This window comes from Cavia porcellus, unplaced genomic scaffold (genome assembly GCF_034190915.1).
Source record: "Cavia porcellus strain 051 isolate PalLab524CR breed Dunkin Hartley unplaced genomic scaffold, mCavPor4.1 scaffold_12, whole genome shotgun sequence".
Classification (NCBI taxonomy): domain Eukaryota; kingdom Metazoa; phylum Chordata; class Mammalia; order Rodentia; family Caviidae; genus Cavia; species Cavia porcellus.
This window is the reverse complement of record NW_026947495.1, coordinates 46,748,180-46,892,358: the sequence shown is the minus strand read 5'-3', so window position 1 is coordinate 46,892,358 and position 144,179 is coordinate 46,748,180. Positions and strand designations below refer to the sequence as shown.

General features: G+C 39.9%; 1 protein-coding gene across 5 annotated transcripts; it reads left to right on the top strand.

Annotated features, from left to right (window-relative positions):
• Nucleotides 1-72,591: 72,591 nt before the first annotated feature.
• Nucleotides 72,592-140,875, top strand: Acvr1 (activin A receptor type 1). Of its 5 annotated transcripts, XM_013142582.3 has the most exons (11): nt 72,610-72,785; nt 76,156-76,233; nt 92,035-92,108; nt 111,048-111,308; nt 113,373-113,584; nt 117,438-117,537; nt 121,060-121,206; nt 123,867-124,142; nt 127,734-127,931; nt 138,785-138,915; nt 139,656-140,875. In XM_013142582.3, exons 3-11 carry the CDS (start codon nt 92,042-92,044, stop codon nt 139,788-139,790), a joined length of 1,527 nt encoding a protein of 508 aa, XP_012998036.1. In that variant the 5' UTR covers nt 72,610-72,785; nt 76,156-76,233; nt 92,035-92,041; the 3' UTR covers nt 139,791-140,875. The 5 variants fall into 5 exon arrangements, with proteins under 5 accessions (XP_005007741.1, XP_012998036.1, XP_003478621.2 ...); XM_005007684.3 differs by lacking the exon at nt 76,156-76,233 and having other exon boundaries at nt 72,592-72,707; XM_003478573.4 differs by lacking the exon at nt 76,156-76,233.
• Nucleotides 140,876-144,179: the final 3,304 nt, after the last annotated feature.

Sequence of the window (144,179 nt, the reverse complement as noted above, 5' to 3'; positions counted from 1 at the left end):
CCCTGTCTCACAAAAATGAAAGAGAAAGAAAGAAAAAGTACAATTTCAGAGGAAGTTCCTACAGAACTTAAAAACACAACTGTTTACATTTTCTTCACAGATACCACCTGTATGTTTTTTTTATTTTTCACTTTTTTTGAGCAGGGTCTTTCTATGCAATTCAGGCTGGCCCTGAACTCACTATGGAGTTTTCAGGACGATCGTCCTGCCTCAGCCTTCTGAGTGCTGGGATTACAGGCATGTGCCACCATGCCCAGTCATCTGCACGGCCTTAGTTAGACTTTTGATCAAATAATTTAATCCATGTTAATTTTTTTGGTGGTGATGGTGGGGTTGTTGCTGAATATTGAACCGGGACCTCCTGCATGCTAAGCATGGTTGCTATCACTGAGCAATACTCCTGGGCGCTGAAACATTGCTAGTCTTGTAATTCCCTTTAGCATAGATTCTCAGGCATTTTATGCTGAGAATATGTAAGAATCTACATAAATATGTATAGCCTTAATCCTCACATTGGATTCAACAAAGAGACCATCTCTGTGCTTCCTCGGCACCACACTAATAACGGCTGCCACAGACGGCGCAGCGTGCTTGTGCAGGCCATTTATCAACATTTCCCTGGAGCGCTGAAACCCTTGCACCTGGCAAACTGTACACCATGGACCGTGGGTCGGAGCAGCGGGGTGACTTGCCCCCAGTAACTGGCAGAGAAGCAGCTTGAAATATTCAGGGAGCTCAGGAGCACTCTGCGAATGCTGAGGGACACTGGTTGCGGGCCCTGCCATGCGTGGAAGCTACTGTGACCTTTCCAGAAACCAACTCTGGACAGAGCGGACAGAGAGGAGACCTGAACGGACCGAGGCTTTGAGCCATGCTGAGGCATTTCTTTGATAGGAAAGGAATGGATAAAGCCAGTTATCAGCTCGCACCGGGACACTCTGGCTGCGGCTAAGCATTTTCCGGGCTGGCCTTTGGATTTCTCTTTTGTTGGCTGCTCAGCTCGGCCCTCCTATTTTCAAGGAAATTGGGGCGCAGCGCAAGGTCTCTAATTGCACTCGCTGCCTGCTCCTCCCGAGCCTCCTCGGGCTGGTTCCATACGCAGCTCTTGTGTGGAAGCGCTCGCTGGTGGCAGCTGCAAGTTGGTGTGTGACACATTGAGTAGTCATATTTCTCTTCTCTGTGGCCCTCCAAAGCCCTTTCCAACATAACTTTTCCCCATCTGTTCTCGTTTGCACTGCATAATAGGGGACAGGTTTTGGAACTTGGGATTCCAAAAAAAAAAAAAAAAAAAAAAAAAAAAAAAATTAAGAGAAAATAAAAAATGAGATGGAATTTGAGTAGAAAAACTCCTTGGCTTCCCACCCCCTCCCCCTTCCTCAGTTGCTGGGATCATTACCAGAGTATTAAGTCGATCAAGTTTGTAGTCTGGTTAATTCTTTTTATGTAGTAGTGGGGGGACCTAGAGATAGCATTTTAAACTGCATCACAGTAGGAGACACACAGCCATTAGAAAACACAGCCCTGCCCAGGGCCTGACTTAGTGTTTCCCCATTTGCTTAGATTCTCCGGTAAGTTCCACTAATAGTCTCAAGCCTCAGGTTGCTCCTCTGTAATACGGAATCCTGATAGGAATTTGAGCAACAGTGCTGTCCCAAGTGCTGTAAACCCGCCTCTCTGTGTGCATGCGCAATAATTGTGGAAAGGGCATAAATCCCTCTAAATTTTCATAATAATAAATATGTGTCCATTTACATTAGAGAAAAGAAACCTGCCAATAGCACAGTATATCCCAGATTTTGCAGGTGTTTTTGTTTTAGATGCAGCTAAAGTAGGCATTTAAGTTTAAAAAGCTTAATAAAGAATAAGTAATAAATGTGAATATTATGAAACAAAGTGAGTGCAGGAAGGGCTAACTTAAAAGCAATAAGAGCAGAACAGTAGTTCTTTATTCTTTCCTTATGTTTTGTTGTTGTTGTTCCATGCAAGTGTGTGTGTGTTTTGTTGTTGTTGTTTTTTGGTTTTGTTTTGTTTTGTTTTTTGTCTTTTTCCTTTTTTATCGGTACCGGGGATGGAACTCACAACTGCCTGCTTGCAAGGCAGGCACTTATGCCACTGAGCTAAATCCCCAGCCCCACGCGTGTGTGTTTGTTTGTTTTGGTTTTGAGACAAGGTTTCACTGTGTACTTCAGGCTGGCTTTGAATTAAGTATGTAGACTAGGCTTGCCTCAAACTCATGGCCTCATCCTTAGATGAGGATTGTAGACATATGCCACTACGCCCAGCTCTTTCTTTATATTGTTTGTCTTTTTTTCTTTTTGGTACTGGGAATCGAACTCAGGACCTCAAACTTGCCAGGAAAGTGCTGCATTTTTCCTTATATTTTTAAAAACACTTTATTGTGGGGCTGGGGATTTAGCTCAGCGGCATAAGCACCTGCCTTGCAAGCAGGCGGTCCTGAGTTCGATCCCTGGTACCGATAAAAATGAAAAAGACCAAAAAAAAAAAAAAAAAAAAAAAAGCCACTTTATTGTATAGACTCAAATACCCAGTGTTGGATTAATCATAATCCATATGTCATAACATACTACCACCATTGGTTTGGCAGGGGCTTATAATCCTTTTGGGATTACAGCCCTCTTTGAAAATCTAGTGAAGTTATGAAGTTCTCTGGCTGGGGGGACTTATATATATACCCATGCACAACAAACTTTTATAAAGTTCTTACATTTTCAAGGTCATTTGGTGTCTATCTTTGGACTCCTAGAGGTTTGAGCAGCTTGTGTTCAATTGTCTCTCTGCTGTCTTAAGTCAGCAGTCAGCAGTTCAGCTTTTAAACTATATCTTATAATCTATTTTTTTTTCTTTGCAGTACTGGGGATTGAACTTCAGGATCTCAAGCATGCTGGGCAAGGATTTACCACCTAACTCTTTTTTAAAAACTTTAAAAATTTTAATGATCTTGCTTATTTGCCTAGCTAGGCCTCAAACTTGTGATCCTCTTTCTGGGATCACAGGGATCACAGGCATGCACACTTGTGCCCAGAAAACTACATTTTCTATATTTCTGTAAGAAATACTATCTTTCCTCACTATAAGTCCAAGGAAAATCCATAGAGGTTTCTGACTATGATTATGTAGCTAATATAGAAATATTTATTCTTCCACCTATACCATTTCTGCTTTTTTGTTCCTTTAACAGAAATACTACAAACATGCCTGCCATTGGGACCTGTGGTTGTTGTCTCGCTCACCTGCACCTCCCCTGGCATCTGCTGCTCTGCACTCCAGCAGTGAGGTACCTGTTGGGGCTGCCATTTCTCATGTGCAGGACTCTGATCCAGAGAGGCACCCGAACCAAGTCAGACCACTCAGGAGCTCTTTGCTTTCCACACCAGAAGGTGGAAAGAGAAGTAGGTGACCTGAAACTCAGGAGAAGATTATTGTCAGTGAACTCTACTGTAAAGGGCCTACAGGGTTTCTACAAATGATACTAATTCCTTCAATAGACTTCTCTGGGGCTAAAAAGTTTTGAGTAATTTCTTCTGTTAATATTTCCCCAGGATGTCTCCCCAAAGTCTCATGAGTCATGGGGCAGGCTTCTAAAATTTGTGATTGATTCATAATCCAATGCTGGGACTATGGATTTGAGTGCTACACCCACCCTAGGCGGGTAGCCTACGCACAGTGTAAGGGACAGCTCCCTGAGCTCCTCTCTTTTTGTTCTTATTGCTTTTGCTGTCTTCTGGCCACCATAAACTGCTGTCCTCTGCCATGTGCCACTCTGCCTTGGAGCCAGTTGAGTATGCACTGAAACCTCCATAAACTGTGAGCTAAACCTTTTCTTCCTTAATTTTGGATGCTGGGCATTTTGTCTCAGCAACAAGAGAAAAGTAACCAACATATCTTCTGCCTCTCCTAAAACATATTCCACTTTTTTTCCCTTTTTCTTTCTGAGACAGTCTCACTATGCAGTTCAGGCTGAAGTTGCAATAATCCTCCTGTTTTAGCCTCTCAAGTGCTGGGATTATAGGCATGTGTCAGCACACCTGGCTTCATACTCCACCTTAATACCCAGTCCTTTATAAGAAAGATGGTGGCAATATTAATCAGAAAAGTGAGCAATGATAAACACTGGCATTTACTGAAAATATCTTAGGCCTTGTGCTACCCCACTGTAGGTTACATATGTTCCCTCAGTGGAGATCCTCAACTTCTTCAGGAGGCAACAAGAAAAGTGCATTCCTCTTTGTAGATAGAGATTGAGACTCCAAATTTAGAAGGTGCTACCACCAGCAGACCAAAGATTGTCTCATGCTAATCCTGCACTGCTTTGTTCTTTTAAACTTTTAAATAAATAATTTACTCATTTAGTCTTTAGCTCCGTTCAAAACACAAACATCTTGCCATGTCTTTTGTTACCATGTCCATTGTTTTAGGTCTCTATCCCGTCTCTGAGAATATTTGCATAATTATGCTAGTCAGTGCAGAGGTGAACACAGAAAATGGTAGCATACTCTCCATTGTCCTCGCTTTGTGGGAATCTTTTTCTCATTAGCTATTATATGGGTACTTAGTTGGTGGCAATATGTTAACAGTATCCTTTTTTTTTTTTTTTTTTTTTACCAATTTTAAAATCTTTATAGTAAGATTATAAGGCTGTATCTTAACTTACCGACAGTATTTTCTTGCTAGACATTTAGGTTGTTTTCATTCTTTTGCTTTTATCTACAGTGTTGCAGTTAAACCCATAAATACACATTATTTTAGTTAGGTGAGGTTATGGGTAGGATTCCTAGAATGAAATCACATAGCATTCTTGATGACCTGAATTGGTTTTACTCCTGAAAGGTTCTTGCCCTTCTATAAATTACTGTACAGTTATGGCGGTGGCCTAAGGTGGCAGAAGGCCACGGCAGGACCGCTTACTACTTCCTGCTTCTTCTTCAGCCCTAATTGCAACTCTCCGTCCTGTGCACACACAGAGAATTCCAATCGGTTTCTCAGACGTCATCAATATCCACCCCATGCGCCACTTCTGATCAGAGGTCATGTAACCCTCTGCCTCTCTGCATCCGGTGGAAGGAGACAGCCCAGCCACCATGGGTTGTTTGCTCCTTTTCACATCCTCAATAAACCTATTTCTTCTGTACCTTTTGCTTTTATTAGTGCGCCAGTATACTCTAATAACTTCCACAGGACCTCACTGTGTAGCCCAGGCTGGCCTCTTTGCAGCAATGCTCCGGCCTCAGCCGCTTAAGTGCTGGGATTACAGCGCATGCCACCACATCTGGCCTACTCCCACATCTGTAAGATGTATCTTACCTAAAGTGGCTCAAATTGCTTTATGAAAAAAAAAAAAAAAAGATTTACACTCATTCCTCTGCTCCCACCTGTGTCCACATGGATAGGATTTTTTTCTGTCTTGCCTTTTCGTCCAGCTTTGCTTAGAGCTCCCCCTAACTTCCAAAGAAACCTAGGAGGATAAATGGTTTCAGGGTTTGGTGTGCGCTCAAAAATTAAGCCCTGCTAAGCAACTCAACCAGCAGATGCCCAATGTGTAGCCGTTTACATGGAGTCTTTCTGCGAGGTTCCCAGTGAGGTCTTCCTGCTGGGCCGCCCAGCCACCCTCCCAGGAGCCCACTGTCGGATGTCCCCGCCCCCAACCCTCCAAACCTTGTGCCAATTACATCTTTGGGGCCACCACTCTATTTATTATTCACATTCTTTGGAAGGTTAATGACTTTGTGGAAATCTAAAACAGCCCCTCCTCAGGAAGTAGTAAAAGTCTCTTGGAATAACAGAAAAGGATCTTAAAGAGCTCTTGAGTTCATCTGCATTTCAGGCTAATTAAATCCCCAAAGAAATAATAGTATGCGTAAAAATTCAGGAGGGTATAATGAGCAGTGACCAAAACCTGATAAATCTGTACGGATCCTGTGCTTTATGAACAATCAGACAAGCCGAAAGGAGGAACTGGAGTATTCCACAATGTATGTTTTGGCTTCAAAAATTTGTATCCTCTCTATCCCTTTAAGTCATTCTGCACCATTTATTTGTCTTCCCAGGAACTTAACATAAGTTTAGAAACTTTCAAACATGATGTTAAAGGCTTTTGTGAGTCAACTGTTAGTGAATCACACAAAAGGGGCCTTTATTAATAAGCATATTCTGTTCATTACAGAGAAATGAAAGCCTTGGAATAATTTGCCAAATGTTTAAAGAGAAAACAAAAAACAATGTGGTAAACATATCAGGACTTGATGAGCTGTCTAGGTAATTGGTTGTTTCTGTGCACCTGGTTCCAAAGACAATATTTAATGTGTAATCTGTTTCATTTGCTTGGGGAAGTAAGTGTAACTCTACCCCCTGGATCACATCTGCATTAAAATGAGGGGAGGCAGAGTCTGTTTCAGGGAGTGGAAATTTATGCGCATGAGTTGTCTTTTACATGGAGACGGCAATTATACCCCTGGAAATGCAGTCTGGGGGAGAAAATGACATTTTCAAGGCTGGGGAACAAAAGCCTAATGCTAAGGGGACATTAACAAGGTTGGGAACCCCCTCCCAACAATTAACATGATCACTTACAAAATCTGCACTCTATAAAATTATTTTTAAAACATGTTTTTCAAAACAATGTGGGCTTTTTTCTTTCCTTCTAAAAAAAACAAAAAAGATTCAGTAGCAACCATACAGAATCTGTTTGTTAGCTACTCCATTGCAACGAATAGTGCTTTAAATTCTCCTCAGATGTATGAGGATTGTGATAAACCCAAAGGAGTGATTGCCGGCCTTGGTTTAACAGCACAACAAGGCCTGAGAAGGAAAGTGTGTCCAAGAATTGTTCACTTTCACGTGAGAAAGTTCTGTTTGAAGCAGCAGTCCTTAGCCAGATTTCTAGACCACGGAAAGACTTTTAGAGGGAGACAGAGAGAGAGAGAGAGAGAGAGACAGAGACAGAGACAGAGACAGAGACAGAGAGACAGAGAGACAGAGAATATGCAAGTAAAAATCTTTATTATTCAAAATTGTTTTTTTTTTAATAATTTGTTGGTTGACTTCATCAAAGTCAGAAAGGTCAAAACTGGAGCCATTGAAATGGATTTACATCTTTGTGTCTTCCATTTTCCCTGGAGAAACAGAAAAGGGCTGAGTATGATGGCAAATGCCTATAATCCCAGCATTCTGGGGGCCTGACACAGGAGAATAACAAGTTTCAGACCAACCTGGGTAGATTAGCTGGGTGGCCAGCCTTTGTCTCACAATAAACATTTTGTTTAAAGGGTTGGGGATGGCTGAGAATGACGAGGTGGTCCGCTACTCTAAGCAGTAGGATTATCAGGGGTTCAAGGCCAGCCTTGAACGACATAGTGAGACTGTTTCAAAGGAAGGACTGCAGGTGTACAGTGGGAAGGCCCGAGTTCAAGCCCCAGTACTTTGGGGAAAAGAAAGAAAGAAAAGGGAAGGCTGTGCTTTCTCTCATCTCACTGTGTCCTCTCCGCCCTCTTGCCTCCTGAGCGAGGCTTTAATTCATACACACTGCTTCATGCCCTAGTTGCATCACAAAAAGGAAACTATATTCCATTCCTTAATTAAGACAGAATACAGTAAGTCAATAAAACCTAGCACTTGTTTTTTAAATTTCCCTAATTTGAATACTTGATGTTAACTTTTAGTACATTTGTATGTGCATAAACATAATCGGCTTGATTAGTTTTATTTTAAAATCTGAGGGAAGCTGGGCACAGTGGTGCATACCTGTAATCTCAACACTTGGGAGGCTGAGGCAGGAGGATCATCATGAGTTTGAGGCCAACCTGGACTACATTGTGAGTTTAAGGACAGCCTGAATTGCATATCTTAAACAAAACAAAAAACAAACAAATAAAAACAAAACAAAACAAAAAAACCCCAAACAAAAATAAGTAAATAAAATCTGAGGGATAGCCCTAGTACTTTTTATTGATCCATCATGAGACTTATTTACTTTGGTTTTGGGAAAATGAGTTTTTCAATTAACTTGGGCATATTTTCAGAAAGTCATATTTCCCAGGAAGTTCAATGTGCCAGGCATCAAGAAAAGAAAGCTGAGTTGGGAACATGGCTCATTGGTAAAGGGCTTGCCCAGCACTTACAAAAACCTGAACTGGAGCCTCAGCACCATTAAAACAAAAAATATGAAAAAGAAAAATGCAAATTCTAAGTCCTAAAAAATTGTTGGGAAATAGCATGAATTTTAAATAAAAATCTGAAGGACTAAGCATGCTAGTGCACACCTGTAATCCCAGCACTCAGGAAGCTGAGGTAGGAGGACCACATGTTTGAGCCCAGCCATGGCAATTTAGTGAGACTCCTCTCTCAAATCAAATTGCCTGTAATTCTAGCACTCAAGAGGCTGAGGAAGGAGGATCATTTCGAGTTTGAGACCAGTCTGGACTACGAAGTGAGTTCAAGGCCAGCCTGAACTATGTAGTGAGACCTTGTCTCAAAATGATACACACACAAAAGTAAAAACAAAAAGAATCAAAGAACTGGATTTGGGGATGTTACTTAGTATTGTATTTCCCAAGAAAAAAAAAACAAGTATGATCTGTGCTGTGCATCCTGCTTATTGTATTTCACTGATACCTAAATTTCTAATAAGCTGAGAACCCATGGAAGCTGACAATTTTGGTGAATGCTTAATTCACTGGGGAGCCCAGCATCTCTTGCAGGCAAGCACCCAGCATCTGCACCCAGAAGAGCTCCATGATGGGATGTGGGGTAGCCTGTACTTGTGCCAGTTCTAACAGTAAATCACCTTTTCTTCTCACTACCAAGGAGGTTACTTTGTTTGATTTAATTTATTTACTTGGTACTGGGGATCGAACTCACGGCCTTGCACTGGCCAGGCAGGTGCTTACACTGCTGAGCTAAGTCTCTGGCCCACCAAGGAGGTTTTATTACTAAGTTTTGGGGCTCTGGGGTCACCTTCTAGAGCTGTTTTCGAGGTTCTTCTGGTCTTGAACAAAGAATTAGACAAAGTGCAAAAGGTGGTGAGGTTTTACATTTATTAAGGTAAGAAATGAAGCATGTTCTGCAGAGCAAGTACAATCAATTAAAATTAAAAACAGAAGTATACTCTGCGCAGACCACCATGGAAGACAGAACACAGTGGCCTCGAGCTCAAAGGGTTGTCACTCCTCCATGTGAGATAAGGTCTAGGCTGCCCTATCAAAAACTTTCTGAGCCAGGTGTGGTGGTGCAGATCTGTAATCTTAATACTTGGGAGCTTGACACAGGATGATTGCAGTGACTTTGAGACCAACTAGGCTATACAGTGAGTCCAAGATCAGTTTGAATGACATAGCAAGACCTGTCTCAAAACAACAAAACAAAATAAAACAAACCCCCTAAAAACCTGTTGACCTTTCAGGAGAATTGAAGATAGCACTCTCTGATTGGTTCCACTGCAGGGTTTGGGAATTGTTTTGTGTATGTGCCCTGCACTTTGTAATTTACAGATGGTGCCCACTTCTCAGTCAGTTTGCCATACCCTAATCTCCTGCCTTAGTTATGCAGCCATTCCCTAGGCATATCTAATCACCGTCACCATCAAGTTTTTCTCCCTTGCAATATGAATATTTCTTTTTCATTTTGAATCCCTTTCTATTGTGAAGAGATTTAAGTGTTTTCACATCCTGAAACTCCAATTTCTTAGATATGATCAGTAATATCTTTAGTTGTTAAAAGAGTGGGACGTTTACTTCCTTCGTTCCAAATTGGATCTGTGTTAGAAACTGGAGGATTGGGTAACCTTTTGTACTTTTTGGTAGAGCACTAGGAGGAACTGAGTCATCATCAAACTTTAGACTGCCGATTGGCTTTAAAACTCATGTTTGTCAAAGAGAAAAGCACTGTTGTACTATTCGATCCAGGATTGATATTATAGGAATGGGTGAATTTTGTTGAGCATAATTTATCTGGCTACTTAGGAAAATCAAAGATTGTTTAATACGATTTTTATATTATTGATAGCATATATTGCATTACTCTGGGAACTTTAGAATGAAGCTGTCATTTTATCAGGATATAAGGTAATTTGCAAACTGTACTTCATTCCTAGAAATTTCCTTGTACAATAAATATGAAAAAGGTTGAACAAGAGATGTAGTTCATTGGTAGAAAATGTAGTGCTCAGCAGAGTAGAGGCTCTGGGTTCAGTCCCCAGCACCACACATGCATACACACACACACACACACACACACACACACACACACACACCTGCATGCACAGAGATGTCCATGTACAAATTTCAATTTCAATTTAAAAACCCAATAAAATAAAAAAGAAAGAAAATAAGTTCCCAAAGCAAACCTTCCACTTCCACCCTAACGATGTAGAAAATAATAACTGTAAACTAAGTTAATCTTTAAAAGTTTTGATAGATTGGAATTTCTTCCTGGTCATTCATCCACAGGAAAGAAAAACACTGAATACTCTAATCAATAAAAACAACACCAACATTCCAACAGAACAATAGACAAAAGGCATTAACTGAAAAGATATTTAGCAAAAACAGTTATACATGTCTGAGTACGGTACAATATTATTAACAATCAAACAAATACAAACTAAAAGAGAAAACTAGAAACTGGAGGGTCTGAATCCAGGGTCTGACACATGCTGGGATACTCTCTTGAGCTATACCTCCAGTCCAAGAGAGATGACTTTTTAAATTTTCAAACTGGCAAGATATTTTTTTTTTGTCTTTTTCTTTTTTATCAGTACCAGGGATCAAACTCACGACCACACACTTGTAAGGCAGGTGCTTATGCCACTGAGCTAAATCCCCAGCCCCAAAACGGGCATGGGTAATAGAGGGTATAGTGACAAAGAATAGATGGTGTGGTGAAATGGACAAGTCATTGGAAAGGAAAATTACTTAGCAACTAGAAACATGAGCTGCAGTTCTACTTTTGGGAGTCTATCTTAAGCAAATAATGAGAGGATTACCTTGAGTCTGAGGCCAGTCTGGACTACATAATGAGTTTAAGGCTAGCCTGAACTACACAGTAATGTTCATCTCAAAACAGAAAAAGCAGAATGGGATGGGAGAAGCTGGGTATGCTGGTGGTAGAACACTTTCCAGGTATGCAGGAGGCCTTAGGTTCCATCCCCCACACCAAAAGGGCAAAAATCCCCCTTACTGACACCATCTCAACATCACTGTTGCAAGCATCTTGGAACATAACCATCCACACTCATTTTCCGTACATAATATAAACTTGTTTAAAAAAATAAAAATTAAGGGGCTGGGGATTTAGCTCAGCGGCATAAGTGTCTGCCTTGCAAGCAGGCAGTCGTGAGTTCGATCCCCGGTACCGATAAAAAGGAAAAAGACAATAAATAAATAAATAAAAATAAAAATTAGAGCCGGGCATGGTAGCATGTGCCTTTACTACCCCACACGCTGGAGGCTGAGGCAAGAGGATCACAAGTTTGAGCCCAGCCTGGGGAACTTAGTGATTTAGCAAGTCCCTGCAGTTACTGGGTTTTGGGGTAACAGAGTCTCTTTCTAGAAGTGATGTTTAGGTTATTCTTGTCTTGAACAAAAAAAATGGTCAAAACAAGCACAAAAAAGGTAGTGAGCTTTTATGTTTATTAAGGACAGGAAAAGAAACATGTTTGCAGAGTGAGGTTGGGCCCAGCAAAAGTAGGAAAACAAACACATGCTACAAGATGAGAGCAGACTACTGTGAATGAGAGAACACAGAGACAGAGAGCTCCACGGTGATTATTTTTTTATATTCCCCACCCCTCAGACTGACATTAGGTCTAGGCTGTCCTATTCAGAACTGCTTGAGTTCTCATGAGAAGTCCACGTTCAAGGCTTTAGGAACTGTTCTGTGCATGTGTTCTGGGATTCTGAAACTAACAGGTCACTGCTTCCTAGTCAGCCTCTCTTGCCCTAATCTCCTGCCTCACCAACTCACACAAACAAAGTGATGTAGTTCAGTGTGAAGGCAGTACTTTCAGTTCCCAGTACTACAAAAATAAATAAGCAGGTAGTAAGTATTGGGTTATATTGGAACAGTTACTTCTGTACAAACTGAGTTTGTGATCTTGCCATATTGAAGAATGAAGTTAGCTGCCTTCCTTGTAACTATTTTTTTTTTACAATATGCCTTTTATTTGAAGAGCATTTTAAATTAAACCTGTATACTTTCATAATGAGAAAGTAAAATGGGACTGATGAATAGTTAGGAACCAAGTTCTAGGGTCAGTCTTGCTTTGAATAGCTGTGAGAACTTAAGAGCTCCATGAATTTAAGGGATAAATTTTCTCAAGTGTAAAAGGCAGGACTGCAATCAGATGAGATCTTTGGTCCCTTCCAAGTCTAGAATTCTATGTCTCCTTGAAGGAGTCACACAATGAAAACGTGGGTATGACAGCTTTGTTGTAATAGTAAAGACTGTTTATCAATGGAGAATGGAAATCCTTTAAATATATATTGTTACAGTAATTAAAAAAAAACCAAAACAACCAGCCAGGTGCTGAGCTACTCAAGAGGCTGCGGTAAGAGCATGGCAAACTGGGCAAATGAACAAGACTGTGCCAAAATTAAAAAGCAGTAGGATGTAGCTCAGGGGCAGAGTACCCTGAGCTCAAGTGCCAACACTGAAACATAGAGGTCTAGAGACAGAAAGGGGGAAAGGACAGCAAAGTGTTTAAGCTGTGTGAAATAAAGCAAAGGTAATATACACATACTTCACATGTCAGAGCATTTCTGTGAGGGTGTGGGGAAGCTGGCATTAATGAGAGGGGTCCAGACAACTGTGAAGCAGTGTTGGTTCTGGAATTCAGATTATTATACCCTTTGTACTTGTGTATCTTGTTCTATCCCTGTATTTTGGTGCTGGGCTTTGAAACCTGGACCTTGAGCAAGATGAACACACAGTTCTGTATATAACTGAGCTACATCCCCAGACCTCTATCTTGTATTATTTTTAATACTGGGGATTCAGCCCAGTTCTTTATAGCACTAAGCTATGTCCTCAGGCCTTGTATTATTTAAAAAAAAATACAATAAATGTTAGGAAGAAGATCTTGTTAATACAGACATATGAATGCCTTAGATACAGTGATAAGTGATACAGAACGAGCATGTTCCTTCCTTCCATCACTTCAGGCACATGTCTTATGACTTTCCTGATCTGCCCAGGCAGCCTGAGTGATGCCGAGTACATCTCAGTGTACCTTCATTTCACTCCCATTTGCAGTTTGTAAAATTCCTAGAAATCTAAAGCTCTTTAGATAGAAAGGTTGGAGACTGCCTGAGCAACATGAGGTATTAGCTGCTTCGGAATTCCAACTACTGCTGGCTGTTGAGGAATTCCAAAAGTGTCCTCCAAAAGGCAAAGCACCCCTGCTCTACACCTGAGGAGCAGGCAGGCTCCAAAGCCTGAAGTTACTCATGGAAGGTCACACAACTGGTTCTCCACTATCTGTAATTAACCTTAGCAGCTGTTCTCTGGAGTTTCATTTGATAAAAGTAGGTTAATAAAAAGGAAGCTTTTGGATTTCAGATAGTGGAAGATTTGGGGACACATAAGGATTTAGAAAATTAATTTGATTTCTTTTCTTTGAAAACATCTTCTGGCTGTCAAAGTGTAGTAGAATAGATCAGGAACAAGAATGTTCACTAAAAATGAAAAGTCACAGAGATGCTGGGTTCTACCAATAACCACACAGTTATATTTGAGATACATTTGTTTGAGGGAGAAATTAACTTAATCTTCCTGAGAGCAGTTATCCATGGGACTAGCTTTTCCAATCCACATCTCTGCAATGCAGCTAAATTAACCATAGTTAAGCAATTTAGAAGCTCACCAAGGACATAGATTTAGATTGTGACAAAGATCATGGAAAGAAAAGGCCTAAAGGCTTCTGGCCCTGAAGGCTGTGAGGTCAAAGAGAGCCTGGGATACAGGCAGAATTGTGGATCTAAGTTCTGAGCCCTTTGGGAAATTTTCTTCTGAAAGAAGCAGAGCTAACAACAAGGACAAAAATGCCAAATTTGAATTCCAGTTCTCACCTCAGATATGAGTACATATGCATTCTTCACTAGTTAGATTTTGTTCCATAGCTGTCAGACCCTTTTAAAATACATACATCTCTATTTTTACAATGTCTATTATTTCTAGTTATAAAAGTTATGTTACAGAATAATCGGAACACAGAGGAATGTGTAAAGAATAAAAGATAGGGAGCACACGTCTGCTTTGGGCAAAAGGCTATGTCTCCCTGGACTGGAAACTGCTTGTTGAAATAGTTTTTTTTTTAATCTTGAAAAACAGAAAAAAGAATAAAAGATGAATAGCTCATGATAATCCATCATAAGTACTAAACATTTTCAAATATCATGCTTTTTTTTCTAGTCCTTTTTTCTTTGTGTATATGTAGGCGGGACAAATGTGTTTATATGGGTTATGGAAATGGAACATTACCTTGGTGTTGTTTTTTCAACTTACACTGTATTGTTAGCTATTTGCAAAGTTATGATGATTACCCTTTTACACAAATCTTTTTGTTGTTGATGATTATTTTCATAGCATAAATTCCTGAAGTGGGATTAAAGTGTCAAACAATATAAATATTTTTAAAATGTTTGATACATATCACCTAATTATCTTCCAGAAATTGTTTTCTAGTTTATACTCACCATGGCAACTGTGTCATTTATGAAGTCAGTCTCACCAACACAGAATATGTTGAACTACTGACATATTTTGTGAAATAATTGCATGAAATATTGAATGTTTTCCTTGCATTATCTTTTCTTCAGGTTTCAGAGATGGTAAACTTTTTTCTAGTTCTCATCTGTAATCATTTAAATTTTCTTTGTCTATTCATACTTGTCTGATTTTCTATTACAGGGTACATTTTCTTTTATTTTTTGTGGTGGAGGGGATCAGACGGAGGGATGCTCTACCACTGAGTCGTATCCACAGAACTTTTTATTGTTAGTTGAAACAGTGACTCATTAAGTCGCCCAGACAGTCCTCAAACTGGCCATGGTCCTGCCTCATCCTCCCAGAGTACAGGGATTTCAGGCCTGCATCAGCACATCCATTTGAGGGAAAAGTTTTTACACAGCCAAATGAATTTCACTTCTTCCACAGTTTTCATTAGAAAAGTCATTTTAACTGTAAGGAGAATATTTGCTTTTAGTTAACTTATTATGATTTTTTTATGATTATATTTTGTTTGTGGTACTATATCTAGGGTCTTGCACATGCTAAATAAAGGTTCTACAACTGAGCTACATTCTCAGCCCTAAAGTATAATTTTTAAAAAATTACTTAACTCTTAGCCAGACTTCAGCTGCTTTGTTGGCTGATGTGTGAGGACTACTTGAGTTTATAGGTTTGAGTCTGAGACCAGCCCTGGGCAGCATAGCAAACCCTCATTGCAAAATAAAATAAAGTTAAGGCTCTTCCTACTGGAAACGTGTTCAGGAATGGTGTGAGAAGGGGTACTAACAGAATTTTCCCCAATGCCTCAATGTGCTTTAGTGAACAACCTGTTTCCCATGATTTTACGGCAGTTCTTGTATCACATACGGTAGCTGGCCACAGTCGTGCTGGTTCACAGGTAACCTTCTGTACCAGGAGGTGCTGCATCCTCTTCCCACTTACATGGTGGGCACCCGGAGAACTTGTGCCTACCACCTACAGTTCTTTGTATATGGCCAATAAACCCCTGTATGAAATGCACAATCAAGGAGTCATTGATATACCTGGAAATTTAACTTGATAAGCAAATGTCTATATTGTTGCTTTAACTTTTAAGAAAAGGATGTTAAGACTGTCATGTATTTTAGTGATATTTTTAGCTCGTATTTTCTCTTGTATCTTCCATTATTCCCACCTAATCCCTTCCATATATATATATAAATTTTAGGGTCTCACTATCTACTCCAGGCCTGCCTTAAATCATGGCAATCCCCTTACCTCAGCTTCCCAAGTACTTCCCAAGATTACAGATGTGTACCACTGTGCCTGGTATCACTTTCATTTTTAGAACATAATATTGGTTTCTTATGGGCCTCAAGATTAGGACCAAATTTCAGGCATGTTAATTTCTCATTTTCCAAGAATAATTAACATGCAGGTTGGGCATGTAGCTCAGTGACAGAGAGCTTGCCAAGCAAGTGCAAAGCCTCGAGTTTGATCCTCAGCTCCCTAAGGGGGGGGGGACTGCAGTAAGAATAATTGATACTGGGCTTGGTGGTCTAATTCCAGCACTCATGGAGGCTGACACAGGAAGATTCCAAGTTTGGGCTATTTAATGAGACCTTTTCTCAAAACAAAACAAAAGATTAAAAAGGGCTAAGGATATGTTGCACTATGTAAAGGCCCTAGGTTTAATTCTCAGTACTGCAAAGTTAAAAAAAATAAAGTTATGATGCAATTGGGTCATTTTTTCACACTTGAGTAGTATATAAACATGTTTAAAATGAAAAAAAAAGTGTCTTCGGACCTTAATGATACCTTAAACGATTTTTACTAAAACATCATTTAAATAAACTACACTTCCTTATAGATGTATACCAAAAGGGGGTGTTCATTGTAGACATTCATATGATCCAGAATACGTATGACATTCTTTTAAAAACACTATAATTAAAACAGAAGCACACATTTCAAGGATTCATAGAGAACTGGACTAAGAGTGTATGTCCTGATCAGAGCGTAACAGAACACAGATTGAAGACTCACTTTATCATAAATCACATTCAACTCACAACTGCCTTTTTTCTGAGGTGCCTACTGAGTCTTCAATGTTCATCTTAAATGTGAATAAGCCCTAGAGATAAAGGAATCTGCATATGCTTGTAGCCATCAGGTAACTATGAAACCAAAACTAAGTATGAACAAAACTATGAAACAAATGCTTCAAATAACCTTTTTTTTTTTTTTCATTTTTATCAGTACCAGGGATCAAACTCACGACCGCCTGTTTGCAAGGCAGGTGCTTATGCCGCTGAGCTAAATCCCCAGCCCCTGAATAACCTTATTTAATAAGGCAGATGATATTGTTTTGCTAAAACGTCTGTTCACATCACACACTACTGCAGACTAGCAAGAGGGTTTGCTATTGTTTGTTCAATATGCCCACTACAGAGTGAAAAGACTTACTGGCCCTTGTTTGTAGACAGTTTCACTGTGTTCCTGGTAGGTCTCAGACTCAGCAGCCAGGCTGGTCTCAAATTTTTTATCTTCTTGTCTCAGCCTCCCAGAATGCTGGGATTACAGGTATGAATGTCTTGCTGATTTATTAAATTTGTTCATTTCTTCAACCATTAGTCTTTATCTTTCTTCCAGAAACCTTCAGGAATGGAACTGCAGCACAATACATCAATATATTCATCAACATTACAGGCTCTCTAGTATTCCACCGATGTTCTTTGAAAGAATTTGTTTCTGAAAGTTGGGTCAGTACAACCAAGCTGACTCTTGCTACGTAGATTTTAATAAAACAAGTTCTGTTGTAATTATAAAATAAGCACTTTTTCTGGAACAATAAAGAAATGGCTTTGAGATGAAAATTTTTCAGCAGTTATTTAAATATTTTAAGTGAAATATTTTTTAAAAAATTACAATTTCTATCCTATGTCCTATGCAACCTGAGTGCTAGGGTGATGTGGCTATTATTTGTAGGTCTAAGAGTTCAACTATAATAATTACAAAAGAGAAGCTGTCTGTATATTATAAATTGCCTGCATTTTATAGGGAAATATTTTACAGGACTCTTAGGTTGCTCAAGACCCTGCTTCAAAATAGTTTCTGAAAGCTGTTGACTTTTAGAAATGAACATGTTGATCAGGGTATAAAGGAGGAAGATATGAGAAAACAGAAGAGATGCCAATTCACAATGCAGCAGGCAATTAATTAAGAGTCGTGCTCCTTGAAACATATGATTGAGGAGCTCTGAAAATCTTAGAATAACAGAAGATGCATTTCCTTCAAGTGACTTTACTGGTGTGCTTTTCTACCAGGATTCTATCAATGGGCTGGATTTTGGGGTCCACAGTATTTTCAAAGGGGGGCAATTTTGCTTCTCAGAAGACAGATGGCAACGTCTGGCTGTCACAACTGTGGGGGAAGGTGTTCTAATGTTATTTAGTTGTTATGAGACAAAGGTGCTGTTAAGTATCTTTCAGAATACAGGACAGCACTTGAATTATCTAGCCAAAAATGTCGATTGTGCCAAGGCTGAGAAACCTAGATGAAGGTGTCTAAACTGAAAGGCCACATTCTTGTATACATAGGACCTACATGGAGGGCTGTATGTTAGTGTATTCTCTTACTTTATAATACACACACACACACACAATGTATAGTGTAAGTCCATAAGTATTACCCAGAATCTTCCCATACAGCCTCCTGGAAGGCAGGTTAATTACAAGAGGAGTTATGGGTTTTCTGCACTGAATCAGCCACACAATAAGACCATTACTGAAAGAACTACATAGGGAACAGAAAGAAGTAAATGTTCAAAATATTACAAGATTCATCAAATTCTTTATTCATTGATCCAGCAAACCTTTATTAAGCATCCCAACCTGCTAGGCATAGCACGGTGACCCATGAAGAACACAGCATGGTCCCTGGCCCTCGTGGAGCTTACAACCTACAGGGGACTGAAAAGACTGCTAACAAGAGGTCCGATTATAAGATGGTAACTTGCATGATTGAGGAACATTTACATAGAAGCTTGAAAACTTTTTACACGTGTGTAGACTCATTTGAGCTGCATGACAATGTATGACACAGGCATTATTTCCTTCTTAAGTTTAAAATGTGTCCAAGGTCAAAACAGTTTGCAAGTGGCAGAGTTGACACTTCAAGGGACACGGGAGAGCCCCATTCTATTGTTCCAGAGCAAAGGTACATACACAGGTACTCTTTCTGTAATTTGACCTAGAATTTCCTTTCCTGATCCCCACCGAACATATAGGTACAAAGCCTTTCTCGTCATTGAAAAAAAAAAAAAATATATATATATATACATATATATATATATATCTCAACCCTCTTCAGAGTCTTGCTTATGTAACACCTGGAGGTTATATTCTGGTGTTCTCTGTATATATGCTTGTGTTTCTAATTAGATTGTAAACTCCTGACCTGCAAGGACCAGATCTTCCATTTCCTTTGTACCTTTTGCAGTACTGCAGTCACCCAGTAAATGCCCTCTGCATGAGGGGACCTGTAGAGATAAAAATACTTTATGGTATTTCCACGTATTGGTGTCATGCTTTTATTTTGCTTTGTGTTAGAACTGTACATTACAAGCTTCCAGAGAGCAGAGAAGATGGCTTGGTGCCTTCCTAACACTCAGCAGACACCAAGCAAAATTTGATCCTTGCATGCCTTTTCGATGCTCCGGATAATATTAGCACACTGGGGTGTTTGTGTGTATCTAAGGACCGAGGTTGTCAGCCTCTCTGCGGCGGGGAATGTTCCTTCCTTCCCACTGTAAGCTCCCATGGCGCCTAGGACAGGGCTCGATTACTGCGGAAACCACCCCTCCACGCTTATTTTTATTACTAAGGAAGCGGACTGTGAAAATGGCAAGCGCTTGCATAACCTCAGACCTTGGGAGGAAATGAGTAGAGTGGAAAGGGATTTGAAGTCAGGTCAGAAATGGCCTGGATGAGACGCTGAATGAAGCTTCCCGGGCTGACAGGCAGGACTGGAGCTGCGTGCGGCCCGCAGTCCCGGCCCGGAGCAGGGAGGGAGACAGCGAGACATCCTGCCCGCCAGCCCGCCCGCGGCCCCGCGCCCCTAGGAACTGTCCAGACGCCCCGCCCGCGCCTACCTGGGCTCTCGCCGCGCCGTGCGGCCTCTCTCCCTCCCCGGCCGCGGGAGCCCAGCTCAGGCCTGCCCGTCGCCTCGAGGAGCCCCGCGGCCGGCCGCCCCAGACAGACAGCGCGGGGCGCGCGGGGTAGGCGGCGCGGGCTCGGGGGCTGGGCCGGCTCGCCCCGGGCCGGGCGCCTGCAGGGGGCGCGGGGACGGCCCCGCCCCGCCCCGCCGCCTTCCCGCTCCCTCCCGGCTCCCTGGATCCGCGCCGGGAGGAAATGATGTGTTGCTGCCTGGTTAATCACAGCTCCAGACACTCATTGGCCGAGCGCTCCGCAGCCACTTCCTCCTCCTCCTCCTCCCGCTCCTCCCGCTCCGGCTTCTGCTCCGTGCAGCCGCCGCCGCCGCCGCAGCCTCCCCCTCGGCGCCGGGGGAACTTTTCCCCGCGCGGCGCCCGCGGCCCGCTGCGCCCCCGGGCCGCCCCCGCGCCCAGCGCCCCCGCGCCTCGGGAAGTTTATTCCGCCCCCTCCTCCCCTTCCTCCTCCTCCTGCGCCTCACCCCGCCTCCCGCCCTCCTCCCTCCCCGGCTCTTCCCCGGGTGGCCGCCGCCGCTGTCAGCCTGCTGCTCCTCCAGCCGCGCCGGCCCCAGGCTGCGGAGTCTCCGGCCCCGAGCGGCGCCCGGCTGCGGTCGCCCCGGCCCCGCGCCGCAGAGTTCCGGGCTCCTCGCCGGCCGCCCCGCCCCGCGCCGCCCCGCAGCGCCCAGCCGCCTGGCGCACTCCGCCTCCCGCGGCTCGGCTCGCTCGGCCCGGCCGCCCGGGACCAGAGGTGAGGGCGGGTCGTCTGCCGCGCCGCCGCCGGGGCCCGGAGGGTCGAGGGAGCTGGGCGCGGGCGGGAGCTGCGGCGCGGATCGGGGGCGGGAGGGTGGGCGTCCGCGGTGCCTCCCTGGCTGCCGATCCTTTCTCCCCAAGCCCGAGCCTCTCTGTGGGGGAAGCAGCCGCGGAACGAAACTGTCTTGCCTTGGGCCTGAACTGCTGGTGGGATCTGGGGAGGGCAGTGGCGGAGAGCGGGGTTTCGGGTGCAGACTGGTGGCTGTGTGGGTGTGTGGGGAACTCCTGCAGGGTGTGCGCTTGGGACTTGGAAATCGATCTGACCGCCGGGCCACCGGGCTCACCTTCCTAGCTGAGCTTCGTAGAGAGTAAAGAGATGGGCGAATCCCCCCACCCTCAGCATATCCATCCCTTCCAAGAGAATTTTCTGCTGGAGAGACAGCCAATAAACTCTGCTCAACTCCCTCCCTCCCTCCTTCCTAGCTGCAGTTTCAAAAAGCTTCAAAGCCAGGAATGTGGGATTCATCTTCCGATTCCCCAGAAGGCAAATGTGGTTACAGATGTTGCACTGTACTTTGCCAAGTTTAAAACCCTTCCTTTAACACTGTAACCAAAACAGTGAGGCTAGAACCTCCGGCTTGCTGGGGAGAAATGTGGGCCTCTGGGGTTGCTGGTTTCGGTGACTTCCATCAGGTTCTACATTGGCTCAGTTTCGTCCAGTTTCTACGAGACACCCCCACCCACCCTTCCGCCGCACCCTTTCCCCCTGGAGATTTGAATGCTCCTTGCGTGGTTGATGAACTGCAAAGGAAGCTACTCAGGGAAGAAAACATTCCACTTAGTAGCAGAAGAAAAGTCTTGCTTACAAGTTGTCATTAATTTGGTTTGTGGAGCGAAGTAGAAGGTAATACAATGGATTTGATCATTTTATTGGACATTATTTTCTGAGGTGTGCGGGATGGGTATTAGATGATAGAAGAGACTGGACCCATCCGAGTTTTGCATGTTTTTGAAAATGGGCCCTGGAACTGAGACATAACCCAATGATTTAAAAAAATTCTGTCCCAGAGATACAGACTACTCTGACAGCCCAAGGGAAGGCGGTGGCAAAAAATAGACACCACCTCCCTTTTCCCCAAAAAAATTCTTCCTGGAAAGGTGGTGTTAAGAAATTTCAGAGATGGGCTGATCCAAGTGGCGGGCCTTAAATGGAAACACTATAGTATGTCCTGGCACTTGTCTGTGGAGGTGGGTTGCTGGCCAGGGGCCCGGACTTGGGCAGCCAGCAGACACTAGACTTGTGCTGACCTCAGACACTGGCCTCGCCATGCAGCCTTACACTGTGCAGACTGCTTAAGTATGAAAGGTGGCATCTGCCCTTGTCACTGATGGGGGCACCTGGGTCCGGAGGTTATTTTAGGTCTGGATATGATCTGGATCTTCATCTAAGGGCAAGTCACTTATTTTATCAGTTACTTTTTGTTTGTTTGTTTGTTTGTTTTGGTCCTGGAATTGAAAAGTGGAAGTCTTTTGAAGCTGAAATGTATGCTTTCTATTGATGTAATTTGTGTTGAATAATAGCATTTCTACTGTGACCCTCCTGTAAATACTGGAAGGTGCTGAATGATGAGATAAATTATGGATGGATGGCAGAGATCAAGCGCTGATATGGGAATAGTTAGAGTTCATGGTCTCCCTTTCCAGCTGTATTGCTTTTTTTTTTTTTTTTTTTTTTTTAAATAGAGAGTACTTTTAAATAAAACTTGATTTAGGTAGTCTTACCAGCTTTTGGACTGTGGAAAACTGATTAGTAGAATCTGAATAAGTTTGTTGTTATATCTGAGTAATTTAAAAGAATATTAATGCAGGAAAGATGTCACATTTAAGAATGCAGTCCATTTCAGAAACAAGGAACTTAATTCTAATCTAATAATCATTGAAGTGATTTTCTTTTCAAAGTAGTAGTGTACCAAATTTTTTTTGCAATCATGAAAAGTATGACAGTGAATAGGAGACACGCCTGTATCTTACCCAAGATTGACCTGAACCAGCCCTGTGATGATCATGGTAGTTCTCCTAGATTATCATTGGAGTTGGATTAAATAGTCTATCCTTTCTGAGGTAGGAGGGACAGGACAGAAATGGATTTGAAAAATGATCCTGTTTCTCAAGGTCACAAGGTGAAGATGGAATCAATGCCTGGACTGGGAGCTGTCCTCTGTTTGGCTGAAGAATCCTTGAATCTTGATTTATTTTTATGTGATGAGATTGCTTATCTAATTCATTAGGACTTAGGAAGAAGTCACTGATGGTAGCAAAACCCTTTTGATATGTTTGTATGACTTTAATGACAGGTTGGTGTGAGTGTTGCCGGATGTGTGCCAGACACTGTGCTCAGCTCTTGTGCATTTTCTTCATGACATTTTCATGACTGCCATATATTTTATTATTATTTTACCCTTTGAGGTTTGGCAAATGTAGGTGGTGGAGTGGAGATTTGAACCAGGCGTCTGTGGGACTCTGGATTCCAGCCACTGTTCCTGATGATTGCCAAACTTCATTTATTCATGTATTATCTTCATGCATTTACTATAAATCTTACTTAGTCTGTTAAATACGTAATGATTTTTCTTAAAGTATCAACTCAGCTTTTTAAAAACAATTAAAGATGTCATCTCTTAAGAGGAAATATTGCTGCCATATTTGGAAAACCAACTCATTTCTTAGGAATAGAAGGTAATCAAAGATGCATTCAGACTTGTACTGGAACCTCAAATTCCGGATGATGATCACCTGTTATGTATGTGTTACAAGGGTGTGTGATAAGGATGGAAGAAGTAGGTAGAAGATACAGTATTTGTGATGTTCTGGTTTTCAGATTGGGTGACGGGTTCATGAGTACTGATTTTTATTTTTAGACTTTATAACCTACAAACTTTTTTTCACAAAATGATAAAGAAAATTAAACACATAATCATTAACATAATGATCACTTGGGGACTATTTTCACTTCACGATGCTGACAATAGACCTAGCTAGGTGCCATGTATGAAGTAGGCACACAAGAACTATTTACTTGTTGACAAAGACCCCCAAGTGATGATTTTTAAAGCGAGCTGATTGTTTGTTACACATCAGTGAGGCTGAAGTGCATCTCCTCTATTTTTCTCTTCCTCCTCTTGTTTCTGTGTGGCCAAAATGCTGTTTTGGGCCACAGTAGGTTTCTCCTGAGTCCACATGGTTGTGAGAACAGTTCAGGCAGCAGCAGCTGGTGCCCTTCCATATCACCTTGTCTTCTACCTCTAGTGTTTGGGACGGGCTCTGAATACTGTCGTGAAATGTTATAGTGACCATTCAGGGATGAATGTGGTATTTCAATCAAACCCTTGTCTGGAGTAAAACGTTAGCAGAGTTAAAATGGGGAGGCTGGGAAATAAAACCATCTGAAATTTTAATTGGAATTCACAGAGTCTCCTGTTTTATTTTCTCAGGCCAGTGTTGGGCATTGTGGCTTTATTCCTGGAAATGAGGATTTGGAATTGGTTTCCTGGTACAAAATGCTGTCTTTGATCTTCTAGAGTGAAAACTTTGTGTATTTCTTCTATAGCCAATTCCACTCTTAGAAGAACTAAATGGAAGATTTACCTCTTCTCTCTTGGTTGTTGGCTGTAGACGGTTTTTGGTTGCTTATTTAGTTTAGAAATTAGGAGTTCCAAACCAGGACTTACCTGTTGAAGAAAAGAGCACTTGATTGAAAGATTCCTTTGGGAAAAGCTTCATTAAGTTAGTACTGTTGGCACATTATGGCCTTTGGTTCAGGTGGGAGGTAGTTTTGTTTCTCAAAATTAACTAATGAGAGACTCATTGGGAAGAAAAAGTGGCGTTTGGGACTGGCTGAAGATCAGTGGTAGAGGGTTTGCACAAGGCTGTGGGTTTGATCCCCAGCACTAGCAGACAGAGAGTGATCAGCTTTCTTTCCAAAATTAAAACAAATACTCTCCTACACCAGTATTCAGACTGACTGTACAGTTGAATAATATGCCTGTGCTCCTCCAGACAGCTCTGGAAACTTGAGTTTGTTTCTAAGTCTAAAGGCTCTTCAGTGATCCCTGAGGGCTTTGTTTTCCAGAGCCACCACTACTCAGTTGTTTGATTTTTGGGTTTTTGGTCGCTGACCAAAATTCCACTTTGCCCATTTCGGTTGCTTCATTGTTTACCCTGGGTATTTGGCCTTTATTTCTGTGATTAGGAAAGTAACTTTACATTTTACTCTTCCCAAATTTTGTGCATGTTCGTGCAGTAGATGGAGGTCTTTGGTGGGGGATGGAGTGAGGTGAGGGGCTGTGTTCAGTGCTGACCTCCTGAGAGGGTCTCTTAAGAGGTCAACTTTCTGTTTATCTAAATCCAGGTCTGGGCTGTTTGGGCTCTCTAATGTTGACCTTCCCCCTTCTTTTGGAGATCTTCAAGGATCAGGATAATCTCATTGCAAGCAAGAATGCTTCCCAGATTTTGCCTTGTGAAAGTCTCCTAGTGTTTTATCTCTAGTCTTCATTCTGGGCCTTGGCTGAGCTCTCAGAGTAAAGGCTCCAAGTTATTTATTCCTTCCTTCATTTTGTTTTTTTTTTTTTTGGACACAATTCTTTCTCCTTCACCAATTTAAAACTTGTCTCCTCTCATTAGACTCCTTGAGGGCAGGGATGGTATCTTAGTCATCTTTTCCCCTCTCCTCTCCTCTCCTCTCCTCTCCTCTCCTCTCCTCTCCTCTCCTCTCCTCCCCTCCCCTCCCCTCCCCTCCCCTCCCCTCTCCTCTCCTCTCCTCTCCTCCCCTCTTCTCTCTTTTCCTTTCTTCCCTCCTCTCCCCTTTCCTTTGTCTGTCTCTCCCTCTCTCCTCTGCTTGTCTTTGTCTGTTTCTGTCTTTTTGTGCTGGGGTTTGAACCTAGGGAACTTGTGCATGCTAAGCATGTGTTCTGCCACTAAGCTGTAAACCCCTGGAGGGATACATCATTTTCTGTGTAACTTGTGCTTAGTGAATTCAACAGATACTGTTTTCATTTCAGTATATGTTTCCTTTTTTTGATTTTGTATTCAAGGGATAAACTTTCATTTTGGGGAAAACTATTTCAACCGGTTTTTTCTACTAAAGATTGAAACCAAGGGACCCTCTACCATTGTGTATTTTAGACAGGGTCTCACTATGCAATTCAAGCTGGCCCTGAGCAGACTTTGTAGCCCAGGCTGGTCTCAAACCCGAAGCGATCCTCCTGCACCAGCTTCCCAAATGCTAGGAGTACAGGTGTGTGCCACTATGCCCAGTTCCATCCACTATTTAAATTTTTTTTGTTTGTTTGAAACAGCGTCTCACTGATTGCCCAGGCTGACTTCAAACTTTCAACCCTCCTGCCTCAGCCTCTCTAGTACCTGAGATTATAGGCATGTACCACTGCACCAAGCTTAACTAATTTTTATTGCTGGTAGAGGGAAGAATCCCATGTTAATCCTGTGAGTATGACTGGGACTCAAGTGCTTCGTGACTTGATTCTGTTCCTCCAGTTTTTTCTGGTGGCATATGTTCCCAAACAGTTGACAGTAAAAACACAGAGTGGTAGGCAGTGCTTATGTCAGAGGTTAAAGAATGTGGATGACTTCCATGGAGAATGGATGAAATCCAATGCAAACTCCTTTTTTGATAGATTTCATGGGCTGGTTTGAGTGGGCATACTCACATGGAACTTTCCAGCTGAAATACTTGGTGACTGGGCATTTTGCTTTCTATAAAAACCAAGGTCTGTCATTCATATAGCTTAGATGCCATTGGAAAAGAGAACTACTCTAAGTTTTGATTGTTTTTCTTTTGCCAGTGATGGAAGGATTGATTGTGCACTAAAAACTGACCTTGAGTTTTATGAGAAATGAACTAAGGGGATAAAGGACTGTTGGGGTGATGTTGGGCAGAGCTGATGGATGTCAGAAGTGGGATGATGCTTGGAGTTTGGAGGGTGGTACAGACACAAATGTGCAGTAAAAAATGTGAGGAAAAGCATTCTGGGATAGAGGGGATTGGTTGAGATGGTGTTTTAAATAAGCTCTGCATCTTCTGCTATTATGCAGCTATTGAGTAGTGAGTGCTCAGCCTGAGTGAAAATCTGATATGCCTTACTGATATGCTTGGTAGGTTGGTGCTTCTGAGCAGCTGTCACCCAAAACCCTGGAGCTATTGGTCTTGTGTTTTTTTTTTTTTTTTTTTTTTTTTCATTTACGTGACAGAGTCTTACTATATAGTTCAGGGTGACCTTGAGCTCAGTAGGTAGCTTAGTCTGGTCTTGAACTTGCAGCAGTGCTCCTGCCTCAGCCTCCCAAATGCTGAGATTGCAGGTGTGTGCCACCACATCTAACTTGTACTCCTGTTTCTTATCTTGATGTCAGGGACTTACACAAGATAAATACCTTATACATAGCACCAGTCAGCAGGGAGGAAAATAATAAGTGGGTATCTACAGTGCTACTCACCTGTCTTGTCAGGAATAAGGAAAATGGTATCAAACATTTCTCATACTTTTTATTTTTAACTTGAAGAACCTGAACTGTTGTGTGCAAAAAGTGAGTGGAGCAGATATCTTATGGCTATGACTCAGTGAAAGATGGAAAAGCTCAATCTCTAGAGATGTTTTATATTAGTGTGAATGATTTATTTCCTTGTTTTTAAGACTTTTCATTCTCAGCAGTGTATTTTCCATCATGACCTAATAGATATGTACTCATACACAGATGCATATTAAGCATAAATCTGAGTTGCAAGTTTCAGAAAGTAGTGTTTTAATATTTTTTAAAATTTATGTTCAATTTTTTTTTTGTACTGGCTATCAAACTCACGACTTTGCACTTACCAGGCAAGCACTTGAGCCACTGAGCTAAATCCCCAGCCCTTATGTTCAATTTTTATTAAACATTCTGATTTCTGTTTATTAAATTGATTTTACAACATGCCAATGGGTCCTCATCAGCATGTGGGTGGGGGTACTCTGGGTATTGTGGAAATCAGCCTTAATTTTTTATTGAATAGTTGCTAACCTTAATGAGAGTTTTGTTTTTCTTCTATGTGGATTGCAGTTGTTAAACAGAAAGTTCACACCCTTGGGCCTCCCACTGTCTCTCTGAGAGGGTCTCTGCTTGTTTCTCCATGTCAGATGAAAGTGATTAATTTATGCTTTGGACCAGCTCAAACAAAAAAGAGTGCTTCACTGTCATGGATCCCAGTCAGCATGAGAGGTGGGCTGAGGAATTAAGCTGGTGGCAGGATCCCTTAGCTCCGTCTGTCTTAGATTATATTCGTGTTTCTTATTTTGAATAGGATGATGACTTTCTGGAAGAAGAGGGAAGCAAGAGTACCTGCCTGCACCTAGAAATGTAGTGACAGTTGAGGAAGCTGACTCCATAGTTTGTCCAGAAATGCAAATTGAAAAGTTAACAGGGACAGCTCTTTGTATTCAAAGACAAAATTAATGTCATTGTCCTGATTATTGAAATTTCCCTGCCTTCTTGCTTTTCTATCCTTTCCCCTCTTTCCTTCATCTCTTAGCATGTTATCAAGTCTTTGAGGCGGGGCATGGGAAGCTCAGCAAAACCAGCTTGGTCTTACTGTGCTTTTGACGAAAGGAGTGAAGAATTACACATCTAGCTGTTAATTGGAGAGCATCAACTGTTTTGGTCACAAGATACAGACGGATAAAGATCACCCAACACCTCTGAGGATGTGACTGTTTAGATAGCCTTTGAAAGACGAGGCTATCGTTTGGAGGTGTACACACTGTGTATGAGTAGGTTGGGGACCAAACAACTTTCCGAAAAAGAGGGTGGGCAAGGACGTAGGAGCGAAATGGGACAAAACACAGGGGCACATGTTTCAGGCACTAGAAACTGGTGTTGCATCCTGTGCTGCCGCTTCTGAGGGAGGCTCAAAGCCTGAGACAGCGGGAAGGGACAGCAGGTGTCTCAGGCTTTGTGGGTGAACTGACTGTGGAGTTCAGTAAGGTGAGAGTCATGGAAAGACGGTGGGAAAGGGAGGGAGATTTGGAGTCACGGTGTGGTTCCCGGGAAGGACAGGTCAAGACTGAGGTAACACAAGGGAAGCAGGCCGTGGCCAGGCTCTCACCTCGTCACTGCATTGAATGCTCTGTTAGTTTACAGAGGAGAAACTGAGGACGGGAGAGGCGATGTGACATATGTCACATTACACATCGGAACCTTAAACCAGGCCCTAAGTTCCCAAGCATCCTCCCTAGCAGAGGTGGAAAAGTGGCAACCTTGAGCTGAACAGACTTCAGAGTTCTGTTAGATAATGTATTTAAAACGTTTTCAAAAGATATGGTTGTCACTGTTTTAAAATGAAGATATTTCGTATTTTAAAACTCAAGATTTCCAGTTGCTCTTGCAGTATTGAAAACAGGAGCGTGACTGGGACTCTTTTTACAGGAGCCTGCCATGGTGTGGCATGTGGTGGTCATGTCTGACTTAGAAGACAGTGCACTGTGCTTGCCACTGTCACAGGGAGCCTTGTGTCTCCCATCACTGAGGCCCAGCGTTAGTTATTGTTTATTGTGTATTTTTCTGTATGTGCATGAGTGTGTGAGAAACTTGTGCCTCCTTGTGTACTAGATGCATTACTCCCATTTGAGTCGCAGCTCTGTTGAACATGGATGATTTGTTTACTGTGTGAAAAGATGCCCTGAAAAACTAGGGAGAAGTAAAAATATTGTAGATGGACGTAATTTTGGCTTTGGGCTATGTAAGCCTTGGGGCTGGGTAAATGAATCACTTTTGTGATGAGGGAGAGGGTGGGTTGTGGGACAAACACAGACTTTTGGAACTTGGATTAGAATGATGTTGCTCTTCAAAGAAAATGGAGAGTTGGCAAGAGGAGAGCAGGTTTTGGGCCCTGCAGTGGAACAGGGACGTGGAGGTTTTGGCTGGGTCCTGTGAGAAGCTGGGAATGTGGGACTTGAATCCTGCGGTGAGGGTTCGGGGCTTTGGCTCTACTGTGACTGGTAATAGTGTAAATGGATTTTCCTTAGTGTAGGAATAAGGAAGCTGGCTAGGGAAAGGACCTGAGATAAGTTGGGTGGTCAGCCATATTGAGAAGAGTTAAATAAAGTAAGAATACACAGCGAACTGGCATTTTAAGTTCTTCAGGCAACAAGGAATGCAGCCTCCTTCCTCCTAAGTGGGGTTGCACCCCTCCTTCCTAAGCTCTGGAGTTCTGAAGATTTTACAATACAAAGTAACCTGCTTTTCTCTAAAATTCCAGTGTCCTTTAAACCCTACATGCCAAGTAACTGGGTTCTAGTTAATTCATTTTAATTCGCAGAACCACTAAACAACCGAGCATTTCTTGTATTCTGCTATCCATAGGAAGTTCTCAACTGAGGAAACTATGCTTTGTGAATGCCCTTCCTGGAGACACCAGAAACCTTTTTAAACTCCTGACCTTTGTTTTCTTCGCAACTTCATTCTTCCCTGTGGCCTGACCAGGAGCTCAGTTGGTAGGGAATTTGCTCTCCGCAGGATGAGTGTGCCGTGGACCTGGCACACTCCTGGAAGTGGGAAGAAGTGAAACTGAGCCAGCTATCAGCAGTCCAGAGTCTTAGTGATTTGGGGGGTCAGGTGTCTTGTCTTGCAAGTAAATGAAATCTGTTTCCTAACAAAGGAGTAAAATACAGCCTTCAGCTTGAACATGGGAACAGATAAACATTAATAGAATCCGAGTCCGCCATGACACCTGTAACTTACTGAAACAGATTCTACCAATGATTGATTGATTGATTGAGTCACAGGTGATAGAAAAAGAGGTTACTGGCATAACCTAAATAGGAAAAAAATGCCAGACGTAAGGCTTCTCTCAAACTCAGGACCTTGCGCTTGCCAGGCAGGCGCTTATGCTGGGAGCTATCCCCCCAGCCCCTTGGGACTCATTTTTGCTTTTACCCAGTTTAAGTATGCAATAATAACTTCTCAGTTCAGTTGCATTCCCACTGCCACCCACCAAGGCATGTTTGCTCAGGATTCCCTCTAAGTTAGGTCCATTCTCAGTTCTGGTCCTTTCCCTGTGTTCACTGGTTCTTCCGAACGCAGGTGAGGGGATTCTTTCTTAGGCGTGGCAGTGTGCCTGCAAATCTTACAGGAGGCAGTTGTTCTGTTTTCATGCCCTTGACTCCTTTTGAGGCTGTTCATCTCAGACTTTTTTTTTTTTTTTTTTTGTCTTTTTGAGACCGTTTCACTGTGTGGTGCAGGCTGGCCTTGAATTCACTTTGTAGTCCAGGGTGCCCTCAAACTCACAAGAGATTCTAATGCCTCAGCCTCCTGAGTGCTGGGATTACAGGCATGTGCCACGATGCCCGGCTGTCTTAGACTTTAAAAATAATTTTTTTTGAGTTGGTATTTAAATTTTTAGCTCATAGGTAGTTTTTATTTCATTACATGTGCACACTAATTTGTATTCTGTACATGCTTTTCCTTATAAACCAAAAGTAATTTTATTAACACTGTTATTATTTTTATTTTGAGACAGGGTCTTGCTAAGTTAGGTTGTGCAGGCTGGGCTCAAGCTTGTTATCCTCCTGCCTCAGCCTGAGTGCTGGGTTCGCTGGCATGCACCATCATTACGTTTTTGGTACTGCTTGTGTTCTGAAAGAAATCCATATAGATAATATTTTGCTTGAAGTGAAAGAGTGCACAGAGAAAAATAACTCTTGTCCTTCTGCCTTTGTTTTCCTTTCCTGAAAAAAAGTCATTAACAATATCTGGGAGGACAAATTCTTGTCTACCATGGGAAGGGAGTGTACAAGTTCTTTATCTTCCCAGTGATATTTATCTTTACAAGCACATACTAACATTTATTTATTTTTTATTTTGGAGACAGGGTCTAGCTATGTTGCTGTGTTGCCCAAACTGGCCTGGAGTTACTGGGCTCAAGCAGTCTTCTTGTCCCAGCTTCCAGAATGGCAAAGAATACAGGGGCACACTACTTTCCTTGGTTACTAATATATTTGTGTTTCTGTGTCTTTTGTATTTTACTGTGTATGCTTTAGTTCTGTACCTGGTTATTTTCACTTAGCAATTTGTCTTGAGATTTTTTCCTATTAATATAAATATCATTATCTCATTCTTTTGAAAGGTGTTTCAGTCAGGTGTGGCAGTTTCATACCTGTAATCCCAGCACTCAGGGAGGCTGAGGCAGAAGGATGGCAAGTTGCAGTCTAAAAAAAAAAAAAAAAAAGAAAGAAAAGAAATATTTCATTATATATTGGAATTTACTGAACCAGACTTAGGGTTGGGGATTTAATTCAGGGGTACCAGCGTAAGGTCGAGAGTTTTGATCCCTAGTACCAAAGGAAGAAAACAAGAGAGAACAAAGTTTTAACCTGAGCTAAACTGCACAGTGAGACCCTGTCTCAAAAAGACAAAAACAAAAACAAACAAAAAAAAAACACCAACCCCCCCAAAACAAAACAAAAACCCTCAAAACAAAACAAAAACCCCCAAAACTTAACCCGACTTTTAGTTGTTAATTTTGTTATTATATATTCTACTGGCTACCTTACCTTTGCATATGCAATTGTCCCTGTTATCCATGGGTTTGCTCTCTATGATATTAAAGGTCAACAGTGGTCCAAAAATATAAAACAGAAAATGCTAGAAATAACTAATTTATAAATTTACCATAAGCTTTTTTTTTACAGTATATTGTTACAGTTATGCCATGCTGTCATTAGTTCTTGCTAGTGTCTTACCACTCCTAATTTAGAAAGTGGCCTCTGTATTAGGTACAGGATAAAGGGCTCGCACTCTTCACTTTCCCATGTCTTCGGGTGGGGTCTGAGAACTTGTCCCCTGTGGATAGGGGATGATTTCTTGGCTGGAGATCCGCTGCTAGGAACCTGTCTGGCTCCTTCCTGTGTCGGGGGACAGGTACTGAAGTTGGGGTTGCCGAATCCAACGTTAAGTACCAGTGTAAACTCTGCCCTGAGTTAGGTTCTTGATTCGCGCTTACGAAGCTTGTGACAGGATGGGAACCAGAGGGCAACCAAAGACTCAAGCATAAATTTATTTCTGTTGCCTGCTGATTGTGTTGGTCCAAGAAAATCATTTTCTTGACCTTTTTCTTTGTGGTGTTTTTCTGTCTTCCTCTGTCCAAAAGGCATTGACTTATTTATTTGTAAAGTTTAATAATTTGTTGGTTCTTTCAATATCTCTTTGGTCTTTCCAGTAAATGGGGCTTGATTTTCCTGTGTATGTTTGAGTGTGTGATGGACTCTGGGCTTTGGAAAATCTTGTTAACCGCAACTTTACTTTTGATTGTTTTAAAGCACTGAGTCTGGTTTGTGCTTCATGTTAAAATCAGAGCTTATATAACTATCGTTTTTTTTTGTTTTTTTTTTAAACATGGTGAGTGGTAAGTGGCCATTTAGTGACCCAAAATCTCATATAGTCAGCTTTTTATTATTGATCAGGGATAGAGACAATAGCTTTTTAGACTTAGGGAAAAAGTTTTATTTTTATGTTTATAATAGCTTTTGCTAGAAACAGCAAAATTTTATTTATGGCTTTGTAGCATTTCAGAGCAGATAGCTTTTGATCTTCTGAAGTATTTTATAACATGAAGAAGATAAAGTACGGTTTATGTGAAATTTCGAAGTATTTAATCTATATTCTTTAATAAGATGACTGGATATCCTGGTGGGTGATACTAAATTAGAGATGTTTAAAAATTTAAAGTCGAGTAAACAACATGATATAAAATTGTGTTTATTTTTCATTCTGCATTTTTTCCTTTAGAATTGGCTCCCCCCAAATTAAACATGTATTCAGATTTTTCATTCGATAGACTTGGAAAGTCTGAGTTTCTAATATAAATTTTTCAAGAATATTTTTGAGCCCTTGTTTACTCATTTTAAAAAAAGCAGTTACTAAATCCATTTTAAGTATACAAATTTATTCATCTAGCTGTAGAGTAGCAAAACAAAAAAAAAAAGGGAAACAACTTAAATGTTCTACAGTGGAGGTTGGGTTTTATTTATATACACAAAAATATATAATTACTAAGAAATGCTACAGAATGCAACTTAGATGAATCTTTAGGGCAAGCTCACTTTTAAAATTACCTCTTCAAAGAAGCTTTTATTGAGTAGTTAGATCTTTAATTCTTTTTTGTATCTTCTGTGTATTACTCTCTATTGTCAGTGTATCTGTGGAGAAGATACCAAAGACAACAGGTACTTTACTTATGTGGGATCACACATGTGCATTTAAGTGTGTGTGTGTGTGTGTGTGTGTGTCCTATGCCTTGTATACTGCTTTTTTCCATAGTACGTGTGTGAAATTTTCAGAATGAGTGTGTAACATAGAGTACACAAAATAGTGTTAAATAGAAAAAGCATACTGTGTTCTACATAGTATAATTCCACTCACATAAACTATGTACAATTCAATAAACATAAACATAAAATGTACTTTCCAGATTTATGACTATATACATATGGTATAAATAGAAAAAAAAACTAGTAGGAAATAAACCAAAATGTTAACAGTTACTGTGTCTGTACTGTGGGTCATACATAATTTTGAAAAAGACAATCTTTAAATATAAATCAGTGAAGTAAATATTGGAAGGCTGTGCAACCTCCATAATGTATTTTACCCTTTCAGCATAAGGGTGGTCACCCTACCTAAAATGATATATTATAGTACCGTGGCCTTTTCTCTTCTTGAGTAAAATGTACTGTATTTCTGTAGTGTGACAAGTTTTATATCTACTTTAGGATTAAATTATGATCTGAGAGTTGCACTTTTGAGAAACTGGTTTTAATTTCACATCAGTTGAAGTTAGAGGGTAGTAAAAGCATATTAGATCTGGTACAAGTGTCTAATCATAATTATTGACACATTTTCAAATGCTCTCTTAAGTGTGATACATTGCCAGTGCTTTTGACAGCTGTGACTACATTAATGCTTCCAGAGTACTTTTTTCTGAAAGATTTGTTTAAACTTAGAATTGTCAGAAGGAATCTCTGTAAAGTGGATGGACATGGACTTTGAGGTTAAATGGTGATTTATAGTCCATGGTACCTGTTGAAATTTTAGGCTATTCTGTGTTAATCAGAAGATCTTCTGGGTTTACCTTTTATTTCAATGAACTTAGAAGTTTTTATTTTTTGTATGGTATAAAAAAATACGTGATACTTGCTGTTTTGTGATTTGACTTTGTAGATTTCACTTACTTTTTTTGCTGATGTTTCCATGTAACTCTAAATCAGTGGACTCATTATATGACTTCTTTTGAATCTCCCTGTCTCTGTCTGTCTTCATTTTCTCTTTTCATTTCTTTCTTTTGTTATTTTTCCTTTTTATTAGTGCATATTTTTGAATTCACACAGTTTACAGTCATCTTAGGAGTGGTTACATGTACTTTTTACAGCTTGTTTTTTTCCCTAATACCTGTATCACTTTTTTCGTAGTTGTTGATATTATTTGTCTTAGCTCATGTTATGGCCTATAGTGTTACATTGATTGGCGTTTTTAGGGTCCTGTACATGCCACATCTTTATCCTTCCCTCTCTCTCTCTCTCTCTCTCTCTTTTTTTTCAGTTTAGAGAATGGGAACCTAGAGCATTATAAATGACAAGCAGGTCATTGTTTTCTAAAAGTTTCCTGCTGGGCATGACGGTATGTTCCTGTAATCCCAGCACTCCAGGATCTCAGCAAATTCAAGGCCAACCTAGCTACAGTGAGTTCAAGGCCATTGGAACTAACCAGGGAGACCTGTGTCCCCAAAGGGAAGTTTCCTTAGACCCAGTGTGTGTGCTGTCTCCTTTCTTCTTCTATGTAGGTTTATCAAGTGGCTGCTATATGCCAGGCATAGAGCTTGTAGACCAAATAGTTGTTGGCAGGCACATGTCTGTGCTGGGAGGCTGAGGGAGAGGGATTAAAAGTTCGAGTATAGTGTGGGTTGTTTAGTGACTTAGCAAGATTCTGTCTCAAAAGATAAAGTTGGAGTGTGCAGGTCTGTTTGAGAGTGTGTCAGGCAGGTCATTATCCCAGGGAATGATGATGTGCCGGAGAAAGTTGAGTTGGAAGTTACGAGGTGACAAAAAGGCCTTTCAGAGGCTTTTTTTTTTTTTTTTTTTTGGCACCAGGACTTGAACCCAAGGTCTTAGCACTGAGCTGTAGCCTGAACTATTTTTGCTAAGTCACCCAGGCTGGACTAGTACTTGCGATTCTTTTGCCTCAGCCTCCCAGAGGCATGTAATTCCCACATGCCTGGGATTACAGGCATGTACCACCATATCAGCCTCCAGAATATTTCCTAAAGCTTAATACATACAGTGCTGTGCAGAAAGAGGCATCTATCTGGTTTGTTCGTGTCCCAAACTTCAGACACTTGGCCTTATTTGTGTAGGGAGATGAACTGCGCAGGTTAGCCAGGGTCTCAGGGATACCCTGGGATGCTGTGGGTACCCTTCTTGTTTACCATACGTATGACTTAACTTTTTATTTTTATTTTATTTTTTAAATTTAGATGGGCTGAGCCTTTCCTCTGTTTTAGGCACATTCTAACCGAAGGACCCAAACCTATTGACTTTCTTGGTGCCCCACCCCATGGCTCCCATAAAGTGATGATTTAATTGGCCTGAGGTATGGGGTAGACGTTATAAAAGGTCCCCAGGTGTTCTGCCTTACATGAACATTGATTCATGCTATCACACCTGTGGAAATGCACTTGGCGTTTTACTTTAGATTTATTTTAACATACAATAGAAAAGCATTGACCATTTAAAAGTGGTATCAAAACACTACTTGGCAGCATGTCAGGGACCTCCAGTAGTCTACACTTTTACTTTGGGAAACACTTGGTGGAACAACAATCTGGACAAGAAACAAGGAGGCCAGGGGTGGCCAGAGAGGATGGGGAGGATTTTAAGTCTCTAAGGAGGCTGAGTTGAGAGCTGAAGACAATGGCTGTGTGTGTAGGGTGGTGTTGGGTGGAGGACCATAATCTCCATAGCTGCCCAGGAGCTGATAGTGGTCACATCCTAGAGCAAGGAATAGGGAGTGTGCTGGATGGTGACAGGCTCACTTTGATGAGGCTGTTTGAGGGACATTGGAGTGGCCAGGTGGAACTGTCAAGTGGATATTCACAGGAAGGGTACACTGCACAGAAGGTCAGGTGGGTACCTGAAGAGAGACCTGAGCATGGAGGACCAGCAAACAGTGAGGACGGTCCTGCCTCCTGAATAAGGCCAAGTGTCTGAAGTCTGGGACACAAACCAGATAGGCGCCTCTTTCTACACAGCACTGTATGTATTAAGGGACGGCTCCTGGTGCCACTCTGTGAACCAAATGAGCAAGCGCCAAAGGGCAAGTTTGTGTTGCTTGTTTCAGAGTCCTTAGCAATGCCTGTGCAAGTTCAGCATGAGGGAGGAAACTGGATTGTAGAGGGCTTCACAAGTTTTCATGGAAAATGCCGGGATGGGATGGGACCTTAAGAACTTAATCGGTTTTTTGGCAGGGAAGTAGTCATTTTCCTGGTTATTCACAGAGCTGCTTTCAACAAAGAATAAAGATTACAAGGAATCTTCAGTAGTCACAGAATTGCCAGAGGCCCGTGGGGCTCCATAAAATTGCTTTACTTTCTAACATAGCCACTCACCTTTTCTCCACTTCTCCTCCATTGCTCCCTTGTTATTCCCTTGACACGGCAATCTTAATGTCTGAATTTATATGCTTATAAATGTCATTAAGGATTCTTTTCACGGTGATGATAGGGTGGCATGTGACTAAGGGTTCAGCCTTTCTTCCTGTGCAGCTCAGGTTTGTGGAGAGCTTTGCAGTTTACCAATGCAGGACCATATCTCATGTGAGCCTCTAAAACACCCTGTGCAGGAGCAAGGTAGAAAGTGGATGTTTCCTACTCCAGAGGGTAAATAAATCCTGGACTTAAAAAATATATTAGGAGGACTTGCTGGTGATTAATGATTTAGTGACATGTGCAGGATGCAATTATTTGGGGAGGGTACTGCTTTTTGTTTTTTGTTTGAATTTATAAATTCCTTGAAGGCAGAGGCCACATATTCACTGTTAAGTTCTTTATTAAGTCATTCATTTGTGGCTGCCTAGACACCTTGGGTGATGGTAGAAAGTGGGTTGGAGGGCGCTTTGATTCAAGCTTCCCACTCACAAGATGCTTTATATTTTGAGCTTGTCTTTGAATGATCCAGTCCCAGGAATATACTAACAGGATGGAAGAAGGCATTATAGGTCATAGAATTTCCAACTTGTGTTTCATAACTGGGTGATATCTTGAGATCAGCCTAAAAGTATTGTCTGACATGTTTTGTAAATAGTAAAATCATACGCAGTTTTTATTATCCTGTTTTGGCTTTCTTTATTCAGTGAGGTTTTATCCCAGTAAACCCATCATAAGTTGAAAATACCTTAAGTGGAAAGTGCATTTGATACACGTAGTAAATAGCCCCATTCAGTCACCAAGTACTTGTAGAGGATCAGTTGTTTACTTCATGACCAGGTGGCTCTCTGGAACTGTGATTGCTACTATTATCTGACTTCATACCATATACCAGCAGTCTGGGAAAAAATGAAAAATTCAGAATTCTAAGTATGAGGTCTACTGAATATGCTTTTGCACCCCTGAAAAGTAAAGAGCTGTTTAATTGAACCATTGTAAGTTGGGGACTGTATCTTAATATCATAAATCATCCTTAGTGGAAGAACTCAAGCTTCTCTGGACTTTGGAGGAACCTCATCAGTATGAAATCTTCTAACTAGGTATAGGAACGACATGAAGATGAACCCACCCCTCATGCAAAGCTCAGTCTGGAAAGCTGATCTTGTTGAATAGCTTTGGACACACAATGGGCGCTCAACAAATACTTATTTTGAATTGAGGGAGTTGTGATTTTACGTTATAGGTTACCCATTACCATCAGGTTTTTATTTTCATTGATCTTTCCTGTCTGTCATTAAGGTACGAACAGCATTAGGATTTGGGGAGGGCAATGATGAAAGAGAATAAAGAAATGGAATCAGCAAGTTTGAAGATGAGCGACAAGAGATTTTGAATGAGCAGTGAACAGTTGAAAGTGGAAAGGAGTTGCTCAGGGGAAGCTGGAACTATGTGGAGGTATTTTAAAAGTGCACACCAAGGGAAAAAAGGATGAGATGGGAGTAATTCAGACCTGATGAGATCTTAGAGAGGAACACTGAAGGCTTTTTCAACCTTAATTATAGCCACAGGACAAAAGCACATTATACCACTTTTTTTTTTCTACCTCTACTAAGGGCTGCAGGGTATAATCTCTTTTGTAGAGTCATGTCTAGGAATCTGTAATTCAATCTATATTAAAATTTTTTATTTCTTGGGGATCATAGATTGAGGAAAAAAATTGTTTCCTTGTGTTTTTATTAAAGTTTTAGGCTACTGGTGTATTATGAAGGAGGGAACATTTTAGTCATCGAAGACATTGAGGCAGATGAGTTAATGTTCGGTCATCAAAAAATGTACCATTAGGAGTTTGTTTCTTTTGGGAGGAGAAAAGGGCAAAGTATGAGTCAGACAGAACATAAAGTTATTTCCCTCTACTGGATACAGATAATGTCTGACAGAGGGTCTAGGGACCCAGCAAAGGCAACTCAGATGTATGACCACTGCTGTAGTAGCCCACCTGACAGGTTACGAAGCCCTTCCCCAAAACCACCCAGTCACCTACAGTCACTCAGTGTGTGCAGTTGGTACATCTGGGGAGTGGGCCATAGGTAAGTTGCTTACGTAAGAGAGCATTTTGATCTGTTTAAAATCTGGAGGTATATCTGCAATGCTGATGGGGGACAGTTTTCTCCTTTGTGAAGGACCCATCAGGTGTTCACTAGTGTTTATGAAAAGTGTTGAAAGGTGGTAAACTAGCCTATAACGATGAGAGAGAGTAAAATGTTTTTATGGGTAAAGACAGGCAGTCTGCTCTGCATTTTTGTCTTTGCCAGTTCTGTGGCAAATGCTCTTCTCTGCTTGCATATCTGATTTTGATCCCTCCATGATTTTTATGTTGTATTCCATTTTCCTGAGGGTGGAAATAATCACCAAATCTGTGCAAGTCAAGGAAGATAACAAACTAGAAATACACCTGTGAGACAGGGATGGGGATGAAATGTTACAAATTAGAAATTGCCTCAGTCATCTCTTTTTAAGCCTTTTGAGGACTGATTTGATTCATGGTGTGTGTGTGTGTGTATGTGTGTGTGTGTGTGTTGTGTGTGTTGTGTGTGTGTGTGTGTGTTAGGCTGTGTGCCTGTATGTGTTGTTAACGCAGAGGCCAAATGTGCTGTTCCTGACTTAAGGAGAATTCTTGTCGTAGTGAGAGACACCCGTGAATCAGAGGTTGCCTTACAGTTTGGCAAGTGCAGAGGGGATGTGGAACGGCCCAGCCTGCTTTTGGGGGGACAATGGAGAAAAAAGCTAACTCAGGAAGGAGTTAAGGACACACATTAGAGTAAATGGAGTTAACTTGGTGAGTAGGGTGGGGTACCCTGATCAGAGGTGGGAAGAAAGAACCTGCTGCATGCTAGAGCTGCAGGTGATTCAGCTGATGTCATCTCAGGCTGGAGCGGCTGAGAAAGGATGTATCACAGACTGCTTACTATATGCCGAACGATTCATACCTTATTCCGAACTATGCTAATTATTGGGGAATTTTAGGCAGGAAAGTGATCTAATTAGATTTGCATTTTTGAATAATCACTAGTAGCAGCTTTGAGGTTGATCTTTACAATTTCATGTATCTGTGCAATGGATTAAACTGTGTCCCGCCTCCTTAATGCACGTATTGAAGCCCAAATGCTCAATGTGTTGGTGCTTGAAGATGGGGCTTTGGGAGTTCTTCAGAGCCTTAGATTTAGTTGAGGTTATGAGGATGGGGCCACCGTTATGGAATTAACTGCTTTTGTAATGAGATACTGGGAGCTTGCTGTTCTTTTCACCCTATGATGACACAGAAGGCACTCTCGTGCAGGCCAGGAAGAGAGTTCTTACCCCAGCATGGACTTGAGATACCCTGATATCAGACCTCCAGCCTTCAGAAATGTCAGAAAATTAATTTCTCTTGTTTTGTGGTTGTATCCAGCACTGACCAACGCAACCTCTTATAGCAGGTGTCCCTTATCCATTGGGTAAGAATAAATCTTTCCATGAAACCATCAAGAAGGAAAAACACTGTGTACTAGTTTTGTTGTCTCACTTTTTTCAGACTAAGAAAGTTACAACTATGGTATCTGAAAAGTGCTTAGTGAAGATGGAAAAAAATCATTAAATTAGGGGTGGATATGAACAGAAAATATTTTCTGACTGACAGCAACTTGTTCAAGAAAACCTGTAGGTCTGTAGGAAACACCAAGGTATATAGGCTTTGGTTCTATCTGTGTGTTCTGGTGTCTGCCAGAGATTTTGGAACATACCTCCTTATGGGTGGGTGAATCAGTCCTTTCGCCTTAACCCAGTGGTGGCGAATCTACGGCATGCATGCTGCTGCAGGCTGCTTGTTATCATTGAAAGCTAAAAGATTCGCCGTTACTGCCTTAGCCCTTCTGATTTGTTCTCTTTATTGGCTCTTTCCCATGAGTTTAGAAGAAGGCCTAAGATTTCCCTGTAATTAAACAACATATTTTAAGACCTGTATCTTTCATAAGCCGTTTGCTGAGGAAGCATTGCAGAAAATAAGTCCACATTCATTGCTTTGTCTCTTCTGCCTCTAGTTTTAAAAACACAACATTTTATCTTTCTCAATACTCTTTGGAAATGACTCCTCTTCATTAAAGTTTCTGAAGTGCCTACCAATTGCCAGGTAGGGACGAGACATATGCCAGTGTCTCGGGGGTGTTTGTGGCTTATTCAGTGGCTTCTTGGTGGAATCACAAGGTTGGAAAGAGCCATTTAGTTCATCCGTCTAGCACTTGCAGTTTGTCTACATTGCAGTCCCTGAATCCTCAGGCTTCATTCAAATCCTGTGCAGTTAGGATATACAGTGTCTGTTGAGATTCCACTCTGCCCGCAGACGACACTTGATGTCGGAAGGTTTTTCTTTTGAATCTATAATAAATACAACCTCAGTTTTATTCTTTGCTCAGAGTATAGCTTCTCTTTTCAGCTACACAGAATAGAGTACCATACTATTTTTACATGAGACTCTGTTATTCACACCTAATATTCTTTTTTCTAAGTAGAATATCTCTAAAGCTTCTAAACAGTTAATCACTGTACTCTTTCATTTTTTGGTTAATTGAGTCTTTAAAAGTTGGTATTGATAACTGATTGTAGTATTTCCATGTGACTGGTTTCCTGAGCTTTTTTTTTTTAACTTCCATGCTTATTTTTTGCACCCCATATTGCCATATTTTGGAGTTGCCTACCTGTGGAACTCCTAAAGTGTTCTCTTGCACACTGTGCTGGGCCCCCTCTCCCACACCCTCTGCTTGTCTATTTGTGCCCTTTTCTTATATTCCTTCTACTACATGTAGCACTTTAAATTTGCCTTCATTTTTTTCAGATTCTGCCCACAGCAATAGATTTCTTTTTTGGATTCCATTTCCATCATTTTAGGGACAATATTAGTTCTTTTATACAGTTTCACTTATGCAGAAACCTAGCAGATATATGTCTTTAACTTTTTGTCCATGTTGACCACAGGTATTTCATGAGAGGCTTTGTGAGATGCTTTGCCAAAGTGTAGATTTGTATGTTCCCTTGAGCTCTCAGGTTAGGCTCTTATTGAAAAAGAAACTGGGTTAGTCTTGTATGACTTGCTCTTACTATTGGGATTCCCAGGGATTTCTACTTTCTAAGTGTTTAAAATTGATTTCCCAATCCTGCCTTGGACTTTGCTTTGTCTACACAGTCTGTTAGTATTCCTTCCTTAATTTTTATGAAGCATCTAGTGATTATTGGATTCTTTCAACTGGTTCTCTACTAAATTCCATTCTCCTAAAATTTTTCAATATTACAGTTCCTTTCTTTTTCAGCTTCCATCCTCTAAGAGTCTGTATTTTCTCTGTTCAGTAACAGCCACTAATCACAAGATACCCAGAGACGTTACTGGCTCTAATGAATCTACTGACTTTAGTTGAAAGCCAGAGCAGGAAATGCTGACACATGGAGTAGAAGGTTAAGGTTGACCATTCCGGGAATTGAGAGCAGAGCGTGAAGGAGAAAAGTGGTCACGATTTAACCTGTTAGACTTGCTAGCTGCTGTGGCCCCATTGTATGTGTATGTTTGTGGACCTGTCTTCTGCTAACAATGAGTCATTCTTGCAAGTACAGTAAATATTAATACATTATGTGTAGAGTATTTTTTTTTTATAACATCCTATGAGTAGTGTGCCAAGAGATAATGAGTTTTGGAAGCAGAATAAGTCCTTAAATTGGCAGTTTTGACACGTGGTTCTGTGTAGCGCTGCGAACCTTGCAGGATTATTTGAATGCTATGCAATACTGTCATATTTCACAATGTTTGTATATTTTTGTATAAGGCATAATTTTTTGGTGAATAGTACTAAACTTTATATTTATTATGAAACGATTATTATTTTTTTTTTTTGGTATAGGGGATCAAACTCATGACTTTGTGCTTGCCAGGCAGGCGCTTGTGCCACTGAATTGTATCCCTAGCCCCTTATTAAACAGTTTAAAAAGACATTCAAAATAATGAGTAAAGAATGTTGGAAATAGTTTTAAAAGTAATTTATGATTATAGGAATTCCCAATAATTCCAATTTCTTATTTCTAGATCCTGAGGATTGCTATATGTAGGGAATTTAAAAAGAATAATCCACAATGTTTGTTCCTTATCTATAATGTAATAGGTAAAGAAGTTTGGACTTGTATGACTGTTTGGCATTGTCATAACTGAACTTGTGATCGGTGCATTTAACTTACTGCGTAGTGTTTTTCATAAAAGCACTGGTCGTTAGTTGGGTGTATGCCAATTTCTCTACTTGGGAGGATAAGGCAGAAGGGTTATAGGTGTAAACTAACCTGGGCAATTTAGTGAGACCCTAAAAGAAAATTTAAAAAGGTAGCTTTGGGTTGTAACTCCCTGGATTTAATTCCCACTACTACTACTACTACTACTGAACACACACACAACATGCACACACACATGCACACACACACATCCATTATGAATGGTTGGTTTAATAAAAACATGGTAGGCTAGCTGAGAGATGGTGGTTGTTTGGATTATGCTTGGAGTATGGGGAGACCCTGGTGGGAATCAGTGTACATTTTGAAGGTAAATTTAGTGGAATTTGTTACAGGATTCGATGCTAGGTTGTTCTAGATCATGTTTTCCTCTCCAGTGTTTCATTTGTGAAATATGTATAGTTACGAGAGCCATGCTCAGTATTACCATATCTGTCAGAAGTTTCTTTGAGCTTGCTGGAAATCCTCCCTAAACATTGTTGCTAATATAGTTTTCCTTTCTGAGTTATAAAATTCCCTTGACTACCCCCATCAGCTGCTCACCAATTTAAAATTTCTATTTAGAAATTTTGGTTGACTTTTCAGGTACGTGGTATCTTCTGTCAAACTCTTTCCCTTGGTTATCTCCTACTACATCCTCTTACCCCCTTGATGATAGTCCAACTAGACTGCTATTGCTCCAGTCAATTCCTTGTTGTATAATAAGTCAACCCAAACATGGTGGCTCAAAACGATAGCCATTTATTATGTTCACGGTTTCCTGAGTCAGAGATTTGGAACATTCACAGCAGAACAGCTTGTCATTGTTCCACAATGTCTGGAACCTCATCTTGAAGTCCTCAGAGGTTGAATACTTGAAAACCGAAGCTGGATTCCCAAGAAGGCTCATTCACAGGTGTCTATTTGGTTGCCAGCTCAGCTGGGCTCTCAGTTGAGACACCCACGTGGGGTCTCTGCATGGGCTAGTTTGAGATCCCAGAACATGGTGACTGTGTTCTAAGAGCAAGGGTCTCAAGAGACACAAAGTGTGGAGGCTGTTAGTTTTCTTAAGACCTAGTGCTTGCTGGGCATGGTGATACTTGCCTGTAATCCTGTGGGAGGTTGAGGCAGGAAAATTACAAGTCCCAACCCAGCCTGGGCAATTTAGTGACTTAGATCTTGTCTCAAAAAATAAGGAAAGGACTGAAGTCCGTGCAAAGGCCCTAGGTGAAGTCTCCATACTGAAGGCAGGGGAGGGGAGGGGAAGACCAGGCCCTAAAATCTATTACTGTGTCTCTTTCATCATGTTTTTTGGGTCAGTCTGTCCTAGAGCCTGAATTCAAGGGGCTGGAATACATGTATATCTCACTTCTTGGCAGAAAGAGAGCCAGAGAATTTAGGGGTCATATTTTAAAATGCCACAGCCTGCTGTTAACCAGGATTATTGTACTATTCTGTGTCTAAGTCCTTTGCTATATCATCACTGTCTCCCTCACTCTTTCCTTACGCTGCATCTGCCATATTTTATCCCTTAGTTAAATCATTTTGTACCTCTTCTGTGTCCCATAGCACCACTGTATGTAATTTTTGCATTTGTTTTTCATTCTTTTTCTTTCTTGGTATATTATGAACTTTTTAAACGATCATGACTTGTTTACCTCTGCATAGTAGCAGACAGATTTCTTCAATTGAATGCTGGATATTAAACTAAGTCTCAAATTTGGGGCCCAGATGGATTGGGAATTAGTAGTGTTAAGTAGGAAATTATAATGAGCAAATTAAAAACTTTCCCTGTAATACTTACTATTTCTGATGTTTTATTTTACAGCTTTTAGAAATTGGCTCTGTGCTGTAAAGTAAGATTTATAACACCTGCCCCCTGACCTCCTAGCCATAAAATTACACGAAAGTAGCTTTTTTGATATGAGCAGCTTTTTCTGCCCAGTTCAATCCTTGATACTCCAGTGTTGGGGTTTTGCAAACTGTTGGTTTTAATCTGTTACTGAGTCAGTTTAGCAAGTTAGGCCCAAGGTTAAATGTAAAAGGAAGTAGAAATTTTGAATAAAACCTTGTGTGCTGCTAGACTGAATTGTTTCATGAAATCTTCAGATTCACTTTTACATAAGAAAGTATGTAGTGGGTTAAAATGTAGAATCCGTTTTCTAGTTGAGAGGTCAGACATTTATGAAAGGCCCTCTCCTTTGCACCCCCCTTGCACACTCTTGCTCTTGTGGTTCATTTCTTTTGTTTTTGTTTCTTAGCTTGTTCCTTTTGAAGTTTTTCCTAAGGCTTATCTATAGATCCCTTCTGGGGACCATATGTACATGTTTTTATGCTCAATCTTTTTTTCATCCATCCAGCCTTTTCTTTTTAAAATAATAAACCTCAGTTTCCCAGTGTGACATATGTTGCTTTTCTTTTCTCCTTTGGAGTCTAAATCCATTTTCCTGCATACAGGGAAAAAGGAGGTGGAATCAGCTTCTTCTTGTTTCCATGTTTTTATTAAGGTACTGCACCTATGTAGTAAATTGCTAATTCCTGTGTATGCAGCCCAAAGAATTTTTACATTTTACTATTAGTATAAGCATCATCACAGACCAAGATGCTATGTACAAACATTTTTGTCACTTCAGAGGGAAAAACATATCCTTCAGTCCTTTCTCCAACAAAGTGTTCACATGAGTGAATTAGTAAGTTCTCTTTGACTGCCTTATCTGCCACACATAGCAGAGTATTCACCCCTTATCTGTCGTTTTCATTTCTGCAATTTCAATTACTGGTGGTTAACCTCAACCTGAAAATACTGCATGGAAAATTCCAAAAATAAACAATTCGTAAGTTTTAGTGTCTGTGCTGCTGAAGTATGCACAATTCATAAGTTTTAAATTACATGTTGTTCCAAATAGTGTGATGAGGACTTATGCATCCCACTCCATCCTGTCTGGGAAGCACATTGTTCTCTTGTGGAGGGTGTCTGCCCTATGTGGCCTCTGCCCATTTGTCCCCCAGTAACTACCTAAGCTGTTGGATCTGTTGTTATGATATCTCAGTAATCCCTATTTAATTTGATGATGACTCCAAAGAGCAAGAGTAGTCATGGTGGCAATTTTGTTACACTACATTGTGATAATTGTTTTTAGTTATTGTTGTTTATCTCTGAGCCTAACAAATAAACTTTGCTATAGATACATTGTAGAGGGTAGAAAACATACATGTAAGCGGTGGTACATTGTTCCAGGTGTCTACTGGGGTTCTTGGGATGTATCCCCCATGGATAGGAGGGTGCATCAATGAAAATGTTCAGTTACCAAAGGCAAAAAGGCCTGAAGTAATCAGGTTAGGAGCTGTGAAAGCAGAGAGGTGCGTTGTTGAATGTGAGCTTGGAAGGGTTAAATGGGATCAGCTTTGGTGAGCCAAGGGGGAAGAGGGCAAAGAAGTCATTTCAAGAACAATCCAGGAAAGAAAAGTTCATCTGTATTTCAGAGGGAAAGGCATCAGACTTGGTTTGCTCTTGCTGGTGTACTAAATCATGACTAACTTTGTATCTTGAAACCGGCGTTTATTCTCTTGCAGTTTTGGGGACTCTCAGGGAGAATCCATTTTCTTTGGCTTGTGGCCCCCTCTTCCCTGTGTTGAGCACATAACTTAAGTTTCTGCTGTCATCTCATCATAACACCTTCACTGTGATGATAAATCTCCCTCTTACAAGACACTTACCATTTTATTTAGAACTCACCTGGATAATCAGGGATAATCACCTCTTTCAGAATCCTTGATGGAATCACACCTTCAGATTCCTTTGTCACTTTTACAGTTTCTTGTAACCTGGATGCTTGTAAGCAGGATGTGGGTACTTGGTTTTTGTTTTTCCAGACTTTTTCTTTACAAAGGGAAGACTTATTAGATATTTGCTTGTAGTTATTCTCCTTTGTAATGTTAGATTAATGTTCCTATAACAGCACATTGTACATTTTATTTCCCAGTTTAAACATCTCTGTTGAGTCATTAGCTAATAAAATTAATAGGGCCTAGGTTGACATTCAAGGGTATTTCCAGCTTTTCCTCACTTCGCCCGAGGTGCAGCAGTGCGCCTTCTTCTCTCTTCTCCCCTGACCAACTCACCCCTCTTTCTGTGCTGTTTGTCCCTCTTGCCTGCAGGGCCCGGGTCCTCCCAGCTTTACCAGCAACATTTTCCTTGCCATCTGTGTTAATTTCCAAGGGCAGCCGTAAGAAAGTGCCACACACTTGGTAACTTAAAACAACAGAAACATTTTCTTTCACAATTGAAGAGACCTGAAGTGTGAGGCCGAGATGTCGACCAGACATTTTTCCTGCTATTTGGAGTGGAAGATTCTCCCTTGCCCCCTCGGGTCTTGGGTGTCTCTGGACGGTGCTGGGTTTGTGACAGCAAAACTCCTGTTGCTGCCACTGTCCCCCTCTCTCCATGGCTCTCCCTGCATCTCTTACAATGATAATCCACCTGATAATCCAGGATAATCTTACCACAAGATGCTTATTCTAATTAATATGATTAATCTGCAAGGACCCTTTTTCCACGTGTATACACACATGCTCTGGAGTTAGGATATGGCCGTGATTCAACCCACTGTACCACCTTAACCAGCAGCTATTGGCACTTACTTTTTTGACTTTTTATTATTATTATTTTTTTAATCAGTGCCAGGGATTGAACCTAGGGCCTCACCCATGCTGGGCAAGTATTCTGCCACTCAGCTATGGCCTCACCTCCTTTTTTGTTTTTAATTATTTATTCTTTGCAGTCTTAAGGATAGAACTCAGGGGTGCTCTATCAGTGAGTTCTATTCATAGCCTTTTAAAACTTTTTTTATTTTTGAAGCTGAGCATAGTGGTACCCACCTGCAATCCCCCCTACTCTGAGAAGCTGAGTCAAGAAATTGTAAGTTGAAGGTCATTAAAAATAAAAGGGCAGAGGCTGTAGTTCAGTGCAAGGGCCCTGGGTTTATTCCCCAGTAATAAAGTAAAAAATTTTTTGTTTGTTTTTAGTTTTTTAAAATTTTGAGACAGGGTCTCCCTAAATTTCATAGGATGACCTTGAATTTGTGATCCTCCTGCTTTAGCCATTCAAATAGCTGGGCTCACATGAAGCACAACTTCTTTGACTTCTTGTTAGTTAGTTAGTTAGTTAGTTAGTTTGTTGTTTTGAGACAGGGTCTCTTTGTGTTGTCCAGACTGGCCTTGAAGTCACCATGTAGCCCAGCTCACCTCAGCGTTCCAAGTGCTGGGATTACAGATGTGCGTCACCTCTTTGTGACATTAATAACTTGCTTACATAATTTATTTGGATCCCATAATCTCCAAACTACCTTTTTTTGGTTAATTCTTGCCTCTTTGGCCAGGCCATAAGCCCTGGACCATAAATCCACTGGGATTGCTATGACAAAATACTATATTAAACTGATAATTTCTGAACAGTAGAAATCTATTGTTCAAAGTTGTAGAAACTAAACTTAATCCAAGATGAAGGTACCAGCTGACTTGATATCTATTGAAGCTCGCTTCTCCTCCTGTGGTAGAAAGGCATATAAGGGCACTAATCTTATTCCTAAGGATGGAGCCCTCATAATTTAATTTTTGTCTTTTAATACTGCTACATGGGGCATTAAGTTCAAACATGAATTTTATGGGGGCATCAGTATTCAGAACACAGCAGCCCGTAAAGGTGAAGAAAGTTTCTAAACCCTTAGCTTCTAGTGGAGTGCTTCGCCACATGGTAAGAAGCACTAGATAATTGACCTTTTTTTAAAAAAATAAACTGAAATATGTCAAATAAAAATCATGGCTTGCAGGTTTCAGGATATTACAGTCAGTTCTCTGTATCCACAGGTTGCACATTTAGGGTTTTGTACCTGTGAATTTGGCCAGCCCCACTGTGGATCAAACATTTTTGGAAAAAGATACCTTTACACTATTCTTCCTTTTTGTTTTGTTTTGTTTTGGTTTGGTTTGATTTTCTTTTGTCCTTTTGGAGGCAGGGTCTTGCTGTGTATGTAGTACAGGCTTGCCTTGATGGCCTTGAACTCTTTGTGTAGCCCAGGGTGTTCTCAAACTCACAGTGATCCTCTTGTCTTAGCCTCCCAAGTGCTGGGATAACAGGCATGTGCCACTCTACTCAGCTAGGCGTGTTGCCTTATTCTTTAAACAACACAGTGCAACAACCATTCCCTGGTATTTTTATTGTATTGGTCAATATAAGTAATCTAAAGATGAGTTGAAAGGATGGGAGGGTGTGGCATTTTATGTAAGGGACGTGAACATACATTTGGGTGTCCACTTAGGGTTCTGGAACCAGTCTTTTCCATATATTGAGGGACAGATGTATTTTGAAAAGTGACTTTCCTCACAGCAGGTATTTTGTTCGTTAATTTTTGGTCCTTTCCTTTTTGGTGAAAGCAGCTGAGCTATTTATTTCTCTAAAACCTTAAGTGAGTGGTTGAGAGGGAGCAGAGCTCATGGCAGAGGAGTCAAACAGAGAAGAGCCCAGCAACCAGTCAGGCCCCATGGGTTTGGGGCCCTGCCAGCTGGAGCTTTGAGGCCCATTGGCTGTCTGTCACTGGTGCTTGGGAATGTGTCTTACCTGGATTTTCCAACCCACGGACTCCTACCCAGACCTGAACTTGATCTCCCTTGCACACCAGAGGAACATGGGGAGTGGGGGCATGTCGGGGAGCAGGAAGGCAGCCCTGCAAGCGTGGGGAGGTGGTTTCCCAATGTCACCTGCTTATCAGGCTCGGTATTGCCTGCCCTGTAAGCACAGCTGCTCTTTCAAGTTCACCAGTGAGCACGGGTCTTTGGCTGTTTTCCCAGTGATTTTCTTTATTTGTTTTAATTTTGAGGTCATATGCTAGTGCCTTCTTTTTTTCTTTTTCTTTAGCCTAGTCTTACTTTAAATGGAAGCTGGCAGTCTACACTTGTTACAGTTTAAGTGGTGCTGTGATGATGTTTGAACGACACATTAGAAGGTGATAGGGTTTTCAGTCTGTCTAGTCCTTTCAGGCTGGTTTTCAGTGATTACATCCTTAGAAGTTTTACTAGATTCATGAATCTTAATAGAATTGCTTGAGTTCTTACATAGTATCCATTACTTACAGTACATTACTTCCCGCAGCATATCCCATTTTATGTTGGGGTTGGCTTCTAAGTTGTATGTTAATCCATATTCACAATGCAGAGACTGTACAGCAGTGTATAAGAATGGCTTCTAGCAGTGGTGGGGAACCTATGGTTTGCCTGCCACAACCAGGTATTAGTTATTGAAAGTTTTTGAGCTGTACATGGTGGCATATACCTCTAATGTTAGCACTTGGGAGGCTGAGGTAGGAGGATCCCATAAGTGAGGCCAGCCTGGCCTACATAGTGAATGCAAAGCCAGTCTAAACTATATAGCAAGACTTTGTCTCAAAAAATGAGCAAATAAACGAAAAACGAGAAACAAACAAAAAAGAAAGCTTTAAAAGCTTCTTCATCATTGCCTTACATGATGTCAGGCAAGTGTGGAGATGAATTCGTGCTATCACTTTGTAGCTTTATGTTAGGGGAGTTACTCATCTGTCTGAGCTTTGGTTTTAATCACCTGTCAAATGAAGATAATTCCTGTTGTTTCATGTGTGTTGGGGGGATTAAACATGGTAAAGCTTAAGTCACTAGCATATCAGTGCCTGGCAGTATTCAAAGTATTATCGCTGCTATTAGTTATTTTTGAGGGAAAGCTAAGGCAGGAATGAGAATTCAGGAATGTTTCTAAATCACTTATTGTAACTTTACCTTGTTGGGTGATACCATACTAAATATATTAGTCATGCCAGTCTGGCAATGTGGTGTTTATTTGGTTTGTAGAAAGAGAGAAAAATGACATGAATAACAGCATGAACTGACTTTCTCATTGCTCTGAAGCATTTTACCACACTACCTCTGTAAACCTACTTTGCTTTCTCTTAGTTCAAGGATTTTACTGTGAAATTCAATAGGAAGAAGGAATTTAGACTACAGCTTAATTAGCATTAAATTTCTATCTTTAGGATGAAGTGTGTGGCTGTTAAAATCTGAGTGGCTTATTCTGTATCATGGCTGCTATAATAGAGTTGTGATTAAATATGTTGTCCTTTGTACTAGAAAACCTTGAATTCATGCACTGCCTCTCCAGTTTTCAGGCGAAAAACAAAGCAAAACAAAACAGAATGCCTTGGAACAGACCCCTGCTCAGAAGTCATATTTTAGAATCACCTTTCTTAAAACCTTCCATATAGCACATCATTTTTGTGGATTTTTTGGGTGTGTGTGAGGAGAATAGGGACAAAAGCAGATCATCATTCAACCTGGAGTATTGATGCTTGTGATTGGATGTGGAGGACTTTTCCTGCATGCGTGAGTTCGAGTTGAAGTAGTCTTTATGTAGGGGCATATGTTCTTGCATGCAAAGAATTTTCTCAGATTGACGTGTTTAGCAATTCATGTACGAAAGACCATTCCATATGAAGTTGTGTGCCTGGTAAATGTGATGAGAGTGGGAACTTTGTCGGATTTGCTGTTATACTTTCAGTGCCCAGAGCTGCCCACCATTAAATGCTCGGTATATTTTGGCTGAGAGTGTGAATGAATGTGGATAGGAAAGGCGTTGAAGTTGATAGGTTTCAAAACACCCTCTGTACTAGGTGTAGTTCATTTCGAGCTTGGCCCTTGCCAGGGGCCAGGAGGTTGGAAGTGAGGTCAGTCCACACTGGGGAGCATCTGCTGTATGCTGGCCTGTGACAGACACACGGTGCTGAGCTAGTGCAGAAGATGTTCTCTAGTACTGACTGTCCATGGTTCTCGGTTTGATCATTTGTTTTGTTTTAAATTTAAATAGTGATTGTGATAAAGGATAGTTACCCCAAAAAACAACTCTCCCTAAAGCAAAGTGACTTATAGTTTTGGCAATAGGGTGAATCCTTAACTGTTACAGCTAACTGGATCCTGAGAGTTTCGTTTATGTTTTGCTGTGCCCAAGAAGCAGCATGGTAAATATGGCCATTTAGTTGCATGATTACATGTCTAGGCAGTCTTGGTGGTTTTCTTGTGCTTCGTTTTGCTCCCAACAAGTTAGGGGTTAGGGCAGGTTCCTCTCCCCATCCCATCCCTTATAACCTCAAATAAGAGAATGGATGTAAAGATTTGGAATTTCTGTGCCTGTCTTGAAGGAAAGGGGATGAGAATGAGTTGGTGTTCTTACTCTTGCTCCCTCCCTTCTTAGGGCAGTTCTGAGCCTATGTATTTCAGTGTTTTTTTCTCAGCACAGTTTGAAATCTTGATGTCATTTTCAACTCTAATGCTTCCTCCTTTTGATCTTTGGGGATTGGAGGGGCAAGGATGGGCAGGAGCAGGATGAGAAATAGGGCTCCCAGAGCACTGAGTGAGCTTATCTTCACATTTCCTAATTTTTTCCATCCCTGGTTGGTTGTGCTGAATTTCTTTTGTGTGTGTGTGTGTGTGTGTGTGTGTGTGTGTGTGTGTGTGTGGAGGGGCTTCAGTTCTGTTACCAACAGGGGAACAGGAATTGTGGTTGCTGCTGGGACTGCAGCCAGGAGGATATTTATAGTCTGTAGTGAGTGGCTTTGAGCCCACCGTGGTTCTGGATCTGCCTCTTGCCTTAAAGTTCCCAGTGTTCTTGAACCGGACCTGCCCTCATTGGCCAGACAATAGTTAATGATCAAGTGGATGACCGCGTGATGTGGTGTGTGATGGCCTTGGTGCCTTAAGCCTGCAGGTGCTTGTGCTTCACCTGGGCTCAAAACTCAGCAAAGAGCAGGTGTCCTTTTCCCTGCTTTGCTGCTGGCTGTGTTAGTTTCCCAGCCTTTGCCTGAGCTGGCTTCACAGATTGGAGTGGATGATCGGTTGCTAATAAGAATCTATGACTCTGTGCCACACGTGCCAGGCCAAATTAAGATTTACAGCACTGGTGGAAGATGCAGCTCATGAATTTAGCTTCCTCTGATCTCCTTGAATTTAGGTGAAACATCTAGGTCTGCCTTTGAAAAAGGGCCGGAGTCAGGTGGTGCTTTCCACATTTTAGCTCACGGAAAGGTAGAAGGACTGGCAGAAAAAAGGAAAGAAAAGTCCTCACAGGAAAGAATAAAAATACAAACTGTTGTTTTTTATAAGTTAACAGTAGAGTAGAGGAAGGCTTTAATCTGTTTAATTTGCCTTTGCAAGTGACAGAAAACTGAACATGAGCTAATGTATGCCTTCCTCGTGACTGTCTCCTTGGGGAGTTCAGGATTAAGAGCAGGATTCAAATCTTTGTTGCCCCTGGGACCCTGTTATTAACCCCTCTAATTCTTCTTCCTTTGCCAGATCTGTCCTCAGGCAGGCTTCCCTTTCCTAGTAACAAAATTGCTGTGGCATAATTCCTCACAATCAAATATAATGAGAAAAATCATTAGTCGTTTCTCTAAAGTCTCTGAGGTCACTGTGACTAGACTAGTCTAGGCTAGACTGGCCATTCCACTCCAGAATCAACTCAGGATAGCACGTTGCAGACCCTGTTCTGGAGCAATTGGAAAGTGTGTGTGTGTGTGTGTGTGTGTGTAGGAAGCTGGAAAATATTTTCTTCATAATGATTCCATAAAGCACATGTTGGGGCCTTTCATTATCATGGAAAAGCACTGTTCTTGGACTGCTTAAATTTTGCTTGGTTTTTTAAGAGTCATAAGTTCTTGGTTGGTTTTTCTGGGTAAAATCTAGCTTTCTCCAGAAGCCAGGAGCTAGGAATTTTGCTGATGCCCCTGGGATGCTCACAGCAGGGTATCAGTTACAGTAGGTCTTAATGGATGCCATACTAGGTAGCTTCAGAGTGTGACATTAGCTCAGTTAGTTTTCACTGTGTGCCATTACGACGGAGACTGGGGCTGGATGGCTGTTGTCGACATATGTTTTGATTGTCTCCGGAAACACGTGTTCCATTTCTCTCTGGTCATTCAGATTCATTTTGGGTGACTGTCTTGTCAGCTTGGGGCTGGAGAGAGCGAGAGCAGGCTGCGCTTTGGCAGCACTTCAAGCCTGGAGCAGCATCCTGCAGCCAGCACCATAAGCTGTATAATTTGTCCATGGAGGCCTATGCATTATAGAAATGAAAATTCCTTCTCTGACAGCATTCATTGCTTAGCATGCAGCAATTTGGCTGTCAGAAACAGCTGGCCCTGCAGGGTGGGACAATGGAAAGGCACGATCTGAGAGAGGCCAGTGCTTCCTGAAGTCTCCCACTGCGAGAGGATCAGGTTACTGAGACTGTCATTAACAACAGACTGCAAGGGGCTCTGAGGCGTAGCTTCCAGGGAGCAGGAGCCTGTGGCTTAGATGCTTAGTGATTTTCCTTCTTTTTGCTGACAGAAATTTTTAAAAAAATTAAAAGTAAACTATTAACCTTTGCAGGTACTCAAATGCTCCTTTCTGATTGTGTCTTCTGATAACTTGTTTCTAAGGAAGTACTTTCTTTCTGAGCTGCCTACAGTTGTTCTTGGTGCATTGTGGGAAACTCAGGAGTGGGGATGTTGGGCAGGATGGCTTGCAGGCACCTGCATGTTGGAGGTCTGTAACTTGGTTCTGCTTCCTTCTAATGAATGCTGAAAGGTGTAACTTTGGGGCCCCCAGGCCTTGTGCTTGCATGAAGAGGAGACAGGATGTATATATTCTCTAGACTCAGCCGGGTGTGTGCAGGGCAGAGGAGCTGTGTGCCTTGAAACTGTTCTTCAATGTGAATCTTCAGTGTGGCTGGCTCTGGGCACTTTCCTGTATTGATTCCATGACTCATGGAGCATGATCTAAGCAAAAAGCACACTTTGGCTACAGAGGAGACAGCTGTCTGTTACAGGAGGGCGTATTCTTTGGGTTGAATGGCGCCAGGTCTTTCCTATGATGAATACTGGTATATTATTATACACTAGCGATGCACTCATTACAAATGTCTCATAAAGGGTTTTTAGTTTTTCTTTTTTGAGAAAAAAGTCTTAAAATAATTTTCCTTCTAAATATTATCCCTGTTACTTCACCATTGGACTTCCCATCTTGCAAAAACAGTACAGAAAATTTGCTTTTCTTTTTTCTGAGAAATGGTACATGTCCAAAAGGCCACGGTGCACTAGGGTCTCTAAAGCAACACAGTGTTGAGTACCTTGCTGTTGTGAAAACCCCAGCATTTCAGAGGCACAAAGCGGGTCAAGATGAGTGTACTGGTTAGAATTTGAGTTGTTCATGGTTTGAACTGTACTTTTCCCTCCCTTTCTCTCTAAATTCGTTTCCCTTTACATGATAGAGGCTGGAGTTCCCAGATGTTGTTTGGATTAAAAAGCGTGTGTGGGGAGGGGGAGAAAAAGCTTTCTTAATGATAATAACAGAGTCAGACTGGCTGGTTCTGTACTGACAGGAAAATGGAGAGATAAAAACTCCATTAATGGTGTGTGCACTGCCTAAGTAGCCAATAAAACAATGCTGTCCTCATTGGAAGCTGGTCCCAGACTGGCAGCGCTTTGTGCCAACTGCTGGAGACGACAGCTGCAGCGAGGGGCAGGAGAGGAGGGTTCTGAGTTAAGAGCCCAACTTTCTGCGTGGCTTGGAGGGCGGTTCTTTGTTCTTTTTCTCCACCTTTCTCCTCCTCCTCCTCAGTGCTTGCTCTTCCAGAAACAACCATATCCGAGTAAAACTTCATCCTTACTCACAAAATGAAGTTGCCTGGGGTTTCCAAGCCTTTTATTCATCTGGGTTTGTGACCATAGAAATGTTAATTTATATAAAATGCATCCAAGAGTTACAATCTCCAGAGTTTTATAGAGTAATCACTTATTGTAGAAGTAACACTATGTTTTCCCTGTATGTGTGAACTTCTCAAAGAATTTGTGTGCTCAAAATGGTAGTACTTTTTTATTCATTTTTTTTTTTTTTAAGTACTGGAGATTGAACCCAGGGCCTTTCTCATGCTAGACAAAGTTTCTACCACTGAACTTCATTTCCAGCCCTCCCACTTTACATTTCAAGACAAATTTCTCCAAGTTTCCCAGCTCTGCTCAAAGCTGGCTCAAACTTGTGAGTCTCCTGTTTCAGCGTCCCTAGTAGCTGGGATTACAGGGACGTGCTGTCTTGCCTGGGCAAGAAATTTTTTTAAGCATCTCGTGTTGGAAGATAACACTGGAGAATGGCAGAGGCTTGGTTTCATCAGCATTCAATGTGTGCTTCCGGAATCCCTCCTAGTAAAGCCCTTTTCAGTCTTATTCCATGTCCCACTGTGTGCAGGGGACACGTGACTTTGGGATCTTACTCCCTCATTGTCAGGTAAGCCCTTGAGTCTCAGGGGAAGGGAAGGAAAGAACTCTCAAAGTGGAGCAGAAGAGCATCCTTCTAAATTCAAAACCAAGGTGATCCATTTGCCTAACAGTATCTCTGTTAACTTGTAAATTTAAAATCAAGTGACTTGACTTGTATTCATATTATACAAGGGGAGCAGACATATTTGTGTGTGTATTTTGGTGCTATCTCCTGTCTACAGATTTTACATGTTAAAAGCAGTTGGTATTTGTAGTCTCATTTTACAGGTTTGAGAAATAAAAGAACTAACTTACTGAGGCTCAGGCTGTTCCTCTTGCTCAGGGTGTTGCTAGATTGGCACTCAAGCTGGTATTCACTGTCTATGTTTGTAGGGGCATCAAGTAGGAGGCAGTGGACCCTCTGGTGTTCTGCTGGTGTGGGTGGAGGGAGAATACAGCATTTATTTATTTGTTTGTTTGTATTTAGGATTCAACTCAGAGCCTCACAAGTTCTGCCCCAGAGCTGTATTCCTGCACCATATGCTGCTTTTCATCCTGGAAGGCCCCTTGGCAGAGGAGGTAGTCATTCCCTTGTAGCATGCTCCCGGGAATGCCCACCGTGCCCAACTGAGAACTTGGAACTGGTGACAGTGATAAAGTTGTTCTGTGGCAGAGAGTGGCCACAGCTTCTTGGTGGGGAAAGCCTGGAGTGGAGGAAGTGAAGTGAGTTCTCAGGCTTGCTGCTGTAAATGAATCTTGAGAAAATTACCTGGCCACGAGCTTAGCTCAGAGTGAGTGAGGCTGGTCCAGGTTGTTCTCCCAAAACACAGGGCTTGGGGTGGAGTGAGGACCTTGGTTTAAATGTGGCGGGGAGAACAAGTAACACTTGCAGATGGAACCTGAGTTTCCTTTTTGGAAACTACACATAGATTATGAGCTGTCACCGAGTTCCTGGCCCAGACCACTCCCTCCTGAGCCATGTTCAGGCCACGCTAAATGGTCATAATATTCCAAGCATGGTTTCTTCTTTCTTTTGAGTAAAGACGCAGAATAATGCCTTTGGGAAAACTATGTGCTTTTAGATAAAAATTTAGGCGTCTTTTAAAAAGTATGTTGCCTTTCCTGGTATAGTATTATTTAGATGGCAAACTAGAGAGACTGCTGTGAGGCAATATGACCCCTCCGTAATTAATATTAGGTACTGAATGGCCTTTAGCATATCATGCCTGCTCCACTGTGCCAGCTCACCTTTTTCTAAATGTCAGACCACACTGTGTCAGTTTTAGGTGGTTCAAGGGCCTGAGCGAATTTCAGGTGTGACACTTTGGTTTTCATTTTTATACCTTGTGGTAGTTTAAATAGCTGCAGGATGTTTGCTAGATGCTTTTCGTGTCCGTACTAATGAAGAAAGTCGGTGTCTGCTAAAGGGTGGCATGGCTGGTTGGTGACTTGCTTTTAGTTTTTCTGTCCACTGACTGCTGGGGATGTGTGTGGGAATCTGTGTACTCCTTACTTACCGGAAGGTTTCTTTTCGTGCTGTCAGTAATCTCTATTGGTTGAGGGATGCTTGTTTTTGCCATTGTCTATAACCCTGCTGTGGGGCAGAACCAGATCACAGACAGCCCATTGTGGGTATCACCAGCTGCTTTATTAATCATTGTCGGGTGTGCGAGTTTTGACACACATCACAGCTTATCCACTCTCATGCATTCCCTTGTTTTGTTCAGAATGAGAAACTAGTTCTGAGCTGGTAAATGGTAAAAACTAGTAAGAAAAGGAAAGGCATGAGTTAAGATTATGGTTGTGAGCATATTGATAATACTAACTTACTCTGTAGTGGTAGTTGGGTCAGATTCTGTTCTGAGTGCCTTAACTCATTTAATTACTTTTGGTTGTTTTGGGAGACAAGATTTCACAATGCAGTTTAGCTGGCCTTGAACTCACTTTTTAGCGCAGAGTGACCTCAGACTCGTAGTGATCCTCCTGCCTCAGCCTCCCAAATGCTGGGATTGCAGGCATCTGCCACCAAGCCTGGCAGAAAGTGATAATTCTTATCCTAACTCTGTAAAGCAGATACATTTTAATCTAAATTTTACAGATGAAGGAAATGAGCCATATTAAATTAGTACTGAAGCCTTAAAAGTAGAAGATGACTGGACAGGAATTTTAACTCAGGCTGGAATTTTAGCTCAATTCTGGGTTTTGACCACTGTGTAGAGGACATAAGGGAGAGTAGTTAAGGACTTGCTCAATGGAATGGGGTGTAGATTGCTGGCAGCTTCCTAAAAAAGTATTAAGATCCATACTAAAGGTTTCAGGTTTTTTTTTTTTTTTTTGTGGTACTAGGGAATGAACATAGGGTCTTCACACTAAACTGCATCCCCAGCTCTTTTTAAAGTTTGAAACAGAATCTGGCTAAGTTGCTGAACCTAGGTTAGCATTTACAATCCTCCTTTCTCATCCTCGCAGAGTACTTGAAATACGGGCATGTGCCACCAAGCATGGATTACATTTTCAGTATTTGGAGATTGTCTTAGTCAGTTTGGGCTACTATGACAAAATACCAGAGGCTGGGTAGCTTATAAAGAACAGAAAATTAGCCTACACACTTCTGGAAGCCAAGAAGTCTTAAGAGCAAGGTGTACTAGAGTATTCAGTGTGTGAGAAAGGTGTCTTGGTTCATAGGTTAGGTCTTCTTGCTTTGCCCTCACATGGTGAAAGGGGCACAGAAGCTCTTTAGGGTTCTTTTGTATGGCTGCTCATCCCACGAGGGCACTTATCCTATGAGATTCCATCCTCATGATCCGGTCACCTGTCAAAGGCTCTTACCTCCTAATGCTATCACTTTGGTGATTAGGTTTCAACATGTATTTTTTTTAGGGTGCCACAGACATTGAACCGTAGCATAGATTTAGTATATATGCACATGCATATATATTTACACACATATTCATGTAGTTATACATATAGCCATGAGTCCATACTGCTTTTGAGAAATGACAATAAGTGTGCAGTATGGTAACGTCCTTGGCCATTATTGTGATTTGATGTATGATAAATTCTACAGCTGGGAACCGCTCATCTCCTTCTAGAGAGAGAATCCTATGTATGGGAACTTTTTCCAACTCTGGCATTTCCCTGCTTCCTTGGCTTATTCACATCTATTTGCCTCTTTCAAAAAAATAAAACATAACAACAACAACAACAAACCCTTTACGTATTGGACTTGTTTTTGGCAGAGGTACCAAGAATTGACTCTAACTCATAGGTAGAAACCAAAGTGCCGTCTTAGAGTATGAGCTGTGAAAGCCCATTTGAAATTGTATTTAAAATAGACCTGTGAGCCACTCTTCATGTGTCCAAAATAACAGTGATGGGAGGATGCCTCCCAGTTGTGTTAAACTGATGTACATCTGGTGATAAGAGACACGGTTGAGTCTTTGTCAGTGTGTATTATCAGAGAATAAACCTGACTGCACAGCAGTGCTGGCAGAATCAGCTAAATTTCTGTACATGAAACAACTAAAGACAGTGAGGGAAAAAACCCTATTATCTGAGTCTTTCTTCCAATACTTAATGCGTTCACAATTAAAACGAACAGAAGCTGCCCTTTTCTTTTCTGCCAGTTTCAGAAAATGAGCCATTCTAAAACTTATAGAAGATTATAACTTCCCTCTGGAATTTTCAAAAGTAGAGAAGCAAAGTCAGGGAAATAAATACTTACGAAATGGACTAGCGTTTAGTGACCCAAAACTTGGTTGAATTTTTTCTCAGAATTGTCGATAGTGTGAATGGTAAACATTGGCAAGTGCTGATGTTTTTATTTCCTTTTTATATTCATTTTCCTTGTATGTCCTGTCTTCTAATTGAAACAGTCCTGAGGGTATTAACAGTTTCTTGCTGTGGCTGGCTTAGGGATAGTCACTTTGTGTCACCTGAGGAGAAACCCACCTCCAGGTCTCTAGGAGAGCACTCACAGGTCAGCCAAGCTCGGGGGCCAGAGGGTTCCTCCAGACCTTTGGCCCTGTGTTTTGGGTAATCCTTGCCTGACCTTTCTCTTCAGAGCACTGAGCTCATGCATGCGTAGGGCATCAGGGATGTGAGTGTACGGGAAGCCAACTTGTGCGGCATGAATACTGATTTGTTAACATATTGGTCTCGGGAGGAAGTTTCAGAGAAAGCTTGTAGCTGGCTCTTGTGTCTTTGCTACCTGGGGGCTGGAAAATCACTAGGCTGTAAATCTTCTTGAATTTCTTTTTAAAATGAAGTGTGACATAAAGTTTATTTTATATATGTATGTGTATAAATTTTTTAAATCTTTAGCTGTTGCTTGGAGCACATTTTAAATAAGAATAGTATTAAAATCTCTATGAAGAATTAATTTTAGGGCTTCATGTGGCTCAATCTTTGAGCTCTTGTCTGGCATTCCCAAGTTCCTAGGTTGGATCCCTAACCCTGAAAGGAAGGAATTAATTTCACTTTAGAAATTTGGGCCCAGTTGGGAATTTGGGTTATTGATGGTAAATATAGATTTTTCCTATTAACTGTCAAGTTCTCCTTACGAGTTGCAATATCACAAATGATTGAAAAGATGATTCAACTTGTACTGATGTAAATTAATCACAGGTATGGTAACTTGAGGATCATGATGAGAAGACTGCTAGCCAATAAACTTTAGGCATGTTTCATTTTACAGAATTAATCTATAAAAATGAATTTTGGGGCAAACCTATGAGTTGTAATTAATAGTAACATCATGAGGTAGTCATTGCATTAGCAGACTGAATATTTAATGACACAGGAGATTAGTGTGTGGAACATGTCTGTGCTTTGTGGTTATGCATATGAAATTACTTGGGTGAGGAATCCAGAGATTGAGGTAGGTATCATAAGGTAGTGTACTTTTGATAACAGCATGTAATTTTGGAGCAAACCCATTTTGGACCTCTCATCCACATCACCTCCATTCCAAAATACCACTGGCGCTCAAAAAGAAGACTTCGGAGATGTTTTTCTTGGTTTCTAGAAAGCTGGTTTCAGTCCTGACTCTTCACTTCCCATCATTTTTCCTATTTTTGAAATCTTCCCTCCTGTTCCCTCTCAGCACCTCGTGTGTCCTTCCTTAGGCATTGTTCCGTATTAGTTGTACCAGTGTGAGCTTGGTGGTGGCTGGCAAGCTCTCAGTGATTCTCCTGTGAAAGTGATATCTGCCACAGGCATGCAGTAATGTGTTCAAGACCTGAGTGTTTGGGAAGTAATGGGTATAGGTTCCCTTCCTACTGTTGTTTAACCATGTAACAACATTCCTAGCATTTAATGTATGGGGTGTGTCAGTTTTCCATTGCGACAAAATACCTGAGATAATCAGTTTAAAAGCCAGGAAAGTTTATTTTGGCTCACTGTTTCAGAGGTTTCAGTCCATGGATTTTGGCCTGGTTGTGTTTGGCCAGTGACAGTAGAAAAATATCAGGGAGGAAGCGTGTGATGGAAGATGTCTGTCTACCTCATGACTGCTCTAAAGGAGAGAGAGAAAAAGAAATAAAGGGGCACTCTTTCTTCAAGGGCATTCCCCCAACCTAACCTCCTCCCACGAGGCTCCACCTCCTCCATGTTCCAACACCTCCCAGGAGCCTCACAAGCCAGTGACCGAGATTAAACACCTGGGCTTTCCACACCATAGCATGATAGAAGAAAAGAGCATCCTGCGCCACTGCAGTCCCTTCAGTCACCTTCCCTGCAAATATCACATCTGAAGAGTCCAGCTGCATTACTTGTATGGGGCATAGTTCCAATTGATCATTTGAGGATTAATTTTCTGGGAAAAAGCTTAACATTTTTCTGGCATCTTCTTTCTTGCATTTTACTGACAACGTCTTAGTTTCCAGTAACATTACATTGTTAGCATGGTACATGATGTGGCTCTTCAGTTTTTGTTTTTTTTTTCCTATATGTCTGTGATTTTTAAAAAAATGATTATGGTCTAAAGTGCTAGAGTAGGAAGTGCTACTTTGTTCTCAGTAGGATACTGTGGTTGAGTATATTTGTTTACTTTGTACATTATCTTTTTTTGTAAAACAAGAAGTACTTGCAGATTTCCCTTAGTTTCCTTGATTTAGGATTTGAGGGAGGGTTTGCTTTGCTTTGATTTAAAAGCCACAACTGCAATACAAGTGAGTCCTGCTAGACCTACCTCCCTTTTCATGTATTAGCATAATTGTTTCTCTTTGTTGGGTTCATATGTCTCTTGACATATTCTTATTTGAATATATTACTAAGGTATAGCTAAGCATTCATCAGCATTCCTTAACTATCCCTGATGTTTCAGAGATGAAAGATAATACTTAGAGAAGTTTTAACCAGGGAGAAGAGAAGTTTCAACCAGGGAGATAAGACAGTAAAATTCTATTTACTTTTAGTGTGCTGAGGTGGTTAAGTTTGGAAGAGCAGGTAAGACCTGTGTGTCAGACAGGTTGTATACATGGAGCCTTGTAGAGTGATGCTAGAGCTGATTCTGAAGCATAGGAATTTGTCAGATGGAAAAAGACACTTTAGGCTGACAAATACAAAGGCAGAGGCAAACAAGATCATGATGTCCTTGGGGAGCTATAAAATGCATTTAGGCTAAAAGGTACTGCACTGTGGGGTAATGGCTTGAGCCTGAAGATGTCTTGGGCTGGATTGTGGATGTAAGGCATCCACACAACTGACTGCGTTAGCCCAGGAGAGGCAGCTCAAAGGATGCTCTTGGTTGCATTGTTGGCCTGTGTGTAACAGTGATCACCGAGGATTTGTCTGGAAAACTACTTGGGAGGTGTGGGCTGGGATGAAGGCTCAATTGTAAATGAAATATCTGAGGGCTGGATGGATTGGTCAGGTGAACTTGGTTTGCTATTGATCATCAGGGTTAATAGGGAGTTCCTTTCCAATGAAGGAAGATCAGCAGCTTTGGCTTACGGTTCAGGGAGACATGATGACTTTTAGTTTTGGGAACCTGTATATATTCTTGTGCCTCCTGAGAGACTGTTTATAATAGATACTCACTGTTTTTTCTTCTGCTTTTTACATACTTTTTTTTACTCGATGATCCTTCAATTGGCAAGCAAATTATTGGTAAGCAAATTAGAAAAAAAAAAAAGCAAACCTCTGTGACTTAAATTTACTTCTAAATGAAATGAAAAATCTTATTTTTACTTTTTTTCTTTGATGAGTGGGTTGGGTGCCATCTCAGTACAGGAGTAGATTGGGAAATCGTCTTTAATTAAAGTATATCTTTTCCTGTTAGCATAATTCTTGAGGAATTCTGCTATCAATTGTAAATGAAATATCTAAGCAGAGAATCATTTGAGTTAGAGGGAAATTTAAGCAACTTGGACCACTGCCCTCACTTCAGAGCTAGGAAAAATGAGTACCAGAGAGTGTGACTTCCAGTATCCTACAGCAGAGTGCAGGGGTGTTACCACACCTGGTTAGTGTTTCCTCATCCAATGATGATCCTCTGCGTACTGCAATAGATGTGATAGAACAGAGTTGGAAGAACTCTAATGCCCAAGACCACTCGATGATAGAGCCAGAGTTACCTAAATGCGTGACTTCAATTTTATTTTGAAATAATTCAGTGTTCATAGATTAATAAATGTTTGTTGGTTGCGTTTTCAGTATGAAGGGAATAAATGTCCTAATTATAATAGCCCTGAAAGATAAATAAGAGGCTATTTTTCTCAGGGAAAAAACAAAACACACCAGACAGGTTAGTTTTTAGATAATTTGTTAGAGGACTGGCAACTACTTACAAAATACACAGCTTGTTTGACATAATTATGAATAAGTAGTATACACACAAAACAAGAAGAAGAAGAAAACAAGGCCACAGAAAACATTGTTCACAATTCATTTTATTTTTAACTTTATTGGATCTTTTTTTGCTTCTTCTCTCCTCATACAGGCAACAGTTGCCTAAGAAGTCTTGGGAATACTTGTAGGCCTGTGTGCAAATAATAATTTCAACAAAACAATGAGAGAAAGAGTGCTGATTAACTTTTTTTTTTCTTTTCTTTCTTCCTTGCTTTTTTTTTTTTTTTTTTTTTTTTTTTTTTTAACACTGGGGATGTTACATGTGCTTGGCAAGACCTCTACCACTGAGCCTTCTTCAGTTCCTTGACTTAATTTTATTCTTGTTGAAACTTAACTAGGGGAATTAATCTGGTAGAATTTTATTTAGATGGGTTATTGATGTAAATATTTGCAAGAGAGTATAAGAACATTTGGTTCTTTTTATTCTCTGCATTTGAAGCCATTTTAATTCTTCTTTGAATTTTGAAACTTCACCACGTCTTAATAGAGGCATTTTAGTTACCATGTTTATGCATTTGCAATTGTTAATGCATTTGAATTAATTCCATACATTCTTATCTCTGTCTGGCATAATGTTAGACTAGGTATTAAAGCTACAGCAGGATGTTGGATACAAAGTCCTGATTTTTAAGAGGATCCTGGTGGGAATTTTGCTAAGTGTCTTTGTAGTGAAGTAAATAGACACAGGCTTAGGAGACACAGAATGCCAGACAGTCCATTAGAAAACCAGAAAAGCTGGTCCTGGCCCAGTGGGTGGCATCCCTGTGAACTCTTGTAAAAGTGCTTTGAGATCATGAGCTGATGAAAGGCCTCAGTGGTCTTATGTGTGGAGCTAATCATCAAGGATTACCACATTCTGGTGAGACAACAGTTAAAATACAAAGTGCCTGTGGTCATGGGGATGCCAAAGGGGTGCTGGGATGGGACGTGCACATGTGCAAACTGAACCAAACCCATCAAGAAGGGTGATCTAATTACCACTCAAGTCTGATTCTGTTGAGGCTTGGTGGGTGGAAGAATGGAAAAAATGACTGATTATTCCATTCTTACCTGTCTGCTTTTAATCCCTCCTACTCAAGGTGCCCTGATTGCTCACTCCAAGCATTTTGGAAATACAAATGTAGCTGAAATAGAGACTGGAGAAGCTCAGCTCCCACCCAACAACTGACCTGACTGTGTAGGTCAACCATAGACTGACTGCAGGATGCAAACAGACATACAGACAGACAGACAAACAAGCAAGCAAACCATAAATAAAATCTGTGGTGTAGAAGTAAGATAGGAAAATAAGAGAAACATGATGGCTCCATTGAAGACCTCTCTTGTTCTCCTCCTTCCTCCCCTCCCCATCCTCTTAGTTCCCTCCTCTCCTAAATGCTAGGCAAGTGCTCTACCCCTGAGCTGTATTCCTGGATTTCTTTCTTTCTTTCTTTCTTTTTTTTTTTATCGGTACCAGGGATCGAACTCACGACTGCCTGCTTGCAAGGCAGGCGCTTATGCCACTGAACTAAATCCCCAGCCCCTAATCTTGGATTTCTTTACCAACCTACCATCAGTTCTGAAAGGATTACAAAAATTAATTTGTAACATCACTTGACCAGAAAAACAGTATCTATTTTTTACTCAAACTATTTAACAAAAGACACCATTAAACCTTGTCCAGGGAAAGAAATAAGGAAAGAGCAGGAATAGAAAAGGAAGAGAAAGAACTGAGTTATGGACTACCTGCTTGCCAGTGAGAGAAAGTGTGTGTGTGTATTTGTCTATGTATCTGCTCTTCTCTGAATTCAAACCTCATTTGTCAGCAGGTATGGGAGGGAGTTCTACTTTCAGCCTTCCTATTTGATGTTCTTAGAATTTTCTTAAACTGGAAGAGTGGAAGACTGAGGATGGGGTCGTTAATCCTTCCCGATCCTTCTTTTCAGTCTTCGCTGCAGAGCCCTTTGTAATACTTACTTAAAAATTGTAATTTTATGAGTCAAAACCTCGAATCTCAGCCATGTCTTTTATGATTCAACCTAACAGTTCAACCTCAGTCATCTGCATTGTCTCCTCCTCTTATTCCTTACATACTGAAATAATAGTAGCTACTGTATATCAGCACCCGCTCAATGACCTGTACTTCACATGGGCCACTACTAGAAGAGGTCTGTAGTATGCAGGAAAGTCACAGTGCTCGCATGGCCTGGGGAGAGGGCTACATAGAGTGTTGGCTCAGGCTTATATGACTAGAGGTTGGCATGGCTGAGATTCAACCCAAACTCATTGGTGCAAGCTAGGAACTCTCTTTGCCTCCTGCGACCCACTGCCTTTGCTCCCTCAAGTTTTATCCTTGATCCTCTTATTTTGTATTTCTGGCACAGAGAAACAAGTCTTTGGCTGGACAACTGAAGGGGATTTTGATGGACCGCCAAACCACTTCAGTAGAGTGTATTGAGGTTACAGAATATAACCAGGTTATTTTCAGAAGAATACTCTGGTACTTAATTACGTTCAGTAATTAAGTCATCTACTGTAGCTTCTTCTCATCTTAGTCAAATTATAAGTTAAATTCTAGAGGAGAAAAGTGGTCTGATATTTGGTCCTTACATCCCCTTTCTGGGCCAAGACACTAGTAATGAGCAGCTTCATAGCATCTCTCTGGCCGGCCTTCTCTGCAGGCTTCATCTTTTCTTTTTGTGCTCTTTTTTTGCTCTGCAACCCTTTTTTTTCTCTATTCTTCAAATGTCTAGTGAGTTTGACTCCCTGTTTGGTGTTTGGGTATACTCTGGACAAAATATGATTTCTTGATAGAATTCTTTCCTTGGATTCTTGGGAAAATGTGCTGTTGATATTTTCCCAAACTCTTAAGAAAAATCAGTTATCAGGTAAAAGAGAAAAAGTGTTATAGTTCTGTGAGAGTTCAAACTGCCAGCAGAGACTTTAATGGAAGGAATCTGCTGGTATCAAGTTGAAAGCAAGAGCAGGAAAAGGTGAAGTGTGGAATGGAAGGATAAGACTGACAATTTTTAGAGCCAGGGCAGAGCTTGTAGGAGACAATCAGTCACGATTGCTTGTAGCTGTTGCTATGTTGTAAACGCGTGTTGTGGCCCACTCAGCTACTACTGTGAGTCATTCTTGCAAATAAAGTAAGTTTATATGCGTAGCATACTGTATACAAATGCTGTGCTTGTGTTCCAAGAAATACTTTTCAACAGCAAAATAAGTCTTTGAGTTGGCAGTTTCAACATTTGATTCTGTGTCCTATTGTTAACTTTGCTCATAGATTTGAATGTGGGTTATTGCAGGGGTCAACAAACTTTCTAAAGGGCTAAATTGTAAATATTTTGAGCTTTGCAAGCCATAGGGATTGTGTCACAACTATTGACTCTGCCATTTCTGTGTGAAAACAGCCAGAGCCTGTACTCAAAGTGAGCAAATGCGCCTTCCCAATAAAACTTTTATTTATAAAAACAGACTGTGGTCTGGATTTCGCCTGCTATTGGAATATTATTCAATAATGTTTGTTGATATTTTCCAGATTTTAATGTTTGTTATAGGCCACAATTCCTTGTAAATACCTCTAAGGTTATTGTCTCTTGTTTAACAAAGATTTTAGATGTCCATAATAAGTATAGAATGCTTGGAAGTTTTTATTTGAAACCTGTCTGTCTGTGTTACTGGGTTTTTCTCTGACTCTTGGGTTCAAGCTGGCCTCCCATTTTACCTTCCAAGTAGGTAGAAGCACATATGTGTGCTATTGCACCTGGCTTATTTGGAAGTATTTTTAAAATAACATATTTTGGGAATTCTAGAGAAATTCCTGGAAATACCTGTTTTTTATTCTCAAACCTAAAGATTAATATTTGTTGAGAATTTGGAAATTCCCAAAGTCAGAGAGCTGCTGTCTCTCATGTACACTGTACTTGCGGTTTCCCAGCTTCATTCTGCCCTCTCTCTGCATTGCCGTCTCCCCAGGATTTATCTGTGCTTAGAGCCTGTAACCGATCTTTTCTTTTTTCCCTTTTGTTTTCCACTGGGAGATCAGGAATTTGGGGAATTGGCCAATAGACGACATTACCTTTCTTCAGAACTGGTGGTAAATCAGGTCTGTCTTTTCCTACATATTCAAATAGATTTGAATCCTAACACATTTAATCTGGAATATATTATTCTTCAAAGATACTAGTTATTAATATACTTGATTGTATCAGTGGTACTTTACAGAGCTAGAACAAGAGGATGGTTATAGTGTTGTGTGAAAGGGCTCTGCCCTAGATAGGACACTTCAGCCGTGAGAGGTGGGACCAAGGCACATTTACCTTGAGGTCATTTTCCTTGCACTTAGGCAATTTACCCGTGTGCTAAATGAGTTCCAGTCTTGTTGGCACATCAGTAATGCCCTTTTAGGCACCACCCCAGACCAAAGCTGTATTTATGCCCCTCATACCATGTGTCTGGCTGAGAAAGCCAGACCCCGGCGGTCATGGAGTTTCTCTCCACATCCTTAAAATAAAGGCCACTTTACTTTATAGTCTGTCTTCTAAAATCCTATCATTGTGCAAATGATTTGTGTTATTATTTGGATGTGATTGATACATTTCATGCTTTTGCTACCATGATGTCTAGCACTTCAGTTATCCTAAAGAGTAAAAGACAGGAAAGAGAACAAAGAATACTTACTATGAACATTCAGTTCAATACTTAGTCAAGGCTCAGTTTAACTTATTGGTAAGTATGAGCATAGATTTCTGGAATCAGAAAAATATGGGCTGATTTCTGATTTTGCCATTTATTTAAAAAAAATTATATAGGCCTATGGATATAGCTCAGTGGCACAAGCGCCTGCCTAGCAAGCACAAGGTCATGAATTCAATCCCTGGTATCCAAAAAAAGAAAAAAATACATGTTATGTATATGTATGCGTGTATAACCTTAGACATTGCTACTTAAGCCTTGTCTAAAAAATGTTTCCTTGTGTATAGAATGGGAATAGGACTTCCTGTCAATTTGGTTGTCATTAGCATTACATCACAGAATGCACCAAATGTGGTTCATACAGTGCTGGAACTACAGGGCTCACTAAATGATTATTAGTAACACATAGATGATTGTGTTTACCTTGTTTCATGAAAAAGAAAAGTTTTACAGAATTAAATGATTTGTGAAAGTTACATCTTAGTAATTTGGAAAACTCAGCCTGGCTATTTCCTAAATCCATGGTGCCCTGCTTCTTAAAGTGATTTTGGTTAATGATGGTTCCACAGCAAGATACACAGTGCTTATTTGAATTATAGGGCTGGTGGGAAAAAGGAAAGTTACTGATTGGTTCTTGCAAGGGCTAAGAATTTGCAGTATTTGGAAGTGGCAATTTCTAGAGGCCAAGGACATGGTCATAACTAAAAAGTTGAGAAAACATGTCCTGATTTTTTTTTTTTTTTCTTGTTGCTTAGCTGCTGTGTTGACTGCCAAGAACTTGTTTAAGTACTTTTTATTCTAGCCTGTTACTCAGATCTCATCATATTACAGTGACTTTTAAGACGCTGTGCATATTCTTTTAAAATGGACCTTTCCATTTCCATTTTACAAAGGAAAATGTACTGCTCTATTAGATACTTCAAGTTGGAGTTAGAAAGTTAAATTGGAATTCCCTTTTCTCCTTCCTTACAGTTGTCCTCCACTCCCTGTCACAGGAATGTGCTTTTGACCATTATGGGTTGGATTTTTATGCAGCTTGATTAGTTGCCAATAGTTAAAACTCCATAGCCAAATAGGTTGGCTAAGTTTTTGGAAAAATATTGGGACATTGAAATTCTTGTTTCAATTTGCTGAAATTTATTATATAGATAGCTATAGCGCTGATTTTAATTAGCGCTTTTTTAAAAATTGTTCTGAGAGTGTTGAACACAATTGCTTTGCTTTCCACTACCTTTCAGGTCTGCCAGGCTTTCTAATTCACATGAAGGGTGTTTGTGGGAGAGGAATCTTGGTAGAACATATATGAATTAAGTATCTAGAATTTTTCATCCCTTTAGGTCCTACTTTATCAACTTTAGCTTCTGTGTCATACATCACAGTTTTGTTTTCATTTTTTAGGGTGAGAATTCAATATATTTTAACATGTGTATTAAATTACATTCAGTTTTCAGATTGATTTTCATCCTGACACTCTCAAGCATTGATTATATGCTGGGTATTGTGAAGAAGTGATGGAACCAAATAATATGTGATATCCACCTGGTTTTAAATTGCTTTGAAACAAACCAAGATCATGGTAGAGAACTGAGTGCCAGATCAAGCCATCTAAAAATGTAAATAGCGAAGAATTAGAATGAGAAACATCTAGAAAATACAGAATCTTCAGAGTAGCTTCAACAGAGGCAGGAGAACTTGCACACTGACTCGGATGGGAGTTCAATGCAGCAGCCATGAGGCTGGTGTGTTGTAATAAACGGGCTGAGGGCATGGTTCAGCGGTGAGCACTCACCTGGCGGGCACAGGGAGACCTGTCACTGGCCTCCTCCTCGAATGCCAATAGTTGGTGGCAGAGGAGAAAACAAACTTCCTGTGAAACTGCCGAATTTCCCTACCTTCAGGGTCTTGGAAAATACAGTTGTTCAGCAGTTCTGAAACTAAAGCGTCTGTGGGTGCTGCTCAGAGGAGAGTTTGTTTTTGAGGATGTCCACTTTAGGAATGGATTTTTTTACTCTTTAACTTGGCTCAATGATTGCTGAAAATGGGAAATTACTGGTTAACCTCTGTATGTGGAAATCTTTTGTTGTGTCTTATTTTTAGTGTACCTTTTACTTGTTTAGATTTTCTTTTCCGATAGAGTGGAACCTCAATTTAAGCTGTAGTAAGGAAAGGTTTGATAGTATCTGCAGAACCTTTTCCTTAAATTCCAAGGTGGATGGGAACATTTTCTTTTCCACATAATTATTTAGGAGTACTGTGTTTTGGGTTAGTTTGTTGTTTTGGGTTAGTGTTTTTTTTTGTGTGTGTGGAAGTTTTCTTAGGAAAATGTTACTGAAGTTGGAAAAAAGGTTCTGTTTTCCAAAAAGAGAGTCTTTAGCACTTTCTGTTACTTAATGATTTGAATGGGAAAGTTTAGTTCTAATAAAAATTTCCTCTTCCTTTGGCAAATGTTGATGTTTTTCAAGTTTTCCTAAAGGAAAAGGGAACTTGGGTGGCTTTTGTTTTTTGTTAGTTATCTACAAGCCCTTTCCCTTCCGATCTGTGCATTGTTTTATAACTCTTTGAACTAGGTTATTTACTACTGAGAATGTTGCTTGAAAATGGACCAGAACTAGGTATTTCTGAGTGATTACTCAAGGTATTGTTTACTCTCACGTATTAGATGTCTCCAGGAGAGACCTGGGTTCTGGAAAGGGTGTTAGATTTTTCATTCTATTCTTTGTACTGCTCAGAGTTTTTAAAAACAAATGAATATAATAACTAATAAGTCATTGTTTTTTGTTTGTTTTGTAATTGTCTGGACTCAGCGTGTGGTATGTGGGCTTTAAAAGAACTTGATTTTGAAATTTATTAACCACTTACAGGATTTGTGTCATTTGTAAAAATATTTAAAGACAAATGTAGATCTGTAACCTCAACATATTGCCTGTCAGGGCTTTCAGACTTTCCCATTTGCAGATTTCTGATACCAACTGAAAAGCTTGTCAAGTGTTCACTTCCTTTAGTCAGTGCATTTTTAACTGCAGAATTTTCTTCTGATTACCTGATTTTTGTTTCTTTTTTTCCCCCCAAAGCCTTGAGCACTTGTGAGCATTGCACAGCCATAGAGAGACTACAGGAGAACCCATCATTTCCGAAGACTCCAGAAGCACATCTCCCTCTGGGGAGGTCTCCAGTGAGCAGAGTGAGTGAGGCTCTGAACAAGGAGGATATGCTGCTTGCAGGACTTGGGCAGATGTGACCTGAAGCCTCGGGCATCAAGGTAGCTGAGTCAGCCTTCTCTGGGGATTCTGAGCCAGCACCTAATCACCTCTTTTAATGCTCTCTGGCAAAGATCAAATCTATGGGTAAATTCTTCACTACAAATGATTATTTTGTTGTTCTATCTGAATTTAATACAGGAAAATTAAGAACAACCTTCCTTAGTTTTCGCATCACCTGGATGATGGGCTTTTGGCAGGGGGATGGATTAGCACAGCTTTTCTTTAACTTTGGTGAAGCTGTTCCAAGATTACCAATGTTTTCCTTATATATAAAATGTTTCTTCCATTCTTTTCAACATATAGGACCTTAACATTTATTTTCTTCCCATCATATTCTTATCATCATTTTCTTCTTATCATATGTTAACATTTTATGTAGATGTTTTATGCATAAACAAAGTATGCGTATTGCATTTAAAATTATTCTTGAAACAGTTGTGCTTTTTTATTTTACAATTTGTTTCTCCCCTCCAGTTGATGTATTGTGGACATTTTTCCCTTTTAAGCAGAATTTAATTTCAGTGTAAGTAATGCCTGCTTAGTGTTTCTTAGGTGGTTGAAACATAATAAGCATTTCTCAAGTAGTTTTCTTTATATTTGTGTTAGCCTACGATTTAGTGCAGCATAGTGAAGGTGAGGGTCTTTCACATCAGGGAACAAACCAAGGACATCACTGTTGACGTGGGATTTTTAGTCCTTAAGAATGTGAGTTTATATTTCCAAAGGCAGCTCGTACAGTGCTTTGAGCTATTGCTGAGGTATTAGTTATGTCAAATTTTTCTTTTTCTGGAGGCTGTGTTAATATATAACTACAGTTGGCCACATCCTTTGAGAATCTTGAGATACTTTTATGCCCATGTAAGGTGGTATGAAGTTGAATAAGTAATGAGTAATAGGGATGGCGTTAGGATCTGACTTTATTTTGTGTATTTATTTCAGGGGAAAAGAAGGAAGAGATGTGGCTGCGGTTAATTGTTAGCTCTGTGATTCTTAAGTATGAAGCAGGGTCACAATGATTTAGCTCAGTTCCTTCTTAATATGGCTAATAGAATTACCAGAGAAGTCTTCCGATAGCTGGTGTTGGGGGATGAACATTTGTATTTTTTATTATTATATAAAGTATTTTATTTAGAAAGGTAATGTAATCATTTTCTACAGTATTTGTGCAGCAACTTTACTTATTTATTTATTTTGCAGGTCTGGGGATCAGACCTAGAGCTTTATCCATCCTAGGCAAGCTCTTTACCACTGAACTGTTACCCCAGCTCACAGTTTAAAAGACACAAAAGAGTGTGGGGGGAAAAAAGAAATCTCCCACCTCTGTCTATTCCCTAAGTACTCAGTTACCTTTTAGATAACTACTGTTTTCTTTCTGAGATTTTAATGTACATAATATACAAATATATAACCTATAACTTATTACCATTTTTATACAAATAGTAACAATATGCAACTTTTGTATCTTTTTCCATTGAAGTAAGGTTTTTGGGAATTTCTTCCATATTAGTGCTGTAATCATTTTCAGTGGATGCTTGGTGTTCTATGAGCTGCTTAATTTATTTAGCTAGTATTATTACGTCAGTTACATAGAGATCACTTACAGTTTTTATTATCATGGACAGGGCTGTAAGGAATAACCTTTTGTATATATCATTTGAGACATGAGTGAACATATCTGTAGGATCCATTTTCAATAGAATTTCTGGGTCAAGGGGTATGCACATTTAATTTTGATAGAAATGTATTGCTCCCTGGCCCTGTTCAGAGAGCTTGAAATGTGTTAAACTTCACCAGCATTGAATGAGAACATTGCTTCCTCTTGCTTTTGCCAATGACAGTATGATTGCCAAACTGATAGATTTTTTTCCTTCCCAAATTAATAGGTGAAAAATGTCAGTTTAACATGTAGCTTTAATTTGCATTTTTCATATCTTGATTGACAGTGAGCATCTTTTTATAAGTGTAAAAGCCATTTGGATCTGTAGTTCCTTTTATATTTGTGTTCTTTTGGTCTGTTTTCCCATTGTTCTTTTGACTTTTATTATTAAATATTGATTTCTTGTCAAAATAATGATTATTTTGGGTAAGATAGTACTGGGAATTAAACCCAAGGCCTTTGCCCTGAGCTACCTCCAGCCTGTTTGTATTTTTTTATTTTGAGACTGGGTCTCATTAAGTCACTAAGTTGTTCAAACTTCTGATCTTCCTGCGTCACCTCCCAGAGTGCTGGGATTATAGGCACCGGATTGGCTTCAAAATACTGGTTTTTATGATCAGTTCATAGCCCCCTTTTTTCTTCTTGTCATATGTGCTATTTATATTTTTCCTAGTTGGCCAAATACGTAAAAATAAAATATTTCATTGTGCCAGTATTAAATATTTTGTATAAATTTGTGAATTTATTTACTCAGTAGAGATTTTTTGAATGCCTTTTATGTATTAGGAACTTGTTCTATACAATAGTGAAGAAAACAGACCCTGAAACTTGCTCTATGAAACTTTGATTTTAGTGGAAGAAATAGTCAATAATTTATAGAAATAAATGTATAATCAAATTTTTTTGTGGCTTTTGTTATCAATTCAGAGACCTTTTCCAGCTATAGATTTAAAAGCCTATCTGCTGGTTCCTGCTAGTGTAGTGTTGGTTCTTTTTTTAGATTTAAATTTTTGATCCATCTGGAATGTTAGGTATGATCAATTTAATTTTTCTCTAGGTCCTGTATTAATTAGAGTGAGGCTAAGTTGCTGTAACCAGTGAACTAAAATGTGCTATGGTTCAAAGAACATAGAAATTAATCTTTCCCTTACTTAGCAATTCCAGTGTGAGCAAAACGGTCAGCATAACTGTATGTATCCACAGGTCATTCTGCGACAGGTTCGTTTTATCCTGTTGCTCTGGTAATTGCTACTGTGATTTTCTACATGGTCGTATCTGGTCTGCTCAGAGGGAAACGCCAGGGGGAAGGTATGTGGTGAGTCATTTGAAGTTGCAATCATCCCTATAGCTTGCATTGATGAGATCTCAGTCATGTGGACTCGTCTAGCTGTAGAGAAGGGTGAGCGAGGACTCTTGGTCACCTGGCACTCGAGAAGAAAAAGGAATTTTAGTACAAAATTAGCAGCTTCCGGGCATTGGCTAGCATTCTCATATCTTCCCATGGTGTCTCCGCTTGTCCTTGTTTTCTGGCCTTTAGTATCCTCTACGCTTGGCTGTCCAGTAGGTACTGGTGGCTATCTAGACATTCCAGTTTTTTCCCCATGTATATATTGATATGTTTCTGGTATATTCATTCCATTTCCTTTATCACTCTACCTCTGCACGTACCAAAATCACACTATTTTAAGTTTAATATGATTTGTTTTTGCTAGGTGTACACACCTGTAATCATAGCACTGTGGAGGCTGAAGAAGGAGGATCACAAGTTCAAGGCCAACCTGGGCTATATAGTGAGTTCAAGACCAGCCTGAATTGCATAGCGAAACCTTGTCTCAAAACAACAAAACAAGATAAAACAAAAAACTATGAACCAAGTCAAAATAGTCTTTTCAAGAGATTTCATGCTTATTGTTTTGTGTGTATTTATTTAGCGGTGCTGGGGACTGGGCCTCATGCATGCTGGGCACATGCTGTACCACTAAATTACATCCCTAGCTACTGGTTATTTTTTTAAATTAGGTAATAAATTTATTTATTTGATATGGTGTTTTGAACTTTTGATTTTCTTGCCTTACCCTCCCAATTAGCTGAGGTTATAGGAGCATGCCACTATGTCCAGTTTGTATTTTTCTTTTAAAATATAAACTCTTAAAATAATCATGTCTAGTCTAGTTTTAAGAAGTACAGCTGATCTTATTATTGGTCTTACATAGGCAAATGTTCTTGCAGAGAGTTCCCACTATTAAGATATATTTTTCTTATTTAATGATAGTGTTGTGTAATTCCTTCAGGAAACATGGATCTAGATTCCAGTTTTTCATTCCCCTTTGATTCATGAAGCTTGCTTAAGTAGGTTGGAGGAAGAATCAGCTTATACAATGTTGTGTTAATTTTTTGAAATATTGAATTCCTGATTCTGATTTGGAAATTTTACTTACTTTGTATGTCTACTAAAAATAAACTTGGAACTTGAAGAAAAGTTTCCTTATTTTAGAAATAAAGAGGTGATATTTTAGAAATATGTTGTATAAACTTGTTTAGAATACCCAAATCTGGGCAAATTTTTGCAAATATTGTATATTATGCACAATCCTTATGACTTCCTATATGTGTGTGTGTAAGGTGGTAACAACACATATTCAGCTTTTGTCTTTGATTTTTTACCTTTTTTATTGTAAAATAAAACATATTACACATAAAGTATATATAGCTTAGTTATTGTAAGGTAAATATTATTTATGACCTTCATACATGTCAAGAAATAGTGTATAGTATATACAATATAAATACTTTCTAATCTTCCTTTGTGGCTTGATCGTCAGCACTCTCATTTAGTATTTTATGTTTTGTAAGTGTTATAAACCTGTAGCTCTTCCCTGTTCCTACTGTTTCTTTGCCTTACAAGTTACCTGTTGGGGGATCTAGCTATTTGACTTCCAGCTGCTTATTGGCTGGACTTTGTTGACTGCATCTTCATGGTTCAGTTTAACCTGTGGGAAAACCTTTAGTGGGAAATAGTATTTTAATGCCACAATCTAAGCACTAGGGATATTCATTACTACTGGATATTTTACTATAATAAAGCCTTTTTAGTGGACAGAACTAGGAAATAATATATAAATAATATTGCACACAGATATATTTCCAATTTGAATTCAGTTTAAAAACTTTTACTTAATCTTTTCTGTGTTACATTTAAATCTTCCGTATTCTACACAGGAAATTCTCAAAAACATTAAGGAATGATAGAATTAAAGCAGACCATGGTTACTTGTTTTCTTCACATTGCACTACAGTAGTGCTGGTTTGTGGCAGTATTGAGACGACTGTATGTGCAATGTGAGGAAAACACAGCTGAGGGAAGTGATGATTGTTGAAATTGCTTATGTTTGTCATAAATGTAAGACAGACTGCCTAAAAAGGGAAAATATGGATGATTCCTAGAGCAGGATGACTGAGTAGTTGGATTACTCATGTGCTTATGTCTCCCATTGCTAAAGGAATTATTTTCTGGAAGGCAGTAGATTTTGTTGATTTAAAGAAATTTGGAAATTATAGGATTGGATCTTCTTTTTCTTTCTTTCTTTCATCACCGTCATTTTTGGGGCTGGGTACTGAGAATCAAACTCAGGTCCTTGCACTTCCCAGCTAGGCACTGTGCCACTGAGCTACTGGATCCATTTGTCATCATTTTGAACAGCATAAAAAGAAGACAGGTGCCGAGGTCTTCTGAGTGCCTCTGCTTGTCAAGTTCTTGCTGGGCCTCACAGCCCAATCCTGAGAAGAAGGAAGGAAGGGGTCTGGAATGCTGGGCAGGGGCACCCCCATTCCCATGTCCTCATAGTTTTCTTTTTCTTCATTTCCTTGTCTCCTGATAAGGAACAGTCTGGAATGTATGGGACCTTCCAAAGAGGGTGCCTGATATGCAGTACTGTTCATTTATGAACTCATGTTCCTTGACTTACAAGGAGATTATGTCCTGATAAACCCGTTGGGAATTGAAATTACTGTAATTTGAAAATGAGTTTAATACACCTGTTTTAAAGCATAAGTAACAGCCTAGCAACACAGACCACTGTGAAGTGTCATTTGCATACTGTGGAGCTTTTGTGGCTGCTTAGGTGCTGCAGCTGATACCTTTGCCTTGTGCTAGGGAAGAAGATCCTACTACTTATTGCTTGCTCAGTGAGAGATCAGAACTTTAAATTCCAAATGTGAGTTCTGTTGAATATGTATCACATTCTTAAGAAAAATTGAAAACTCCTAAGCGGGGAACTACCTGTAGTTTGGGTTTGTTGCTAGAATTTCCAAATTTTCATGATGATTTTGTAATCACAGTTTTTGTCTGCCTCAGGTCTTTGATTTGCTTTTAATAATAAATGGAATTTCTCATTTTCTGCTGTGTAGGCTTTCTTCTTCCTTGGTACTTGGGGCCACTCTTACGTTTTTAAAATTTCATATCTTTCTCCCCATTTGATACAGTGCGTTTTACTAGCTTTTAACTTTGTTGCCCTGTCTGGGTGAGTGAGTGTTTTTGGTTGGTTAGTCTCTGGTCTCTTTCCCTTATCCGTCTAGAAGGTCTCCCTGCCTTATCTCCCTGACTTCTTGTTTTCTGTTGTGGTTACTTGGATGCTAACCCATTCAGTTTGTGTGCTGACCCTGGTGCATGGCTTCTTTTCTTTCTCATGATCATATTTATACTTTTGATGGATATATTTAAATGAACAGCTGTGCGTTTGTTGAGTCATACCACAATTATCTGATTCTGCTCTAGCTGCTCGACTGGCAAAAGCATATTTCAAGCTAAATTTTGAGAGAATTCCATTAATCACTTTCTAGTTGGGTGGGGGGGGGGGAGAAAGACCACTGAGGAAAGTCTTTAAAGATTAATTAGTGATTCTGTTATTTAGAGTAGGTTGATCTGATTGCTATTTAATGTGTCACTTGGAAAACCTTTGCAGAGGTGTAAATAACTAAAAAAGAGTTAATAATGTCAGTCTTGTAGGCAAATTCTTTGAAATAATTGATGTGCAGATAGTTCTAGTGCTGGGCTATTTTAATGGTTTGTGTCTTTAAAACAGTTCTTTTTCTGTAAAGACCAGGGTTCTTGACTTACAGTCCTTGAATTCATTGGCTAAATATTTCGTTTTAAGCCTCCTGAAAAGATACCATCTAACACAGAAGATGTTACAATTTTCATCTCCCCTCCCCCTCCCTTTGAAAGCACTAATTGCTAACTGTAACCTCTGATTGAGTCTTTTGCTTCTATCAGCCAGATCTATTTTTCTCCTGACACTTCCTCAGGGTTCTTTCTGAAGGTTATTAATAGGCATGGAAGCATGGCTTTCCAAATAGCGTCAATAACTGTTAGAAGACTTCAGGGGAGATAGTATGTCAATTTCTGACTTGCAGGAGATATATTCAAGCTACAAAAACTGTCTTAGAGGTCATTAGGGATGGCTCTGGTCATATTAGCTGCTGTCTGGAAGGAGAAATCCAAGCAGTCCTTTCCAAGTGGGATATTGTCCACCAGGGAGTTGTCTGGTATATCCAGAGCCTGCCAGCCATCTTTTTGTTTGGCTGATTCTCTTGGATGACACCATTGAAAACTGGAATCCAAGTTAAAAATGACATCTTTTAATTTATCTCAAATACCCAGTTGTTACCATATTAAATTGAGGTCACAGAATCCGCCACCCCCAAGTTACTTCCTTGCCTGGCTGTAAACTTCATTTTCTTCTCCTCAGTCAAATCAATGTGCAGCACAGACTAAGAAGTTAAAATTAATGGGTTTGATATCAAAGGTGCTAGCACATGCCAGGCATGGGGATGTCACCATGCAGCTCTTACCCTCATGCTGCTTACAATTTGGTTTTTGAAGGAGGGAGAAAAGGAACTACAGTGGCAATAAAGTAATAAAAAAGGCAAATTTCACTCAGTGTTAAGTGTCTTGAGGAGACTATGCTAGGGTCTTAGAATGTGTGGGGATGAGCAGGACCCATGTGAGACATGAATGGACTTGAAACACCAGGGTGGAGTTGTGTGAACCAGAGAATGAATGGGCAGTTCTCATCCTCTTGGGCCCAATATCCCTTACATCTCATTCCTCCACTGCAGATTGTTGCAGGTTGATCACATCAGTCTTAGAATTGGAATAGTTGGGCCAGCTGGTAGGTTCCATTTGTGGAGGAACAAGAGGGATAGAAAGATCATTCATTAGTTTAAAGGGTAAACTTAAGGTTACCCATTATTTGGAATGAGATAGCAGATAACAGGCTGTAGCTAAGGAGAGGGAAAAAAGTGAGATTTATTTGTGTTTTATTTTTTGCAACACTGGGTGTGGGATCCAGAGATGCTCTCCCACTGAACAATCGCCCCAGCCCTGTGTTCTAATTTTATTTTGACATAGGATATGATTAGTTGCCCAGCTCACGTCAAACTTGCCATCCTCCTACTTCAGCTTCCCAAGTGCCTATGATTATGGTGTGCACCACTGAGCCAGGCTAGCACGTAGGATTTTAAATGGACCGAGAGTTACAAATCTAAAAGAGTTTTGTAGAAGAGAGTGATAGGGACTTCCTACATATTTTTAAAATATTCCCATACAGTCTGCAAACTGAAAAGGGATTGAGGGCTCTAAGCTGCAAAGGAGAATGGAACAAAACAGCTGGGAGATAATGGGGTTCCGTCAGTTAAAACAAAGCTGGAGAGCCATTCCTATTTGATTCAGGGGGAATGAAGTCCAAAATTAGGGTTAGTCTCCACGCATTCAAGCATGTTAAAATAAAACCTAGTTTTGAAGCAGCAGTAAGATATGTAGTGGGCGATCAGAATATTGAGTTTTCAGAACCTTAGCTCAGCCTTTATTTGTGTATTGGGTAGATTTTTGTTCTGTGTGCAACTGAAGTAAATTCATTGAGGATTCTTTGTTTTAACATTGTATTGCTAAGCTAAAACTTTCATTCAACCAAGCCTTATTTCTTCCTCCCCACCTTTTTACAGATAATATTGTTTTCTTTCTGATTTTCCCGAACCATATCTTGGATCCATCTGTTAAAACTGGAATGTTCCTAGTGTAAATCTTTCAATGTGAACCATTTCTTTCTTGAAATAATCTATAATTATTTCCTCTAACCACAGGATCCAGAGGCTAGTTTTTTTCTGTAGGACTTGCCAAAGGATCTATTTGTATTCATCTATCACAAGAGATCAAATTACATGCTAATATTCTGAAAGTAACACCCCACCAGAAGCCCTCCAGCAGCAGTGAAGTCTATATAAAACCATGCCCTGGCAACTCACACATCACCAGTTCAGACAGAGTGTGGTGTTAAAAATATTTCACAGGTCATTTGTGAACTGAAGAAAAGACCCTGACTTAACTTATATGGTATGATAGCTTCAGTTTAGCCTTTCTGTGCAGCTATTACTGACAGCTCAAGTCCCCTTCACTCCTCCAAAAGTCCAGGTACTTTGGAGCAAGCTGCTGTTGGGTTAGCTCTTAACCTATTGAGCTTAAAAGAGAGACCTGTTCTCACATTATCTGATCAGATATAATGGCTGGTTTTTGTCCTGCATGGAGATGGTTGTAAGTATGCCTTCAAATTTTTGCATCTGGAATTTGTCTTACTAGGTATAATCTCCCCAAATATACCTTATACTAATTTGTGTTTTTATTTGGAGGTATAAGTTACAAGGAAATTGAAGAATTAGGGAATGAGGTGAAGAATTGAACTAGAGAGTGAAAAGCCACTTGTACTCTCAAGGAGCTTGTTTTTGTCTTTAATATTAAGATCTTTTCTTTTGGAAGGCTGGAGGAGGAGGGGAGATAGTTGGAAATCAGAGTATATGAAATTGATTTTGAGGTTAGAGAAATGGAAAGGGACATAATTGAAGGATAAGTCAAATAACCATGAGTAAAAGATTGTTCCCTGTGAGAAAAACTGAGGTTCTTGAAGCTCAGGATGAATTAGGTCATAGATGAAATGTTAAAGATAACAGAACTGGATTGCTGAATTATCTGTGGCTGTTCAGTTAAGTGAAGGTTGTGTGGAGAGGTGTCAGTTAAGGCCACTGAACTTTGCTCAGGTGGTCTTGGGTTTGACCATGTGTCCCTGGGTTAGTTACTTCTACTGTCCAAGATGTTATCTGTAAAATAAGGTTAGTATGAGTACTTATCCTACAGTGGTTTAAGAAGGGATTTTGAATGAGATCGTTATTGATACCTAGCACAGTGCCATGCTCACTAGTAAAGGCTGTTACTGTTGTGGTGATAATAATATAAAGTTGACATGACTAAGGGAAACAAGAATTCCTCTTAAATCTTTTTCTGCTTTGCCTCTGTATTTTGTTTTACAAAGAATGATACTTTTATTCATTGTAGAAGGTGTAAAACAGACTGCATGAAGGGATAGAAAGGAAAGAAAATCTGCCATGGGTAGTGGAGAGCATCTGTGAGTGTGAGCAGGGTTAGAGGGCCTTCAGTGGATGGTGTAAAAGTCATTCAGACATGGGGTGAGGAACTGAGTGACTCTTTCAGGATTTTTTTTTTTTAAGTACAGAGATTGTTATAAATCAAACTGAGTAGTGTATCAGGAAAGTCCTTGTTTAATAAATTGGTATACTATAAATTATATATGTATAATGAATGGATACACAAGAGGAGTTTAGGCTAACAAGCTAGACAAATGAGCATTTCTCAGAGTTTTATGAAAATGTTCTTATTTTCTGTATTATAGATAGTGAATTGTATGCTGCTATAAGTATAGGTTTTAGAAATACTCTTTATTCCTATATTATCCTAGTTAATTATATTGCTTAATGTGGTATCCAAAAATTGAATGGAGATGTACATTGCGTTATATTCTTTGATTATTCTGTGACCATTATCAAGAGAATGTTTGGTTAGTATACTGTCCTATTTGTGGCTTTATCCAGCTATAACATTGTGATAAGCAAAGTAAGTGCCAATCATGGTCTTAGGCTCATACATGTCAGAAACAGAGCTAAATGCTAGCTCCCCTCTGTCTGGTCTATAAATGGAGTTTGAACAGTACCATGGGATTTGGTAAGTGGTTTGGCTCTGCCCTGGTGACTGTTTTTAGCAGAGTATCATGGGAATGTTCTGTCTCCCAAGAGTGTAGGACTGAGACATTATGAGAGATGACACTGATTTAATAAGGGAGCTTTAGATAGGAGATCAAGCCCTGTTCTGAATAGCTATTTTCCCTATATCCAAGGTAGTAACATTAGTTACCAGGGAATGAGGGTCTTATCTAAGAACAGAAGGGAGAGGTATATATATTAGAGGCAAAAATTCATACTGTGAACCCTTTCAGATATTTTACAATTCCTAGTAGTCTATGACTTTTCAGTTAGGGATTTTGACAATTGATGATAAATGAGATGAGCAGTTGTGAGTATATTCTCATTACAAGTTTATATGCCATTGAAAAATATTTGTGTGTGTGCATATATATGTTATTACTCCTACATTTAAACATATTTAGTGCATTCTTACTGTTAGAAAGGTGAATCAGATTTCTGAAACTGTACAACAGTAACATCTTATGAGCTATTGAACAGAGGCTTAGTCTAAAATGTGTAGTGCCATTTGGTGATTTGGTCTAGAGGAAAGACTGAGTATTTAAACAGTAAGGCAGCTGTTCTTAAAATGTGCCAGGAATACCTGGGGATCTTTCTTGGGTGTTCTACAAGCACCTCTTCCTTTCAGTGACATGTGCAAAGTTGGATTTTCTGTGTATACTTTAAACAATGCAACATGTTGTAAAGGATTGAAAGTAGAATTATATATAAGAAGCTGGGGCTGAGGTTTAGCTCAGCAGCACAAAGTGCTTGCTTGGCAAAAGCGAGGTTATGAGTTTGATCAAGAATCTGTTTTGACCTGCCTCTACCAGCTGGGTGCCGCTAGTGGAAGGCCCTTTCCTCCATGCGCCCTGTGTGGACAGAGAGAATTAGGAAGAGACCACCTCTGCCTGCCGGGTGCTGCTGCCAGAAGGCCCTTTTCCTCCATGTACCCAGCTCAGGCAGAGAAAACCAGGAGGAGACCCACCTCTACCTGCTAGGTGCCAGCACTGGAAGGCCCTTCCTTCATGTGCTCAGCGCAGGCTGAAGGAGACACAGATCCATCTGTGCCCACTGTGCGCTGCCACCAAAAGGCCACATCTTACAGGTGGCCAGTGTGGGCAGAGAGAACCAGCAGATCCACCTTCACCTTCACGGAGCTGCCATCAGAAGGCTTCTTCCTACAGGCAGCCAGCAGGAGCAGGAACAAACAACCAGGTCAGCCCTGTGCATCCATAGGCCACCATTTGAAGCCCTTGGTTCCCTCAGACAGCCATCATGCACTAGCAGAATCAGACAAACACACCCCTGTGGATCTGCAACCATCGTGGGAGTCCCAGTGTAGACACACAGGCCTAGAGAAGCAGCCCCACCTACATGCACCCCTGACTGTCAGAGAAGCCCCAGTATAGCTGCATAGCTCTGGAGAAGCTGTCTCCCTGTAAATCTGGACTTAGAGGAACCCAGGTGCTTGTCCCATCCTCCTAACACTGCTTAGGGGCAGCCAACGTGGGAAGTGCCTGGAACCCCACAACCAGCTTGTTGGGAGAAACCCAGGAAAATGTCAAGAAGAAGGAGCAAAAGGCAAACTCAGACCTTTAGCCCACATACAATAAATCTGGGAGATACAGTCATGGAAGAAAATGGAAGTTACACACCTGAAATCTCTGAGGATAGCAACTGAAGTAAAGAAACAACTTCATGAGATTGTAAAAGCAGTCAAATCAGAAATAACGTCTCAGGTAAAAGAAGACATCACAAACATACTGAAACAATTGTTCAGCAGGTCTAAAGAAGACACAGACAATAAAGACAATAAAAAGGAGCATAGGAAAATGATGGAAACCGCGAATGAATGTAGAAAGGAATTGTAATGCATGAAACAGATTCAAAGAGAGATGCAGGAAATTAAAAATTCAGTTGAAAGCTGGCAAAACCCCTTGAAAGAGACTGAAGATAAACTTTCAAACCTTGAAGACAGGATTGCAGATACTGATCATGAAAAGAAAGATCTCTTAAAAATAACATGGAATCAGGAAATAACAACTCAGCAGCTACAAGATGAGGCAAAGAAGCATAATTTAAGAGTGATAGGTATCAATGAAGATGCAAGAGTCAACATAAATGAAATTAAAAGAAGAAAACTTCCCAAACATGGGAAATGGATTTGGCATGCAGATAAGTTAGGCATATAGGACTTCAACTAGTCATAACCAAAGTAAATCTATACCCAGACATATAATAATCAAGATCCCAGAAATTCAGTACAAGAACAGAATATTAAAAGCTGTTAGAGAAAAGAGATAGATCACCTATAAAGGAAAACCAATCAGAATCACAGCAGACTTATCAACACAAACCATCAAGTCAAAAAGAGTTTGGAGTGAAGTGTTTCAAACCCTGAAAGAAAGCAACTTCCAACCCAGATTGATCTACCCAGAAAAACTGTCTTTCAAAATTGATGGAAAAATAAGATATTTCCATGATAAAGAACAACTGAAGGAATTCATAACTACCAAAGCAACCCTATAGAGATTGCTAAAGAATATTCTAGAGAGAGAGAAAAATGATCATGGATCCAGGAACAGCAGCAGAGGAGGACTGCCAAACAAGACAGGCAATTGAATGAAGGGGAAAATGGAGGGCCAACAACAGGAGGATAGCAGGGCAGAGACAATCCTATGTATGCTGGTTGTGACCACTGATGTAGATGGCCTCAGGTCAGCAATAAAAAGAAGCACAGGGAGAGTGGATCAAGAAACAAGATCCATTGATATACTGTGTACAAGAAACACATCTAACTGGAAAGAATATTCATAGTCTGAAAAAGGAGAGAAAACAATTGTTCCATGTGACAGGAGGCCAGAAAAAGTGTCCATGAACCACAGAATGGATAAGAAAGATACAGTATTTTCATGCAGTGGAAATACCTAGCTACAAAGGAGGTAGGTGAATGGGCACAACTGGAGATCATGTTCATGGCTGAAACAGTTCAAACTCATATGTGTGAACCCTGGCATAAGAAACAGAAGGAGTTAATGGGATCCAAAAGCCAAATAGTTAATGTACGAACAAAGGGAGGAAACACTTGGGAAGGAAAGGTGGAAACTACTCTCAATTTCTTATTGCTCATTTCGAACTCTTGCATTGTTTACACAATTTTGTTAGATTTGGCTGTTTGTCGTGTTTTGTTAGATTTTTTACTGTCAGATGGTAGGGGCAGTTATTTTGAGTATAATGGGATATTTTATGGTAATCATGGTTTCCTATTATATTGCTTTGAAGTCTTACAATGCTTTTATTTATTGGTTTGATTGGTTTTATTCTGTTTTGTTTGATTTTATTATGTGTGATGGTATGAACAGCTATTTTGAAGAAAAGACATTATGGTAACCATTGCTGATTTACTATCATCTTGTTTTGAAGTCCTACCATGCTTTTGTTCTTCTGTTTTGATTGGTTCTATCCTGTTGTGCTTTATTTGATTTATTATGAGAGATGGTATAAACAAATTTTTTGAGGAAAATGAGATATTATAGTAGCCCTTGTGCATTTCTTGTTATTTGGTTTTGAAGTCCTGTAATGCTTTCATTTTTTTGAATAGTTTTACAGTATTTTGTTATGTTTGATATTGTTATGTGTGAAGTTATGCTCAACTGTGTCAAAGAAAAGAGACATTATGGTAGCTACTGTTGATGTCTGGTTGTCTGGTTGTGAAGGGCTGTGTTGCTTGCGTTGTTCTGTTCTAATTTGCTTTGTTCTGTTCTCTTTTGTTTTATTCTCTTTAACATAAAAAATTTTAAAAAAAGAATCTGTATATTCTAAGCCAAACATAAGATATTTACAGAGTGGAAATCTATGCTGTTTTCTTCTACATGTCCTTTTTTTTTTTAAACATACAATTTTCAAATTTATAAAATGCAAGACTATATTTTATTATATTAAAAATTCTCAGTTTTGATTTTGAAGTTTTGTGAGACCGGTAAGTGTGAAAACCACTGGAGTGAGGCATCCACAACTTCAAAAATTATTGCTACTCCTGTTATCTACAACCAGTCTCCTTCTTACCAACAGTAACAGAGTTAAGAAGTTAACTTTTTTTTTTTTTTTTTTTTTTTTGTCTTTTTCGTTTTTTTATCAGTACCAGGGATTGAACTCACGACTGCCTGCTTGCAAGGCAGGCATTTATGCCGCTGAGCTAAATCCCCAGCCCCTGTTAACTTTTTTTTGATACTGGGGATCAAACTCATGACCTTGCCATTGCCAGGCAGGTGCTTATCCCACTGAGCTGAGTCCCTGGCCCAAAAAGTTTACTTTTAAAAACAATAGTTTCTTTTTAGCTTGTTTTAAAATTAGAAATAGTTTCTTGGGGCTTAAGTTTGATACTTTATTGTACCTGATTAAAATATGATCAGGAATTTCCAGAACATTTTCTTTTCTGCATTCTTTTTCCTTTTTCTGCTTGGGTTATACCTTTTTTTTAGTACTTATTCATAACATACAATCATAAATTTCATTTTGGCATATTTGTACTGTACATGCATATTTTGAGGTGTGATTTTTTTTTTAAGTAGCTAGATTACTGGGGGGACAGAAGTGCTCCAGAACCTCATAAGAGCAGCAGCTAGTTGACTTTTTTCTTCAGTGATTTTTTTTGAATTTTTAAAAATTTTATTTTATTTATTTTATTTTTTGGTACCAGGAATTGAACTCAGGATCTTATACTTACTTGCCAGGCAGGCACTGTGCTTCTGAGCTATATCCCCAGCTGGATATTTTGGCATATCTTGACTATTTTTAAACAATGGATTAGCTTGGGGGAATTAATTTATAATTCCTTTTTTCTGACTTGTTGTTTAGCATCTTAAATCAGTATGATTAATTTTGCCTGTGCAATGGTGATCTGTATTTTGTGGCATGGCCTTTTGTTGACTTTGTAAAACAGAAAACATGGTAATAGTGATTGTATTTTAGTGGGTTTTTCCCCCTTTTTTCAAGAAAGGGTTCTTGATTTTGAAGCTTGCTAACTGACATTATATACTATTTACCTGAATAACACTCTACAAATTAGGAGTTTAGAGATTATTTATATATTTTAATCTTGCCTTTTCTTTTCAAGTATGTATGGTGGGGAGGGTTGCTAATTTTTTAGCATTTAAAATGTATTTAGAGAGAAACCTTATTCAAGCAGTACTAAATGTGCTGTCACTTGCGCTGGCTATGATGAATAAGATAGATCATAGATTTTATTACTACGGAGTTTAACAAGTAGCAAGATGGACCTGTAGGAAGCACACATAGATATGGATATATAATTATTAGTTATAGTTTCTGTGAATGAAGATTAACAAACTGGTAATATAAGAGTGCAAAGAAGCTAGAGTTTTGGCAGCCTTTAAAAAGGAAATGCTATTTGCTTTGTCTTTTTTTTTTTTTTTTTTTTTCTTTTTATCAGTACCGGGGGTCGAACTCACGACCACCTGCTTGCAAGGCAGGTGCGAACTCACGACCACCTGCTTGCAAGGCAGGTGCTTATGCCGCTGAGCTAAATCCCCAGCCCCTCAAGTTGTTTTTTAGAAGTGTTTTTAAACTATTACTTCCTTTATGCTTCAGTTTTTAAATTATACAGTCTTTTAGATGGTTATATGATTATCATAAACAAATCTTTGTTTTACCATAGGAGGAACCATATTTGTATGTCTTTTTATATCATTTTAAATCTGATGTGTAGCACATGGCAAGCTTTCAGTTGTTTTTGAGTACATAAATGAATTAATGAATGAAAGGCTGGAAATTCAAAGGTATGACTGAGATGGAAAGTAGTTTATTTTGGTGGTTCTCAGTGGCTTTTGATAACATGCCAGTGCCCCTCATATATATGTTGATATAAAATACAACACATATATTATAAAACCAATGTGTATTAGTCAGTTTTCATCACTGTAACAACATACTTGAGATAATTAACTTATAAAGAGAGAACCTTGTGGTTTAAGAGGTACAAGTCTCTGATGGGTCCCCTGGAATTATTGCTTTCAGGCTTTAAAGAAGGTGCTGGGTGGCAGTGGCTGGGGAACCAACTGCTCCGCCTCATGACTATGTGGAAAGAGAGGAAGAGGAAGAAGACAGCTGCATACTCCTAATTGGCCTAAGGACTTCTCCTTACTAGGCTCCAGCTCTTAAACTTCTGCCTGTCACCCCCAACAGTGCCATTTGGAGGACCAAGCCTTTAACTCATGGAGCTTTGGAGAACATTCAACCAACATCCAAATTACAATATGTGAAATAGAGATTTAAAAAATAAAACATGCAGTATTTAAGATGTTGCTAATGGTTATAGCATCATGTAATCACTAATAAAAATCTCAATGCATTCAGGATAATATTTATTATATGTGATGATGGATGGATGCAAATTTCTTTTTCTTTTTTCTTTTCTTTGTTTTTTTAGTGCCAGGAATCAAACTCAAGATTTTGCACTTGCCAGGCAGGAATTTGTGTTGCTGCATAATATCCTTGATCTTTTTTCATATATTTAAAAATTTTGAATTTGGGGAAACTGCTTCATGTTAGGTTGAGAGAAATACTACTTTTCTCTAGTAATGTGGTTAGGGAAGAGCTCCTAGGGATAGGCGATGTCAGGGCATCCATTTTCCTTACTCTTTTTTGCGGTGCTTATATTAGTGATATAGTCAATCTCTAGCTTTTTCAATGATTTTAGAGCACTTGGCATTTGGGGAGGGCCATTTCCCAATAACTGGCCAGGATAACCTATAATCCTACTTCAGTGAACCTTTGAAACTGTCGTGCCTGATGGTACTCTGTAAGCAAACCTTGCCTACCCTGTTACACTATGTAATTCCTACTCTTTCTGAATGCTGGTTCTTTCTGAAAACTAGACCATCACAGGGAGCCAAGGTAGCCTCCAAAGAGAATTCAGTTATTTACTGCTTTGTTAGATGAAAATAGCTTTGTAGACGAAAGGTGTTAGACACGTTGTGTCATAGCCAAGGAGTTCCCTTGCACAGCCTTCATATGCGTGCACCATTTTGGGGATGAGTGGGCTGTTTCAGGGGAGCTGAAGTCGTTTCCTGTGCTGATGGGGATTCACCAAGTGTTAGTCTGTTTTCTGCTGCTGTAACACAGTACTGTACCCTGTTTTTTATAGTATTGGAGGCAAGGGAGTGTAATAGCATAGCTCCAGTGTCCCCTCACAGAAAAAGCCTGCTACAGGAAGCATCAGTGTGAACATGAAAATAGTAACAACAAAAACAGCATCAGTGAGAGAAGCCCGCTCAAGTTTCCATATGCTTTTAAAAATATAAAAGGAAGGTACATAAAAATCTGCTCTACTCCCTCCTTGCTATTTAGAGATAGACTGAAATGTAATTATGGAAGAAAAAGGAAATAGGTTAAAATGAGAAGGTTAAAATGAGAAGATGTGATGGGAGTGTGGCAAATAAACTATCAGTTCAGTAACCAAAAAAGGTACCATTTTGAGAAAGTAGACCAGGAATCCACCTAGACAAGTTGATGGGGTTTGCCCTTTGCTTTGATGTACGAGTAAGATAACACGCTAACCTAGTTGTCAAAGAACTATAGCAATTTTCTTTACTTTATTACAAAGTTGTACCTAATCAACTTCCATCAGATTTCTAGTTGTGAAAATTATTTAAAGAGAAAAGTTTTAATTAAAAAAATTGAGCTTCTGCTATTGTAGTTTAAAGCCAAAACAACCCTGAAAATTCTATAAATTAACTTGTTTTCTCGGTGATAGTTCTCTGAGTTCTAGATTTACATGAGTTATTTTAGCAATATTCTGTCTAATTGTGTCTGTCCTTTGTTAAATTCAACATTAATACAGAAATGTATAGCTTTACCACAGATGAGGCATAAATATTTTCATTTGCCTGTTTCCTTTGTAGATGTAGGATTCTGTATCTCTAGTGCTTTAATAAAAGAGAAGATTCAAACATAATTGGTTTAAACTATTCGGTTTCCTAATCTTTATCATCATATTAGAGTAGAGCATTCATCCTCTCAGGATTTTTATTTTCATTTATTTATTTTTTGGTACCAGGAGTCAAATTCAAGATCTCATGCTTGCCAGGCAGCACCCTGCTGCTGAGCTGTATTTCCAGACCATCTCAGAATTTTTAATACAGTGTCACTAATTGTGTTCGGTGGAGTAAGACAAACTTCAAATGTAAAAGTTTTAGGCATGCCTTATTTTCAACCTTCTTCATTTTCTTACTAAGTTCTAAAGAGAGTAAGCTCAGAGAAAGTAGCATTAGAGAAACCACCAGTCAGAGGCACACTGACTCCTTAGATGTTTTAAGTCCATTAAAAAGGTCCAGGTTTTTAATATACTAAACGAAAGGGAAATACACATTGAGGCAATTTGTAAGAAAGGCCTTAAATGGCAGTTTGAAGATGATATACTTAATTTTTTTTGCCATTCTGCAGCTGATATTTTTTAACTTATACCTCTTCTTTTCCTTCCGCAGTTGTACAATGATAGATGGAGTGATGATTCTTCCTGTGCTGATGATGATTGCTTTTCCTTCCCCGAGTTTTGAAGGTAAGTGCCTCACAGATATTTGGGTTAGGATAAGTATACTTTGCATGGGTTGGTCAATTCTTAATTCTGTTAGACTTAGCATCCCTTTTTATAATAAATATTTGGTAATATCCTTTAATATTTTGAAATACAATTCTGATACACATTATATCTCAATTTTTATATAACATAATTTAAAAATTCAGTATGATGCCTTATCTGAAATAAATGTAAAAAAGTAGAGATAACTGTAATTAGCAATGAAGGAATATATATATAAAGGAAGGAATATATATATAAATAAATGTACATAGTTGGGCATGAGTATACTACAAGATGTCTTGAAGTACTACAGCTGCTCCTCATCTGCAGTTTGACCTTCTAGGTTTAGTTACCCATAGTCAACCATGGCTCAAAAATATTTAATGGAAATTCTAGAAAGTAAATAATTTGTAAATTTTAAATTTGTGCCTAATTTATAAATTAAACTTATCATAAGGGATACATTAAAAACCGTGTAGTATAGTTAGGATTGGTACTAGCCGTGGTTGTATGTATCCATGGGACGAGTTGGAACATGTCCCCTAAAAGAAAGGAGGACTATTCTAGTATATACGTGCACCTAAATTTGTAATAATCTTCAAAATCTTCAAAAGTAGATTGTTACCGGTATGCTGTATTGCTGGTTTCATTGTCAAACGTAGTCTCCAATGATTAAGTTTTGTGCAATTTGGATCTGAAATCAGCCCTCATGTGTTAAACTCTTATTCCTGAGGTTGGCACTGTTAGGAGGTGGTAAAAATTTAAAAAGTGGCACCTGTGGGAGGTCTTCTTGTCCTTGTGGGGACCTTACTCTCAAAGGAGTTTACGGGACCTTGCCACTTCCTCTGTCTCTTGTATCCCAGCCGCCCATGAGGTGGATGGGGCCTACTCTGCCATCCAAGCCTGGCTGTGGTATTTATAACACTGCTGTTGGTCCAGAGCAGTAGGGCCAGTCAGATAACCAAACACTGCAAACTTTTAATCCAAAATAAACCTGGTTTTTTGCAGGGAGTAAAGACTGGCAATTGAACCCATAGCCTTTAGACTGAACTCCATTCTCAGCTCCCCTTTTAAATTTTGAGAGGTTTTGCTGAGTTGCTAAGTTCCTTGGGCGGGGTTTGAGTTTGTCGTCTTTCTGCCACACCCTCCCAGAGTGTACCATGCCAGGTTTAAACCTTTTCTTCTTTATTATCTCAGATATTTGTTAATTATAATAGAAAGTTGACTAACAAAACCTTGATTTATACAGTAATTGCTTTTGGAAAAATTTAGTCTACATCAAAACAGTATAAGCCATACATTTAATTCATGTATGAGAGTTAAATACTATGTTCTTGTAACTACACAAAGACTGTTCATGTAAATGAATGTGAAATGGGAAAGTCAAAATTTGTGGGGGCATAGGCTATGTCTTAGTCTCTTTAGGCTGCTGTAACAAAAATACTGTGAATTGAGTGGCTCGTAAATAACCAACATTTATTGCTGGTTGACGTGGAACTTGGAAGTCCCAGTTCAGGGTGTTGGTACATTAAGCACCTGGTGAGGTTGACCCCTCGTAGGCAGCTTCTCTTCTCTTTGTGCTGTCATGATGAAAAGCCAGCTAGCTTTGTGGGGTCTCTTTATTATGATACTGGTCCTAGTCATAAGGCTTTGTACCCATCATTTCTCCCAACCAGATCTCATTTTCTAATACCATCATGTTGGAATTCGTAATTGATGTGAATTTGGGGTGACACACACATACCATAGTAGGCTAAATTTTAGCTGTATAATAGACGCCACCCAGCATTTGTAGGCCTTTGATGTCTCTGCTCTTTTCTTACTTATTTCCACTACTTCTCTGCTGCCCACCTTCCGATTGCTTAGGGGTGACACTGTTTGCATTGAAAACCACAAAATAGATAATTAAGAGAGAAAAGAAAAGTTACTTGTTCTTTCCTGCATGTACATTTATTGCATTTAGAAAGTTGGTGTGTGACTAGAGGTATGTATAACATAAACTACGTTTTTGTGCACTGAGTTGTGCTCGTGTTGTTTTAATAATGCCTTCATAGAGAATGGTGCTTGCACTGTGAATCTGAGCCTTGTTATGATCAGATGGGACACAATGAGTGTCCCTGTTAAGCTCGTTGGTGGCGTAGGTCTACTTTATATAATTGGTGAGTTCTCAGGGGAATATATAATTTAACACATCAGTGTAGCCAACACTATGAAAAATCAGTGCTTAGTGTACTAAATATCTGATTATATTTCATAATAGTCAACATGTTCCTATCTCCTTTTTTTGGTAACCTGTGCATGTCTCTCACTGTCCTATATTGTAGCCTCTTGTCACATGTAACACTGGAAATGCAGCTAATATAAGTTGTAGTATGCTGTTAATGTGTAATGCAGCCTGGATTTCAATGAAAATTTTTTTTTAAAAAAGTAAATTTCTACTCTGTGCAAGGTCCTGGTTTCAGTTTCCAGCACTGCAAGGGGGAAAAAAGGTACATTTTATCTGTTTCTTTTTAGTACTACTATGAGAAAACTTAACTAGATAAGGTGGCTCCCATTTTGTTTCTATTTGGATAGTGCTGTTACAACCTAATTTAGTTCTCTTAGAGCCTAGCCTGTGCTCTAAACAATATTGTTAAAGACATGGCAATATGGTAGTTGTGTCAATTACGAGGGGATCCTGCCAGGTGATTGCTTAAAGAATTCATAAGAGGAATTAGACATATTAATCTTGGAAAATTCCCTGAGTTTTTGATGGTTTACAGCTGGGCTTGATTGGCCCACTCTTACTTGACAATTTCTGGAGACAGTGGTTCCAAGCAAGTTTTAGCCCCCTTCTCCTTCCTTTTAAATTATTTACTAATATTATCTTGAGAATCTCTCCAAAGTTCACACCTTTCCATAGGTTCTTTGTCAATTCTTCTCTCAAACAACAACACTACAATAAAACTCAACATGAACAAAGTAAAATTCTATATACTATCAAGCAGTGCCTATGGGTTGCTATTGATATCGTGATCTATCTGTAATGTAGGCAAGATTGAAAAAGAAAGAATGGAAGAGAAATAATGATGGACCTAAAATATAAACAGAGAAGAAAGGATAGAGAAAGCATAAGGAAAAGGGGGAGTGGCATTCATGGAATGTTAACATGGTTGCTTTTTCCCATTTCTAGCTCTTAAGTGTTTGAGAGTCTAGCAAAGTGAACATATATAACAAAACTCATTTGTTTGGGCTGATATGGAAATGGATTGCCACTAAGATTTTGCTATTTATATTCACCTTCCAGTAGGATGTTTACAATTATGGAGAAGAGTATGGGAAAGAGTACATCATTTTACAGTGGAAAATACTAATTTTTGTTTTGTCTTGAGTGCTCTAATGTAGAGTACTCTAACATTAACAGCGGCTGCCTTAGTCTTCCCTCCATGACTCACCTGGCCCGTTAACTATGGTAGCATACTCTGTGAAAAGTACTCTTGTTTCTATATTTCCAGGATTTCCTTTAAACAGCCACAGAAAAACTCCATTTGTAATACATTCTAATATATTCTACATTAGTTGTAAAGCAAATGTGAAGCTTTAAGATGCCTAACCCAAAGAAGTAAACAACAGGACAGAGAATGGAAGCCTTTGCAATATTGCCCTGTAGCTTGTCTGGTGCAGAGCTCTTTGCAGTATCACACTGAAAAGAGAATAGACCCGTTTTCAGTGTTTGCAGAGCAGCCAAGTCACCTCATTAGTTGTGCATCAGTGATGAGATTCTTAGAGCATAAGTAAAAGTCATAGTTTTTGTTCTGAGATATTTTGTTATATAGTCCTAGTTCATTAAAAAAAAAAAACAAACAACAACAACAACAACAAAAAAACGCAAATGAGGGCCAGTCCTCTTGGCATGCAGTTGTAAACCCTGCCCCCTGGGTATCTGAGATTGGATTATCACCTGAGCCCTAGAGTTCAAGGCAAGCTACAGCAGTGTGTAGAGGATCTGCTTTAAAAGTAAATAAACAACAAAAACACCCACAGTACAACTCAAAATGAATAAATCTAAAACTGAAAAAATGCTGACAAGTAGGATGAAGAAAGGTTAGTAGTTGATACTGGGTTAGGACAAACAAGTTCTGGTGTTCCGTCCCACAGCAGGGTGATAATTGATAATGGTACTATATTGTGTGTTTCAGAGAAAACTAGAGAAAACAACTGAATGTTCTCACCACAAAGAAATGATTAAATATTTGAGAAGATACATAGGCTTATCCTGGCGTGAACATTATGTAATGTGTTTATGTGCCAAAACATCACATGATGTGCTCATAAATACATATAATATTTATGTGCCAGAAACCCCCACAAAATGAACAACTTTTCTTTCTCCCTTCTTTGATTATGTTTATTGTCAAATACAGAAAATAGGAAAATACTGCTTACTGTAACTATTGCTTTGATAATTATCAGTAGTATTTATTGAATGCTTGATGGCAATTTGAACTAACTGCTTTATGTCATTATTTCCTTACAATTACTCTGACAAAACAAGGGCTTTTTTGTTGGCTTATTTAATAAGCTTTTGGATTGGTTAATGTTCTTTCTTAAGGTTGTGCAGCCAACAAAAGGTCTAATATACTTTGAGCAATGGTATTTAAGAACTTTTGTCATTATTAATCTTTAAAATTTTGCATCTCAAAATGTATTTATGTTGGGGGTTAAGTTGGCGATATCTACATTTATCTTAAGTCTGGTGCATGTGTGGATCCAGCCTGTTCTAGCTTGAGAAGGTGGTGAGACGAGAGTTTGTAATCACAAATGATAAGGCTCCTTTACCCAGGTTTGTGGTTTTTCACTTCTCATGTCTCTCCTACCAGTGATCATTTATTTCTCCTGTTCATTATCTGTACAACTCTATCTGCAGGAAGAGTTTTATTTGCTCTCACGCAGAAGAGCACTTGAGTCCTAATTACCTGTATATTCTTCCCTTTCCTACCCTTGCCTTCCCATTAATAAGGCTAATCATATTGTAAAACTACTATTATGCCACCAGGGAGAAGGCAGAACCACTGTATTTTGTTTTGCTTTTTTGCCTTTGGCATCTGCAGGTGAAGACCACGACACAAGTTCTTAAAGTGGAGTATTGCTTTTTTTGACAACATGCAGTTCAGTTTTATTATAGCAAGTAAGACTGGTCTTAAGTGGATGTTTGTTGCAGGAGATTTTGTTCTGTTCTAGAGAAGATTGGTAGGTCCCAAATTATTTTCTGAGTTGACCGGATTTTAGTGTTTCCAAAGCCAACACCACTCAGACTTTCCAGCCCAATTATCCAAAGAAGGAAGGAAGGGGCTAACTTCAATGGACTTTTTGTTAGGGTCCACAAAGGTACCCCTCTTTACCAGTGAGGGGGAGAATAGAATAAGCCCTTCTTTGAATTTCTCATTATTGAGTATACAGGAAGTTCTTGAAAGGGTAAATGAATGTAAAAGAAATATCTCACTATTAAATTTATGGCTTTCATTTCTCATTACTGTAATGTATCCTTTTTGTTCAAAATAAAATCTTTCTCTTTCTGTATCATCAAATGAGAGATCTCTTTTAACAAGAGAAGTACTGAACTATTTGCCACTGTAAGGAGCTAAAATGTAAATGTCTCATGAGGCTGCACAGTTTTAAGATCTGTTTGTGTATAATCAAGTTTTCTGCAGCAAAGTATCTTTTTAGCCTCTTCTTCCTAAGAAGTGTTTGTCTCAACCCTGGTAGTTAAACTAGAGTCATATGCATGCATCCATGTATTTGTCCATCATCATCCATCCATTGTTCACAGTATTCAAATAAAATAAAATCAAATACTGAATAAATGATAAAACAAGTCCAGTATGCAAGCTCCTGAAATGATTTCTTTGCCATCAGTAATAGGTGCACAGGGCTGGAGACTTAGCTCAGTGGCCCAAGCACTTGCCTGATAAGCACGAGGTCATGAGTTCAATCCCCAGTACCCCCCAAAACCCCCAAAAAACAAAAACAAAAAGAAAGGTGTACAGAACAATAGCTTCTAAGCTTCATGTTTATAAAAATAACAGTGAGAGTAAGGCTGCCTTCTTCTTTGTAGAAAAGTGTGTAAGGCAGGAAGTTTATAGGATTGCTTTGCCTGTAACTTTCATTTGTGTGTGTAGGGGGAAGGGGGACACCAAGGAAAATAAGCACTTTTTAATTTAATTTAATTTAATTTAATTCATTTCATTTTAGTTTTTTATTAGTACATAGTGATTATATTCTTCATGGAGAGTTGATGCATATACATAACACAGGATCCTTCTTTTTTCATTCCCTTCTTCTCATTTCCTTCCTTCCTTCCTCCCCACCCTCTGTCCCGTTTGCATGGGATCTGTCCCCCTACTTCTGTTATCTGTCTTTCAATTTTTTCCGTGTACTTTTGTTTTCTCACGTAAGAGAAATGGTGATGCCTCAGTTTGTGTGTCTTATTTATTTTACTTAGTGTTATGGTTTCTAGGAACATCCATTTTCCTACAAATGGCTCACTTTATGGCAGAGTAGTACTCCATTGTGTATAAACACCACATTTTCTTTATCCATTCATCTGTTGATGGACATATAGGCTGCTTCCTGGGTTTAGCTATCGTGAATCATTGCTATAAACATGGGTTCCCTTATATCAGCTCTCAGAGTACTGCTGCCTGCCTTCCGAACTTCCCTCACAGTCTGGCATGACCTCAGGCAAGCAAGCCTCCTAGATAATGATTATTTGCAGCAGTCGAAATTACTCACAGCTCCTGTCACTCCAAGAGAGTGTAAGACACAGGGTGGGTTGGCTTTCCAGCTTCTGACTGTGACTCACAGTAAGAAACATTTTGGAGTAGGACCCAGTGTGCACATGAGACCCACACACATTTGAGGTGAGAGTTTCATGGAAGTTCTCTTAACTATGGTTAATCTATGCTCATTTCTTCCCCATTTTTAATTCTGTCCAGTTGCATCTCACTTCAAAATTCAGAAAGAAACCTTGTCTTGAACCACTAAACTGATTTCTCAGTACTCACTAATGAGTACTGAACCTCTGATTTTAAAAAGACACCACATCAGTCTGCTTCTAAGAGTTCACACCCCAAATTCCCGGTGAAGGTGCTGATGACTGAGTTTAGGTCTTCTGGAATATTCTCCAACAAAACTGGCCAGGAACCTTTGAGCCCTCCTCCCATTCTGTAGCCTGACCATCCTTGCTGCACTCCAGTAACTTGACAGAAAGAGGGCAGTTTATATTTGCACCTTCTCAGCCTCAGTCATAACACTGGAACAGCTGCTGCCTGATTCTCATCAGTGGATATGGCCCTATGATCAGGGCGTTTCCTAGAGCCAGGGTTAATGCTGCCTCTAATTCTTTGTTATGGGTTGGAGCAGAACATGAACTTTCTGAGGATGTATATATTTGGGTTATGTGGGAAGAAGAGGAATAAGAGGAAGAATAAGCAGTTTCTCTTAGGAGTAGTGTAATTTACCTTTTACAAAACAAAACAAAACATCTGTGGTTTTTATACACAAATGATGATTTTTGTGGAAAGAGTAGACTGGAAGTGACCTCTTTTTTTTTTTTTTTTTCTATGTTTATTTTGTCTCCTGGATTTTGGGTACTATACCAAGACAGACTAATTCACAACAAAACAACAAACAAAAAAAGAAAACAAAAACCCCACAATTCATTCAGGAAAAAAAAATAATAAAATACAGATTAGAAAGAAAACACCCACAGTCCAGTTTAGAATTTGACTTCTATGATATGTATATATATAGAATGCCATGTAGAGTTACACCATCATGGCTTCTTTTAATTTCATGTTCTAGTTAACATAATCAGTTAATTGATATAGATTTTATAAAGGGTTAAGGTGATTTTTGATATCAGATATCGTTCCAGGTCAAAGTCAAAAAGTCTCTTTGGAAGGGAAAGCTGTTGGTAATGTATGGAAATGCAGCTTTTCTCAGGAAGTCATAGTCAAACATCATCAGTAACCATCTTCAGTTTACTGTGTCTTTGTGGATGGGTCATTTCTCCTCAGCTTGTTATCATGTGGTGCATGTGGAGACAGTCACAGTACTCACCTTGTGAAAGTCATGGGGGAGACATGTAGAATGTTGGACACAGAGTAAGCCCTGAGGCTGGGACTTGATCCACGTTATTTTATCTCTAGTCTCTAAAATGTTGCTTGGAGTAGAATTGGTGCTTAATAAATATTTGACAAATGAATACTGTTAGCTATAATAATAATTATTGTAATGCAAAAATGATAGCCTCATAGGAGACAGAGGGATTGATCTAGGCTGTTGAGATAAAAAGAGAAGATACATACCCTTTTAAAGAATTTATTTTGAGTTTCAGTAAAGAGAATCAGTTTTAAGTGGTTACCATCAGTACCAGTTGACAAAACTGGCTGGCACCGGCAGTGTAAACATAGATAAGAAATGGTTCCTGCTCTCAAGGTGTCTGTCTGGTTGGATGAAGCCAAGGTTATATGTAACAGGGGAGACGCCCAACTCAGGGTAGGTGGTGGCGACCTCGAGAGGCACAGTTTGGATGGAAAAACAGCAAAAGAGAAACTGATATTTTAAGCAGAAGAGTAGAGGCCAGAGAAATGACACGAAAGGGGACACTAGGCTGTGAGAAGGGACCTGTTAGTGTTGAGAATTAAGACCTTACAATTATTGCAGCCTTGTATTCTGAAGAAGTGCAGAGGTCTTGAAAGATAGGTAGAAACAATGTGTATGTTTTGAAAGAGTGGTGTGGTGCAAGTTGGTCATAGCTGTATAGAGCTTAGAACAGAAGGAAGGAAGAGGAAGACTCCGTAATCTGGGGACAGGAAGGCCACACTGCATTTTCATAGGCATCCTAACCCTAACCACTCAACAGTGGCAAACTGAAATTGTGGTTCAAAAGTAGAATGCTACAACAGGTAGCTCACAAATTGTAGCAAAAACAGCAGCACACCACCACTAATCTAATAATAATCCTACTGCTGATTTTGTTATGAAAACAGAAACCCAAGCCTGCTGACTTTTCTAGAAACTTTTGCAAGACATTTATGTCCTCGTAGCTGGCCCTTTGTTCCTGGGTTGCCATGGAGTGTCAATAAGCCCTGCTCAGAATAACCCAGGCAGTGAAATGAGAGGTACAGCCGGCTCACTGGCCTGGTGGCTGGCCAGGTTACACAGTTTTTGTCGCTCCCGTCTTGGGAGGAGCACTGGGCAGCTGGTTGCCCTGGCAGCTGTGAAAGGTGTGTGTCTTTTGACTGCCCAGAGTTTGAAATGCAACCAGAACTTGCCTGTCTCCTGAGTCTGTGCAGCTCCCGATTGAGCTGATAGCAACTGAAAATAGCCTACTGAGCACCTGTCCCTTGTACACTAGACCCTGGCCAACTGCCATTTAGGACGATGTGGACTCATTGGTGGACAGGTGAGGTACTGAGCAAATATTAATGGCTTGTAGGAAAATGTGGAAACTTTGGCTCTTCTTATAGGGTGGTGATTGTGGGAGGAGCCAAAGGCCTCTGAGCTGATCATTTTGCATGGTTAGTGGGGCCACAGGAGCTATGAAAGTACAATAAAAGTCTGAGGTCTCCATGTAATTCTCTTTGTTCAGCTCAGTAGTAATGCAGTACCCTTAGAGGTGTAAGTTTTCTCTTGGAAGGAAAGATTTTCCTAAAAACTCTTGGTTGGCAGCCAAGCATAGTTTATGCTGCCCCAGCTTTACAAAGGGCAGGCATTGAGTTAAACTATTTTGTTTCATTTTATGCCTGCTCTTTAATCCTTAGTGATTGTCAGTGGATGGCTTCTACAAGGTGTCTCCTGCTAGCTTGTTATTTCTCAGTAGTCCAAATGTGGGCACATGTAGAATTATAGAATAGAAGCACAGCATGCCAGGAACTGTCTGCTCCCCTTTGGGATTCCTTCCATTTTCTTCTGGGTTTTCGCCTCTTTAGCAGGCTTGCCATTGTTGGCTGGGCCTGGCATGTGTGGATGGAGCAGGCTGTGGAAGGAAATACTTCTGAAATGACTGGTGGTATTAAAGCTACTATTTTAAAGTGACCCTCCGTAGATACTTGGGTTATCTTTAGGCCAACAGTGATCTGCGGCTACAGGAGCCAAAGGGAATCTGCGGAAACTCTTGTCTGTGGCTCTTGCCTGGGTTTGTGTTTAGATATTCTTGCTCCCCAGCCAGTGGCCTCATGACTCATCTCAGAATGAGCCAGCTTTCCTTTGCCAAGGCCCAAGATTACTCTGGAACCTGGGAATGGTTTGTCATGCTGCAGAGATTGAGATGCAGGGATGGTGTGTTTGAAAAGCTTCAGGGTTTACAGCACTCAGATGAAATGCTTGCCCTTTATATCTAGCATATGCAACCATGAAGCTTTTTCTGTGAGCTGCAGTGGAGAAGAAATAAGCTCAAAATAATCCAAACTCAACCTTGTCATGATTATAGTGTCTTTATTCTATCACTAGTAAGCCAGTTTTCTTAAATGTTTTGAATTTGGGTTCATGGATACTTTTGAGTCATATTGAGACTGATAGAGAATTAGACTGATAGAGAAAGAATGTGAAGCAGAGGTCAGGTTATAAAGCCTGGCATGCAGGTACACAAGGCAGGCATTCATGGGACTGATGACATGGGATTCCCTTCTTCATTAACCTTCCATGGTGTGCTGGAGTTGATAGGACTTAGGAGTGGATTGGGAAATTGGGGGAACAGATTAGTAGTGATATCAAAGGCTTCCCCTCTATCCTAGTATTTTACCCTTTTTAATCCTTTTGACTGTAAGATGGAAAGGAAGGAGTCTAGAAGTTACTTTGTGCTCTGTGTGCTTTTCTGTGGTATGCTTGGGATAGAAATCTGGGGAAGGGAAATTGACTAATTTAGGACATTTCCATCTTCCACTTTAGGTGCCACAAGGCCACGAAGCCATATTCAGGAATGTTATTGAACAGATTGGAGCCCTGCCCAAAATGCGATGGGTTTATCTATGTGATTTGAAAGCTTCTAGATAAGGGTGTGGTAGAGGCCAGTGATAACTAGAGACAAGAATGATGACCTTAGAGAAAGTAGAATCCCTGAGTACCAGAAAAACAGGTAGAATAGGGGACAAGAGGAGAAGTTGTTGGGAATTCCTTCTCCCACTGTTGGAACCCAGCTAGAGCTGCTTGTCTGACATTGCCTGTTTCAGTTTAGAGCCTAAGTTGGAACCCATCAGAGGCATGCTGTACGCTCCTGTTTGCCTAAGAAGGTGGAAAAACAATCAAAAGTGAATCGGCAAACCAGAATTTTTTCTTGCACCATAAATAAAACTGCTAGCTCTAGTGGATGGAGCCGCATTTTAAGTTCTCTTCTGACCCTAACAAGGATTGCCTTCTTAGACCATTCATAATTCACTGGGAAAACTGTTTTCCTCTTCTGTCAGGCTCTGTGACTCTCCTTGTAACCAGAGCTTGTTCAGACCTGGGTGTTGGCATGTATGTGGAGGCGACAGTATTTTCTGGCCTGTGAAAATGCTCCTTAGTAGATGATTCCTGCTAGGCCTTCTGTTTCAAGAAATTTGAAGAAAAAAATGGGACAAGTCATTATTTTCTTCCATATTAAGGAGTTCACAGATACTGCATGTATGTTAAAGCCAAGTTTTTGCTACAGTCTGAGAATCATCAAAAGCTTGGAAAAGACAGGTCAATATTGTCTTAGATCATTACCATATTATGTTGTTTCGTTTATTAGTCACTTGCATACAAGCTCAGTTTTTGGCTTTGAAATAAAAGGTGTGGTTGCTGCAATAGGCTTAATTTACAAGGATTATTTCAGAGACAAGGAGTCAGCCCAGACATAAAATAAACAGATGGCACTTCTTTTTTTTTTTCTTCTCAGCTTCAGCAGTTCAAATGCAGGATGACTTAGGCATCCTTATCACCTTCAGCACAGCAAGAAGGGGGAAATGATGTAATTCACTCCCTGCTGAACTTGCTATTACTCACTGAAGGGGGTTAGGGGATAGCAGCAAAGCCCAGGGGCAGCCATTTCTCTGCTAAGCAGCCAATTTCCGACCCCTCTAACCTGACTGGTACTAGAGGGACTTAGTGTGTGTCGATGATTCTGATCACCCAATATTATAGTAACTGAAAATCCCCAAAGCAGCCTCCACAGGAGGACACCCACAGAAGCCCAGCTGTTCTATTAATGTATTAAAGAATTCTTTATCTTAGGGACTCTTGTATTTTATTTCTGACAAACAGGCTAATGAAAAACCCACAGTCCTACTAAAAGTACTGATTTTCCACACGTGGGAGCTGTGAGTATGGAACAGATGTGACGGAGCAGCAGACTGCTTCGGGAAGAGACGGTTTGCACAGACATGCCGGCCCAGTGACTAAACCTCGCCTTAAGATCTGTGCTGACATTTGAAGACTTTATGGGCTCAGGCTGCTCTGAAAACCAGCACCAGGTCTCTTCCCACCTCTAACTAATTTCTGTGAAGAGAAAATGCATGCTGTGCCAAATATCCATCAAGCTTGTATTCCTGCCAGGATCTGAGGCCAGTGCTGGGTGTGCAGCAGTGAGGAGGTCTGTGGGGTTCCCACCAGCCTGGTACTTCAGTCTATAGGAGAGGCTGTGTATTCAGCAGCCCTAGGTTGGTAGTGCTGGCTCCGGGAGTGGAATGTTGGTATTCCATGTGGAGGAATTCTACATCTAAAGAACTCAGGATTCCGGGGCAGGAAGGGACCTTGCAAGACTTCTACCAACTGAAGAGGCTGAAGAGCAGGCAGGGACCAGCAGTGGTCTGTATGTTCAAAGTGATAGAAGTCAGAGAGAATCAGACTCGTGCAGTGGCTTGAGAGGGGAACAGTACACACAGAGTAAAGACCCTGTGAGTTCAAAATCTTTGATGTCTTGGTATTCTGATTTATAATTTGAGTGCCTCTTTTCTCACGCATAACTCCTGGAATACATTTTCTTCTTGGCTTTACAACTTTCCTATCAGGCTCTCTTGTTTAAAATAAAAATGATGTGGATTCCCAAAATGAGTGTTTTATATTGAGAGAGCCAGCATTTAGGCAGTTGGTGTGTTTTATGTCTGAACGTGTAGACTGTCATCTTGCCAGAAAATCAACTGCCCTTCACTAGGCGTTCCGGATGGACCTTTGTGTTTCTGTCTTAGGCACAGGCTTGCTGGCAATGAAACCCGGCATTGCAGAATTCTTCATAAGCCTTTGTTTAATGCCAGGGTTCTCAACTGCTCACAGATTCGGGAAAGATGCCAAACTCTGCTCTCAGATTAGGAGATGATGGAAGCACTCCATAATCTCTAAACCTAATATAAGCTGCCATTTCAAAGGAATGATTTGTTTAGACTGTTGGAGTAAGGCCAGGGATATTTCAAGTTTCTTTTTTAGCATATATGAGTTCCGAGCCTTTGAACCTTTATAATTACAATCCAATTATTGCATTATTATTTGTGCTACCTTGAGGTGAGTCTGTAGAGAATTCAGTGTATTCCTTTTGCTGACCTATAAGCTGCATCACAGATACAGGCTGGTTTACATAAAACATTCTCTCATTTGTCTTGTAACAGAGATCTTAGTGGGGGAAGTATAGGCTTTATGTACCATTTAAGGTGATCAGTTTAGATGCCTGAAGCATTATAAAGTAGATCACTGGGCAGGTGGGGGAGGTAAGTATGCAGCATCGTGCTTAGATCACTAGAGTCCTGCTTGAGCATAAATGTGAATATTTTTACTCTGAAGTACAAGATTATCTCAAACTATAAACAGTCTTTAAAAGTCTGTGATGCTCTTTGCTCTGCCTCTTCTTCTTTTGCCAGTCTGGGATTAGGCTCCAAGTAGGTGTGTCCAGATGGTGAGCTGAGGATTGCCCAGAATAAGAAAAATCTTTTTAAAGATTTGGCCGAGGTGAACTCCTGGGATTCCCAGCCTGCGCCTCTGGTTTGCAGAGCCAGCTCCACTCCTCCACCGCCCTGGTGGCCTCTGTCTCTGCCAGGAGACAGCCTCCACTTATGGTCAGAGCTCACTGCGTTCCCAGCCAGCCCAGACTTTGAGCAGTTTCACATGGACCTGGGTCCTGGTGATATAATGGGCAGCTGGAGCCAGCCATAACATTGAGTAATGCCAGGAGGTGCCTTCTAGAACAAACAGTGGGGGTGAGCACCTTAGCGAGGGAATACCTCTGGCTTGACATTTAAATTACTGAATTATTTAAATGAATGTCAATTAGGTGAAGTAATCTGGCTGCTTTCTGCCAGGGTACTTCCTGGGTATTTGTACAGGCAAGTGTAAAGCACTTTGTATCAGATATGGTGCTTCCTGCATATAATGTAAAGAGTCTGTTACAGGACATGGTTGTCCATCCCTGGGTGTTCCATGTAGTAATTGTATTGTGATGTAAGACATTAGAGATCCACATACTCTTCCATGTGGCCCTAAAGGCACCTCTTTACCCCACACCCACCCCAAATAAAATACCACAGGCTCACACATGTTATGATGATTACTAAATTTGACAAGACTGAAAAAGTGAGTCATGGGCATTTTGAGACCTGTGGTTTTCCTAAGAATTGTGCATATTCATATTTGAGAATGGTATTACCTGGATTTAACCTTCTTTGTTGAATTAGTAATCCTAGTTCAGATAATCCTTTTGGCATCTCTTTAACCCAATCTGTCAGGTAAAATTGCCATAATAAGTGTGTGTGTGTGTGTGTGTGTGTGTGTGTAAGAGAGAGACAGATGCCATAATAAGTGTGTGTGTGTGTGTGTGTAAGAAAGAGAGAGACAGACAGACAGACAGAAACAGAGAGACAGAGAGGTCATTCTTACATTTTTGTTACATTAGAGCCTTTGTTTATGTGTGTGTGAATGTGTGTGTGTGTGTGTGTGTGTGTGTGTGTGTGTAAGAGAGAGGGGGACAGAGACAGAGAGAGAAGTCATTCTTACATTTTTTATGATGTTAGAGCCTTTGTTTATGTGTGTGTGAGAGAGATAGAGAGAGAGAGTGTGTATTTGTGTGTTTGTGTATATACACATGACAGGCTCTGCTGGTTAGTTAAGTAGAATGAGCAGTTTAAATGAATGAAATGTTGGGTGAAGAGCAAAATAGGAAACAAGTCTGTGAAGGTTTTTACTTTTCCATTACTGACTATCAGATTAGGCTCATGGCTTCTCTGTATCAGAGACTGAGTTAATTATTGCATGTCATTAGCAGCCATATTTTCCTGTCTTTTTTCTTTGTCTTGAGTGTAGAGGGGAAGATATGGAAATACTAGTTTTTGGCATTTTATTGAAAAGAATTACCAACTAAAAAGTAGGCAACTCCTGTATATAACTACAGGAAGTATATGGAAAGTTCAAAGAGAGTATTTAATGAATGTATGAATCTCTTCAGGTAGTTTATGACCCTGAGGGATTAAGATCTAATTAAGGTCAATACTGCTTCATCCCTGTGTATACTGCTCCCTGTGTATACTCATTCCTGTGCATAGTAAGTTCAGTTTTACTAAAGTCAGTATCTACTTGAGGCTGTTCATTTTGGCAAGACGCTTTAGGTCACAGTGCAGATATCTGTCAGATATATGCAAATCACACCATAGAGATCCTGCAAAAGCAGTGTCCCTTCCTGTGCCTGTGGACTTAGATTAATTTGGACTGGAACTTTAAGAATGGTTCATCGTGAGACCGCGTTAGAGAAACTATTATTGTTATTTTCTTTTTTCTTTAAATTGATATTTTAAAATTAGAGCCTCAAAGTATCATTAATTCTTTCGGCATCATGGGCCACCCATTTTTTTTTTTTTTTTTTTTTTTTTTAATCGGTACCAGGGATTGAACTCACTACCACATGCTTGCAAGGCAGGCGCTTATGCCGCTGAGCTGAATCCCCAGACCCCAGGCCACCCATTTTTAAAAGCAAAATTATTCATCTGGTTTTTGTGGTGCAGGAGATTGAACCCAGATAGACTCTCCAGCATGTGAACCATATGCCGTACTGTGGAGCTTTACTTAGGCTCAGCCCCTGGGCCACCACTTCCAGTAGGATCAGTGATGAATGAACCCACTAGAGGTCGAGTTACTTGTTGGTTATTATTGATGGTGGACCTTATGTGCAGCAAGTAGAGTAAATCACATTCTTCTCTCCATTTTCAGTCCAGAATTTCTACTCACTTATTTTTACTTCATATTTTCATACCATCGCTCATCCTTCATCCTTAACCCAGTGTCAGAAGGTGTAAGTCTTCAATTTGTTAGGGATTTATGCTTGGATATGTATGATCTTTTAAAAAAATTTAGAATTGTATTTTATTTTTTATTGGTACCAGGGGACAAGCTCACAACCTCACACTTGCCAGACAGGTGCTGTGCTGCTGAACTGTATCCCTGGCCATCTAGAATTTTAAAATGCATGTTTGTGTTTGATATTTGTATCACTTGTGTTTTTTGATGATCTTAAAAATATAGTCATTTAAGTCCTGCTGCAGATCACAAATGAATCAATATGGCACCACTGACTCTCCCTCCCACTGCACCCTTCCATTGCCTTCCAAAGAACCATCACCTGTTGAGCAGCATAGTTGGCAGCCCTCAGTTTTGTGCCATTCAAGAGTGGCAAGCATGTCTAGACTCCCTAGAAATATTATCTTTCAGCTCTCTTTTGGCAAGTGTAAACTTTTTGTTGGATTATGTCAGCAGATATATATGTTTCTTATCCTCATAGAAATAGATTGGTGTTGGAATTTCTCTTGGATTTCTCTGGGCAGGGACAATAAAGACTATCTCTTTGTTCATTAAAATTTTTGCTCATTAAAAATGTCTGAGGGCTCTTGATTCTCAGGGGTGAGACTGGTGACATACATAGCACTGTCAGCGGCTATTTTGGATTTTCTGCTTTCAGGCATGTCTTTGCTTTTGGATGAGCCCCTTGCGGTTTTCAAAAGAACTAGCAAGTCAATTATAAATAGAAGGCTGTGTCTGTGTGTCTGCATGCGCTTACTCTGTGGGACGAGGCACCCACATGACAGTGGGCAGTGAACTATTTTTCCACTTCTTTGAAGAGGGAAGAAGAAAGATTAAGAAACACTTTTCTCTTTTTTAGATAACCCACATCTCTACACACGCCCACACAAATCTGTGTAAATGAACTTGACATTTTCAAAGATCTTACCTTAAGGTCTTGACTTGAAAGCACAGCTCCCTGACCTGTTATTTTAATAAAGAAGCAGTTATTTCACAGACCCACTGTTGAGGGTTCAAAGTTTAGAGGGCAGCCTCTCTGAGCCAGGAACCTTGAGGCAGCTCTCAAAGCTGCATTTCCTTACATGAACAGTGCTTCGGGGACAGTGGCCTTGGCCAGCTAATCACAGGTCTCTAGGACATGGCTATTTACATTTCATCTTCACTTTCCTTCCCTACTGGTGGAAACTGTTGGAACCAGCAAGTCTGAACTTATCAGTCTAACAAGGGAGGGGAGAAAAGTGATGTGAAAAGTGAAACTGCAAATAAAGTGTTTTTAGAGATGATTAGCAAATGTGATTAGGTGTGCTTTCCTTATGATACGTAGCTGCCTGTCTTGGGATGTGAGCTGTTCCTTTGATCCTACCTGTTACCGGCTTGGTTGCTTTTCTTTCATTGCTGAGACAAAATACCTGACACTTAAAGTGAAGAAAGGAAAGGTTTATTTACTTCATTGTTTGTGGAGGTTTCAGTCCATAATCAGCTGACTCCAAGGCATGGCACTGGGGCAACACTTCAAGGCAGCAGCTAGCAAAAGCAGCCAGAGCAAAAGAGGAGCCAGCGGAAGCCTTTTTTCTTGCCTTATATTGTATACAGGCTACCTCCCCTCCAGGGCAGGTGTAATACTCACAAAATCGCCTTGCCCTGCTCTTGTACAGGATGAGGATATTTACAAAGTTAGAACCCTGGCTCCCTGCTGAGTCTCTTAAACTTCTAAACTTAAGTTGAGACAGTGTATCACCCATAACTGTTACTTTACTGTCCAGACATTGTTCAATTCCCTTTGTCTCTTTGTGCCCTCATTCTGGATATTTGCCTGTCAAGTTCTTTTTCTGGCAGTTGAAAAGTCTTGAGCAGTTATTAATTCCCATTTTAATCAATGTGAAAGCTTCTGTGTTACTATTATTGAAAAGTTAGCCTAGGCATTTAGCTGGAAATGTTGATGACATGGATTTGTAGCTATAGATTGCATCTTTGAAAATTCTTATTATTAGTACAATGGTTATTTTGGAAGCAGTCGGATTCTGAAGCAGGAAAATCAGCATTGCTTGTTTATTTATTATGCAGAGCTAGCAGGAACTGGTGTTAACAGATGCCATATACCTGGGACCCTTTTTTTTTTTTTTTTTTTCCTTTGTTTGACACAGGTCTCGCCATGCAGTTCATGTTGGACTTGAGCTCACTTGGTAGCCCAAGCTGGTCTTGAACTCGCAGTGATCCTCCTGCCTCAGTCTCCCAAGTGCTGAGATTACAGGCATGCGCTGTCATGCTAGCCATGGGAGCCATTTTTTATATAATATATCAGTGATGAATATTATGTTCCAGTAAAACATTTTATTTGGTATAAAAATGGAGATATGTGAGCCGGAGAAACTCACTGTCAAAAGTCTGTTACCAGATGGTAGTTAGTCTCTGGCTTAGTGGGATCTAACGGAGGCTACATAGCTTATATAAATGTATTCCTACATTGAGAAGTGATTATTATTTATAATTGGTAAGTGACAGTGCCACAGAATGGCTGATGGTGATGCCATTTTGCTTTGAGAATGTTTGGGAATGGTTTTGGAGAAACTTCCCATTCATCCAATAGGGGCTAAACTCATGCAAGTGATTTTTTTTTTCTCCTTTACTCTGTGTCCTTTGCAGATGAGAAGCCCAAGGTCAACCCCAAACTGTACATGTGTGTGTGTGAAGGCCTTTCTTGTGGGACTGACCACTGTGAAGGCCAGCAGTGCTTCTCCTCGTTGAGCATCAATGATGGCTACCATGTCTACCAGAAAGGCTGCTTCCAGGTGTACGAGCAGGGCAAGATGACCTGCAAGACTCCACCATCACCTGGCCAAGCCGTGGAATGCTGCCAAGGGGACTGGTGTAACAGGAACATCACGGCCCAGCTACCCACGAAAGGTTCCCATGCCTTTTTTGTCCTAGATCAAGGAGTTTGTTAGTGTTATCCCGTGTCTGTGGGGCCCTACAGGTCTCCTGTTAGTTGAAGCACAGGGATAGACCACACAGAAGGTCGCTCTAGGTGAGGAAGGGGAGGGCAGTGTCAAAGGAAGATGAACATTTTGGGGAAAGTGAGGAAGGGTGACAGCCACCTTGGAGACCAGCTGGCTGTGTCATTCTCTTCAGGTGGCTGTACACAGGATTAGAGCTCCCTATTCTATGTTCTGTCCTGAGGCTATGATGTCTTCCATAATTTGTGAAGTAACTTTGCTTAGTAAGCACTCATTGCTAGGACTTAGAGTAGAAAATGGAACACAAGCTAAAAAAGAAACAACAAACAAAAAACTTCTGAGCCTCTTCTCCCAGGTCTGATTCCCACCTATTGATTGCTGAAGTCAGGTGGGATTTTGCATGAGGCATGAAGTTTATGTGGCATCTTCTCCCTGGTAAGTTCACCATGGATTCCATATCTGCTAGAAACCAGTGTTCCTCTGAAATTGTATCTCCATAAAATGAACCCTAAATTGCTGTCTCGGATCCATACAAATATTAACAGACTCATCCAAGCCAAATTTATTTACTTCATTATAGTACATTTTTATAGGTATAATTTTTTAATATTGTACTTATGAAAGAAGAAAAAACAAAAAGTGGAGTAAGACAGACCACAAGGAACATTCACTGCCAGAAATATCAGACAGCAGGGAGAAGGCAGAATAATGGAAAAACCAATAGAAGATCATGTTGTAGCAATTTTGAAGTTGCAGTGATAACCTTAAGGCAGATAGAAAATGTTAAATTTCATGAGCAAATAGGATTGGATAATAAAAGATTTTAAAGAAAGAGATGAAGTACTTAAATGGTTAAAATCTAATAAGCTTTTCCCTTATACTTGGGGTCAGCTTTTTACCAATTAAGTAAATGGCCATGAAGAAATACCTGCATCATGACAAAAATTACAATATCAGCCGTACGAAGATCCTCATCTACAGAATATTCTGATAGCCCTTAAGTTTTAACAGAACATTTATTTTCTTTATTTAAAGAATTTCTTCTAATCCAAGAGGCTATGATATTTATAATTTAATGTATTCACTTGTTTTTATATTTTATCATGCCAATGATATGTATCATGGAATATTATGTTTGCCAAGTCATTATTTGGAATTAGAAAAGTAAAGGAATATATATATATGGAATTTGGCTTCAGAGGGACAGATTGCTGTGGGAGCCAGGAACATGTGATAAGTAGGTTAAGTGCATGTGGGGAAGAATAGGATTTGGTGGCTGTGCAAAGGCTTGAAATTCAGCGGTGGTTATTTTCTTGGGAGACACTTTAGGTATAGGCCCTCACTGTCCTACTAAGATTTTGCTCTAACTCACTAGACAAGTGGAAAGCTTTTATAAATATTTGCTCAAGTGATAGGTGAAGTATTTGGGTGCACATACCTGTGTTTGAGCGGGTAAAGTAATAACGACAGAGTGAGGGAGTGAATCGTGAGTGGATGTTTGAATAAGTGAATAAATGTACAGATGAATAGACAGGATCCTAGACAGAAATTGTGATGTAAGATCAATGAGGATTCTGCCATAGACATCCAAGATATATTGAACAGAGAGCACTGATGGAGTAATGCAGTTTTAACTCTGCTAGCACTTTGTCACAGGGATATTAGAGGGTAGTATCTGTCTGTGAGGGCTGGATTATAAAACATCTTTATATATCAACTCCAAGTTAATAAAAGTGATATCAAGATTTGTATGGCACTTTATATTACAAAAGCACTTTCACATACATGCATTAATACAGTCGATTCTCAGTGGAATTTTTCTGAACTCCAGTTATGTCTAATTGAATGAGGATTTAATGATTGGACCTTGGCCAGGTAGTAGGAAGTATTTTAGTTTTAACATTTTATAACTTGTGAAACCATGAGATGAGCTACTTCTTAGGATATTGGTTATGCCAAGTAATAAGCAAACAGTGATCCTGATGGCCATTTACCCTTTCTCTCCCATCTGCAGGGAAGTCCTTCCCTGGAACACAGAACTTCCACTTGGAGGTCGGCCTCATTATTCTCTCTGTAGTGTTCGCAGTATGCCTTCTAGCTTGCCTACTGGGAGTTGCTCTCCGAAAATTTAAAAGGCGTAACCAAGAGCGCCTCAATCCCAGGGATGTGGAGTACGGCACCATTGAAGGTCTCATCACCACCAATGTTGGAGACAGCACATTAGCAGTGAGTTTGTGACAGTCTAAACATGCCAGAGATGGCTGCAGATACTTTCTTATTTGGGCATGAAAAGTTGAAAGGGCACTGACAGTATAGTCATGTGCCATTGGGCACTTACCTCCTAAGCAAGCGTAGGATGGCACTCATATAATCTGTGTTACATGAGAACGTTAGTTTAGACAACACCTAAGAGGCAAGGGTGTTTATTTAAGTAGATTCTTGGTAGTTGCTTTTCTTTTGGGATTAAGGGAAAAGGGACAAAGAATGATTGCCTGCAGTTTTGGAAGGCTTAGAATTGGTGGTTTTCAGTTGCTCTATTTTTAGTAATAAAAGTGCTTTTCTTTAATACTTAAAATCAATTTCCCTTCTAGATTATTTTAACAGCCTATAATTTAAGACTTTAAAATTTGACATCCAAAAAAGTAGTTATTAAATTTCCCACGCTCCCGTGCTGCCCCCTTGTGGAGGGTGGCCGCATGATTATATCAGGGCCATCCAATAGGATACTGCTAGTGTACCACCTACTATTCAATTTTATAGTGGCCTTCTTAAAGTTAAAACGCACAAAGAAAAAAGTAAATAAGGTGACTTTAATTTTCTGTTCAGCCCGACATATACTTTTTTATCATTTCAAAATATAATCTGATAATATTTGAGACATTTTACATTTTGGAACTACATTTTCAAAACTTTGTATTTTAGACTTAAAATATGTCAGGCTAGCTAGAGTTTACTTATTCAGCATGAAGCCATTGTATTTACGCATTTAAAAAATCATTCTTTTGTGTGCTTTGTATGATGGACTCATGCTATACTCTCACCCCTTCAAGTTTTTATGTTTTGAAATTTTTGAGTCAGGATCTCAGTTGACAAGGCTGGCCTCAAACTTGTGATCTTCCTCCTGAGTAGCTAGGATAGCAGTATATGCAACCACAGCTGGGTAAAAAATAGCATTTACAGAACAAATACTATACAAGCCTGTGATACCAGCAGGCTGAGGCAGAAGGAGCCTGAGTTCAGGACTAGACTAGGCAACTGAGTAAGATTCTGTCTTCGAAAGGTCTGAGTTGTAGTTCAGTGGTAGAGCTGAGGCTTTGCAAGTCCCTGGGTTCAGTCGTTGGTATGGCATTTTTTTGAAAAAAATGTTAATTTTAAGGCCGATTTAAGCCATAAATAATAAGAAATCACTTATAAATAAAAGGTCACCATAAGTTGCAAAAAAAAAAAAAAAATTCTACATTGATGCTAGGCCAAATCTGATGCCCTCTGTGAAAAAAGACAAAGATGTGAGGTGTTGGAGTGTTGGGAAAGACGTGCAGTGTGGATTATGTGCATCATAATCCATTGAGTTGCCAGTCAATCAAGGTGGTATCTTTTGGGGTGATTCAGTGTTACCGAATACACGGCTGTGTATCATCCAGTCCTCCTGCCTGTGTTCAATCCTGCTGCTGTCCGCATGCTGAAGGCGCCTGAGGGCTCCGCACTTCGGCTTGCCTAGCACTTTGGTCTCTGATGGCACAGATGCACCCGACCAGTGGCTGTCTCGGTGCCACAGCTGTTGCACCCAGGTGGTGGCCTGGCCTGCCCTTTGTGAGTGGGTAGAACATTTGGTGATGGCTGACTGGTCTGGCTGAGGTCGCACCCTACTGCCTTGCTCAGTACAGGACCACCAGTCTCATGTACTTTTTGTATCAAAAAGGAGGAATTAATCTTGTGTAGCTTCCTTGATTTATTTAAAGTGCTCTCCTGTGGAACTGAGAGAAGATACAAGAAATTCTGTTTTGAAAAGTAGAAAAACAGAATTTTTCATTAAAAATGTACTCAGAAGTCTATTTTAAGCTTTAAGAAAAATGAAATGAATTTATTGAGTTAATAGCAAGAAGATGTGAAGATGAATCCTCAAAAGCTTCAGCAAAGCAAAATTCTAAAATAGATTAGTCAGAACTTTGTTCTTCAGAGCTGCTAAAATAACTAATTACCCAGGATAGTAATTGAAATATCTAGTATAAATTACCATTTAAATAGCTTTCAGGATTTTGTAAGAGGAAGGAAAGGATACGCCAAAACAGTCTCTAACCTCAGCCATGCCAGATGACAGGATATCACGATATAATAATCTAGTAAATACAGTTTTGAAAAAAGATGTCATTGTTGGTCTCTACACTTGCTTATTTAAGCAATGTGCTCATTTATGTGATTCAACAAAGCACACATCCTTACAAGATCTCTCATTTACTCCATAAAAGAACTATTGGGATTCACGATTTGAGGCAGACATTTATTACTTTTTTGTTGACCCCCCAACTGTGAAGTGGGTTTAGAACTAAAATTATACATTAAAAGCAACACATTTAATTTTAACAGTTTCATTTGCAGAATTATTCTTCTAAAAATGGAATGAATGGAGGGAGGGAAATAGCAAGAGAGAATGGATAGATAAATAATGAATTCTACATTTTGTTTTGTTTTCTTTCTTTCTTTTTTTGAGACAGGATCTTGCTCTGTAATTCAGGCTGGCCTCGACTTTGTGGTGATACTCCCACCTTAACCTCCCACATCTTCTTTTCTTGTTGATTTCTCTTTCTTTTTCTTCTTTCTTTGGTAGTCCGGGAGTTAAATCTTGGCATAGGGATGCTTTACCACTGGCCCCAACCCTTTTTATATTTTATTTTGAGATAGTATCTCCCGGAGTTACCCAAGTTAGCCTCAAATTTGCCATCCTGCTGCATCAGCCTCCTAAGTAACTGTGGTTATAGGAGTGTGGCAGACTCTTTTAATAGTTTTTAAGGTTCTGAATTTCTTCCACTGGATATTCAGCTTTTGTTAATTTTGCCAGTCAACAATTGGCAGTGGTGCTCAGGGGAAGTAAAGGAAGGTGAAATTCATGGAAATCAGTATATTGCCTTAATAGGCCAGCTGAGATGTTGGAGAAAGGAAGAGCCTCCAGAATATTATTGCAACCATTCTTGTCATTACTGCATACTCAGTGTTAAGGCAGCCACACATCATCACCATGGGCATGGTGCTTTTATTATAGATAATCCTTGCCTGATACCAAAAGACTTGTTTCTTGGCTTGCACTGAAAGTAAAAAGAAAAATTTTTTGAATGAACTAACTAGGAATATTTTGCCAAGATGTTCATCCGTAGGACTCTGGTTTTACACTTCTAGCAAAACTTTTCAGTCTTTGCTTTTCTCATTTGTGAGTGCTTCACATTAAGAAATGACAAGGAGGTATTTTTTTAGTGAGTCCTTTGTTCCTCACCTACCTAACAGGTAACCTTCCAGAGTGAATCGGTGTAATGATCCACGTGGATCTGTGCAGTCTTCCCACTGCAGACATCAGAGCTGTGTTTAGTATTTCTAATTTGTTTGTTGCTAATTAGACTTCCTTAGTGAATATGATAGCTAAAGTGGATCATTTGATAGATACTTAATGAACATAGCAGAATGTGGTAAATTATACCCAGGACTTGGAGTTGGAGGACTCAGCCCACCCCTTTCCACCTGTTCATATTTCTGTGCTTCCCCTGGTGCTCAGTAGTGCTACTTGAACTCTCTCAATTGCATCTTTATCTTTGCTCACCTTCTTTATATATTTTATTCTACAACTCTGGGTATAAGAAAGGATATTGATCCCTTAAGAGAATATACCATATTTTAGGGAAAGATCTGACTTCCAGTTCTTCTACGAAATAAAGCCCATCTTTCTTCTGGTGGAGCTCACCAGATATGTTAACAGTCCATGTGTCCAGGACCACTGCCCTCCTTGTGAGTTACAGCAACGTGTGTACTGACGGGACTCTAAACCACAAACGACTGCTCAGTAGTTTCTTTTTCTCCTTGTCTCAAACTGCAGGATTTATTGGATCATTCATGTACATCAGGAAGTGGCTCTGGTCTTCCTTTTCTGGTACAAAGAACAGTGGCTCGCCAGATCACCTTGTTGGAGTGTGTCGGTAATTCTTTTTACTTTTCCTTTCTGGGTGTCATGCGCTGCTAACTGTGGTTGTATAGTGGAATGGAACTTGTAAGATCTGCTTTGTGTTGCCTCTCATTTCCTTAGTAAGCTCAGGAGATGCTGCTGCAAGCACCTTGTGGGTATTTAGCTTCTTGAACAATAGGAGAGGCAAGATAGCCATGTGGTCTTAGTTCTCAGTGTCTGTGTGTTTGAACCCCTAAATTTGTTGAATTTCTTGTTAAGGGAGTCATCTCTAATTAGTGTAGAGAATGCCTGTTCAAAAGCGTTGAGTTGCAAATAAACCCTTTAGCATTAGGAATGCTGAAAAAGTGGATTGATAAGGCTGATCCTCACCATAGATATTGGATGACTTGAGGTAAGTATGCTGTTGCACAGTAAAGTTGTTACAGTTCTCTAATCTTTTTCATTCTTCCCTTCCCTTTACAGTAAATAATGCTAAATACATATAAAAGCTAAGAGCAAGTGCTTATATACATTTTTATGGCCTCGGTTTCCCCATATAGGAATATATTTTTAGGTTGACATAATCATGGTGTATGTTTAGTTCATGGCCCTTTTTCAGCTTTAAGCTTATCATTCCATATATTTGGTTTGGTTTAGCTGTGTGTTTTTTTTAACCAGCAATTGAACCCAGGACCTTGTGCTTACCAGGCAGGCGCTTATGCTGCTGAGCTGCATTCCCAGCCATGGCTGACGTTTTGGTGTTTTTTTTTTTTTTTTTTTTTTTTTTCCTCTTGTGTTTTTCAGACAGGGTTTCACTTTGTAGCTCAGCTTGGCCTTGGACTCACTATGGAGCCCAGCCTGGCGTTAAACTCATGATAATCCTTATACCTCAGCCTCCCAAGTGCTAGCATTACAGTGCATGCCACCACACCTGACTGAAAGACCTATTCTTTATTAGTTTCATGTAATGGGTAGGTATTTCCAAGTGGCATGGTGGTTTTCATCAATATTTCCTGCTGGATGGCTGCTGCAGCCCTGGACACCCTCTTCACACTATCCTCTCTGGGCTGAGAGCTGCTTTGGGTTGGTCCATAGTTTGGTCCTCTCAGCTTTTCCTTTGGGGAGGTGGCTGGTCCTTGTAAGCTAGTTCTACCTCCTGCAGCTCTTTTCCAGATTTTCTTTGAGTTCTCATGGAGAGTAAGACATTTCCAGCCTCAGCAGTAGGAAAGGGGGTGAGCAGAGTATGGAGGGAGGTGCCTGCTGCCCCAGGACATGACCTGTGGGCTTTGTTTCCTTTTCTCTAGGCCAGCTGCTGCAGCTGTTTCCCATGGTAGGCATCTCTTCTACAGCAGACCGAGAATAGAGAACGTAAACATGGACAAGTCCCAGATGTGCTTATTCTGAACAGCAGAGTTGTCTTTTTGTCCTCACTAGCATTCTAATGATTCTGGACAGGAATGTCTGCATACTGGCAGGAGGGAGGTGAAGGGGGTGTGAGCCCGCCTTGCTGACCCTCCCCCTGCCAGTCCTGAGGTTGTGCATCATCCATGGGACAGCACCAAGTCCCAAACTCAGCCCTCAGGGAACAGAGCTGGGATCTAAAGTGAAAAATAATATTTTACCTTTGCAAATATGTGCAATTTCTGGTTTTGAAGATATTCTTAGCATTCTCTGAAATAGTGTAAATCAGTTATTACATTTTGCTGGGTTCGCGCGAAAGACTTTAATGCAAACAGTGCCATTTCAGAAGCCTGTAGTTAGTGTTGATGTGGTACAATTTTGAACAAAAATATATGTGATAAATTCCACAGATCGCATGTTATCATTTTGGATTCACAAACATGGGAAGCTGGGGTAGGTCCATCATTGCCATACGAGGCTAAGGAACTCCCAACTTTCAAATGCCTCAGGTATCTCCTTTGTGGGGCTCTGTGGCCAGGGCTTCTTGCAGCTCTGCTTTTGTTCTGTGGGCTTCTGTATATGGTTGCATTTGCAAAAACAAAAAAGGAATTAACAACTTTAAATCAGTTGGAAGCCAATGAAATAGTTTTCTATTTTAATTCTATGTACCCCGCTGTACATCTCTTGCTTTCTTTAAAAAAAAAAAAAAAGGATTTATGGGAACAGTTCATTAGAATATTTTTCAACTTTCTGAATGAAAAATGAAAACAAAGAGAAAATAAAGATATAAAATGGAGCTAAAGCAGAAAGACTTAGTACATACATTTGTAGCATCTTAGCAGTAGCCTTCATCTCAACCTGCAAATGCTGTGCAATTGTTATGAGACAATAAAATGAATGCTCTATTAAGTAGTATCTGTGTGGCCTGACAGCGGCTCGCAAGAAGCACCTATCAGCCCCATGCGACACCTCTCTGGCATAGTCATTGGTATTTATTAGGATAGTATTTGTTTGTTGCCTGGACAGACCACTTGTTCCTTCACATTGGGGGTTCTCAGTGGCTGTGCATATGCAGGTGGTGCTGTAGCTGCTTATTATGGGCCTGTGATCCCAGCAGCCATCGCCTGGGCAGAAAGCCCTGATGCCATGCAGTTGTGTCTCCTGCTGCCTTGCTCCCCGGGCTGATTATACCCCATGTTGATCCCCATAGTCTTGGGGTAATTACTTCCTCTTCCACCCTTCCTGATCACTCCTGTCTATAATTAAAGAGAAGAATGGAAGAGGGAGCACGTTGTTGACAAGCTGACAAGTGTGTGGTTGCCACAAGAGGAGGACCAAACACCAGACAGCTCAGATCACAACTAAAGTCACCACATTTTTTAGATTGTCTTTTCCAAGTGTCCTTTTTGGTATAGCCCATTTTGTGCCATTGTAGGGGCTGTCTGATACACAAATACCCATGACCAATGTCAGAAATCAACCGTTCTGGGATTATAGTATTTAAGACTTTGCAAATCCTCTTTAGAAATACATCCTCTGCCAAGAAATCCTTTAGGGAAGGCGGTAGCATGCTTGATGATCTCCTCCATAGCATTGTGTTTTGTTGTTTTTGTTTTTGTTTTTAGTCCCCAGAACACACATCTCAAATTTAGTAGTTTCCTTTGTAAGAAAATGCAGTATAAATCAGACTTACATGCCTGGAAAATGCCTCTCTTGCTTCTAAAGAAAGGAAGGAACCAAGGAAGCCATTTGACTCAGCAAGATTTTAACACACCATTGAAATTTAATAGTCTGTACTATATCCTAGGTTTTACTAATTTTATATGTTTTTAAAAACTATATGCATTTGATACCTTTCAATAGAGGAATTTAAATGTAGCTGCAGCTAATTTTACAATGCAGAGACAGAAGACAGTTTTTTAGCACTATGTGGTGGGTGAGTGTAGAGGGGGTTCTATGTGACTTTTCTTTTTTAATGTCTTTCCAGGCAAAAGGTTGTAGTATTTATATCCCCCAAGCGAGTTTCTCCAGCAGATAATGGGAGGGATTGAGAGCTACAGGCACTAGGTTCATCGGCTTATTCTTGGGAGTCGTTCAGGCTGGCTACCTCTTGTGTGTGTGCCTTCCGGAGTCATTTCTGTTTTGTTTTCTACAGGGAAAGGCAGGTATGGTGAGGTGTGGAGAGGCAGTTGGCAAGGGGAAAACGTTGCTGTGAAGATCTTTTCTTCCCGGGATGAGAAGTCATGGTTCAGGGAAACAGAACTGTATAACACTGTGATGCTGAGGCATGAAAATATTTTAGGTAAGTGAAGCATAAACCCCTCACTGATCTATCTAGGTGGAGATAATTGCTTAGCCTTGCCCTCTATGATTTGCTGAGTGTGAATTTGAAGGTCTGTCCTGAAAGCGACATAGGGATCCTCAGAATTTATATGCAGCTTAATTTTCTTGTAATGTCAATTTCTTATTTAAATCTGCAAACAAGTTAAGTTGTAAGATTCTCTAGAGGAGGAAAAGGAAATCCGTTATTGCTCATTCTTATTCCTACATCTGCAGATCGTTACTTAAACAACAAAAATTTGCCCCATATTGTTCACTTCAAGGCTTCATGGGTTGTTCTACTTACCCCACCCTTTTTGAATATTTATTACTTGAATCAAACTAAGAAAGATCTTTGGACTCTTTCCTAGAGATTCACAGCTCCCAGGGACATCATAATTAAATGCACATTCCCTCAAACTAGGCATCGTTTTTAAAAGACCAGATTTACAGAGGAATTCAGCATACATTTTAATTTGGAAACTAAAGCTTAGCAACATTTGTGAAATATTGAAAGAGCCCACTGAAATCTTGCTATGGCAGTATAAAGGGTGAACATATTTCCTTGAGTCCATTGACTTCTACAGTTTTGAAAAATTTCTGTAAATGTGCTTATACTAATACACATATGGTGAATGCTACTGGAGATTTTCTTTCTAGTCATGCACAGTGTGTGCCCGCCTGGGTAGGATTGTGTTGTTCACTGTATGGTTACTGGACTAGGTGTGACATACGGGAAGACCCTCGTCAAGGTTTACTTCAGTTTGCTACTATCAGTTTTAGTATTTCAATCTGAGTCAAGTTGTCATTAAATGATGGTTTGATGCTTCCAAAGCTTTGCTTCAATAATGTGGAATTGATTGCTGTCTCATCTCAGAGTTGTTTGAACTTGGCTGACTTCTCCATTTCCCTTACTTCTCCTGCCCTAGTCACCACCTGTCCCCACTGCCTTGTACTGACTGCACTGGCAGCTTCCCGCTTCCAGTCCCCCATTCCACACAGAAGTGTCTTGCTTTGGAGAGCGTAGGTAATTCTGCTTAAGGTGTCAGGATGGTTCCCAAGTTGAGCATAACATAAATGACTTCCATGCCTCACACTGAAAACTTCCTCTTTGGGGCTCCTAAGTTCCACCCACAAATAGGTCCACATTTACCTACCACGAGTGGAACTGTCATAAACACTTAGATTTCTCTGTCCTTGGTTATGTTGTTCTTAATCATTCCTTATTTCTTTTCCGCCCTCCAACTACAAAAGTGTCTGGTGGTGTTAAAAGCCACCGCCTGACTGCATGTTCATTGAGTTATTTGAGACCTATAGAAGTGAAGAAAACTACCCATGAAAAATACTAAATTACCAAGTTCTTATGTTGGTTATTGAATTCTGGGCTGTTTTAAAATACAGTAGTGAGCAAGTATTCTTGAATACTTTTCTTGTGTTTTAGGTAATATAGTATTTTGCTCTTTAATTCTCCTTGTTACCCTTTGAAATATGTTAATAATAAAAGGAGGAAGGTGAGATGGAGATTTCATGTGACTTGAGCAGAATCACCAAGTTTGGGAGTGGTGGGGCCAGGGTGTAACCCAGTAGTAGATGGTCTGAGTTCCAGTCCTCTCATCAGCTGTGCTGTCCGGCAGCCTCACGTCTCAGGTTTCCCAGTATCTGGTTCTGGATCATCACCCGAGTTTGAACCTCTAGGCACCTATTCAACCTCTTCTGACAATAGAGATCAAACCACAGTTTTCCCATATAAGTGCTCCAGCATTGGAGAAGCAAATATGTAATTCAAATTTGAGGCATAAGCAGTTGAAAAACATCTTGCTTGTTTAAAAGTCATTTTTCCTGAAGGTTCAGAACATGATTAACGAGACAAAGATCTTTATGACATAGAGGGCAAAGGGAAAGGTGAGGCATTAAAAATGTGTCTATTATTTTTTTAATCAGTGGGCTGTCTTCCCTGGCGGGGGGGGGGATCAACAGAGGCAGCACAGCTATGATATACAAGAGCAGTTTAATTTCTTTTGAGTGGTGCTTCCTTTATTGTGTTCAAAAGTCTCCTTATATATAAAAAGTTTCCACTTCTCTTCCAGACCAGTTCAGTTGTACTTCTTGTTGGAAGCCTATTGTAATGACTAGGCCAGATTATTGTAATTCCCCACACTGGGCTTATGCTGTGTTTTGTAGATAAATATGACAATAGTTTTCATGTTGTTTTTCATTTTTAAATGTCTCTTTTTTTTTTTAAGCCAAAAACATTATCACTATGGGTTTCCTATATGACGGACAAGGAGCATCATTAATGCTAAATATATTCAGGTGGTTGCTTTTTGGCGGGGGGGTACCAGGGATCGAACTCATGATGTTACATTTGCTAGGCAGGCACTTAAGCCACTGAGCTAAATCTCTGGCCCGGTTGCTTTTTTATTTGATGAATCACTTACTTAGTTTATAAAACCCATCCCTTTATTTTATATATGAGAGAGCCTATATGAACTGCCCACTACATTGTAGGCAGTCAACACTGGAATACAAGTATGGCAGTTAGTTAATACTCTTATTTTTAGTTAGAGATACAAAAAGTTACAGTGTGTTAAAAGTTATAACAAAAAGTTATAATGTATGTTAATTTGTTCTTGCTCTTGATAGGTTTCATCGCTTCAGACATGACCTCGAGACACTCCAGCACCCAGTTGTGGTTAATTACACATTACCATGAAATGGGATCATTGTATGACTATCTTCAGCTCACTACTCTGGATACAGTTAGCTGCCTTCGAATAGTGCTGTCCATAGCAAGTGGTCTTGCACATTTACACATAGAGATATTTGGGACCCAAGGGAAACCAGCCATTGCCCATCGAGACTTAAAGAGCAAAAATATCCTAGTGAAGAAGAATGGACAGTGCTGCATAGCAGATTTGGGTAAATTTTTAAAATTTAAAATTACTCTCTTTAACTATTGTCATATTACAATATCCAATCAGGATATTTCCTCCTAACTTGTTATGAAAAACTTCAAACATACAAAAAGTTGAAGGAACATTGTAGTCAATACCTACCACCTGTGTATTCCCAGTAACTACTGCTTTATTGTGTATCTGTCCATTGATCAGCTCATCTTAATGTTTGATACATTTCAAAGTAAGTTGCAAGCAAAAGAACTGTTCATACTGCAAGCAAAAGAACCGTTCCCTCTAGTGACTGCAACACCCACACTAGTGTACCAGTAACTAAAGTACCTGACTGGTTTATTCTTTACTTTCTTTTCAGGTAAAACTTACATACGATGAAATGTGTGAATGTTAGGCACACTGTTAGAGGTTGACAAATGCTACACATTCCAGATGTCTATTGAGACCCAGTATCTGGAAAGTCACGTCAGGCCCATTCAGTTGGTCCCTCCTCTACCATCAGAGATAGCGAATATTGTCACATTTTGCTTTCATAAAGCTCACATGAAATAGGGGTACACCTATGTATTCTGTGTAATGATTTTGTCTTTAAAAATTTTTCTAAAATCATTCTTCTGTAACCAAGGCAAATTAATCAGTTTGAGAAAGAGGAAAATAGCTCTCAAACTAGTTAATTCTTTGCCTTGCTGAAACATCTCATTCTTACAATATTAGGATAATGCTTATCGAAGCTTTACACTATAAATGAGATTATTTTCATATGTAATGCCACATAAAAAGCCATAATCATCGTGGGCTTCAAAATATTGGCTGAATAACTGTGCTAATAAGAATAAATTATAAGTATTAGTTATACATTTCAGTGGACTCATTCAGTGTAGTTAAAAATGTTTTTATGAGCTGGATATGGTGGCACATGACTGTAACCAGCACCCTGAGAAGCACAGGCTGGAGGATCTCAGTTTAGAGCTTAACCTGGACAACTTACTGATTTATCTAGAGCCTGTCTTATTAAAAAATAAAATAGGGCAGGAGATCTAGGTCTGTGAAAGCCTTGGGTTCAGACTCCAGTATTACAAACATAAAACAGAATAAAAGGTTTATAATTTATTGTAATTATTGTTAGCCTAATAAAGGTTTAGGCAAAATTAACTTTCATTATATAAATAATAAAATTTATTTTTGTTTTTAAACATGGAATTTGACGTGTTGGGAGTATTTGTGTCCTTTGACTATCTGAAACGTCTTAGTGTTCATACTGAGAAATTATTTTACAGTGTTTCCCACGTGTAAGAACATGACTCTAAAGCCTTTTATAGGCAATTTAGCTGTATTGTAGACTTTCATGGCTTATGTCATGGCTCCTAGAGCCATAGCAATTTGGGCTTGAATTCTGACTTGCTATTATTTATACTATATTTTTGTACAAGTCCATTCTGGACAAGGTACTAACACTGTTTACAGAGCAAAGGTTGGGGCCTTATGCAAGCAGCATTCCAGCATTTGATGCTCTGCATTGAACTGTATTGTTGGAAACTTCGGTAATTGTGTGTTCATGTATTACTCATCTAACTGAAAAACAATTAGATCTACCTCAGAGGACTGAGATAGAACTCAGAAATCATCGCCCATCTGGCAGGTAGTGAGGATTTAAGCCGTAGCTGTTTTTAGGATCTCCTGGTCTGGGAAGAATGGACAGAGTGAGGTAGCTCTTGGCTTTCCTTATGGGACCCAGGGGTGAGGTTCAGCTAATGAATTCTGTGGCCTTCCACTTAGCTACATTGTTGGTGGAAAAATCTGTGCTGAGGAATCATTTTTTCAAGTGATTAATAATGTACTTTGGAAAACAGCTTGTATAAGCCCGTAATTTGTATATAATTTTTACATCATGCTCAGAATTAAGGATCACTTTTGAGAAGTAGTATTCTATTATTAATATGGCCTAAAGATTAGTTTTCCATTTTTCTGAAACTTTTTTATATAAAAATTCAAGCTGGGCATGGTAGTGACCTCTGTAATCCTAGCACTGAGGCAGGAGGGTTACCATGATTTTGAGTCCAGCCTGGGCTACATCATAGTGAGTTCAAGGCTAGCCTGAACTACATACTAAGTCCTTGTCTCAAAAAACCAGCTAACCAACCAACCAAATAAACAAGCAAACAAGAAATTCAAGCATACAAAAGGACTGAGAGTGTTATAACCATTTTAAAAAAAATTTTATTTAAGGAGAAAAGAAAAAAAAAGCAGAGAAAGGGTCCAAGTTACACAGATTTACAGAAAAAAAATAAACAGTAGGAAATCACTAGTTAATGGATTACATATTGTCGTCTTAGAAATAATTGTTCAAGTCACAAAATTAAAGCTTGTAAAGTGGACATTCCAACAATGATACTGCAAACAGTTCTGTTCAATGATCCAATAAAACTCTGTGATATCATTTTCTATCTTATACACAAATCATATTAGCAAATGAGGGTTATAACCATTTTTAATCCTCATTTGCTAATATGATTTGCCACATGGAAATAGTGGATGGGTATATATGATTTGGGAAATTTTCACAATGCTCATAGAATCTTGGAGTTGATTACAAAGATTGGGAAAAGAGGAACCAGTCTGCTTTAGTTGAAGTCAGTTGCCCATATCTTTGCTAATTATTAAGGGTGAGATAACAGGTGCAGTCCTCCTGGCATTCTATGGAATCATCTTCCCACAGATTCAAAGCCATGGAGTAGGAGGAGAAGCATTCTCTACAGATAATTGGAGGGATTTCCAGAGGATCTTTGGATTGCAAAGGATTACAGGGGCAGCTTCACTTTGGAACTTTTTTATATTGAATATTACAGGACTTATTCACAGTTGTTCTGTATATGCACCAATAAGTAATTGCATCCTCAAATAAACCATGCATGAGTCTGGGTATGCCCCACTGGCTGGTGAGGGAAACCAGGTCTCTAATTGACTGAGGAATTCTGAAATGAACCATGGTTTAAGTGTTTCAGAGCCACTAATATGAGAGATGTGTTTTGAGTTGAGGTCCAGGTTAGTGCTGTCTGTTCCTGTGATTCTAGAGAAAGGCCTGTGGGTTTGCCCAGCCTTGTTACCCAGAGGAGCAGCTCTGTTAAGGATGCAGCAGTGCCTACCACAGTCTGCTATTTATGTGGTGATAAATTACCGCCAGGTCTCTGTCTCACACTGTTGGAAATTTGTGTTTGGAGACTAGTGGGAGCAATGGTGGAGCTCAAGAGCTTAGTTTGCTTTGTGTTAAGCTCCTTTGAGGCTGACATTTAACATGCGGGCCTGTTTTCCCGTGAACTTGAAACACTGACCTCTTGCTACTTTGGTGCATTGATTTTCTATTTTCCCAAAACTTTTCATCTTTTAGAGGTATCTATGTTAATCTGATAGCCTCCTAGTATTTCTGGCATCCTTTTTCTCCTCTCCAAAAGTCACCGCCCCAAGTATTCCAGGGACTTAGTGTAACACAGCAGTCACCATACATACCACCAGAGGGAGCTTTTGGTTGAGGTTGGTTTAAAATCCTTGGGTAGCCCTTTCTGAGAAAGGAAGTGAGCTAATTACACTGTTTTCTTCCTTTTAGGTCTGGCAGTCATGCATTCCCAGAGTACTAATCAACTTGATGTGGGGAACAACCCCCGAGTGGGCACCAAGCGCTACATGGCCCCTGAAGTTCTAGATGAAACCATCCAGGTGGATTGTTTTGACTCGTATAAGAGGGTCGATATTTGGGCCTTTGGACTTGTTTTGTGGGAAGTAGCCAGGCGGATGGTGAGCAATGGTAGGTATCTGATGTGGTACTGTCTTTGTCCACTTTCTCTTAATACTGCTGTTATGAAAAGGGCAAAGGGGCATATAGAAGCCCACAGAGTTTCTTGAATCATACTTGTCAAACTGTATGCATTTGTATTTGACTCATGGTGAGTAGGTGTAGTGTAATGGCATTATATTTGCCATATAAGAGAGAAAACAATGGTTAAAACTGTTCCTTGGTTTTAGTTTGGATTGGTCCATATTTCTTTCTCCCTCTGTCATCTTGTTTTGCTTGCTTCTGACCTTCCTTTCTTCTTTGCTGTTCTCACAAGGTGGATTTACCTCAAAAAAAAAAAAAAAATGTTCAATTAAGCCTGAGGGTGAATTCTGCTGTTTCAGATAATTTTACTTCTCATGATTGGATTTTCGGGCTCAGTTATGGCACTCAAAAGTCCTTCCTTTATAAGAAGCAGACTGTGCCTTCTGATGAGTCAAATTTATATTTAAGAAGCTTTGGATAGGTGGTTATGTTGGTCTGATTATAAATAATTTTATGAAATGATAAGGCCTCAGCAGTTAAGGAAACATTTATCACTGATTTTTGGCCTGTATCTCCTACACTAAGTTTTCAATCTTGTCTTTTATGTACCTAAATTGGCTTTAAATACACAGTTGAACTTTAAATACATTATATTCAGAAAGCACTGAGTATTACTCTTTCAAATTGGGCATGCCCCAGCGGCCCACAAAGTGGTTTTTATAGCAGAATCCCTCCAATCAATGTGGTGAACTTCTTATCTTCACAACTGGAAATTTACTTCACAGAGCATGTATCTGAAAGGGTCTTAAGAAAACAAAAGAAAATGCCATGTATTTAGATTTGTATTTATTTCTAAGTGACATTTTACATTTTACCCTCTGCGACCTATTGGGATCCTGGATTTAAGAAGTAACGAAAGAAGTCTTTAACATTTATTATCCATCTTACCTTCCGCTGGTGTTCTGTTCTAAGGGTTGAGATTTGTGGGGTAATCATAATTTTGATGACTAACACAGCCAGAGACTTTGAGGCTCTAGGAGAGAAGTAGGATTGGGTAATTTAATATAGTATTGTGTACAATAATTAAAAGCAGCATGCCTTCACAGGAGCTTGCTTTTGTAACAGCAAAATGTGTCTGCTTTGGAAAAACCTTCTGGGGGTATTAAAGCAAAGGTTTCAGATTAAGCATACTGAGATTATAACTTGACGATTCTTTTAAGATAATTTTTTTGCTGTTAAATAGAGTCATGAACATTTTCTTGGGACTTATTTCTCAATCCTTGGGAGCCACTGCTTTGCAGTTTGTGCCATTGAAATGCCTTGGGAATTATTTGCGACAGCTTGTTTTGCTGACTTATAAAGTGCTGAACTTTGCCTGAAATTGCACATGAACTTCGTTTCCTCACCCACTCCCCAGTTATTCCTGAGCACCTTGGGACAGAGGCAAGATGTCTAACTGATTAGTTTACCTTAGCAGAGACTTTAGAGCAGGGCTGGTGTCAGAATAGGCTATGTGATGGGGAACTTCCCCAGATGAAGAGGAAACTAGCAGCCCACAGCCTGGTAGCGTTTCCAGCTGTGGGTGTGACGGCGTGCAGCCAAGCAGGCGTGCTTGGCAGAATCTTGGGATTCGGGCTTTGTAAGAACTCATGTTGCAAACTCGGTGTCACAGGCATAGACTCAAATGGCTTTTAAAGATCAGCTGTGATTAACAGTAGTCAATTTGAAGTTAGAGTCATCCATTTAAAATTTAGCTCAACACATGTTACCATGCTTGTTAGATCCTGTGTTTAACATTATTTTTAGAAAAAAGAAATCATGGGCGGTAGAGGAAGGGAGAGTGTTTTGGTTGTTTTTAGATTTATTGATCTCTCTTTTGCATCATCATTTAGACTGTGAGCTATTTCCTAAAATTTTGTGGGTAGAGCTTCTGTTCAGTGATGTGGTTTGACTCTTAGGGAGGAATAAGGGTGTCTGATGTCTCATTTTAATTCAGTTGTGTTCCTTTGGCAATGACTGGTATGATATGTTCCCTTTCTCTCTCTCTAGTTCTTTTTCTTCTGTGAACACCCATAACAGTGCACAAACACACATACAACACACACACACAGTACCATAGATCACTTTCTCTAAACTCAGATTTGTGTTCATGTTGCTTAAAACTACTTAAAATTAACATTTTAGTTATTACTCCCACAAAAAAACAGAAAAATGAACAGAATGAAAAAAGCAAAGTAATTTTCCCTCGTGTTCAGTGTTCATGTTTCCTTTCTCTTCTCTATGCAGCCGTTTTAAAAGCTCCGTTGTAATCTTACAGATACAATTCTGTGTCATCGTTTGCACTTGAGTGTGGTTTTTTAATATTCGTAAGTGGTCTCTGTTCTTATTTTAAATGGTCACATGATATTTTATTAACTTAACCATTTCCATATTGTTAAATATCCTATGTTCTTCATTTGGGGCCCGTGGAAGACATTTTTGTGCATGTAATTTTTCACTTGGGGAATTAATTCCTAATCTGAAAAGAAGCAGACTTAATAGGTCAAAGACTGTGGACATTTTAATGACTTGACACACATTGCCAAGTCGCTTTCCATAAGAGTTGTTCTAATTTACAGAATCTTCCTCACCCCTGGGTATGATATAATATTTCACTTTCTCACGTGCTTTAGGAACCATCATTAAGAGTATATATTTTTGAAATTATTGTATATAAAATTTACCTCAGTTAAATATATGAATGCCTTATATTAAGAAGGTTATTATAATTATACTTCCTTTGAGTTCCTGAGTCCATTATAAAAATTGATGACCAGATAGCTCTCTTGGAGCAGTATCATACTCAGGTGAGCCATGAGAATAAAAATTCTTTTTATTGGAATTTTACATTTATTTTCTGCTAATAATAAACCTCATTGAATACAGCAAACCTGTTTCTATAAAGGAAATGAGTTAACTCCATTTTCACATTTGAAAATTTCTCAGTGGTGTCTTTTGGTATTTACCTATGATGTTAGTTTGACACTGATTCTGGAATTGCTAGGAAAGAAAATGGTTTTCTCACCTTTCTGGTGTGGATTTCTATGTGAACTAAGGTAGGAATCTACTTGGGTCACTAATCCTGAAGCTGGTCCTGCTGCAGAGCCAATTACAACACCTGCTAAGGCACACAGGGCTAGACCTCAACCCCAGAATTTCTAATGTAGTAGTTCTAGGGTTAGAAAATACAATGCTAGAGTTAAATTCTGAACATGGAACTTTTGAGAAGATAGTATACCACCTGGTACAGGTGTGCACCTGGGGAAGACAGCACAAAGCTACTTCTCTGTGAGAGTGGTGGCTGCCTGTTTCCTGCGATGTGCTCTATCTTCCGCCACTGTGGTTGCCCAGGGTCACTTCACTTTGCAAATAAGCCTGCTGGATGGCACCCTCCAGAGCCATGTGGTGCCTCTCTGGGGCCTGCTACAGAATAAACAGAGACATTCCGAGCACTGAGGTTCTTCTGTCTGATCCCATCATTTAGATGAGTTTCATTACAGAATAAAGTACTAATAGCTACTTGAAAGGGTTTTGATGGTTAAATGAGATCATGTAGGTAAAACACCTAGTGCGTGGCTGGCGGATAGTGAGAGCTTGGGTACTTACTGTATGATTACTTTCCTTTGGAGATGGAGCATTTCCAGGGGGTTACCCTTTCTGCCTCTCTCAATGCTATCATTTTGCCCCAGTGCTACATGTGTTTCCCCTTTTCCTTGCCCAGAAGAGGGCTTCATGGAAACCTTCTGTTGCACTGGTTTTGATTATTTCATGATGAAATCCAGTGCCCAGATGTGTCAAAAACTATTTGTATCTCACAGGAAAGTCCTTGCTGGCCAAACTGCACCTCTTCTGGGGTGGGTACTAGGAAACACTTGTTAGGATAAGCTTACGTTTGGCACACATTCTGTATTTTGGAAAAACCTCTTCTAATTAATCTTTGAGCTTGCCAGGAAACCACATGTGCTGCTGTTCCTAAGCATGAAGCGCTTGTATACGGAAACCATGACAACTCTGACTTCCTCAGCAGCTTCACATCTATCATGTTTTGTGATTCTGATTCACTACTTAAGTCTACATTAAGGCTTGGACAAACAGATGAGATGTGTGGAAAATTTTTCAGATTCATGGAAGTAATTTCAACGTTTTTATTCATTTGTCTATTTTTATTTTTAGGTAGGTACTTGGAGGCAGCGATAGAAAGGTTAGGTTGGAGGAAGGATTTTGGCCCTCCATAATTTCCTGGAATTTCAAGCCTCTGATACAAAAATCCAGAACAGTTGACCTCATCCTAAAATAACTTGATGTTCTTTACTGCCCAGTAATGTCTTTTCCTAGTTTACTTGTCAGAACAGTCCTGCAATACAAGCATTGGTGCCTTAAGCCATATAATAGACGCCAGCAGTCAATGACTGGTACCTTCTCTGTCTCTAAAGGTCTTCACAGCAACCAAATATTTGGAACTTCATAGCTACCAAATATTTGGAATATTTGGTGATGCTTCTGTCTGTCTAGGTTTTGGGTGTATGCAGGGTCTAACTTGAGGGATATCCACGTAGCTGTCATAGATTTTTTGCTTTTCCCTCCGATAGCAGTAATATTGGTAAATATTTTTAGTAAAGTTTTACTACACAGTAGTGCATAAGCCATAGAGTTTTGGTATGTTTACTTCAATGGCAATCTCAGTCATATAATTTTAACACGGATTCCTGAGAAGGCAGTTGGTTCTGACTTAGAGTAGTGTGTTTGACTCTGTATGCCCATGAATTGCAGGGGGCCTGAGGTGTATAGCGCACAGCTCTCGTAGCCTTCCTATACCCAGCCAGAGCTGCCGTTCCAATTCAGCCATTGCTTTCAGAAAGGACTGCTTGTTTTGGGCCTCTAGGGTTGCCTGGGTTCTGATTCTTTGACCACTTCCTGCCTCCAGCAGTGAGATGGAGCCAAAGGAGCAAGGACTGTTGGGCTGTCATGTGCTCTACTCTGACCACCGTCACCCATTTGTCTGTTAATCATTTTTATGTATGATGATGTGAAAAATATCTTGACTTTCTCCAGTGAGGATTGGTAGGTACAGTAACATAAATATTGGATGAAGCTTTCTGAACCCCATCTTACCAGGAAGAATACCATTTTGTAAATTTAACATTTCACAAAATTCAAACATACACATATTACCCTCATGTTCTTTTTTCCATATCCAAATACAACACATACTGGTATTTATGTAATCGTTTTCACATTGGCTCTTTTCAATCTTAATTTTGTTTTGAAAGGAAATTAATACCACTGCTAGAGTTGAAAAACCAATACCGTGTGACATAAAATAGAAGGCTGTGATACAAATAAATATGCAGTTAATAAGAGGATAAAGTTTTGTCCATTAAGTACATTAAGCTGTCTCACTTTCCAGCTCTGAAGGAAACACTATTAACTTACAGTCTTCTCAGGAGTCAAATATGAACCATTCTCTTATTTTCTAAGATGGCTTTAGTTCTGGTGTTCTGAATTCTGATGGATTTCTGTAGTATTTCTGTAGAAACTGTTGACAACAGTTCTCTCTGTGGATATAGAGGCCAGGACTTTATTCTCTTTGGCTTTTCCCTGGATATGGGATGTGTCTGCCCCAGGTGGAGGATAGTGAAGAAAGCTGTGAACTGATCACATTGCAGCACGAGATCCATAGAGAGAGGCATATTCCATTGTCTGATCATTGGCTTGTTGGGTAGAGTTCTAGAATCTAAATAAGAAGCTAGATTTTGGTTTAGCCGTGCCACTCATTAGCTGTGACCTGGGACAAGAGCATTCTTCTGTGTTTTCCAGTTTTTTCTTTTGGAGGTAGGGGAAAATGTCATCTGTGTGGCCCTCACATCTTGTTGATAGATCTTTGCCTCGTCTTTGGATTGTTCAGAGAATTGTCTGATCTATGGACTATTATCTGCAACCAAAGATTCATAATGCAAAAGTTTTTCATAATGAATTTGGCAGGACCCCTGATCTGAACTCATTTGATGGTCAACCCTGACCTTAAGGAACATAAGTCCATATGTAATCTTTATCCCTTATACTTAATAGGTATATTCATATATTTTGCTGCAGAAATGTTTTTGGTTGCGAGGTGTTCCTCAGACTCCACTGGTGGCATCAAGATATAGAACATGCCTCCCCTTACCTTTCTAAAATGTATACAGTCTCTTTTTTTTGTGAGAGTCTCACTTTGTAGTGTAGCCTGGCCTCAAACTCATGATGGTCCTCCTGCCTGTACCTCATGAATACTAAAAAAATGTAAAAATACCAAATTCTGAAAGTTCATCTTAACATCAGAGGATTCATTCATTCATTTATTCAATCAATGAGATAGGATCTTGCTATGTAGCTCCAACTGGCCTTGAACTCAGAATGTAGCCCAGGCTGGCTTTGAATTGGCAGTGATCCAGCATACCTGGCCATTAGAAGTTACAGATAAAGGATTTAGGGATCCACAGTTAACATTTCACTTGTGTCTGTAATGTAGTAGGTACTATAATGTGTTTGGTTCAGGGAAAGTTGTTGAACAAGAACAAAACAAAAATCCATTTAAAAGTGCTCAGGTTTTTGTGGAAAAGACAAATTGTTATGAATAGATTGAGATCTACGTGGAGGTGGGTGAGTCCAGGATGAACAGTGACTTTCAGGGCTCTGCACTTTCAGGAACAGGAGACCTTCTCAGAAGATACAAGGCTTCAATGAAGCATGAACGTGTTGAATAGGAGTTTGTTTGGGCTGGCTTGAGGATGTGAAGTACAGCCTGACAGTGATGACAGTGAGTGTGCTGTGCAAAAGGAAGAGCTGAGAGAAGTCTTAAAAATAACTTGTTTTTGGAACTCCTAGTCATGCCAGTGTATGTGAAAGACTGTGGTGGACCACAGTGGGGAATAACTGTCCCCTGGGTGACTCCAGTGGAGGAGGTTGGAGGCGGGTGGCATGGGCTAGTTAGTCCTCAGTTCTCTCCTGAAGGTCTTGCTGGGGGCTGTGGCGTGCAGTGAAGGGTGACTGAGGAGGATATGAAACAGACACATCCCAGGTACCCGTCAAGGAGAGGGTAGATGAGTATTTGATCAGGGGCTTTGGTGGGCAGGAACTGAAGTGAAGTCTTGTTTCTGGACACAGTGGCATTTCATATACTTCAGAGCATGTGTGAAGGGTGTTCTTGTTGGTTTGCACGTGAGCTTTCCGATGGGTACTTTAAAGGTGTTGGAAAACTACAGCATGTGAATGAGAGGTTTAGTCATGGCCAGGCAGCGAGCATTAGTGGTGGGGATTTTGGATTGGTAGAGATAGGTTAGCCCCAGAGAAGAGAAAAGAAAGCTTTCACTTAGACTTATATCCAGAGGAAAAAACTATTGGGTAGATTAGTCACACATGCCCAAAGTTGTGGCGGAGTAGATAATGAATAATTTTGCTGATTTCTTTCCCGCGGCCCTTTTGAGTCAGCAACTGCCTTACTGGGAAGACAAGGTCAGGCTGGCTGTTCCTCTTGACCACACATGCGGTCTTCTTCCCATGCACTTCTGCATCGTTTGTTGTTTGCACCACTCATTGGCACTAGAAGTGCTTTGTATTTTTAGCCACTTCCCTGAATCTGTGCTGTCCTCTCTGCTGTCTCACGACTTGGCAGTTGCTTACTGGGGGCTGCCTGTGGAGTGCTCACAGTTCACTTTTTTGCCTGGCTTTGCAGATTGTTTGTCACTTTCAGTCAGAAATGAGAAACAGTTGTTAGTCAGTCACTTTCTACCTTAACAGAAGCTCCCTGTCCCCTGGCCTCACCTCCTACCTTGCCCAGGCTTTCCACCCTTTGTCCTCATACCCTCAGAGGACGCCCCTTTGTTCCTCCAACATGAGAGGCTCCTGTAATCCGTTTCTTCCCCCCATACCTTCCTTCTGCCTGGAACGCATTCTTTTCTGGTGTTTTCGCTCTCCCTGACCGGCCGCGCTGCTGCCTTATAAATTGTTGAGCTCTGCCTACCAAAGCCCTGGGCTCTGGAAAACTCCGTGAGCGTCCATGGTACCCAGTTTTCCAGGTGATACTTAGTACCCCAGGTCCTCCTGCCCAAACACAAAAAGAGATGGTGCTTCATAAATCACCAGGTGTTCCTTCTCTAAGCCGTGCTTAGGTACCATTCCTGCTCCCCGCATCTCATTGCCCCATCTCTACTGCCTTTTATAATTCTTCTCATCTTGCCATTTCCCTGCTCCTTGCTGTTGAACACTGCATCTTTTTCACTTGTGTATACCTACGGCCAAGCTCAGCTTCTGATACACAGAATTTAAGGCATCAAATAATTATTGAGTCAGTATAAGAACTAAGAATTAACGTAAGTGAAAATTTCTACCTGTCTACCCCAAGATATACATAGTGGGATGTATAGGTTTAGATTCTTTTTTGACAATATTTCCACTATCAAAGGAAAAAAGAAATGTACTTGTGTTGGTCTTCTACTAGATTTTGATTTCCTTGCAAAATAAGAGCACCTCTTACATTGTCATCCCACCCAGCATTTCTATGGCATTCCACACATACTAGGTGCTATGTACATGTCACTAATAGAAATAGTTGCTTTCCTTGACCAAAGCACATTTCAGATGGTTGCTGCAGTTTATTCCTGGGTTTATTTTAGTTTGGAGAAGTACAACCAGAGTCAGAGAATCCATCAACCATCCGCCAATGGTTGAAGCGAGTCATGAAGAAAGAGAGGCATAATCAATTAAACGATCTTCCTTTTTTAAACTAGAGTACTTTTACAAACATGAGGTCATTTAATAAGATTAAAACATGGAAAACAGAAACAAGAGAAAGTTTTAGATTTATGTAGTGAAGTTATTGTTAGGTGTCATCAGATCTTCTGTTTTAAATCTTCAACCATGCTTTAAATTATTTTGCATTTATAGAAATATCTATGTTTTTATTGCTGTTCACATTCACATAACCCTCCCCTTAATTATCAGGCAAATTACTACCAACAGAAAACTGTTATCCTACGTTTTGTTCTTTTTTTTTTTGGTACTGGCGATCAAACTCACGACCTTGTGCTTGCTAGGCAGGCACTTACACTGCTGAGCTAACTCTTGGGCCCCTAGCATAGGTTTTTAAAAGAAAGGCTATATAGTGTATACTCAGAGAAAAATGTAGAGAAGATGAAAGGTACATATTTTATCAATTCATGTGCCCCCCCCCCACCAAAAAGGTGGAAATTCGCTTTTCAGGTTCATGTTCATTTGTAATTTAGGTGGTATTTCTTACTATTGAAAATAGTTAAAATATTTTTGTTTGAATGCTTTCAAGAAAAGTAGATAAGGCCTCTGAAATGAGATGTTTCCAATTTTTGTTCTGTAAGCAGTGTTTATGCCCAGTATGAGCTGTTTGATTGTGCAGAAAAGGTTTTAATCCACTGACTGATACACATTACAAATGCAGTTATGCAATAGAGAGGTAAGTTAGTTATAATTAAGAAGAGTATCAACTGGGATTTTAAAAATACAATTTAGATGGCTTTCCATTTTTAAAATAAACTTTTTAGTTGAATTTGTTAAGTTAAAAATCTGTAGTATTTCTTGAACAGATGCTCCTTATCATATCTAATCTTTTGCATAAGTGGTTTGTATTTATATGGAATTCGCGAGAATACATTCTCACTGTTAAGTAATTTCTATGATAAATGAAAAAGAGATTGAAGCTTTCAGGTGGCTTGTAAGAACTAGAAAAACTTAATTATAACTTCTCACATACCCTCCTTCTGTCCTCATAACAGCTTCTTATGTACTTAGAAATAGATGAAAGTTATATGGAGGAAAGAAAAAGAGCTGTAAACCAGTGAGTGTGTCCACCGATGGCATTGCTGGACACTTTGATGAGGGAAAAGAAATAATGTATTATCTTTTGTTGTTTCCTCTTTATAAGGGGAAAATCAATTTTCTAATTCCAAATGATGAAAGTATCTGTATATGTGGAATTACTTTTTCTATTTCTGGGGTTTCACTGGAAAAGTTTCCAAGCCACTGGAAATCATGCTGGGACAGCAGCTTAAAATACCCACGTCCATATTTGCCTTGGGGTAAGGGATGGTTTATGCCCAATTTATCCTTTTTCACTATCCCTCTGCTTTCCCAGTGGCTGTCCTGCCTATTTTATGCCTTTAATCTGAGAGTAACTAATAGAGCCATCAGACAGACAGTTGTGCCTGGAGACAGAAGTGCTTCCCTGCATGCAGGATAGGTGGAGGAGGATGTTAATACCTCATTACATTTTTATTTACATCTCTCCCAATAGGAGAGATTATTTTATAACAATTAGTTTTTAACAAAATAGTTTAATAACAAAAGGAGTATTTTGGTGCTGTTTTTTTATTTTCTTCTAGGTCTAGTTTGAACAGCCTTTTATTTCTATTTATAGTCAGAAACAGCTAGATTCACATGTTTCCTTTTATGTTTTGTTACTTTCTGGTAATGCAAGCAATTTTTGGGTAGGCCTCCCTATGCCTCTTTGGGCATTGCAGATCTGTTTCCATACCCTGTTGAAGTACTTTATTAATAATTACTACATGAGATGTTTTCACCAATTTGTTCCAGTTGTTTTCCACCCAGCCCCTCAAAGGATGTATATTGGCTGTTCCTCATTAGTTTTAGGACCTACTGTAGCTTCCAAAATTTCCTTGAGGTATGAGGAAGGATGTGTTTATCCTGTCATATGATAATCTATGATGCCCTTCAATAAAGCCCCAAGGAACGTTGACTCCTTTGCTAATACAGCACAATTCTTGTCCTTCGTGCAGGTATAGTGGAAGATTACAAGCCACCATTTTATGATGTAGTTCCCAATGACCCAAGTTTTGAAGATATGAGGAAAGTAGTCTGTGTGGATCAACAGAGGCCAAACATACCCAACAGATGGTTCTCAGACCCGGTAAGAGTACCCGTGTTCTCCGTTTAGAGCCATTATAATTGTTTTCTATTGGCTTGCTCTTGAGTGTCACGCTGTAGTTAGTATTTGCATGACCTGTACTGTGAGCCCACGGCTCTCCCTCGTTATTTTACATGGAAGGGTCTTAGAGCCTAATAGCACAGACTTGGAAAATGATCTCATTGTCAAACAGGTCTTCTTTGTTAGGTTGTGCTGATGAATGACAGTATTCATAAGAATGTCTGTGATTCACCAGCTCCAAGAATTAGGAGACTTATTAGCACTGCTATTAGCTCTAAGACTTCAGTTTATGTGCAAACCAAGAGACTTGGAGTCATGTTGTCAGTCTCTTCTCCGTCTCTGTGTACCAGAAATTCCAAACACAAGCTGCTAAAGCTGAAGATCCTGCACCATATTACCTCTCATTAGGAGTAGCCACTCTAAGACTCTGAAAAAATCACTATAATTGAAAAATTCACTTGGGGTGAATTCACTAGGTTAGTAGTAGTGCTTGTAGCACCCATAAAACCATGAAGGTAGTGGTAGCATTAAGAGTCCAAAGGACAGAGTTCATGGAACTCTTAAGAGTTTTTATCAGTGGTTAAGGCCTTGACTCTTCGTGTAAAAAAAGATGCCAGTCACATCTCTAATTTTATAATTGTTAACCAGACATCTGCCCAGCATCCAGAGCCACTTTTTAAAAGTCATTTTGTCATTGTGATGTTTGTTCTTTGTCTTCTCAGACATTAACTTCTCTGGCCAAGCTGATGAAAGAATGCTGGTATCAGAATCCATCTGCAAGACTCACAGCACTGCGCATTAAAAAGACTTTGACCAAAATTGATAATTCCCTAGACAAATTGAAAACTGACTGTTGACATTTTTCTGGTATTAAGAAGGAAGATTCAACGTTGTCATTGTCCAGCTGGGACCTAATGCTGGTCTGACTGGTTGTCAGAACGGAATCCATCTGTCTCCCTCCCTAAATGGCTGCTTTGACAAGGCAGACATCATACCCAGCCATATGCTGGGGAGACACCAAAACCACCCTAACCTCGCTCAATGACTGTGAACTGGGCATTTCACGAACTGTTCACTCTGCAGAGACTAATGGTGGATAGATACTGTTGCAAAGGTAGGGAACTGGAGGAACACAGAGAAATCCTAAAAGAGATCTGGGCATTAAGACAGTGGCTTTGCATATCCTTCACAGGTCTCCTAGACACTCCCCAGGGAATCTCCAGGAGGTGGTGAATTTTTAATCAGCAATATTGCCTGTGCTTCTCTTCTTTATTGCACTAGGAATTCTTTGCATTCCTTACTTGCACTGTTATTCTTAATTTTAAAGACCCAACTTGCCAAAACGTTGGCTGCGTACTCCACTGGTCTGTCTTTGGATAATAGGAATTCAATTTGGCAAAACAAAATGTAATGTCAGACTTTGCTGCATTTTACACATGTGCTGATGTTTACAACGATGCCGAACATTAGGAATTGTTTATACACAACTTTGCAAATTATTTATTACTTGTGCACTTAGCAGTTTTTAGAAAACTGCCTCGTGCATATGTTAAAGCTTATTTTTATGTGGTCTTATGATTTTATTACCGAAATGTTTTTAACACTATACTCTGAAATGGACATTTTCTTTTTATTATCAGTTAAATTCACATTTAAGTGCTTCACATTTGTATGTGTGTAGAATGTAACTTTTTTTTCAGTTCATATGCAGAACGTATTTAGTCATTACCCATCTGACACCACCGAATATATTACTGATTTAGAAGCAAAGATTTCAGTAGAATTTTAGTCCTGAACGCTGTGGGGAAAATGCATCTTCTTCGGAATTATCCATTATGTGCATTTAAACTCTGCCAGAAAAAAATAACTATTTTGTTTTAATCTACTTTTTGTATTTAGTAGTTATTTGTATAAATTAAATAAACTGTTTTCAAGTCAAAAAGTGAAATTATTTTCAATATATATTAATAAGTAAGATCTATGCAATATAATGTGTTTTCCTATGGGAATAATAGATGCACATAACTAACTTGAAAAATGAATTTGCTTTTCAAGACAACTAATGAACCCTAAGGTACTATGAAAATATCTTACGTTTGAAAGTGGTATCAAATTTTTTGAGTGTTTTTTTTTTTCTACTTTTGGCTGTGTTTTTTTTTTCTCCTTTGTTTCCCAAGCTTTTAAGTAGGGCAACAAGCTCCCCAACCTGCGTTTTACAAGGAAGTTGTGGATCTAAATGGCAGGAAGGATGTCAAAGCATTTTGTTCAGTAGAATGTTCAAGTGAGTGTGAAGTAGTTTTATGCATTCATAAATGAACAGACTATCCGATTCTTAAGCTTTCTGTGCATGAAAGGATTAAAAAGATAGTATAGGCCCAAAAAAGGAAGGGCATTAAATTGTAGGATGTTCTGCAGAGGTCAGTCATTAACTGTATTAGCATGCATTTATTTGGAGGGTGTATAATAGAGTCAAGTTAATGTTTTTTAATTTAAAAATTAAATTAAAAATTTACATATAAAATGAAATTTACCATCTGTTTCTAAAGTATATATGGTATATATATATATATATATTCCATATATATGTATGATATATAATATATATTATACATGTCATGTTATATATATATCATGTTGTCCATGTATTCATCCATTGATGAGCATTTGCATTGCTTCCACATCTGACTACTGTGAACAGCATTACCATAAACACACATGTACAAATAGCTCCTTCAGTTTGTGTTTTTAGTTCTTTTTTTTGCATATACTTACAAGTAGAATGGAGTCATGTTTGACTTTTATTGAACCGTTGTGTAGTTACATAAAGGTACACAAGTGGATACATTTATGCAAATTTTTTTAAATACTAGCGTTTGAACACAGGAACACTCTCTCCCTGAGATGTGTTCCTGTTCTTTTACTTACTTTTTTTTAAATTTTGAGACATGGTTTCACTAACTTGTCCAGGCTGGCCTTGAACTTGTGATCCTCCTCCCTCAGTTACAGGGATCACAGGCACGTGTCATAGTGGCCTGCTGAACTGTTGTGAACTTTTCTAAAACCTGTTATTCTGTGGAAAAAGCATACACATGAAGACAAACATCACTAGCACCTTAAAAATCTCCTTCCTGCTCCCGCCTTGCTCCCTCACCTCAAGACTGACTCGCTCCTGACTCCTAAAGCATAAATTCCCTTAGTATGGAACACTGTATAAGGGAACTTGTACAGGATGTGCACAGTCAGAGGTAGAATCACTTTGAGGTGGACAGGCTCTATATTCTGCTTTGCTAAATACTAAAAATCCATTTTTAAAAAGTTTTGTCCAGTGTGTACTGCTATCAGCTATGCATGTGTTCTGATTGTTCAACATTTTCAGTAGTACCCAGTATTTTCCATTTTAGCCATCCTGCTGGGTGTTGTACACAAATTTCAGAAAAACAAAAAAAGAGAAGGGTGATCACGAGTAAAGGACACATTAAATAGCTCTTGCCATCTTTCTCAATGACTACAGAGCCTAAGTGAAAAGTCACAAGATGTGAATAAACAGGTCCCAGCTCTCACGTGCTGACAGAATGTAAGCTTAGCATTTAGTGATGCGTCCTCTCTCATGCAGCCTGGCTTGGGAGCAGTCAGTAGTGACATCATCTGCTGCTCACCTGGGGAGTGTGTTGCTCCAACTCTGGAGGCAGTGTGGCTGTGTAGACCACAAAGTTACGTGTAGGCCTCAAATGCGTCTTACTTCTAAGCAGTTTTAGCACCATTTGAGTTCCCCTTCACGAACTGACTTGAAACCAGCTCTCATTTGTTTGTAAGATTTCTGTATTTGAGGTGGCTACGAGAAGTGAGAAGAAACATACTATCACCTCCAATAGAGTGAGTCTGTGTGGTACCCAGTGAGAAAATACAGGTCCTAGGAGGACTGCTGAGGCACCAGGAATAGATCTTTTGATTCTAAGATCAAAGTCATGTCTCTGGCCTCACAGTTCTCAGAGGTGACCTCTTCTACTTCATTTGCATTGGGTCACATTCTCTGCCTACACAGAATCCCCTGAAAAGTCTGGGGTGAGGAGTCAGTTGGTTTGTGAAATTTTTTAAAGCAAAAGCCCTTACCCTTTGTGGGAGAAAGAGAATCTCAATATAACTCATAACCACATCCCACATAGTCTCATATAGTCTCACAACCATCCGGGTTCAAACTCTGGTGTTTGAGAGATCATTTTTGCATTAGCCTCCCCAGTGCTGGGACTGCAGACACATATTATTGCGTCCAGTGTGCTAGTGTTCTTTTTTTCTTTTTTCTTTTTGTTGTTCTGGGGGTTGAACACAGAGCCTTGTGTAAGCTAAGTAAGTGTTCAACCACTGAGAAATAATTCTCCCCGCTTAAAAATGTTTCTGGTTTTTGAGAAAGGGTGTAGCTGTGTAGTTCAGGCTGGCCTTGAACTCCTTGTGTATCTCTGACTGGCCTTGACCTTGCTGCGATCCTCCTGTCTTAGTCTCCTGAGTGCTGGGATTACAGGCATTTACCATCATTCCCGACCTGTCCCAGCCCCTTTTGAAAAATTTATTTTGAGACAGGGTCTTGCTAAATTGGCTAGGCTGGCCTCCAACTTGACATTTTCCTGCCTCAGCCTCTCAAGTAGCTAGGGTTACAGGGCTGTGCCACCATATCTGGCATTGGTTCGTTTCCTTTTCTCTTTTTGCACAGGTAGAGATCACACTAGGGTCCTTCATATGCTAGGCAAGTGCTCTACTACCAAGCTGCTTTCCTATCCCACCCTTAATTGCTTTCTAATACATGAAGATGTCCTATTTCAAAAGATTAAGAAAACACAGGCTGTTACAATATCTCCTCGACATTGTACTAGATAAGGAACAATCACCTTTCAGCTTGAAGCTCACTCTTTGATATACCATTTTGTGAGGCTTGGGCTCACTCTGCCATGAGGTAGGGGGCATTAGAGAGGTCCAGCAGGGCAGGAAGAGTTAGAAGAGATTTGCTCCTACTGACCGGCCTCTAGGCTGTCAGCATCGCCCTGCTTCCCTTCATGCCTTGGCAGTGGCAGTAACTTTTTGTAGCTGCAGTTTTGCAATCCAGTTTGCAATTGCTCTAATATTTGCAGAAGTCACTCTACTGACACCTTGATACTGACACCAACTGGCCAGGTCTACTCCACAAAAGGCAGGGTTCCAGCTTTTGGGGCCACCTGAACTGCAGGACACTGGCTCAGCCTAGCAGCCCGGCCTTG

Excerpts from the sequence above, each read along its gene's own strand:
- Acvr1 (XM_063259124.1), top strand. The coding sequence starts at position 82,000 with ATGGCTGGTTTTTGTCCTGCATGGAGATGGTT. Across the intron at positions 111,309-113,372 it reads GGCCCAGCTACCCACGAAAG|GGAAGTCCTTCCCTGGAACA; the intron begins GTTCCCATGCCT and ends TCCCATCTGCAG. Across the intron at positions 124,143-127,733 it reads GTGCTGCATAGCAGATTTGG|GTCTGGCAGTCATGCATTCC; the intron begins GTAAATTTTTAA and ends TCTTCCTTTTAG.